The 144,179-nt window shown below is 34.1% G+C and overlaps 13 protein-coding genes and 1 pseudogene across 16 annotated transcripts; 4 read left to right on the top strand and 10 right to left on the bottom strand.

Moving 5' to 3' along the window:
• Window positions 1-780: 780 nt before the first annotated feature.
• LOC144571313 (alpha/beta-Hydrolases superfamily protein) lies at window positions 781-4,516 on the bottom strand. Of its 2 annotated transcripts, none has more exons than XM_078320563.1 (9): window positions 4,364-4,516; window positions 4,036-4,256; window positions 3,605-3,634; window positions 3,388-3,511; window positions 2,764-2,910; window positions 1,967-2,097; window positions 1,479-1,616; window positions 1,235-1,333; window positions 781-1,138 (listed from the first exon to the last, which is right to left on the bottom strand). In XM_078320563.1, exons 1-9 carry the CDS (start codon window positions 4,422-4,424, stop codon window positions 911-913), a joined length of 1,179 nt encoding a protein of 392 aa, XP_078176689.1. In that variant the 5' UTR covers window positions 4,425-4,516; the 3' UTR covers window positions 781-910. The 2 variants fall into 2 exon arrangements, with proteins under 2 accessions (XP_078176689.1, XP_078176690.1); XM_078320564.1 differs by having other exon boundaries at window positions 4,036-4,243; window positions 4,364-4,503.
• A 20,281-nt stretch (window positions 4,517-24,797) lies between these two features.
• On the bottom strand, window positions 24,798-26,137 carry LOC144571421 (uncharacterized; annotated as a pseudogene).
• Window positions 26,138-36,540: 10,403 nt separating this feature from the next.
• Window positions 36,541-38,290, bottom strand: LOC144571420 (uncharacterized). Its single transcript, XM_078320704.1, has 3 exons — window positions 37,712-38,290; window positions 37,237-37,390; window positions 36,541-36,569 (listed from the first exon to the last, which is right to left on the bottom strand). Exons 1-3 carry the CDS (start codon window positions 38,288-38,290, stop codon window positions 36,541-36,543), a joined length of 762 nt encoding a protein of 253 aa, XP_078176830.1.
• A 3,978-nt stretch (window positions 38,291-42,268) lies between these two features.
• LOC144571512 (NAC domain-containing protein 87-like) lies at window positions 42,269-44,509 on the top strand. Its single transcript, XM_078320836.1, has 3 exons — window positions 42,269-42,603; window positions 43,058-43,323; window positions 43,635-44,509. Exons 1-3 carry the CDS (start codon window positions 42,450-42,452, stop codon window positions 44,178-44,180), a joined length of 966 nt encoding a protein of 321 aa, XP_078176962.1. The 5' UTR covers window positions 42,269-42,449; the 3' UTR covers window positions 44,181-44,509.
• Window positions 44,510-46,947: 2,438 nt separating this feature from the next.
• Window positions 46,948-54,097, bottom strand: LOC144571511 (uncharacterized). Its single transcript, XM_078320835.1, has 9 exons — window positions 53,626-54,097; window positions 52,749-52,983; window positions 52,121-52,290; window positions 51,902-52,044; window positions 51,634-51,811; window positions 50,169-50,733; window positions 49,567-49,679; window positions 49,131-49,374; window positions 46,948-47,305 (listed from the first exon to the last, which is right to left on the bottom strand). The coding sequence occupies exons 1-9, from the start codon at window positions 53,814-53,816 to the stop codon at window positions 47,078-47,080; spliced, it is 2,067 nt and encodes a 688-aa protein (XP_078176961.1). The 5' UTR covers window positions 53,817-54,097; the 3' UTR covers window positions 46,948-47,077.
• Window positions 54,098-54,691: 594 nt separating this feature from the next.
• Window positions 54,692-58,410, bottom strand: LOC144571871 (alpha/beta-Hydrolases superfamily protein). 3 transcript variants are annotated; one of them, XM_078321261.1, is made up of 8 exons: window positions 57,954-58,410; window positions 57,543-57,587; window positions 56,872-56,998; window positions 56,724-56,787; window positions 56,130-56,178; window positions 55,874-55,971; window positions 55,274-55,412; window positions 54,692-55,026 (listed from the first exon to the last, which is right to left on the bottom strand). In XM_078321261.1, exons 1-8 carry the CDS (start codon window positions 58,389-58,391, stop codon window positions 54,868-54,870), a joined length of 1,119 nt encoding a protein of 372 aa, XP_078177387.1. In that variant the 5' UTR covers window positions 58,392-58,410; the 3' UTR covers window positions 54,692-54,867. The 3 variants fall into 3 exon arrangements, with proteins under 3 accessions (XP_078177387.1, XP_078177386.1, XP_078177388.1); XM_078321260.1 differs by having other exon boundaries at window positions 56,724-56,793; window positions 57,954-58,403; XM_078321262.1 differs by lacking the exon at window positions 54,692-55,026 and having other exon boundaries at window positions 55,275-55,425; window positions 56,724-56,793; window positions 57,954-58,403.
• A 1,853-nt stretch (window positions 58,411-60,263) lies between these two features.
• On the bottom strand, window positions 60,264-67,958 carry AMSH1 (associated molecule with the SH3 domain of STAM 1). The gene is made up of 14 exons (XM_078320722.1): window positions 67,608-67,958; window positions 66,933-66,997; window positions 66,744-66,819; window positions 66,302-66,490; window positions 65,485-65,552; window positions 65,278-65,383; window positions 64,802-64,851; window positions 63,221-63,548; window positions 63,015-63,104; window positions 62,316-62,378; window positions 62,154-62,228; window positions 61,956-62,018; window positions 61,807-61,859; window positions 60,264-60,686 (listed from the first exon to the last, which is right to left on the bottom strand). Exons 1-14 carry the CDS (start codon window positions 67,704-67,706, stop codon window positions 60,512-60,514), a joined length of 1,500 nt encoding a protein of 499 aa, XP_078176848.1. The 5' UTR covers window positions 67,707-67,958; the 3' UTR covers window positions 60,264-60,511.
• A 2,501-nt stretch (window positions 67,959-70,459) lies between these two features.
• LOC144571888 (uncharacterized) lies at window positions 70,460-71,442 on the top strand. The gene is made up of 3 exons (XM_078321287.1): window positions 70,460-70,918; window positions 71,004-71,067; window positions 71,178-71,442. Exons 1-2 carry the CDS (start codon window positions 70,538-70,540, stop codon window positions 71,064-71,066), a joined length of 444 nt encoding a protein of 147 aa, XP_078177413.1. The 5' UTR covers window positions 70,460-70,537; the 3' UTR covers window position 71,067; window positions 71,178-71,442.
• An 11,138-nt stretch (window positions 71,443-82,580) lies between these two features.
• LOC144571819 (glycosyltransferase BC10-like) lies at window positions 82,581-84,734 on the top strand. The gene is made up of 2 exons (XM_078321198.1): window positions 82,581-83,236; window positions 83,867-84,734. The coding sequence occupies exons 1-2, from the start codon at window positions 82,607-82,609 to the stop codon at window positions 84,506-84,508; spliced, it is 1,272 nt and encodes a 423-aa protein (XP_078177324.1). The 5' UTR covers window positions 82,581-82,606; the 3' UTR covers window positions 84,509-84,734.
• A 375-nt stretch (window positions 84,735-85,109) lies between these two features.
• LOC144571717 (glycosyltransferase BC10-like) lies at window positions 85,110-87,157 on the bottom strand. Its single transcript, XM_078321080.1, has 2 exons — window positions 86,568-87,157; window positions 85,110-85,931 (listed from the first exon to the last, which is right to left on the bottom strand). Exons 1-2 carry the CDS (start codon window positions 87,117-87,119, stop codon window positions 85,293-85,295), a joined length of 1,191 nt encoding a protein of 396 aa, XP_078177206.1. The 5' UTR covers window positions 87,120-87,157; the 3' UTR covers window positions 85,110-85,292.
• Window positions 87,158-96,515: 9,358 nt separating this feature from the next.
• Window positions 96,516-99,086, top strand: LOC144571780 (F-box protein SKIP23-like). The gene is made up of 3 exons (XM_078321157.1): window positions 96,516-97,462; window positions 98,056-98,294; window positions 98,507-99,086. The coding sequence occupies exons 1-3, from the start codon at window positions 96,931-96,933 to the stop codon at window positions 98,858-98,860; spliced, it is 1,125 nt and encodes a 374-aa protein (XP_078177283.1). The 5' UTR covers window positions 96,516-96,930; the 3' UTR covers window positions 98,861-99,086.
• Window positions 99,087-99,922: 836 nt separating this feature from the next.
• LOC144571885 (elongation factor G, mitochondrial-like) lies at window positions 99,923-107,345 on the bottom strand. The gene is made up of 18 exons (XM_078321286.1): window positions 106,827-107,345; window positions 105,860-106,081; window positions 104,816-104,937; window positions 104,460-104,610; window positions 104,261-104,332; window positions 104,067-104,162; window positions 103,896-103,984; window positions 103,697-103,763; window positions 103,499-103,537; window positions 103,180-103,240; window positions 102,976-103,085; window positions 102,796-102,870; window positions 102,637-102,705; window positions 102,181-102,552; window positions 101,850-101,950; window positions 100,856-100,916; window positions 100,506-100,559; window positions 99,923-100,302 (listed from the first exon to the last, which is right to left on the bottom strand). Exons 1-18 carry the CDS (start codon window positions 107,196-107,198, stop codon window positions 100,198-100,200), a joined length of 2,238 nt encoding a protein of 745 aa, XP_078177412.1. The 5' UTR covers window positions 107,199-107,345; the 3' UTR covers window positions 99,923-100,197.
• A 985-nt stretch (window positions 107,346-108,330) lies between these two features.
• LOC144571456 (putative calcium-binding protein CML18) lies at window positions 108,331-109,801 on the bottom strand. The gene is made up of 2 exons (XM_078320741.1): window positions 109,432-109,801; window positions 108,331-108,787 (listed from the first exon to the last, which is right to left on the bottom strand). Exons 1-2 carry the CDS (start codon window positions 109,636-109,638, stop codon window positions 108,476-108,478), a joined length of 519 nt encoding a protein of 172 aa, XP_078176867.1. The 5' UTR covers window positions 109,639-109,801; the 3' UTR covers window positions 108,331-108,475.
• A 10,264-nt stretch (window positions 109,802-120,065) lies between these two features.
• On the bottom strand, window positions 120,066-121,742 carry LOC144571635 (uncharacterized). The gene is made up of 3 exons (XM_078320985.1): window positions 121,501-121,742; window positions 120,961-121,166; window positions 120,066-120,600 (listed from the first exon to the last, which is right to left on the bottom strand). The coding sequence occupies exons 1-3, from the start codon at window positions 121,597-121,599 to the stop codon at window positions 120,276-120,278; spliced, it is 630 nt and encodes a 209-aa protein (XP_078177111.1). The 5' UTR covers window positions 121,600-121,742; the 3' UTR covers window positions 120,066-120,275.
• Between the last annotated feature and the right edge of the window lie 22,437 nt (window positions 121,743-144,179).

Here is a 144,179-nt window from a genome sequence, read left to right as displayed (position 1 = left end):
GTAATTTGAAAAAACGTCATATTTAATTTTTAAATTTTAATAATTTTAATTTGAAAACGATAATTATGTTGTTTAATATATCCTCAGCCGAAGAAGAAAATTAAAAAATAGAGATATAATGGGGGAACAGAAAATAAAGACATATGAACCCTCATGTACTATTTACTGTGATTTGATACTATCAGTCTGTACCACTTAGCATAAATTTTGAAATGGCACCTTCTTCTTTTTCTTGCTTACTTTGTTTGTTATTTTTTCAATTTACAAGAAACACAAGAATTACAAAAATATGCACAACTATTTATAAGGACATCAAAACCTTTATTAAAAATCTAGTGACTTGTTGGATTGGATACCAGAGCAGACAACACAAGACAAAGAACTTGTAGAAAATCTGGTGACCGGTAAAATTCCTATAACCAATTAGATTTTATTGTTTATGAATAGGATTTTACAATAACATAAGAGGGATAAATAGTATACGTGATGCATAATCTATTACTCAAGCTAACTTATTCAATTGGTCATCCTGCAGAAAGTAGCCAGCTTCTTCAAAATTGAAGTCCAAATATGTTTCCAAGTTCAATTTTTATATCAGTTAAACAAGATAAATGCACAAGTAATGTACGAGGAAAACAATTGAAAGAACTGTAATTGGTTCACAGTGGCTGGCTCGTTCTGGTACTGAAGTTGATCAAAATTAAAGCAATAATAGGACAACTATAGTTGTATAAGATTCGGATCTAACGACACTTAGAAACATACCTAATGAAGCAGAAATTGAAACTAAAAAATTTACATTCAATATTGTAAATTTTTACATCTAATCCCAAGGCTCCATCTCGAATACAAATAAAATAATACACTATCACGAAATAAAACAATCTTTCTCCAACCAAATTATAAGAGATTAGGAAGAAGAGTTTCTTTCAGAGTGGCTGTCTAACCAAGATATGATATCATCTAAAGCTTTAAAAATAGCATCATCGGGTTCTCCTTCCAGTAGAGAATGCCATGCATCTTTGTAAAGGCACAACTTCTTGTCAGAACTTTTTGCTTTTTCGTACAAGGCTTTACTGACAGAAGGATCAGTTACTAAATCAGCTTCCCCATGTAGTATTAGTAGTGGTAGAGTGACCTGAAAAAAAAAAAGAGGGTAAAAATGGTAACTCTTTTGGGTATGCTTGACCTGAACCGGTGTATTGGTACAAGCATATTTGCACTACCAATGTACCTCTTCTAGCCGATGATCAATCTCTTGAGTGGTACGCAACAACTGCACTGCTGTGCCAAGCCTTGGCTTATCCATATACGCAATCACGTTGTAACGACACTGCCACTCAGAAGGAAAACAAAAATATATCTGGTTAAATATACTTCCAAAATTCAGTGTTCCACTTATTAAATTATTATTATATATCACCAGGAATAAAATTGTCAATTTGAGTACATTTTAAGCAGTATATATGAAATCAAACCTGATCTCTCTTTTTGGTCTCTTTGAAAGCTAAGTCAGCCAGATCTTTCTGAGGTACCAATTTCTCCCTTGGGAGAAATTTTGCCAACACAATTAGAATTTTTTGGAGTGCCCAAGGTGGGGTCACGTCATCTGCAATCTACTAAATCTCAGAATATTCCATCCATTAACAAAATATTAAACAATAGCATGCAAAATTCAATAAGGTTATTATTATCCGTTTCCCTTATGGAGCTTGGGAGGATGAGGCCAGAAAACCATACAAGTTCCAAGCAAAACCACCTCATGGTTTGGCTAACAAAAGTGGGAACAACTGCAAAATTGATTCCCCCCGCCCCCAAATCTTTTATCTTTTGAAGGTTAAAGAGTCAGAAAAGGTTCCAGCAAAACAAAATTAAGAAAATTCACAAAGATACTAAATTTGGTTCCGATTTGCCCATTTTCTATCCAAGAAAAGAATGGAAACAAAAAGAAAAAAGAAAGTCATACCTTGCACATTGGGGCAACTAAGACTGCACCATCCCACCTACCGGGCTGCTTGAAATGCACTTTCAATGCAACTGCGCCCCCCAATGATTGACCAAACAGAAAACATGGCATGCCTCTGTACCCGGGATTCTCTGCCAGACAAACACATGTACCCATTCAGTCGAGTTTTTCTCATTCTTTTCCAAAAACAAAATAGTTTTATACACATTCTTCTAAAAATGGGAAACATCATTTGCAATCCTCTTCCATTACTAACATAACTTAGAGATAAACACAGAAAAGAAGGGCTGTTGGGGGGACTGCAGAAGCTCATAAAGGATAAACGCTTTATAGAGGTATATTTTTCTTATTTTGCAGGCTATGAACAACAACCTTACTCAGGGTACACATAGAAGTTCATTCATACAACAAATAATTAGGCAACTCATTTTTTGTTATTTCAATTTTTTTCATAATTCTCAAAAACAGTTACAATAGAATTTTTTTACATGCTCCACTAAGACATGGTCACATAAGACACCCTTCTTAATTCTTCAAATTCCCAAGCCATCCCCTTTTAAGCGTCCCACAGCCAATAAGGTATACACAGTGAAGGAAGGGTACTTTGGCCAAAGTACTGAACCAAAAAATTGGAAGGCACAGTACAGAGAATAACCAATAACCATTGTTAGAGAGATAAAAAATTAGGAAAGAGACTTAACTAGGGGATAAATTTCATGCTTTATCAGAACATTTAATAAGGGATGTTTTCTTATTTTCAAGGGATTTCCAAATTTGATCATTATAGAACAACAAACCTCTGATCTTGGAAAAATGTTCTACAACGTCATCTGCCATAGCATCAAAGCTCGGTATATAACCATGAAGCCCCTCTGACAAGCCAAAGCCGGGGTAGTCTAATGCATATACCCCATATCCAGCTGAAGCAATTTTTCTTGCTATCCCTATAGTATAGTTAATTAAAACAAACTATATGAATATGACCACAAAATATTGTAGAGTTACATTTAGATTGGTTTAGTTTCTGGTACAATAAGAACACTCTTGGATATCAGTACCATTTGGTAGTGGATGGTTTTTTATGATTTCTCAGAGAAATTAAATTTTAGACTGGTTCACTTTCTGTGTGGTAAGATGGCACTGCGCTACTGGAAATCTGTTCCATTTGAGCCCTATATGGCAATGGATGGTACCAGCACATACTAGAAACATCTTTTCTTTTCTTTTTTTCTGAACATTCTTTAGCTTTCACTGTATTAAATTTCATTAAATTTTCATGTTTGTTGTTATTTGGGAGATTTTGACTTATAGTTAATTTACCTGAGGGAAAAAAAATATATATGAAGTCCCATAATATATTTGCGGGAAAAGGCATTGTTTGTCCAGTTCATATAAAAGTAACAATTTTGAAAGAAAATCACCTTCAAAGAAAAACGTGCATGTGTCACCATACCCGTGGCAGAAAAAAACCAAGGCCTTTATATTGGATTCTGGCAGCCAACTCTTCGAGAAAATTTCAAGGCCCCTAGAGTTCTTTTCATAAGACTTGAAATTTTTTTTTAAAAAAGTGTCAGTGTAAGGATCAAATAGAGTGTAAGAAATATATATAAAAAATAAATAAATTAAAGAGAGTCACACCTCCTTGGTTTTTATTCCAGTGTATTTTGCCTGGTAAGAGAAATTAATGAAAATTAGTCTCCTAATTTGCAAATAAATATTAAGAAGTTCAATCACAATCAAATTCTTAATTCTGAAACAAGAAATACAGTGCAACAATTTTGGAAACAAACTGAACAATTACAAATATTAATCTAATGATATAATAGTAACTGCAAAAGCAAGATGTCTTTACTGCTTTCAAAACAAACCGGTAATTTTCAAACTAAATTACAGAGATGAAGAGGGTATTCCTGGATTCCAACTTAAACAAACAATGAAGATATCAACCTATTTAATCATCGGTAATTCTACAAGTTGAATCAAACGGAGAGCGTCTTATTCAAAACATCACTTGAATAACGAGGTCTTTTTCGTAAAAAAAAGAAAAAAAGAAAGAAAGAAAAACAGACCTTAAACAAACAATGGTCTATGCCTAGTTGAACATCCTTGAACGCGTCTCTAACGCGGCGCCTCTCCGACACCTGATCGAGATTTGCCTCAGAGACGAGCTTGGCGAGTTTCTCATCCACTAACGCTGGGTCCCACTTGGGTTTCGCCTCACTAGTCATTGGCTGTCTCTTGTCTTTCTTGCGCAACAGCTTCACGATCCCAACGAAGCTAGAAAACGAATCTATAAACAGTCAGAAAATCAGGTTTGGAGGATACGAATTAAAATGGATTAGTCCAGTTGTGAAGAGAGAGAGAGAGAGAGAGAGAGAGAGAGAGAGGAGGCAATACCGCGACGAGAGAGACGAGATGGAAGGAAGTTGTAGAAGAAAGATGCTTTTGACATCACCATTTTATGGAGTTAATTAATAGTTTTATATGGGTTCAATTGAAAAATGAATGGATTGGAATTGACTAACGAATGGTGATGGCGGAGGAACGACGGTATAATGACAGTGTAGAAAGGGAGGTGTGGTGTTATATTGGAGAATCTTATCCTGTTTATTATGAAAAAAAATATTGATTTTTTTTTTTTGTGAAGATAAAAGATTGCCACTCAACTAACAATTAAGTTATTGTCAGAGAGAGATTTTGTCAATTTTGTTTTTGTTTTTTTATTTGATAGCCGCCGCGTTTTCAACCGAAATCTTTTTAAATACCATAATGAAAAAAAAAATACATCCTAAATTAGAATATTTTCACATTTATTCAGTTTGCTATCTATTTATGGGAGTTCTTTTGGGGACCTCTAAGTCAATCTGCAGCCTCCCATAAATAAGCTGCAGATTGACTGTGCGGTCTGAATAAATATAGAAATCCTCAAATCTAAGGTTTTTTTGGATTTTTTTTTTTTTTTTTGTTCTACAAATAAAAATTTCGGTGTTTTCAAGGTTTAATAATATTTTAGAGGAGCACCTTTCTTTATTTTTCTCAATTGATATTTTTAGGAGCATTCTAAATAATAGCGGTAATATAGTGTTTTTTATATTATAAAAATTATGGTATTTATAGCGCAGTGCAATATGAGCATGAGAATGATTTTTTTTAACTGTTAAATTGTGACGCAATAAACGCTATTTAAATTTTTTATTTTTTATAACTATTTTAAATTTGTCAGATTTTTCTTGGTTTGTATGCGGCATGCTAATAATTATCTAAGGTTGCTATGAAAATCGTTTATTTGTCGTTTCATACATAATTCTCTTTTTTCATTTTATGATTCTCATTATCGTATATAATTTATTTTTGAAATATATATGAGAGCGGTTTGTTCTGGATGAATAAAATTAGTATCCATAATAATTTAAAACTGGATCATCTTAAACTGCCCTTCAATAAAATTGTGCCACGTGTTTATTATGTAGGAATGAAGCAAATATATATCTTTTAAACTTTTAATGGTAATAAACGTCAATCATATTTATATGAACTTATTTAAGATATAATGATGGCGTAATACTGGCGGTGAAGTCATGCAATAAAGACTAACTAACGGTTGGAATCAGAATAATAAATTTGTATTATCTCTTGAGAAATGAGAATAAAAGCAGATTTTATTTCCACAAATTAAGTAGCTAGGGTCCAAGAAAACGGTTTAAAAAGTCTGATAATGCGGTTCTCTTACGAAATCTGACCGCTAATTAATTTAGGTTCTGCGGATTTGAAGGACTAATTAGGTAACGTAAGGTACTATTATGAATTAGTATTTTTTACAGTGATAGATGTACATTTTCATAATATAATTTATGAGAAATTATAAGCATAAGAATTTCGTAGTACACTTTACGAGAAATAAAAGAGCAAAGAAAAAGATCATGGGAGAAATTAAGTTCACTCCGAATTTCTTATTCCCAAACCGATGACGTGACAAAAGAAAAGAAATTTCCCAACGGCAGAAAATACTTTTAAAAAAAATCTGAGAAATTGAATATGTCCTATACCGCTATATGGTACATGCCTTGTTGAATACGGTACATATCGGCTAATCAGTTTAAAAAGTATGATCGACTCCGCAGTCCGCACTTGGTTGCACCTCATCCGACAGACAGGTTTAAATTGCACTTCACTTTTCAGTTTTCATTAATGAAAAGGGGGACCAGACCAGATACTTTAATCTACCTTTTCTTTTCCAAAAAACACACAATATAGCACAAACTGGGAAAATATTTTAACAGAGTAATTATGACTTCATGCAGCGCACGAACCATATGCAGTTCTGTTCTGATTCTATAGTCCGTGCGCTGCATGAAGCTAAAATTGCTCTGTTAAAATCTTTACCTGCGCAAAGTTAACAGAAGGTATCCAGATAGATTCCAGAACAATAAAAGCAAATAATTAACGCCACTTGTAAAGACAAGATCACAAGATATCCAGAATAATATATAATCAAAGCAAATAATTAATGCCACTCGTAAAGACAAGATCATCCCCATACAGCAACCACATGATATATAGTATTATAGTATTGTTGTTTAATGAATAGTACTGCATTATAAATTAGGGTTAAATTAATTAAATGAGGTGTATTGTATAGCATTGGGACCCTGTACATATACTTTTCATATAATTGTTAGAGGCATTAAGCTATCGAGTACTTCCGTTGCTAAAATTATAGATAATTTATAAAATGTTTTTTCTTTTAAATACCATCAAACAAAAATATTCCTTTTTTTTTTAATTATTACCAAAATTTCTCGGTGGACCTCAATTTTTTCTCATTTCCTTCCTCTCAACTATTCTCTTCCGGCCGTCCCCTTCTTTACGTTTTCTTCTCCCTCTACTATTAAGTTGTCTATTGTTAAATATTCTTAGACGTTTATTATAAAAGATAAAATACACTTTTTATTAATTGAAAATTAATTTCTTCAAAAATATTAATACATGTAATTTCACTGGAATGCAATACCATTTCTTTGAAAAAGTACACGGCTACATGCACTGAATTGCATGCAAAATAGACATTTTTCGAAAGAGTAGGGTTAAAATGTCCATTTTTTGTGCTCCAACCATGTTTCATCCGATTTTTTTATTTTTATCCAAAATTTAAATTAAATTTTAAAAATTAACCGAACCGGATTTCAAATTTTAAAACTACCCAAACCGCTAAACGGTTAACCGGACCCTAGGTTCGGTTAACGGTTTAGCGGACCAAGGGTTCGGTTAACCGTTTAGTGGACCAAGGGTTCAGTTAACCGTTTAGTGGACCAAGGGTTCGGTTAACGGTTTAGCAGACCAACAGTATGGGTTCGGTTAGCCGTGAAGCGGAAATATTTTAACATCTGCTCTATAAATATCAGTCCGACGGTTTAGCGGACCAAGGGTTCGTTCACGAAACTTAGATTTGAGGAAAGTCAACTCCATGCTTTTTTCATTTCTCTCAGACCCCCGTTTTTTCAAAAGATCACTCTGCTCATGCTCTTTGATTCCTAACAATTCGAAGAGCCTGCCTTTTGCATTCCTCCCGTCTGTAGTCCCCGTCACTGGGACTCCCGTAATGGGCAAACCCCATAAACAGCTGACGTCCTCCAAAGTAACTGTAATTTATCAAATTAAAAAATATAAATTTCTTCATTTGAATTGTCAGTAAATTATCACAAAGAACAGATTTATTTGAAATGGTTTCGAAGTTAATACCTGTCATCTCTCCGAAGGGAAGATGAAAGGTGTGTGTCTCGGGACGCCACCGCTCCACAAGTTCGTGTATCAGCGCCGCATCGATTTTTTTGTGAGGCATGCATGCGATCTGGTATAAACCCAATCGAATCAAGAATGGCGCGTATGCAGCGTGGTACGCAGTCATGCAACGGTAGTGCTTCACGTTTATAACCTCCTTTTTCTACATTACCGAAAATAAAAATTAGAAATTAAAACAAGATGATATTTCTGAACAAGTCAGAAAAAAAGAAATAAGTAATTGCTTACCTCCTCAGAAGCCTGACACACCCTGTAACTGGTATGTGGTATCCACAACAGATCACTAAAAGTATCCCGCGCCATAGGTACTTCATCATTGATTTCGTCTGCCATGCTACAAAATTAATTCAAAGTTAATTCATTATTTTCAAAAAAATTTAACTAATCTAAACCGTTTTGGATGTTTCTAATTATTTCTAAACCAATTTGGATTACCTAAATTTTCTAAACTATTTTACACTATTTTAAAATTTTCTAAATTATTCTAGACCGTTTTTGAACTTTTCTAAATTATTATCGACTATTTTGGAACTTTCTAAATTATTCGGGCACCACTTTAAAATTTTCTAAATTATTATACACTATTTTACAACTTCCTAATTTATTTTTCACCATTTTGGTATTTTACAAATTACTCTAAACTATTTTGGAACTTTTCTAAATTATTCTACACTATTTTGGAAGTTTCTAAATTTTTTTTCACCATTTTGGAATTTTACAAATTACTCTAAACCATTTTGGAAGTTTTCTAAATTATTCTAAACTATTTTGAATTTTCTAAATTATTTTTCACCATTTTGGAATTTTACAAATTACTCTATTTTGGAACTTTCTAATTTATTTTTCACCATTTTGGTATTTTACAAATTACTCTAAACTATTTTGGAACTTTTCTAAATTATTCTACACTATTTTGGAAGTTTCTAAATTATTCGGGCAACACTTTAAAATTTTCTAAATTAATCTACACTATTTTGGAACTTCCTAAATTATTCTACACTATTTTGGAACTTTTCTAAATTATTCTACACTATTTTGCAACTTTCTAAATTATTCAGGCAACTATTTTAATTTTTTCTAAACGGAACTAAACCATTTCATAATAATCAAAACAATATTCCAAATAATATTCCAAACAAATTATAAACAATCTTCAATATTCCAAACAATATTCCAAACAATCTTAAACAATATTTCAAATAATCTTAAACAATATTCCAAATAATTTCAAACAATCTAAACAATATTTCAAATAATTCTAAACAATCTAAACAATCCAAACAATATTCCAAATAATTCTAAACAATCTAAACAATCCAAACAATATTCCATGATTCTAAACAATCTAATCAATATTCTAAACTATTCTAATTAATATCATAAACTATTTTAATATTTTAAAAAAAAAAAACCTGATTAGTCTCTGAAACTTCTTCTCTGCTCTTCTTCCCGCACTGATGCAAATCAGAAATGTTCTTCCCGCACTGATGAAAATGCAACACTCAACACTCAAATTCAAACTTAAATTCAGCAGCTCCACGTGTCGTCACCCTAGCACCCCAGCCTGCATGACCCCCACGTATAAAAAAGAAAAGAAAAAAAAAACGTGGGTTCGGTTAACCAATAACCGGACCGACGATTTACAGCCACGTGTCGACACACCCTACATGACCCCCACCCCCACGCGTCTAATCTAAAAAAAAAAAAAAAGGCTGGGTTCGGTTAACCAATAACCGGACCAGTCTTTCCGGTTGATAGCTAACCGAACCAAGCCAATCCGGTTCACAGTTAACCGAACCCGTCTTCATCTTTCCGCTAAACAGATAACCGGGTTTTTTGTGCTGGTCCGGTTAACCGTTAACCGGAAATTTGGTCCGGTTAACGGTTAACTGGTTTGAGTAGATTTCGAATTTCACAACCAAACCGGTTGATTTTTTAAATTCAATTTAATTTTTGGATAAAAATAAAAAAATCGGTGTTTCATATTTGTATTTCTATTTGCAAGGTACAAATAACTGATCAAAACCGTTCAACATGATATACATGTTAAAATGACCTTGGAGACCAAATTTTATATTTTATGAGAATTTTTTTACTATTTTTTTAAATAGGTACAAAATTACTATTTTTGATGGTCTAGAATCTTTATGATTTTGTACCTATCTAAAAAAAGAATTAAAAAGTTTTCAAAAAAATATAAACTTTGGTCTCCAAACACATTTTAATATGAAGAGCATGTTGAACATTTCATATTGAGTGTTTGTACTTCGAAAATGGAGATAGAATGTGGCGTATGAGCATAGTAACAAGATTTGCAAATAATTCACGAATAATTTGGATTTGAGCTGTTCACAAATCAATCCACGTATTATTTGGTTTCCCGAATTGTATGAACGTGAACTTTTTTTTTTTGCTCTAGTATTCTCAAATTATATCTTAATTATTCCCAAATCACAAAAAATTTATCCCAACAAACCTTTCTCCTAATTTGATAATTATCACTATATATGAGTATGAGTATTGAGTAGGCTAGGAAAACAATGGGACACATTTTATTTCTTGGTGCTGAATATATCCGTGACTTGTCATGTTATTTTTCTTGTACAATTTGTTTTTTTTTTTTTGAAAAGATCGTTATTTGTGTCCAAAATTTTTGTATACAAATTTTCGTATTGAAAAATAAACTTATTTTTAAATGAGGAGGGTTCAAATGCCTCCATCATGCCTCCATCTCTCTCCATTATTTTCAAAGTTCAAACAGTCGATCCGAACCGGTCAATCTAACCTCCATACTAAAATATGTTTGGAGACCAAATTTTATATTTTTAGGAATTTTTTTACTATTTTTTTTAGATAGGTACAAAAATACTGTTTTTAGATGGTTCAGATTTACTGATTTTGTACCTATCTAAAAAAATAGTAAAAAAATTCCTAAAAATATAAAATTTGGTCTCCAAACATATTTTAGTATGGAGGTTAGGTTGAGCGGTTCGGATCGACTGTTTGAACTTTGAAAATGATGAAGAGATATGGAGGCATGATGAAGACACAAAAACACAGAGGCATTTGAACCTTCCTCTTTTTAAATATATATTTTTGTCGGGATAAAAGTCGGAAAAGTAATCTTGAACAAAACATACAGTGCAGAGCACGTGCATAACAAATTCAATAATTCCATGGAATATGTTATAACCCCTAAAATCTTGCCTGTTTACCTGGGCAACTAAAAGAAGTCCTTATCATGAAATTAAGAAGATATTTACCAAGCGCAACAATTTAAGTATATTAATTATATCAAGCACAACAATAAACTCAAGTAGTGAACGAAAAATATGACGTGTAGTGATTAATATGTCGTGAATTGATCACGTGACATCACTGTATACAGTTAAAATTTAATTTTTATGTGATTATACGTAATGTGACTAAAATAGCAAACAACAGTCACATCACATAAATAATTACGTCACGTGTGATAATACCGTAATCATAATAACGTGATCAAATATGTTGTGACTGATTAGATTTAATTATTGTTTTCAAGTTTTAACTTAGTTCAAAAGATAATAACAAAATATACCAAAATATAATAAACTACTACAAAATATATTATAAGTATGCAATATTGTTAAAAAAAAAAGATAGTCATGTAACGTGTTATAGGATATAACGTGACGTGAGGTGACACGACTGAATTAATTTGTGTAACGTAAAGTGATGTGACTAAGATAATAAAAGACAATCATGTTACATGAATGATTACTTCACATAACATACGAATAATCACCTTACAATGAAATGACGTAATGTGACCGATTGATTTTCTTTCTCTAATGCATATGAAACCTAAATATGCGCAGGAATTAACGTGAAGCGTTTACCATTTTGTGTGGAAATTAAGTTGGTTTATGTTTCTGGGTCATATTCAGGACAGTTCATTTCTAGAAGATTGATTGACGAAACGAAACACAATAATATTGTTTGTCTTTTTCTTTCTTTTTCACTTATACCCTTTCAATCACTTCAAATTTGATTTTGACCCAGCTGCTACCCTCTTGTGTTGGGTCTAACGACATGACTTGAGCTTGGTTAATATTACACAATTATGGGCCTTATAAAATGGGCCATAAGCAGAATCATCTCGGTCCATTTTAAATTAATGAGCTCTAAGCTTGAAGCCCAACCAAACAAATAATATCATATCGGATCAGGCCTATAATATCGGATTAATTGTTACAACGCGGATATTGTGCATACATGGTATAAATTATGCTTTACAAATTATACGAATATTTATATAAAATGCAGTGACAGGTCAGCACACAGGAGTGGAGCTAGTATACAATAGGTTGGGCATCTGCCATACTTTAAATAATATCACTATTTGTTCCCTCATTAACTATATATATATACTAGTGACCCGTCCGGTACAACAAATTAACCCGGCCGGACTGTGTGAAAGCAATTCAAGCTGAGGAGGATGATTTGTGAAAGAGCTCGTCCGAGCGGAGACAAGCAAAGCGGAACAAACTGAAATATTTTGTCTACTTTAATTTTCTTATTCAAATTCTGGCTACACCAATATCAGCATAAGTCATGGGAGGAAAAATATATATATATCACAATTGGTACGTAGCATTCTACTGCTTCGGTTTTTGAAGGTTTAATTTATAGTCCACATTTTTCTTACATAGTATTTTGATTTCCAGAAGACTGCGTCCATACGCCGGTTTTTTTCTTACATGGTAAGAAGACTGCGTCCATACGCCGGATATTATTGAATCCCATGAACAAACAACTATATATTTTCATGAAAATAAAAGTGGTTTACGTACATAATTGTATACCTATAATGAAAATAATTAATGTAGATCAATTTAATTATTTTCTGCATATATCTTCAGTCTAAACTCTAAAGTCCTCACCAAAGAACCATAAAGACATGAAGCAGAATGGAAAACTCAAAATGAAAAGAAAGAAATGGTAAGCATCTAGAAGACTAGCTAGAGCGGAATTAATTAAATAGAAGATTACATGGTACTACCAACCTTGTTCATAAAGGCAAAATAAAAAAATAAAAAAAGTCTCTAGAGAACAAAACCGCTGATCTCCATCCACATTATTTAGCTGTAATTAATAAAGTAATTAAGATATATAGTTTGGTAATTAAAAGCCAAAGCATTTGTAGTACGGAAAAAGAGGTATTTTCCAGAAGGATGTCGCTTTCTCCAAAAGATAAATGTTTTTGGTTAGGAACGAATTTGAGGAAAACTAGCTCCATACTTGAACCGTGTGGTTAATCAATGCCCCAAATTTTGGAGAAAAAGGAGGGATATTTAAGTTCATACTAGCCAGCGAGCTTTACTCTAAGAATTAGTAATTAAGAACTATATATATATATATGATACATTCAATAATTATAATTTCTAATGAAGTACCATACAATTGCTTTCTAATTGTTTGGTAAAATTTGTTTATACTAAAATAGTCGTCCTATATATGGCTCATGAAACGTCAGATCTAAATCAGACAAGAGCAGACTTAATTAAGTAAGTAGAATAAATGAAGGTCAATTCTTCCACAATTTTTTATTAAATTTTTGTGTTTACATATGATTTTTATATAATTTAGAGTAAGATATTATAGTATATAAAATTAATTCTCATTTTCTATATAAAAAAATTTATATATGTGATTGATTTTTAATTGCGTTTGATTTCTGTAGTTTGAAAATCTGACTCCGCATCTGAAATTTGATACAAATAAAAGAAAATGATTAAATATGAATATCCCACTTATAATATAGAGAAGGGGGTACCGAATTAATGTTCCATTGTACGTGTGAAATTATTTCTCAAATAATCGATTGTTACTAAATAATTATGAAAAAAAAGAAACAAAATTATAAATTGGAGTTTTTTTTTATGTACCACCCTAATAAATAAGAATTAAATCAATACCACCCGTTAATTCCGAATTCAGATTCCGCCACGTTCGCACACTGGATCTGCGAACGGGTCGCTACCCGTTCGCGCAATGGATATGCGGACTGACCCGTTCCCGATGACCCGTTCCCGACGACCCGTGCGCGTAACAGATCTGCGGATAGACCCGTTCGCATTGTTGATCTGCGCACGTGGCACATTCTCCCTATATGATAGATCAGTTCTGCAGAGCACCCTCATTTTCACCGAAGCTGCTGCATAGGTACGTTTTTTTTCCTTTTCATCCTTTTTTTTTTAAATTTATTTTTTGTAGTTTTTTTAATTTAGTTATTTTTTATTATTAGGTTTATTCAACCAATTATGATTGGAATTGCTTGTTATTTTGATGGTGAAGTATTACAAGGACCAAATGGCGCTTATTATAGCCACCAAGTGCCGAAAATGTTCAATATCCGGCTTGGTTTGGATTTTAGAGGTTTAAATAGGGAAGTGTACCAACAACTCGGTATTAACCACCGTAATTATGAACTGATAATTACCGCAAGAATCAATATTGGCCAAGGCAATCAAACTTGGTTCCAACAGCTACCGGTACAAGACGATAGCAGTTGGGAGTTATATGTCCAAATGACAATGAATATGACTTTCAAGTTCCTGGAGTTATATGTTGTAGCCAACCCCAGACAAAACTCTAGACATAACTCCAGACAGAATACTAGGCAATTGTTGCAGTTGACTCAGGGTTTGGGGCTCGAGCAATCTGTAACGGGTCCTAGCCGGGCCCCATCTGTAGCGGGTCCTAGTCGGGCCCCATGTGTAGTGGGCCCTAGTAGGGTCCAATCTGACAGGGGTCGATCTCAGATTCCATCCTCGTCCTCTAGCCGAGTCCAATCTGAGAGGAAGCGATCTGAAACCCCTGAACGACTTTATTATGCTGACAATACGGACGATGATCATGAAGAAATGGAGGCAGTGACTAATTGGGATGATAATGGGGACGGTGGGGTATCAGATCACAGTGATGAGGATACTGGTATTCCTGTGCTTGGTAGACGGAAGTGGCCTATAGTGGATCGTGGGGAAAGACATCCGTTTGAGCAATTTCATGACACATCAGGGTTTGGAGAGGCCGATAGCTCTTTTTTTGTGACTTGTGAGGTATGTTTGTTAATTTATATTTAATTTTAATTTAATTATTAAAATGTTGTTATTAAATTGATGTTGTTTAATTTTTGTTGTTTCTTTTGTACAATAAAAGGGAGAAAGACATGAATTGTCTGAGGGGATGACATATGACAACAAGGATAAGATGAAAGATACAATTAATCACTGGCACATCAAACAAAATAGGGAGATTAAAAATACACACAGCGATACCACCAGGTTGAGGTACAAGTGTGTTAGCGCCCGGTGTAGGTGGGCGTTGGTTGCGAGGGCTACAGGCTTTGGTAATACTTGGGCCATCACGAAGAATGTGGCTAAGCACACATGTCACGCATCGGCATCCAGGTTAGATCATGCACAGTTGACGTCCGCTATGGTCGCCAACTGTATAAAATTGTCATTGGAAAAAAATGCTGATATTTCTATCCGGGCAGTCGCTGACTTATGCGCTGAAAGGTACGAGGGCATCGTTCCAAAGTACAACAAATTATGGCGTGGTAGAGAGTTAGCAATTGCTCGGGCCTTTGGTAGTTGGGAGGGGTCTTACGGGCTGATTGTCCCTTTGTTGGAGGCAATAAAAAGGTCAAATCCGGGAACCCAATATAAAATTGTTTCAAAGCCAACCACTAAGCCAGGGTATCGTTTTTTCATGAGAGCAGCATGGGCATGGGGACCATGTATTGCCGCAGTCGGTCACCTCAGACCCGTCATCAGTATCGATGCTTGTTTCTTGTCTGGCAGATACAAGGGTAAGCTGTTAATTGTAACCGGATATGATGCAGAGAATCAGTTAATCCCGTTAGCATTTGGACTGGTAGAGAATGAGGATTTTGAGAATTGGGGATGGTTCATGAAGTGGGTGCGGGAGTTTGTAATTGGGCGAAATAGATACATGTGTGTGGTATCTGACCGACACAAGGGCATAAAAAAGGTGTTTATTCAAGATGATTTGGGTTGGTGTGAGGAGAAAGGAGAGTGTGCTCACCGCTACTGCTCTCAACATGTGTTTGAGAATTTTGGAAAGTACACTAAGGATAAGGTAGCTTCCACTTTTTTCAAGGTTATGGTTAAAAAGAAGAAGAGAAGAAGATTGCAAGAAGGACTTGATGCAATCGGGAGGCGAAATCCTGCTTGGTTAGCTTATTTGGATACATGTGGCAAATATAATGAAAATGACGAGGAAGAACTGCCTAAGCCATGGAAGGTGTATCAAGCTATGGATGATGGATCTCGTTGGGAAATAATGACTAGCAACGGTTCCGAATCGCTCAACCATGTCTTCAAAACTTCTCGCAGGTTTGTATTTTGTAATCCTCCTATTTTTTATTATTGTTTTCTTCACTTAGTTGTAATTTTAATTATTGTTTTATTATTTTTTTCTCATAAATTACCAATTGCTGCAATCATTGAGGAGACATTCTACAAGTGTGTCAGCTGGTTTGAGCAAAGAAGTGAGACGGCTGTGCAATTGCAAGCAGCGGGTCAGCTTTTTTCCACTCGCGTGCATAAGAAGTTGGATAAGCACATTGAGAAGACTAAAAAAATGTCAACGCTTACATTCGGCCATAATGAATTTATGGTGACCTCACATGGCGAAAAGATTAATTTTGACATGGAGAATGGCAGATGGGTACACACATCTAGCGACTGCAGGTACAAGGTAATTCTGAAGAACGATCATGAGGTGGAATGTCAGTGCCAGAAGCCTCAGATGGGCGGAATACCATGTGTTCATGTGATGGCGGTATGTCGTTTAAGGTAAAATTATGTTTTATTTAATTTGAATCTTCATATTATGGACGGTACTACTTACTAATGTGTTAACATTATAGGAACTTGAATCCAAATGACTTCGTCAATTATTATTACAACATTCAAACACTCATAGACACATGGAGTGGTGAATTCCATGTGTATGACAATCAATGTGATTGGCCGGTGCACAAAGGAGATCTCTTAGTTCCAGAGCATTGGTTGGTAAAGTTGGGTAGGAGACGACACAACCGGATCCAAATGTGGATGGATGTATTGGAAGGACGACGAAAGGGTCACCGAACCAGTAGAGAAACTCTCGAGAGGAATGTGAGCAGAAGAAGGGATGCGAGAGGAAATACGCAATAGGGTAAGCTGTTAAACATATATATTTTTCCATTGCAGTTTCATCGTTCGAGGGGTGGTGATTTTTATGTTAATTTTTATTGTAGACTTGTGTGTTTTTTTTTTCCGAACCTATGTGTATTTTTATTGTAGTAGAAGTTGTGATTTTAGCAAGGAATTTATATGTTAATTTTTATTGTAGACTTGTGTGTTTTTTTTTATCCGAACCTATGCCGTTTTTTTATTGTAGTAGAAGTTGTGTTTTTTTCTTTATTCGAATTCTAAGAAATATAGTAGCAAGCATAAACCAAATAACAGTCATAATAACATGATAGCTAGATAATATAGTAGCAAGCATAAACCAAACAACAGTCAGAATAACATGATAACTAGATAATAACTAAATAACAGTCCAAACAGTACGATAGCACAAAAAGTTCAAACAGCAATAACAGTCCGAATAACTACTTGGTCGATGGTGTGTACAGGTCTTTCCTGATCTTATGTCTCTTACCGCGCCCCAACTCCTCCGGTACCTCCTCAATCTCCGAACCTAAGAAATCGAAAGCAGGCGTATACTGCCGCGATGGTTGTGGTGGGGTCTCCTCCGGTATATGTCCAAACAAAACCTCCTCAAGTGAGCTAGGAACTAACGGAGGACCGAAAATAGAAGCTACAGCAGTCTCTGCTAAGGATGAAGCTGTCTCTGTCTGGTACACTGCTGCACTGTCCTCTGGTGGTGGATCATCCTGTGTGTGAAACTGAGGATAAGAGTAACCCTGAGTGTATATGGTATCATATGTCGAACCCACGTCAAACTCAAAATACTGCGATGGCTGAGTCGGCTCAAAATCCTGTGATGGCTCGAACCGGGGCTCATCTCCCTGAAAATAGATGGTTAATAAATGAATAATTTGGTTTCTCAATAAGTAGGCTATTAGAAAAATGCACGTACCACTCGATCTCCAAAACTCTGAAATGCTGCCTCAGGCGTCGGTGCAGACAAGATCTCTGAAAGATCCGGCTCTGGTGTGCTCATCTGCTCCGCAGAATCTTCATCATTCATATTTGCCAAATCCTCGTATCTTGGAAGATCTGCTACCCGCAGGATCTTGTCTAGCTGGTCCTTGTACCCCGCGACGACCACCGGAGGTGCAAATATGCACAACATCATCTTCCCCACCTTCTTCCAGCCTCTTGTGATCCCATATCTTGTAGCTTTCAGAACTGCCTTGATGTTCATGAGTACCTGTGAATAAACCATTTCATCAATATTTCAAAAGATGATTACCATACCTGTATTGAAATAATATAGTAGAAAATATAAAAAACTTACAATCTGTGCAGCCGGACCACTGCTAGGGATGAAACCGTACTGGGGGGTAGTCGTGTCGCATGGTACATGAAGCGGCTTCATATTGATCTCTGACATGAGACCGAACATGTACACCGTGAATGCACAATTTTCCTGGTACCACTGTCGATACTGCTGGTCCCACTCCTCGGAAGCATAAATCTGGTACATATCAGGAACCATGTCATCCGGACTCATAGCCTCCAGTCGCTGTACATGCAAGGCGTGCTCCGTCCGCCAATCCTTCTTGACTGTAGTGCATAACGGTTGGTGAAGATCATACCAGTCGTCCTTTGTGATAGGATCCGGGACTGGAAAATACTGGGCCATACCAAACTGTCTCATTACCCGTCCAGGGTAATAATGCTCAACAACCTGGTAGTAGATAAGCGGCACCTGCAAATATTTTATGTGTCTAAGTTTCAATTTTAAACTACAATATGTTTATGAAATGTAAACTAGAAAATAAAAAAAATCTAGTCGCACCTGAGCAAACCAGTATTCTCGCTCGCGACTGCAGATCGAAGGAAGTTTTGTGAGGAAAGAGTAAGGTTCTTCATCTTCTTCATACACTGTGACGCGAAAATCATACGGTCGCCACTCGACATGTAGATCTGGAGTCATCTGCTCGAATTGAGTTCTGAAAAAAAAAAACTCCCGAAGGCTTGCCGTGAGGGGTCGCGACAAAGGTCTTTTTAGCGCAGAATCTCTGAGCAAACGCAGGACAAGTCTCCCCGTCCGGACGACCCCAGTCTGGAGCCCAACCCTCGTCTAGTGGTTGTGGACGACCAAATGGAAATCTCATCCACGACCAATGCTGAAGGAGACCAATCGGTCCGTACAGACCTTGTTTGTCGACCTATTTTTATACAAGTTGCATTTATTTTTAAATTTGATAAGAGAAAATAATTTATTTACAATAAGAAGAGAAAGTAATTTATACCCGGCACGCAATGCATAAGCCTCGGTACAGACATGCCAAGACCGCTGCACCCCAATTCATCTGTGGAGGGTCATCCAAGTCCCTTAGCCACTGCAGCATACAAGCAGGGACGGTGTTCCCAGAGGAATCTGGGAACAACCAGCAAGAGAATAACTCCATTATGTAAGCCCATGTCCACCGATCTATCTTCTCCTCAGGCGCATCTTCTTCCAATTTTCCACTACATATACGAACTAATTTAGTACAGAGTATGAAGCATCACAATCAAATACATACTATTACAAAAAAAATACTTACCTGAATGCCGCCCGTAAAAGAGGGATACTGATGTCATTCTTCGATGCAACCTTCGACCTCTTGAGGGACCTTTCCTTCATCAGGTTGGGTCCCAACAGTTCTTCGACGTCCTTTGTGAAGTCCCCGTACTCCACACCCGTCACAGCTCGTCCAGTAATAGGCAGTCCCCAGAGACAACTGACATCCTGGAGAGACACCGTAATCTCTCCGACAGGCATGTGAAATGTGTGTGTCTCCGGCCGCCACCTCTCGACCAACGCAGATAGAAGAGCGACATCTGCGACAATAGGGGTCAGCTGTGAGACATGCCACAGACCCAAACTCTTCAACACGGGAGCGTATCGGTCGTCGTAGAGGATACTCATCTGATTATTCCGCGTATTCGTCAAGGTATGAGTCTGCATTCAATTTCAAAACAAACAAACATATAACTTACCTATTTTTATCTAAATGAAAATGAAAATTATTTGCATTTCTCAAAAGAAAAACTTACATATGCGTTTTTGATCTTGTGCTCCTCGAATTTATACCAGCAAAGAGAACTGATACTCTCTTCCGTCATATTTGGAAATACGTGACGGGCCAGTGATAAATCTAACTGTAAATCATCTTGCGTCTGATTTTGATTGGTACCGCTGGTTGACGCCATACTAACAACAAATTTAACAATTTTATCAATTTTGACCTCTATTGATAATTTTAAATAGTACAAATCTAACAATAATACAAATATCTATGGTAATTCAATAATATATCACCATTCTTGAATAAATCGGTAAAAAATCTTACAATCTACGCTAATTCAGAAAAAAATAAATTCTGAATTGGTGCATTTATACTCTATTTTGGTCTAAATACAACATTTCTAAATTTGTCGATTTGTAAATTGGTACATTTCTAAATTCTAAATATAATTTCTAAATTCTACATACAATCACAAATCTAAATTGGTTTAAATACACAAATATTTTGGTACCCAACTAAACTACTATTTTAGTGTAATTTACAATATACTACTATTTAATAAAAAATATACACAAATAATAGTATATCGTAAATTACACAAATATTTACAAATAGATCACAATATACTATTTTGATCTAATTAACACAAATATTTACAAAACTACAAAAAAAAATAAACAACTATTTTGGTACCTAATTTACAATATACAATATACAACTATTTTGATCTAATTTACAATAAACTATTTTGGTACCTAATTTTGATCTAATTTACAATATACAACTATTTTTGTACCTAATTTTGATCTAATTTACAATATACAACTATTTTGGTACCTAACAAAAATAAACTACCTAAAACTAGAAAAAAAAATTAATCTAATTTATAATATACAACTATTTTGGTACCTAACTAAAATAAACTATCTAATAAAACTAAACTACTTAATAACTAAATTAAATTAAATTATTTAACAAAATTAAACTAATAAAAAAAAAATTACCTTTTTACTGTGCTGGACGCGGCAGTGCGGAGACAGGGACAGGCGTAAAAACCACTGCGGAGGGGTTTATATCCGGATCCGCCACGTACGCATATCTATAGTGCGAACGGGTCATCGGGAACGGGTCAGGTCGCACACGGGTCCGTCCGCAGATCAGTTACGCGCACGGGTCGTCGGGAACGGGTCAGTCGGGAACGGGTCAGTCAGAACGGATCAGTCGGGAACGGGTCAGTCCGCTTATCCATTACGCGAACGGGTAGCGACCCGTTCGCAGATCTACTGTGCGAACGTGGCGGAATATGAATTCAGAATTAACGGGTGGTATTGATTTAATTCTGATTTATCACGGTGGTACATAAAAAAAGGGAAAATTATGAGAATGCCACTCCAAAACTTGGAAATTGTGAGAATGCCACTCCAAAACCGAAAATTGTAAAAATGCCATTACAAACTTGGTTATTTGTAAAATTGTCATTTGTACTCTATTTCTATACTATTTTGATATACATATTTATGTATTTCCAACTTTACCCTTTATACAACTAAATTATTTTGCCACTGCAGTTCAGAAACGCATCCTCTTCATTTCATCTACGACAGTGCCACTAGAACCCTCTCCCTCGCGTTCGTCTCCACCCCTCTATCTCCCCTCTTCTTCTAATCACCAAATCCCTCTTTCTCTTTGTGAGAAAACCCTCCATCTCTGCCTTTTTTTCTAATCGCCAAACTCCTCTATCTCCGCCTAGATCAACGCTCGGCGATTAGTCTCGCATTGGCCTCACCTCGACCTGTGCCAGTGGTCGTCTCTCCTCCGCCTTGCAAGGAATCAAAAGAGCACCATGTAAGTCTCTCTCTCCCTCTGTATCATAGGTGATTTTGGAAGCACCATTTTAATAGGTTTGCATAATCAGAAATTTTCAAGTGATAATTTTCAGAAATTAAAATTTAAACTACAAGAACTCCAAACAGTTCTTAAAACAAAGTTATTATTGGTACAAAAATACCTCACGAAGTAATAATTCACTGAATTAGAACTAGGTCAATCTGGTCTTACGCATATACTGGAGTAAGTTATCATGACAGGTGGTGGTATTTGGGATTATAACAAAATATACCTCACGAAGTTATAATTTTTTTTTGATGATGCATATACTAGTTTAAACTCCAATTACCACCACCTGTTTTTATGCATATACTGGTTTATGTTCCAATTATCTATATAATTTGTTTTTATGCATACCCTTCCAGTGAATTTTTATTAAATTAAGGGATAAGTTTTAATTTAGCATCTTTTAATTGAAAACCTCACTGTTATCTACTTATTTATATCTTTCACATTGCAAGTGACTTGATAAATCAGCATGCATCGCTCAAATCAGTTCTCCTTAGGAAGATCTACGCAATCGATTTCGTCGACCGCCGCCCAGCCGAGTGACAGTCTGATGACAATCGTGCAATACCCGAATTGCGGGATTGATGTGAAGAGATTTGTGAGCGGTACCACAGCAAATCCACAGAGGGTATTCTACAAATGCGTAAACTACAAAAAGGTACTAAATTTTCTTGATAAGCACTTAAAAAGACCAAAATGTTCTTTAATTACATGGATGGAAAACTCCTGAGGAATGAAATTAATTATGATCATGTCTAAAGAAACATCTCATATGTTACAAAATGTACAGTAGGTAACTGATGGTACCTACCATGCAATTAATACTAGATGCTCAACCAGATTTAAAAAAACAACAATTTGTAATTGAACCTCAACTCTTTATAGCCAATTAAACACAATGCAAACAAAAATAAAGAAAAAAAAAGCACAGAAACACAGAACCTATACTGGCTGATACAAACTGGTCAATAGCAGTATGGTATCGGAACCAGCATCTGAATGGTATATAGCATTATTTCTCTTCTTTTAAGGGTATACCTGTCCATACTCGGTGACTATGTCGTAACCTACGATACCAAGGGCAAGATCACCTAACTCGCTAACTTACTTTCATGAATGAAGCAGGGTTTACAAATTAGATTAATTACCTTGACAAAACTACAAATATGACTTGCAAATATGAGAAATTCTAGTTTAATTTGCAAATATGAAAATTTCTGAGTGTTATTCTTAAATTATTGAGTGCTATTTATTTTGCAGAAGACATTTTCATGCATGTTCTGGATGTGGGAAGAGGACTACGAGGCATATCTTCGTGACATTGGAGTTCTGGGCATGCGAAGTGATTCCGAACATGCCGGAGTTGTCGCTCGATTTGATAATGAGATTAGAAAATTGAAGAAACAAAACTCCCAAATTGTTGCATTAGCGGAGAAGATAATATTCCTTCTTGTTGTAATTGTTGTTCTGATGATTACTATTTTGATTGTAATTATATGCAAGTAGTATAGAAATGTATTTACGAATAGTTAATTAGTGTAGAAATGTATTTTGATGGCAAGAATATGGTATTCTGGTATTATTTAGATCATGTTTAGATCATGTTATGTGATGTTTGTAATCTGAATGTTTATGGTGAAATTTATGGTTTAATGGTGAAATATATGATTTAATGGTCAAATTTATGGTTTAATGGTCAAATTTATAGTTTTCAGTTTTTGCAAATGATGGGCGCATATCAACCAGAGGCAAAACAAGACTTGAAGGCATCTGTTTCGTCAAATGCAATGGCTTTACGTATAACCTGAAAAACTGAATTCTCATAGTCAAATGCAATGACTTTACGTATAACCTGCTCCAATAAAAATCGATCAAAACTGGAAGGCATCTTTTTCTCCCATGGTTATCAAGGACAAAACAACCACCTGAGTCTAACCACTCAGAAAAACAATACATACTACAAAGGATCTATTCAACACCGGTTATATTTGAGGCCAATTTCTACAGTGCCAAACAACAATTGAAGAAAAGAAAAGAAAAAAAATCAATTAAAATGTCGTCTAAGGTTCAGCCTTGAAGCCCCTAAGAGAAAAACTAATATCAAATATGTCAAGAGCAGATACCTGCTTATCAATTAAGAGAATTAACAACATCATCAAATTACCACAACACAATCAGGCACAATCAGGCACATACAATCAGAAGTATGTTAAAAAAGATAAGTAAGGTAGGATAAGCAGAAGCATTTTCCTCTCTAAAGCAAAGCATCAATCTTATGCTAGTTTAGCCACCAGGTTACCAACATACTGGCAGTCAGATCAACAGCCACCAAGTTACCAACACACTGGCAGTCATATCAATTTGATAACTTGTTCAATGAAAATGCAAAACACTAATGAAATAAACCCAGTATTCAATTTGGTAACCTGTTCAGAAGTTTCAAAACTTTTCTGTTTGGTAACCTATTCAATTTGGTAACCAAGTTCCATTTAAATTCTCCAATAACATCAGAATTTTGTATTCAAATATTGAAAAAAAAATTTCTGCAGTTCTACTCATTAAGCCAAGTGCAGGTACAAGTTTGCAAATTTTGGTAAAAACATCCTATCACAAATTTGGTAAAAATTCATATCAGTCCCTGTTCTTTATTTTATTTCAAACTAAGTGTTTTCATGAAATTCAGATCAATCTTAATAGCCAGCAATTCAGATCAGTATCTCTTATTCATTCTTAATAGCCAGAAATTCAGATTAGTCTTAATAGCCAGAAATTCAGATCAGTCTTAATAGCCAGAAATTCAGATCAGCCTTAATAAAGGGAAATTCAGATCAGTACCTGTTAGGCAATGAAGACTACCAGATGAATGCAACGCTAAGCATTGCTTGATCTTCTTTTCCTGCAAACATAAATAGGGAAAAAAAATATTCAGATCAGTACCTGTTAGTTGTACTGTATTATCTCAAGCCAAGTTGTATCATTTACCTCTTATTTGGAGCATCCTGAGGATCCTCAGAAATACCAGCTTTGCATGTCCTTTGCTGATGGCCAAATTGCTTGCATCTCTTACATTTTTGTTTTCTTGTCCTCAACTCCAAACAACCGGGAATCCTCTCCTTTCTAGGCCTACCGGGTGGTCTTTTCATTTGAGGTGGATCCACTTTGAATCCAGGATCAACACTTACCCATTGTGCCTTGTCAGTCATAGGTCTGATCACACCCTCGTATGCAACTCTGAATCTAGCAATTGAGAAATACTCGTGCACATAATCCTCCATACATGCTCCTCTAAGCGTGCAAATGAATGCAATGGTATGCATGCATGGCTTGCCAGTAAGTTGCCACTCTCTACATGTACACTCTCGTCTATCCAATTCCACCGCATGCCTCCATGGCTTGCCTTCAGAGTCCATTCCACTCACCTCCGCGCAGTTATTACCACCTTGACTAATTCTGACCTTCCCTATGTTCCTACTCTTTGCATTCAATTGTTGGATGACATTTGGAAGAATAACACCTTCAAATTTACTCCCTATTGTTCTCCTTTTGTCAAATGTTACCATTATCAATTGCCTAATCTGATCAACGAGATCAACGACATGTAAACCTTTATACCCTTTGATCCAACTATTAAAACTCTCTGATATGTTGTTATTCACATACTCACACTTTGTTAGCTCAGAGAACTTACTCCTACACCAAAGATGCTTGTGATTCTTCCCGAGAAATTCAATAGCTGCTGGTGCTGCTTCATTAATCATACTCAAATGGTATTCGCTCTTCTCTAAGGTGTACGCCTTTGCTGCGGGGCCACATGTGAGTAGCAAAGATATCACCATGGAACTTCTTTTTGAAGTTTGACATCAAATGTCTCATGCATTCCCTATGCTCAGACTCGGGGAATACGCTTGCAATAGCACTTTCAAGTCCCTTTCCTGCATCTGAAGATATTGCCAAACCCGGTGGAGTTCCAATTGCCCTTTTCAGTTGAGCCATGAACCATCCCCAATTTTCGGTTGTTTCCAAGTCAAAAACTCCATATGCAACTGGGTACAACCAATTGTGCCCATCAACACCTGCAGCAGCCGCCAATTGACCCTTATACTTGCCCGTCAAATGAGTTGAATCAACACCCAAATATGGTCTACATCCATGTAGAAACCCATCGATACATGGTTTTAGAGCCACAAATATCTTGCTAAACACCATCTTATTGCCAACCCTTTTGCAATTGGTTCCCAACCAAGCCTTCTCATAAGACACCTTGACATGAAACTCGTCTTCTAACTTATTCTTTGTTGTTCGTACAATAATCTTTTACGTCTATTTGACTAATTTGCAAAAACATACAATTATTGAATTTTACGATTTCTTCTATTTTGAGAATATGTAGGTCCAAGAAGAGTAAGAACTATTGAATAATAAGCTTGGACTGAAGAAATCATGAAGACCCTTATCAAGAATACATATTGTAAAATCAAATGCTTGGTAAAGTATGTGTGAGGTTGATTAAATTGAGAAAAAACGTTATGAACGTTTTTAAAACGTTGGTAACGTTTTATAATAATCAGAAGCTTCAAAAGAATCAAGTTATAACGTTATAACGTTATACAACCGTTGTAACGTTTTACAAACGTTATAACGGTTGATAAACGTTGTAACGTTTAAAAGCTACAGAACAACTGGAGTGCAGCTGTTCAATACAAACAATAAACGTTGTAACGTTTATAAATCGTTATAACGGTTTTGAAACGTTGTAACGGTTATAAAACGTTATGTAACGTTTTTCTAAGCTGTCAGAGAATTAAAACCCTAAATCGTATTTGAATAAAACGTTGTAACGTTTAATAAAACGTTGTAACGTTTAATAAAACGTTGGTAACGTTTTATGTCAAACAGCTCATTTTTGAGCTGCCACTATAAATAGGTGAGTGAGGTTTTCTTCTCACTTACTCTAGCCGACCCTAATTAATTCAAAAGTGATTTTTTGAGAGCTTAGCCTACTCCATTGTTGTGAGAGCTTAAAACTTCAAAATCCCTCAAGCAACCTCAAACCTACTTCACTAATCTTGTTATAGATTAGGTTAGAGTGATCTTTTGAGTGTTTCTCTTGTGTTCCTAGACAATCGAGACCTTGTTCTCATCTCTTTGAGTTGGCCGTTTGACTTCCCGCTTGGTGTGTAAGGGCTCAACGGTTCACAAGTTGTAATCCTTTCGTATTGGGTAATAGGAAGGCGCACCTCACAAGGTTGCGAAGCCCCGGAGACGTAGGCCTTTGTTTTGTCGAACTCCGTTATCACCCCGCGTGTCAAATTTCTCTAAACTCATCTATTTACTTTCAATTGCAATTTAATTTCAGATTTTGAGCAATTAGAGGTGCCTCTAAGTGCAACAAAGTGGTATCAGAGCAAGTTACTCGAATTAAGACACACTTAATTGGAGATTAGATCAACTTGACAAATGACACCTTATAGATCCGTGAAAGAACCCCTAATTTTTGGTACTACTACCAAAAATTTCATGCATTGGAAGAAAACCATGATTAATTACTTGAATATCCTTGAGGTATGGTATGTGGTTGAAAAAGGGTATACACCAACATACTCAAGTGTAGCTACCGATAGTTCAACCGATGCCAAAATTGAGACCGTTGATTCCAAACAAACCAAGAAAGACAATGACCTAGCAACCAATGCCATATTCAATTTGGTTAGTGAATCGGTAGCCTCACTCTTTGGTAGTGCATCAAGTGCGAAAGAAATGTGGGATGCTCTTGTAAACCGGTATGAAGGCAATACCCAAATCAAACGAACCAAAATAACCGGTTTAGAAGCAAAATTTGAAACCTTTAAGGTTGAAGATGGTGAAAGCATTGAGGATATGTATAATAGACTTATGCATATCCAAAATGAGTTTACCGAATTGGGAGAACCACTTTCTAACAATAAACTTGTAGGAAAGCTATTGAGGGTGATGCTCATGAGGGATAAATGGTCCGGGTTGGTGAGTGCTCTAGAGGCAATCCAAGGCACGCACGACACATTCACACCGGATGACCTCTATGCTCATTTTAGGAGTTTTGAAGAAAAACTTCGACAATCCGGTGATTTGAAGCAAAGCTCAAAGTCCAAAACCGTAGCTTTTCCGGCACAAAACCGAAACTTTCCAAGCTCCTCAAACACCCGTCTTTCAAATGATCAATTTATCAACAAAATTGATCATGAAACATCCAAGGATGCCCTTCTCTTATCCAAAATGTTTCAAGGAATGCTTGACTTTGAAAGAAAATACAACAAAGAACGAGAAGAGAAGAACAAAAGGCTAATGTGTTTCGCTTGCCATAGAGAGGGGCATTCCATTCAAACATGCTTCAAGCTATTTCCACAATTGAAGAACACGGATGGGGAAGCACAACAAGATCGAAAACCAAGACAAAAGTATGATGGGTACAAGAAGAAGAAAGCCAAAGCTATGCAAGCTTTGTTCTCGGATAGTGAGACGGAACAATCCGATACGGAATCGGAGAATGAAGAGGAGATCAACCTTGCATTGATGGCAAGTGTAGATGAAGGTCCCTCGAAAATTGACATAGACTCAATTATAGCTAGCAAAAACATCACCGATGAAACAACCATCAACTTTCTCATGGAGCTTGTTAAATCAAGGAATGCCAAGGAGGGAGATGATGGAGTCAACACCTCAACAAACTTCGCTAGTGAGGTACACTCAACACTTAGTCTTGATGGTTATGAGACCGAACTTGAATGTATAAATGAAGGTGGTGAAGAATATAGTGGTGAAATTGATATTGAAAATTGCATAATCACAAATGAGACCAACAATGATTTGTGTACCAATAGATTAGACACCAATGATGCAAGCACTTTCAAAAATGAAATTCTAACGCATGATGATCATGAATCTAGGTTGAAATCACTCCTTGATGAGTCCAATAGAACCTTGGTTGAGAAGGAAGGTATCATTCAAAAATTAATTGCTAAAAATGACATGTTAGAACTTGAAAATAAAAAGGTAAAAGCATCACACTTAGGTGAAATAGGCATTTTAAAAGTTAAAGTTCAAACCTTAGAAACCGAAATTCGGGCATTGAGATCTCCTAGTGAATTATCAAAAGTCACTAGTCTAGATCCCTATTATGTGAGCAAGTTGATACACGATCAATCCTATTATAAAAATGATAGAGTTGGTCTTGGATTTGAGAAGGGTAAATCCTCACTTAAATCTAATCACATGCAAGGCCCTAAAGAAAAAGGGAAACATTCTCAAACTTCAAGTATTCCAAATGCCAAACTAAAGTTTAATTGTGAACAATATTCAACTTATCAATTTTTTACTAAAAAGGGTTTAACTCCTTTGAACAAGGAGTCATCTAAATTGAAGTCTTCTCATGTTTCAAATGCTAAACAAGATCAAAAGTCACCAAATTATGCATTTAGGTATAAGTACAATAAAAGAATATCTAAGAACAAAAATGCTTCTAAAGATAGTGATAGGAACACTCTTAATCCAAAAGGGTCAAACAAAACATATTTTAAAGGACCCGATGGATGGTTTTATGAATTCAAAAATAAAATTGCTTTACAAAACCAAACTCAAAGAAATGGTTTAGCTAGAGATGTTCCCCAACATCACAATAGATTTGATTCTAATAAAACCAAGAGCATTGCATCTAAAGTTGCAAATAGGTCACATGGTAGTCATAAGAGGAGTTTGCATGAAGTGAAGTACCAACCCATTCTCAAACAAGGCTCTACTACTCAAAAGCAATCAACTACAATATGCAACTATTGTTGCAAACTTGGCCACACTTCCTTAGAATGTAGCTTTAGGAATGTAAACAACCAACATAATGTTGTTTGAGTTCCTAAAGTTATACTAGCTTAGGTTCACACTTAATCTCCCCTAAAAAATATTATAATTGCCAAAGATAAAGGGGGAGATTAAAGACAAGGTATATGTTAGTTACTAACTCAATAATAACTAATATATACTTTGTAGGTGTGTTTGATTTCATCTCAAAAGGAAAGTGCTTGGATCATTGATAGTGGATGCTCACACCATATGACCGGTGACAAATCTAATTTTAAATTCTTAGAACCTTATGATGGAGGTACGGTTACATTTGGAAACAATCAAAGAAAGAGCTCTATTATTGGTATAGGCTCAATTGGTAACCAACACTTGACCATATCCAATGTATATCTTGTTGATGGATTAGACTATAACTTACTCAGTGTAAGTAAGTTATGTGATTCGGGATACTATGCCAAATTTGATGCTAATGCTTGTCACATAGTTAAATCTTCTGATGATACTCTAATCTATTCGGGTAAACGAAAGAAAAATGTTTATTACTTGTATTTTACTCATTTTGATTCCGGTGAAACTTGTCTAAGCGCCGTATCTAGTGGATCATGGTTATGGCATCGTAGGTTAGGTCATGTTTCAATTGATACCATTAAGAAATTGGTCAAACTAGACCTTGTGCGTGGGTTACCAACACATAAATTAGAACTTGACGGATTATGTGAGGCATGTGTTCAAGGTAAACAAACCAAAAGTAGCTTTAAATCCAAGGATATGGTTTCAACCGATCAACCTTTGCAATTATTACGTATGGACTTATTTGGACCAATAAGTGTACCAAGTTTAGCAAAGAAGAAATATGCATATGTAATTGTAGATGACTATAGTCGCTTTACTTGGGTTTTGTTCCTACAACACAAGGATGAAGCAATTAGCAACTTCATTGAATTTTGCAAACGTGTTGAAAATGAAAAGGGATCAAAAATCATTAGGATTAGAAGCGACCATGGGGGGGAATTTGAAAATGCAAAATTTGACCAACTATGCTCTAAAAGGGGATATAAACATGAGTATTCGGCTCCTCGCACACCTCAACAAAATGGGGTGGTTGAGAGAAAGAACCGAACCTTAGTTGAGCTTGCCCGAACCATGCTAAATGAATACTCCTTACCCAAACACTTGAGGGCCGAGACGGTAAATACGGCATGCTACGTGGTAAATCGCGTAAGCATAAGGACCATATTGAATAAAACACCATATGAGCTATGGAAAGGGTACAAGCCTAAGATATCTCATTTTAAAGTATTTGGTTCAAAATGCTTTGTTCTTGATGAATCTCCCAAAGTAACCAAATTTGATTCTAAATCAATTGAGGGAATGTTTGTAGGATACTCAAACTCAAGTAAAGCCTATAGAATTTACATTCCATCTCAAAGAATCGTAATTGAATCCGTACATGTTAAATTTGATGAAAATGCTAATCAAAAGATCGAGAAAGGTATTGAAATTGTAGGTGTTGAAGTGCCAATTCTCGATCAAGATGAAGTTGAGATTCTCGATCAAGATGAAGTTGAGACAAGAACCGACATAATTGAGAATCAACCCGAGCAAACTCAACCCGAAATGGATACAACCAAAAATATTGAGACAGATCAACAAATTGAAGATGAAACCAATAAGGAGATGGATCCAATAGTTGAAGGAATGCAAACCGAAGAGATACAACCTACAAGAATTGAGTACCAAATCCCTCAAGACCTAAGGGAAGTACCATCTCATCCTCTTTCTAATGTTATTGGTGATCCTAGGGAAAGAGTTAAAACAAGATCCAAATTAACTCAAATGATAGGTCATTGTGCGTTTGTATCTCATATCGAACCTAAAAATTTCAAAGATGCAAATGTAGATCCTAATTGGATTTGTGCCATGCAAGAAAAACTTGCTCAATTTGAAAGGAACAAAGTTTGGGAACTCGTACCTAAGCCAAATGATAGAACGATTATTGGAACCAAATGGGTCTTTAGAAATAAAAAGGATGAAGATGGAAATGTAATTCGCAACAAAGCTAGGTTGGTAGCTCAAGGGTACAAACAACAAGAAGGTATTGACTTTGAAGAAACCTTTGCACCCGTAGCTCGTCTTGAATCCATTAGAATGCTTTTAGCATATGCCTCAAACAAAAATTTCAAATTATTTCAAATGGATGTTAAAAGTGCATTTTTGAATGGATTCATAGATGAGGAGGTGTATGTCAATCAACCTCAAGGCTTTGTTGATCCAACATTTCCTAATCATGTGTATAGACTCACCAAAGCACTCTATGGACTCAAACAAGCCCCTAGGGCATGGTATGGTAGATTAAGTTCCTTTCTAATTGACAATGAATTCATTAGAGGCAATAATGATACAACTCTTTTCACCAAGAAGAGAGATGGATCACTTTTGGTGGTGCAAATTTATGTAGATGATATAATTTTTGGTTCACCTAATGCGGCACTTGCCGAGGAATTTTCTTCTCTTATGAGTAGTGAATTCGAGATGAGCATGATGGGTGAATTGAATTTCTTCTTGGAACTCCAAATCAAGCAACTCATGGATGGCACCTTCGTTAGTCAAACCAAGTATGCGAAGGAGTTGATCAAGAAATTTGGAATGACCGAAAGCAATACAAGCAAGACACCAATGGCTACGAATGCAAATCTTGACTCGGATCCAAATGGCACATCGGTGGACATCACTCAATACCGAGCTATGATAGGTAGCCTACTCTATTTAACTGCTAGTAGACCCGATACAATGTTTGCGGTATGTCTATGTGCTAGGTATCAAGCAAATCCCAAAGAATTGCACTTGAAAGCCGTTAAAAGAATTCTTAAATATGTTAAGGGTAGTTTAAATTTGGGATTATGGTATGGCAAACAATCGGATTTAGACTTGATAGGATATGCCGATGCCGATTTTGCCGGAGACCGTATGGATAGAAAAAGCACAAGTGGTACATGCCAATTTCTTGGTGGTTCACTTGTATCTTGGTCAAGTCGCAAACAAACCTCGGTTGCCCTTTCCACAACGGAAGCCGAGTATGTAGCGGCCGGTAGTTGTTGCACATAAATTCTTTGGATGATTCAATCCCTAAATGATTATGAAATTCGCTTCCGCAACGTACCAATTATGTGTGACAATACTAGTGCCATTATGATATCCAAAAATCCGGTTCTTCATTCTAGAACCAAGCACATAGAGATAAGGCATCATTTTATTAGGGATCATATAGAAAAAGGTGAAATTGAGCTCATACATATCGATACCAAAGAACAAATTGCCGATATATTCACAAAACCCCTAAATACTCAACAACACAATGAATTGAGATTTAAATTAGGCATGCTTGTACTTAGAGAATAAACATATTCATAACTCATTTCAAAATAAACCCTTGCAATCAAAATAATTCATTCAATGAGTGTTTTACAGAAATAAAACGTTATAACATTTTTGAAAACGTTGGTAACGTTTTAGGAAACTTCAAAAAGTCCGAAAGGTGAAACAAAACGTTGGACAAACGTTATACAAACGTTATAACGTTTGAGAAACGTCACAACGTTTTTACAAACGTTGCAACGCTTGTCTGACAAGGGGCTAACATTGTAAAAGTTCCATTCAAAACGTTGGTAACGTTTGTAAAGCGTTATAACGGTTACCTGACAAGGGACCAAAACTGCAAAAATTACCTGTGAAAACGTTGTAACGTTTTCCAAACGTTGGTAACGCTTTGTGAGATTTCAAAAGTCCGAAAGGAGAATTAAAACGTTGGACAAACGTTACAAAAACGTCATAACGTTTTAAGTAAAAACCATGTATTTTTAACAAACGTTGGTAACGTTTATAAATCGTTGGTAACGGTTTATAGCGAAAAGGTGTTATATTGGCTCTAAACCCGTCCCTTCCTCTTACCTTCTTCATTCTCTCTTCATTTCTTCTCCTTCTTCCTCTATTCCGCCTCTTTCTCTCTCTCTCTCTCTCTCTACCCATTCTAGTCATTTTCTTCACCAAATCAAGAGATTATTCTTGATTTCTCTTCTCCTCTCTTCTCTCTACTCTATTCTCCTCTCCAAATCCCATTTCTCTCTCTCTATCTCTCTCTCTCCAAAACCCTAGCTAAAACCCTAGGCGCAAATCCGGCGATCCAACCGTTGGATTGACGATCCGTCTTCACCACTGCACTTCTACGGTCCTCCTCTTCTCGGTTTAGTGCTTCACTTCTTAATCGGTAAACTTTCTCTCTAAACCTAATCTAATGGCTCCAAAGAAAGATGCCGTGGCTAAGGGTAATAAGAAAAGACGTATGGAATCGGAGACTGGTCAAGGAAGTGGGGGGAATTTGGAACCAAATTGGACCATTCACCGGTCTAATAGATACCTATTCCGGGATATTGTGGCATATGAGAACTACATAGGTTCTTTCATGAATAGGAAGATAACCGAATGCTATCGGTTTGACAAATCTGTAGTTACCTTCTCCCAACCCGAGGATGGCAAGTTAATTGAATATGTGAATCATTGGGGTTGGGAACCAATTGTGACTTGTTTTGAACCCTACACTCAACTTCTTACCCGCACGTTCTATGCAAACATCAAAACTAGTGATGAACCCTTTAAGATCACCTCTTGGGTTGGCGGGAAAGAACTCGTGCTTTCTCTCAACAATGTGGCTCAATGGCTTGAGGTTGAGAATGACGGGGAGGAAACCTACCCCTTGAGGAGTTGGCCTCTTTATGCCGATGGATCCTCAACTGATTACAAGAAATGGTTTGACCAAAACTACATATCCGGGTCTTCAATCTATGTTTCTCACCTTCCATCTCTACATCGGTTGCTCTTTCTCTTTATCAACAACATCCTCATGCCCAAAGCCACAATCAAAACCAATCTTGAATGGGGACCCATGTACTTTCTTCATCACCTCATTCAATTGGATGAAAAAAGGATCAACATACCCTACTTCTTTCTTCATCACATTAATGGTGCATTTTCAACCAACAACCATTCTCTGCCGTATGCCCATCTCATTCATAAAATCATCCGCCTCAACCATATCCGATTACCGGAAGATGCAGAAGTGGCATTCCCGACCAGTTTGGTTGATCACTTGACAAAAATCGGGTGGGTCCATGGTCATTCACCATCCGGTCTGAGGCGTTATGAACCCGATGCAAGAGCCATCAATCAATGGATAAACCATCCGGAAGCCTTACCCAATCAATATTGGGATCCGGAAGAAGTAGTGGCCCCGGCTCAACCTCAACCTCAACAACCACAATACATGCCACAAGCGGGTGATTTTGTTCCTCCACAGGGCCAAGAAGCACAACTGTTGTGGTTGTGCCAACAAATGAATGCTCAACGCCTTGAGATTCAACAAAATCATCAAGCAATGCTAAAGAGGTTCGATAACCTGGACAAGGGATAGTTGAAGATAAGGAGACAACTGAGAGCACATGCTCGAGCTCTCAACACGCTTGATGAAGCACAATCCAGTCTCTCGAATCGCTTTATCAGGCAATATGGTCCCTCGGGAAGCCCGGCACGAGCACGTGAGAATCTAGTTGAGGAAGAGGACCTAGATGATTTGGAGGAGGAGCTTGGAGGTGATGGAGAAGAAGAAGCGCCCGATGCACCAAATGACCCCATGAACGACGAGTAGACCGCAAATTTCAAAATAAAAACTTGATAGATTAATTGTGTGTTTGATTACATGAATTGTTTGTTTTGATTGCATGAATTGTTGTTGTTTGCATGCTTAATATGGATTGCATGAATTGTGTGTTGACTGCATGGTTAATTTGAATTGTTGAATTGATGAAATGTTGGTTTAAATTTGGTTAATTTAGTTGAATTACTTGAATGGTGTTATTTGGAATTTGGTGTGGATATGTATGAGATGTACGTGTTTTGTTGTGATGTATGAATTGATAACTTGTTAGGGACTATATTGCAAAATTGCAAAATTGTTTGAATATGTCCAATTGGATATATTGGAGCCTTGACAAATCTTACTAAATTACTTGGAAGGCATGAATTGAAATGGTTTATATGCATGGTTTATGCATATTGATATATATAAGTTGATATGGTGAATTGAAATTGAATTATCCTGCATGTTAAAGTTATGCCCTCAATTTTATTCTTGGTTGTAAATTATTATTGCTATATTACTAAATTGAGGGGGAGTGCATAATTTGAGGGGGAGCACTTTAAATTAGTGCTAATTTTTCACCCTTTCGTCGATTTCCAAAAGGGGGAGAAATTGGTACAAATGGATTGAATGCAAAATCAAAATTGGATAAACTAATTTCTGAAAATTTTCGATTTATGCACTTACTCACATTGTATGTTTTTGCAAATCGCCAAAAGGGGGAGATTGTTGTTCGTACAATAATCTTTTACGTCTATTTGACTAATTTGCAAAAACATACAATTATTGAATTTTACGATTTCTTCTATTTTGAGAATATGTAGGTCCAAGAAGAGTAAGAACTGTTGAATAATAAGCTTGGACTGAAGAAATCATGAAGACCCTTATCAAGAATACATATTGTAAAATCAAATGCTTGGTAAAGTATGTGTGAGGTTGATTAAATTGAGATAAAACGTTATGAACGTTTTTAAAATGTTGGTAACGTTTTATAATAATCAGAAGCTTCAAAAGAATCAAGTTATAACGTTATAACGTTATACAACCGTTGTAACGTTTTACAAACGTTATAACGGTTGATAAACGTTGTAACGTTTAAAAGCTACAGAACAACTGGAGTGCAGCTGTTCAATACAAACAATAAACGTTGTAACGTTAATAAATCGTTATAACGGTTTTGAAACGTTGTAACGGTTATAAAACGTTATGTAACGTTTTTCTAAGCTGTCAGAGAATTAAAACCCTAAATCGTATTTGAATAAAACGTTGTAACGTTTAATAAAACGTTGGTAACGTTTTATGTCAAACAGCTCATTTTTGAGCTGCCACTATAAATAGGTGAGTGAGGTTTTCTTCTCACTTACTCTAGCCGACCCTAATTAATTCAAAAGTGATTTTCTGAGAGCTTAGCCTACTCCATTGTTGTGAGAGCTTAAAACTTCAAAATCCCTCAAGCAACCTCAAACCTACTTCACTAATCTTGTTATAGATTAGGTTAGAGTGATCTTTTGAGTGTTTCTCTTGTGTTCCTAGACAATCGAGACCTTGTTCTCATCTCTTTAAGTTGGCCGTTTGACTTCCCGCTTGGTGTGTAAGGGCTCAACGGTTCACAAGTTGTAATCCTTTCGTATTGGGTAATAGAAAGGCGCACCTCACAAGGTTGCGAAGCCCCGGAGACGTAGGCCTTTGTTTTGCCGAACTCCGTTATCACCCCGCGTGTCAAATTTCTCTAAACTCTTCTATTTACTTTCAATTGCAATTTAATTTCAGATTTTGAGCAATTAGAGGTGCCTCTAAGTGCAACATTCTTTACTTCATTGGCTCCAACCGATGGATTCTTTCTTAACCAATCTCCTACTTTATCTGATACCCAAGAACTAGAAGCCATTTTGCCGTCAACCATGGTAGTGGCTGGGCAAGAATGATCATGTGGTAATACCTTCACCTGTAATTACAAACTTCAAACTTGTCAGCGAATAGGAGATGTATAAATTGCAAATGAGTCTTATAGCAAAAATAATATGCTAAATGACCTGCTGCACATGACAAACACAAAGAAGAGAAACAATTTAAAAAAAAAAAGTTTGCATGAATCAAATTGGTACCTAACTATTAGTATACGCTAGTTCCAACATGAGAGTTACCTTAGCATAAATTGGTACTGAACTGCTAATTATCAGTACTGTAATTTATCAATAATAGTTTGCATAAATTCTTATTCACCAAACTAGATTGCAAGTAATACAGTACTGTAATTGTTGCATACCTTGAAGGTTTTGTTATCTTGGAGTCTAGAAGCATGAATTCTCCAAGGATAACTAGGATCTTTGCATTTTCCTATGAACCTAGTCTTGTCCGACTTCACCGTAAAAACTTCAAACTCATTTTTAATTGCAAAATGCCTCAACGACTTCTTAAATGCATCTACATTGGGGAATAATTCACCAACCGCTATTTTAGGGTTTTCAGGGTCAAATGCAAAGACCCGTTCACTGTCAACGTCATCATCTATAGTTGCCTCCTCATCCTCCAAAATAGAATCTGGACCAATGTGCTCCTCATGTACAGCCTGAACACCGTCGCAATAATTATCTTCATCATTAACACCCACATATTCATCAGGATCAGGATCGTCGAATTGATCAGGTTGCCCTGCAATCTGACTGGTGTGAGATGCCCCTACCTGACTACTAAGTGTAACAGATGGTGCTGGTTGGGATGAAGTGTTACACCCCTGAGAGCTCTCCACTTGGCTCTGATGAACAGGTGCAACAGGTGGTGTCGGCTGGCATGGAGTGCATGGAAAAGTGGGATTTTTCGTATCACAAGCATCAGTACAGTCCATGTTGCAGTCCATTAAAAGACCTGATGACGAACATTTCAAAAAGAAACACTTACTTAGAGTTATCCAGTATATATATATATGCACATAAATTTCAGAAGTATGTAAACCCCACATGCTACTTAAAATCTCCATATTCATAAGAGAAATGCGTAATTGAACCATATTGAACAGAACTTTAATGCCCCAAAATACATCCAGTAAGTTAGCACCAGTATGCCTTGAACAGAACCAATCGGCACAAATCAACAAGGAAATGGCACAGCCATACTCAACAGGGAAAGGCAAGCACAGTCAAACCTCAAAATGGCAACAATTGTAACGATTGATCAAGTCTATTCGGGAAAATCAACAACTCGCAATGGAATAAAATTCACTCAAAATTAAGTATTGGAAGGAGTATCCTTTTATTTTAGCATAACTAATTAGGCTCAGAATTATAAGAAAGTTTACTAACCTAACCTCAGATCTCTGTAGAAGGTTGCACTGATCTCGTACAGTATGGTTCGTGCCTTCAGAGAGAGAAGAACGGAGCATGTATGGAGGCGAAGAAGCACGGTTGAAACTTATATTGAGTGAGGCGGAAGTGGTTCCTGTTGAAACTTATGAGTGAGGCGGAGAAGCACGGTTGAGGCAGAAGTGGGCTAGGGCTCAGAGAGAAGAACGGAGCAAATTTTACCACTACACCTCAGAGAGAACAACGGAGCCATTTTTCCTGTTGAGAAGAACGAAGATGTATGGAGGCAGAAGTGGGCTCAGAGAGAAGCTAGGGCAAGGTTTCGTCCCCTTCAGAGAGAACGATTCATAAGGTTGTATGACAGGGGTATTTTAGTCCGAAATTATCATTATTATTTTTTTAACAAAATTAATACGGTATAAATGGCAATTTTACAAATAATCAAGTTTGTAATGGCATTTTTACAATTTTCGATTTTGGAGTGGCATTCTCACAATTTCCAAATTTTGGAGTGGCATTTTCATAATTTTTCCTAAAAAAAAAAGGGTCAACATGGGGCATAAATATAAATATAAATATAAATATAAATATAATACGTATACGTCGTTGTGCACGTGCAGTGTGCAGTGTGCAGAATGTGCAGAATGTGCAGATAGCAAAAGGCGCGAAATGGAAGGTACTGTGATGGCAGAATTTCAAACCCACGAATGAGAAATGAGGAATCCAACCAAACTTTTGGGTCTTTTTGTTTGGTAGGATATTATTACTACAATCTACAATAGACAGTACAGCTTTATTAATTTTTGTTTTTATTTGGGTTACCCAACTACCTTTTTTTAAGTACCATAATACCATTTGCAATTTTGCATTCATTCATGATGGCACTCTGATTTGGGTTTTACTATATTATAATGGCCTGCTGTGGTGTTGTGTGGACGTGTGGTGTTACCGACAAGACAAGACGCTCTAGGCATCTAGCTATAGCCTATATTCTATTTCTAGTCATCCATTGTCCGATGCTAATTTGGATCTGTTAAATTTTATTACAAGGCTAGCTGCACTTACAAAAGCTTGTGATTTCTTCGAATCAATTCATTACATTAGAATTAATTTATACATCTCGCTGCCATCTTGTACAGCAATCGATGACATTATATACATAGGGACAAACTAAAACATTGAAAAAGCATTAATAATTTATATAAGAAATGAAATAATTCAGTTATTCAAGTACGTTTGATAGAGATAATATCGAATTAATTACAATCCATGCATATATATATATATATATATCACTGTCAAATGAGTTGCTTCATTGTTAAGATTTACAGTACATGCGTTAATTAATTAATGCATATGTGAAGTTGTAGCATGTTTTTTTTATTGTACACAACAAGACAAAACCAGAAATCCATATGATAAGCTAATATAAAGTGAGAAACAGTGATGTGGGGGGGTATGGAATTACCTCACAAAATTAAATTAAATTAAATGATAAAATTAAGCTCATCAAAGTTTTGGTAAGTTTAACTCTAAAACTCATCAAATCGATTTCAAATGACAAATCCAAACCGTTGAAACCCGCCTACCTTACGTGTGATGCATCTACATGTAAATTTTTAAATATTCGAATTAATTTAGTATAAAGTCAAGCAGTCAAAATTAGAAGGTTAATAAATTAATTTTAGTGCATTCATTTTTTGAACGTTTTTTGACCGTTTGACTTTATACTAAATTAATTCGAATGTTTATAAATTTCACATGTAGATGCATCACACGTAAGGTAGGCGGGTTTCAACGGTTCAAATTCGTCATTTGAAATCGATTTGATGAGTTTTAGAGTTAAGCTCACCAAAACTTTGGTGAGCTTAAGAGCACCCTAGTTTTACTCATATAGAGGAGTTATATATATATATATATAGAGTTAGGCTGGGGTGCTATGGATAGCATAGTGGCCTCTATGCTATGGCTCAATATTCGAGTTTTCAAAATCCAAACGGTCGATCCGAACCGTTCATCTTATTCTTCATATTAATATCTGCTTGGAGACCAAATTTTATAATTTTCTGAATTTTTTTACTATTTATTAAGCCACTTTGAAAATCGCTAATCCAACGGTTTTACTGTTTTGTGCAGCCACCGTTGGATCAACAATTTTGTAAAATACTTAATAAATAGTAAAAAAATTCAGAAAAATGTAAAATTTGGTCTCCAAGCAGATATTAATATGGAGAATAAGATGAACGGTTCGGATCGACCGTTTGGATTTTGAAAACTCGAATATTGAGCCGTAGCATAGAGGCCACTATGCTATCCATAGCACCCCAGCCTAACTCTATATATATATATATATATATATATATATAGTGATATCTTACATATATGGAGGGCTTGGTGGCCTCTCGTCTCCCTCAATAGGCACTATATATGTACAAACGGATAATACCAAGTTACCAATCTTGAATAATAAACAATTACTGTTATAAAAAAAATCAGCATACACATATGTAAGCATGCAGAGGAACTTCTTGGAAATTAAGGAGTGCGAAAGTATGGCTAACAGAAAGCGATATATAGATTCTAATTTTAGAAAGGTAAACAAAGCAAGCCAGTGTACATAAATAAACTACAATGACGACGCAGGTATATATAATATATATATAATTACTGAATTATAATTATTTGCCCATATAATTCCTTCGCTGTAGCTAAAATTGATTATGCACACGTGCAAGGACACGTGTGGGAACTTTGATTGGTCAGTTTTTGTGGGAGAATACGCACAGTTTTTTGGGGTTTGTCTTGGTGGTTTAGAACGGTTGGAGTTGGTAAGAATGTGCGTAGTGAGATATGATCGATCTGATCTGATTGCCGTCTGTAGATTCTGTACAAATATCTCCAATATAATCTAGATATTAACAAGTTTGCCACTCAAATAAGACAAGACTTTACTGCTGCATTAAATTAAATTAAATTAAATTAAATTATATAAAAAAAGTGATCTGCTAATCATGACTTATATTTAATTAATCACGTGTGAATCATATCATATATAATTTTAAATTTTAAAGAAATTAAGAAGTTATCATGATTCAATGGGATAAATATTAATGGAGATAAGATATATTGACATATTTTCGCTCAAGTTTCCAGGCATAAATCAAGTTTAAAATGATATATATGTTTTAATTATGTGTTATACTAGCTTGATAGTATAATAATTAGGCTCAAGTTTTATACTTTCTTTTTTTATTGATGAGAAAAATGTGAAGTAAGTCTTATAGATACTTAATTATACAAAACACTAAATATCTTTGAACAACTAGACACCAAATAAATATATAAAACACTAAATATCATTGAACAACTAGACACCAAATAAATATGACAGAATTTGAGTGGCATTGATGAAATAATTAGGGTGAAGCATGCCTTTTCTCAACCAAAATATACAAACCCCCCTGACCTTTTCTAGACGTACACAGTGTTAGATTTTAAAAGAAGCTCTGGAGATGCACTATTCCCTACCAACACTACCACTCCTAAAGTTCATTTGCTCATATATACCAATATATATCCTTCCTTTTCTATCCCTTCTTCTTTCACCAAGTGCCAACAAGTAGCGTTGCTTAATTTCATGGACACACTTAATTAGACTCTATTGTGCCTATGCTTGGTTGAAGTTAATTAATCTTGCTTAATTTCATGGACGAGAGCCTCCCACCCGGCTTTCGGTTCCACCCGACCGACGAGGAGCTAATCACATACTACCTTACACGCAAAGTTTCGGAGTTTGGATTTGTATCACGTGCCATCACTGATGTGGATCTCAATAAGTGTGAGCCATGGGACCTTCCCGGTAAGCCATGCATATGGGATCTCAATATATTTCCGTATTCTGATTTGTGTTTTCATTCAGTTCAGGAATCAAATCATTAATATATATGTGCATAATGTGTTTTAGGATTTAGGGATATATTAGGTTACTTTAGGATTATTATTTTGTTTAGTGTCATCCGACAGTTTGCTAATCATTAAATGGCGCTCATCGATATCTAAGGTGCTTGTCCCTACTGGTATAAAAGGTCGACAGACATACTAGAATAAATTTGGAGCAATGGCATTATGTTGGTAATAGCGATATCCTCGATCGGGAATGATAATTTTTGTCGGCTTACTCTTGACAATATAATAGTTTTTTTTTTTAATCCACAGATTCTTGTAATCATGTAGCTCCTCTAATGCTCTTCAAATGTTACTCTTTACACCCAAGTAATTAGCTCTTTTCTATAACTAGAATTTAAATGTTACAGCGAAAGCAAGTATGGGGGAGAAAGAATGGTACTTCTTCAGCATGAAGGATCGTAAATACCCAACCGGGTTGAGGACAAATCGGGCAACTGATGCCGGTTATTGGAAAACAACGGGCAAGGACAAGGAGATATTCCATTGTGGAATGCTAGTTGGCATGAAGAAAACCCTAGTTTTTTACAAGGGGAGGGCTCCAAAAGGCGAAAAGACCAATTGGGTCATGCATGAGTATAGGCACCAAACCAAGTTCCCCTACAAGCCCAACAAAGTATGTTAATTTGTATATATTGTCAAAGCAAGTTTGTATATAATTAATATTCTTTGCTTAAATAATTAAGTCATTCAATTTAATTATATTTATTGACCTTTATTTGTATATAAAAGGCACTCTCTCAGAGGTAAGTGATGAATATTATATATGTGCATGCAAAGGCCAAAGGACCAAAAAAGTACTAAATAAAATGACCTCGATCTAACTTTTTCCTTTTCATTTTTTTCTTTATATGATATATAGTTCAAGTGTGACTAATTATATGGATCGATTATTGATTAAAATTTATTTGTTTACATGTTTCGAAGGATGAATGGGTGGTATGCAGGGTCTTCAAAAAGAGCTCAAATTGCAAGAGGCCACAACCAGACTCGCCGCTCGACTCACAATGCAACGCAACATCACTTAGTGAGCTTGGAGAGATCGATGTTTCGATCCTAAACAACCTCGTCAACCCCTCAAGCTCCACTAATGGGCTACAAAATGGCGAGCACTTCAACCTGGCTAAGATAGACATGGCCACATATATGAATTGGATGTTAGCAAGAGAGGCTACAAGCCAGCCTTCTATCCCCTGGCCCGCAGCAACTGCCGGCCTTCTCAGTCCGGCTGCTTTTTCAGCTAATTCTGCAATCCTAAAAGCATTGCATGTGCCGTTTAATGGCTACCCACAAAGCAATGGAGCTAATGTCACAAATTTGGGGTCGTTTGTCGGTCAAGGAGACGGTATGACGAGCTTTGCTAGCTCCTCCTCTAGGGGAATTGAGAGCAGCGAACAACAACAGCAGCAACAGCAACAGCCACCGCAGCAACAAGCACAGCTTGATCAGGAAGGAATGTGGAGAGGCTATTAGTTAAAGGGGTATTCATATATACCAAGAATTAAGTCTAGTATATACTCAAAGTGTTTTAGGCTAATTTTTCATTTCATATGTACAATTTATTTAGATACAATATTTACACATGCATACACATATATAGGTGGAACGGGAAAATCCCATTGGACCACGTACGGTTATGACGATGTTGGATAATTGTTGTGACTATTTATTATGGTTGTAACTTGTTGTTTAGATATATATAGGATATTTGGTCTTTAATTTGGTGCCAGTTGTCAGGTCTTGTCATCTCATTCGTTTATGGCAAGTGTATACTAGTTAAGACATATATAAAATATGTTCAAGTTGTGTGTTAAAAATGCGTTCATGGTCACATGCATGTTCTTCGTTAACCAAAGAACAGATATTGTTTTGTATGTCTGCGGAAACAAATTCTTGACACCAAAGGACCAACACTTGGATACATGCAAGCATTCTCTAAGAACTTTCGAAAACTATACACAAACTAAATTTGTCTAATTGTTATTTTTACCAAAATTATTAGGTTAGAGTATCAGACCCATGACATACATTTAGGGGTGAAAACGGAGCGGATAATGCTGATACTAAATTTGTATCCGTCTTTCAATTAGCGGATATGAATACAGTTACAGATAGTATACGGATGTCAAAATTCAAAACCAAATCCGCCTTAAACGGATTCAGATACAGAGTAGATAATCTATGAATACAGATGTGAAACGAATAATTAATTGTCGGATAATTGAATTATTTAAATTATAAAATACAATACTAATTAAGAAAATTCAAATATAAAAATTAATGAATAATTTAAGTTAGTTTATAATTTAAATCTATGAAAAAATCAAATTAAATAAAAAAACATACGAACTGGATTTTGAAATGGAGAGAATTAGTAAGGGTGCCTTTTATAATACTATACATGGCAGCCAAGGTTCTAAATAGCGTTTATCGTGTCATAGCGAGAAGCCTACAAAAAAAGCTATAGCGAATAACGTCGTTATAGCGAAAGCTATGTCACATAGCATTTTTTTTATTTTTATAAAAATTATATCATATATTTTTACTAAATATCAACATTATCTAAGTCTCATAGAACAAATATCAAATTGATTAAAAAATTATAATATTCATATTGAACTAATACAAAGTCCAAATTGCGACTCAAAATATCCATAGTAATACTAATATCATAAACTATTGATCTTTTTCTATTCAAAATATATTCAGCATCATGACATAATCTATCTTTTTTCTTTTTAAATTTTAAAATAACCTAGACATCATGACATAATTAACTATCTTAATCTATTTAAAATATTCAAACAACTATATAGTAAGTATCATTTTGTTACTTCAAGAAATATCTTAATATATTCAATCTAAGTTTTTATTTAAAGCCCATATAAATTGAAAAGAAAAAAAAACTCATGTTGCATAGCTCGTTGTAGCTTTCTTATTTTGATTTTGTTTGATGGATCTCTCATTAAATATTTAATAGTTTAATATAAAGCTTAGTACGTCAATTGCAAAAAAAAAATCATGGTTAAAATTCAATATGAATCTTTATTTAAAGCCCATATAAATTGAAAAAAAAAAAAAAAAGTTCATGTTGTATAGCAGGCATTATTTGCACTACACGCTATGCGCTATAGCGGACTGCTATTACTGCTATAGCATCCGTAGCTCAAATAACGTGTTATTATGCCATAACTTAGCGTTTAGAGTCTAAAAACGTTATAGCGCCGCTAGTGCGCTATTTAGAACACTGGTAGCAGCAAATGACTTTTCGTTTTTAAAATTTAAAAAAAAAAAAAAAAAAGTCTGACTATCAAACAAAAGAAAGAATCTCATAAAGCATAGCATCTTTTTTGAATTTGGGTTGCGCAAAGGGCCTCGTAGTATGAGCCTCATAAAGCAGAGAAAAAGAGCCACATAAGTCATAAAGCTAGGTCTGTCCGGATAGTTCGGAAACAATGTTAGTCTCACGTAGATGCTTAATATGATAGTATAAAAAGTTTCCGACTGTCAAATACTTCACAGTTCAATAGCGGAGATTACATTCGTGACCCGGATACATTCGGATATCTGATCCGTTTTATCATCTCAATCCGAATTCACTCCTATCTAAATATTATCCGGATCCAAATACGGATACTATTAATCCTATCTAAATATTATCTGAATCCGGTTAATATTCGAATTCAGATTAAACCCGGATATGGATTGGATTCGGAGTGAATTATTCGAATCCGTTTTCACTCCTACATACATTGATATAGAGTTGTTCCTAAGTTCACCAAGTCTCTTTGTGAAACGATGAATCCAAACCGTTGAAATCCTTTTACCTTACAAATGATGTGTCTACATGCAAAAAACTTATAAATTAATTTTAATGCATTCATTTTTTGGACGCCTTTTGACCACTTGGCTCCATACAAAATTAATTCAACACAGTTTTCAAACATGCACACATTAATCCTGGTTTGCTAAATCAAAGCAGACACCGATATATGGACTAAATCTGAACCATAAATTTAGCTTCAAGGCTCCAGATTTACAAACAGGCAGACTAACGAACGGCCAGGTAGCTTTGAGATTGTTGTCAGATACTGAAGCCACCTAAACTGTGATCCAACAGTAATTTGCATCATTGGGTTCCTGAACAACAGTACGTAGTGTACGATCTAATACTTCATTTTTATTCTAAGCAGGAAGGAAGAAAAGAAAATAATTCCATCAGGCGAGATAAAAGCTGCCCTTTGTTTTTTTTTTACTGAACTTTGTACATCAAACAGCTGTGATTCTCCCCTTATTTGCAGTACAGTTCACTTGAACAAAGTTACCCAAAATACAAAAAGTGGAAACCTATTGTACATATTTACGCCTTATCATCGTTTCTTCTTATCATCTTTCTCTCTTTCTACTACAACGGGAGCCGCTGGAATACTAAACCACAACTCTCTGAGCCTCCGGGTCCACCTCTCAGTGCTTGCTCTCCTTAGTGGAGAGTATCGGGTAAATATTTCCAAAAATGCCATTAATACTATGAGCCGAGTAGGCACCAAAGCCAAGCATATTGCCATTCCAACCAATGCTAGTATAGCCTTGTCTGTCGCCTATATATATGAATAAAAATACTTGAGATCAGCATTGTTAAGTATGGTAATTTACAAGTGGAAGAGATGCATTGGCAACCATTTCTACCTGATGACTGCAACAATTAAATATTGAGTTGGGCTACGGTGCTTCGTGAAGTAAAGCGAGTGTTTTACTTCACACTCATATTTTGTGATTTTAAAGTTCAAAACGTCGATTCAAACCATTCAAGTTGATCTCCATATTAAATTGTGCTTGGAGACCAAATTTTACATTTTTTGGAAATTTTTTACTATTTCTTTATAATTTTTTAAAATTGCTGTTTTTGATGGTCCAGAATTTTCTGAAAAACAGCAATTTTTAAAAATTCTAAATAAATAGTAAAAAATCTCCAAAAAATGTAAAATTTGGTCTCCAAGCACAATTTGATATGGAGATCAACTTGAACGGTTCGGATCGACGTTTTGAATTTTGAAATTGAAGATATAAACGTGAAGTAAAACACTCTCTTTACTTCGCGAAGTACCATTACCATAGCCCAACTCTTTTGTTAAAATTCAAAAGGTACAATTGTAGAATATTCTCTATAATTTGAGTAGAAGTAGGGTGCTCTTCTTACCATGTCTTTTGGTGAGCTTTACTTCAAAACCTATCGGAATGGTTTCAAACGACTAATCCAAATCGTTGAAGCCAATCTACTTCACGAGTGATGCGTTTACATGACAAATTTATAAATTTTCAAATTAATTTAATTTAAAACATAAACTGGTAAAAAAATGATAAAAATAGAACGTATTAAAATTAACTCATAAAACCTTCTTTTCTTCCTAGGAGGAAAGGTCCTAAGACTGTGGTTACCCAAAGGTCGAGAGTTCGAGCCCCTCTCACAACTTTCCAGCTTCTGTGAAGCTTTTAAAAAAAAATTTTATTGACCACTTGACTTTATACTAGATTAATCCGAAAATCCACAAATTTGACATGTAAATGCATCACGTGAAATAGATCGGTTTTAACGGTTTAGATTTGTCGTTTGACATCATTTCAATAGAATTTGTAGTTGAGCTCACCAATAAAGAATTGGTGAGCTTAAGAACATCCTAGTTCTACTCCTATAATTTAGATATGTCACCTATCAAATTTGATGCAATTTGGATGACAACACTTGGTCACTGATCACGTGTTGACAAAATTGAGCTCTTAATTATTCAAACTGTTCGATTGATGATCAATCAATTTTACAATTGCAACAAACTTGATACACAACCTATCTAATTCATATACAACATATTTGTAAGTTTACTTTGCTGACTGTTTGGTTGGTTACAATTGTTAAATAAGTTTGTTGTCAGTATACCCTATCTTTTTAGAAAGCACACCATATGCTTTAGGATAAAAGACCCAACATTCCAACAAAAACTTGCAACTAACAGGCACCACTTTTGGATAAATTGAAGATGCGAACTGCCATTGCGCTATATGGAATAATTAATAAAAATAACTTAATAACTGGTTCTATGCAAACTTGAGACATAGCAGTTCAAATCACTTGATTTAATCCAATTTTTTGCTAGGGAATGGATAAGGATCATTAGTAGGGCAAAACAAGCCATCAGCCAAGCTTGGCTTGGCTCTATCCAAATTAGACATTGACTTGGCCAAGTTTCCAAATATTGGGGCAATATTGGCAATTTTACAGGATTTAATATTCCATTGAATTACCATACAGGTTATCAGCGAACTAACCAAAAACATTTTGGGTATTTTTCTGGATACTATTAGGGAATGGGATTTCCTTGAAAAAAACAATTAATCAGAATCACTATACCAGCTAGTTCCACTACATACCTGAGAAGGCACAGCCATAAGCAATGCGCGAAGTTTTAGAAGGACGATATTGCCATCCTGGACAAACTCTTCAATCTGAGAGATGGCATTTTGGACAGCCAGGAGCTGCTCCACAGTGTTCATGGAAGGTGGGGCCACCACTTTCAGCTCATCTATGGACCTCCCCCGGTTACTAAGCTTGGTCAAAAGTATGAATAGGGCCATGAATAGAAGGATTCCTACAGTTGCATATGCTATCCATCCCCTGATAAAGATTAAATTATGGTTGTCGGAACATACCAGAATGACCTCATGACATTTTTCTCGTTTTAGTTCTTTTTATATGCATTAAAAGAAAAAAAAAAAATAGTGCACCTATGAATAGTCTCCTGAAATTTCATAATAGAAGGGAAAAAAAGTGTGCAGTAGCTTCAAGAGATGAGTGCAAAAGCTGAACCTCATAATAATGAAAGTAGAAAAGCAACAGAACAGAAGTGACTTCATTGGATCTTCCCAGAATGCCAAGGATAGAAGCATCTGCCCTATTTTAATAACGGGATCCAACAACTCCTGTAACATAAAATAAAATAGCAATGAAATAAGACATGCAACTTAAATATAGTAGGCTTCTCACCTACCATTTTTCCTTTATTATAATAAGAATATGACTTTTACATGGAATTTGGGAAGTAATCTGCCAATATACATACGCTCTACAAGGTCCATAAGATTTCAGGGGCTGGAATCTTTTTCTTTCCAGATCAATAAGAATTAATTGTAAGCAATACGTTTGCGCTTAATTTGCTTCTGGTAAACAAACTTATATTTTTTTTCTTCCTATCTTGTGTTCCTTTTTTTTTGGAGGGACACGGGTATATCAAATTTGAATAGCATACTAAAATATATAATTGGGTAAAGAGTAGGGTAAATTAGGATATTTTACTTTCATGTAAAGGTAATTGAAATAAAATAAAATAAAAAACTCAATCAAAAGTCAAAACACAGAATCATGTCAAACTATAGCAATAAGGACAAATCTGTGCCTTAAATTTAGCATACCTTCATAAGGGCCAAATTTGTATCGAGACCATCAACCTTAACCCCATCAACAGATGCCTTAGCTATCTCCACTTTCTTGTAATTATCCCTTGCGAGATTCACAGCCTTTTCCAAGGAACTCATCTCCCCTACCAAAATGTCTCCTACTAACAATCTATCGGCACTGCTCTCGCCACTTCCTGACACAACACCCAAGTTTGACAACACGGCACGTGCTGACATGGAATAGAAGTGGCTCCCGCTCTTGACCTTCCCCCTAGAGGTGATGCTATTAGCTAGAGTTTCTAGAATGAAGTCACCACCTGGAAGCTTGTCGCATAGGCTAAACATAAGTAGGGTTTCAAATTGAAGATTAGGGTTAGGGCTTTGGGGAATGTCTTGGAGGGCTTGAAGGCGCAAAACTCCTAGTGAGGCTTTTAAAAGGGTTTCTTCTCTCTCAACCCCAGTTATGTTGTGTTTCTCAATAAATCGGTGGGCATAGAAAATCTCCAACATTATAGCCAGCCAGTAGTCTCTGCGCGAGTGGCCTGTTAGTTCAGGGAATTCCATGAACACTGGCTCTGACCTATATAGGAAATTTTAAGTAAAATAGTAGTCATGATATGGTACAAAAATTATGCTCCAGTATCAACTTGAAATTTACAAAACTTATTAATCATTGTGTAATATAGGGATCACAAGAGCCTCTTTCCTTCATTTCGGGGCATCTCACTAATTTGCTTGGATTTTGCAAATTCTTAATATGTAATTAAATATATATATATATATATATATATATATATATATATATATATATATATATATGAGATGGACTTGGGTGAGACGTGGAGCACCACGCGTTTGTACTTCACGCCATATTTTTATTTTGAAAGTCCAAACAACCGATCCGAACCGTTAGATGTGATCTCCATATTGAAATGTGCTTGGAGACCAAATTTTACATTTTTTGGAATTTTTTACTATTTATTAAGCCACTTTGAAAATCTGAAAATCCGGGTAAACAGTAAAAACAGTAAAAATTTCTGGACCATCGGATCAGCGATTTTCAAAGTGGCTTAATAAATAGTAAAAAATTCCAAAAAATGTAAAATTTGGTCTCCAAGCACATTTCAATATGGAGATCATGTTGAGCAATTCGGATCGGTTGTTTGGATTTTCAAAATGGCTAAAATGTACCATGGAGCACCAAACGCGTATACTCCGCGTCTCACCCAAGTCCATCTCTATATATATATATATATATCTATGTACAGTTGTACACTGCCTCTAATCTAATTTGTGCGAAAGAGGAGCACTGAAAATTTCGTCATGTTGTTTGTTTAACAGAAGGGAGATGAAGTGATTAGATTGAGGCAAAATAAAAGTTTAGTGACTTGAGGGGACACACATCTAAGTTAATGACGAATCCATGAAAATTGTCAAATATATGTATTGGAACAATAACTATTTCAATATATGGACTTACAATTTGATGGATTTGTACATGACAGCTTTGTCAAAGAGGCGAGACCCCCATGGACCAGTCAATTCAGGCCTTATTACCTGCTTTAAATCCCCAGCTAGCTCATAAACTTTTGGCTTGTCATAAGCAACAACTTTAAGGGCTTCAAAGTAAAGTGTATGGTCTGTCAATGTCAACCTCCCTGTAATAAAATAGCATGTCAATGGTCAGAGAAAACAAAAATGGAACAGGTAGTCCTGTATGAAAACTTAAAAAAAAAAATAGAACAAACCAGGCCAAGCAGAAGTGCCGACATGCTCAAGTATAGGCTGTGTAGTCAAAGTGCCATCTACTTCAAGTATCTTTTCAGCTCTCTCTGCACGCAAGCCAGCTAAAAATGATGACTCTGATTGCGACTTCATTTTCTTTATCGCTCTGCGAAAAATAAATTCCTACATCAAATATTATGCATGAGGTGCATGAAAAAAAAACTAATAAAGGAAACACTAACCTGTCTATACCGGCAAGATATTTGTCATAAACAGCAAATGAAAGACGACCCCCAGTAGAAGAGGAAAGCAGGTCAAAAAGATTTGAGCAAGTAATCACTTCTGCAATGGTAGGAATAGCAGGAGCTATTCTGCAAAATGCCTCTAGACAAACAGTACTATCTGCATCGACCTGTTACACATACAATTTGCAAGGACTTACTAAAAGACCAAAGTTTGTAAGCATTGGTACCATCAAGGCTCTTAAATGCCAAAACATCAAGTTTGAGCTGGAAAAAAACAGGATTTTTGGTGAAAAAACACCAGTGGTTCAACTTATTTTTAGCTTATGTTTGGAAACAAACATGGAGTAGTGTCGAGCCAGTAAAGTAAAAGTATGGTATATTCAATCTGGTAAAAACAGTTTTATTGTTACATATAATGACCCTTTTTTTTTCTAAATTCCAAAATTAACTTAATTATAAATTCAAAATGATTCAGGGTCTTAATTACAAGAACATGATTTTTTTTTGTTTCATTTGCAAATAAGGTGAAACCATGGTTGTAATTTACCGAAAAATAAAAAGAACATAACATGCCTTGCAGTATTGTTCAAACACTGTACCAGCAAGAATTGTAATTAGCATGTACCTTGGCTACAGATTGGGTAGAGGAAGAGGGGATTTCCCAAGCAAGCATCATGTCAAAAGTCAGGCGGCGAAAGGATTTATCAGCCAGGTGCCCTGTTATGTGTGTGGCCAGACCCAATGCTCTTAGACAACTGTACTCTAGAAAATTTCTTGCATAGTTGGCAGGACTCTTAATTGTCTCTGATGCTTCCATTTCAAAGTTGCTCTGGAGCTCATCCATTGACACATCTAGCATTCTGCATAATATACAAATTACAATAATTGCAGTTTTCCCAATTCTATTTGTTGCAAGTGGTTTACCCAAAAATGTCAGCATGATAACAGGATTTTTGTACCATTAATGTTTGCTCTAACAAGAACATATGGTTCTACATTGGTAGTTTAACTGGCTCATAAAGTACCAGTCATGATTAATGCTAGTTGTGTACCAAAAATGCCCATCAACCAGAGCACACACCACGTTGTCCCAATGCCCACAAGTGTGTCTCCAGCACACAAATTCAAATTCATGCTAGGTTCACACTTAACACAAATTTGTACATGATTAACGCTCAAGAATGTTCATGGGAGAAATAGGGTTTATTATGTGCACACTCCGAGCGGTCGGCAACTCGGGGGAGAAAATGCCTCGGGCATCAAAATCATTTCTCTTTTGGTGATTCCCAGGTGACAGAAAGCCATAAAAATGCTGGCACACATAGCAGCACAGGACCGAACCAATTTGGAATTGAATAGACCATGTTACTTTTGGTTTGAAGACATTTGTCTCTGTTATTATTAATTGGGTTTTCATATGATGATCAGTAGATACAGATATGAAATCCACCAGATATGATTTTTGTTTTTTCCAATGAAGAGGAAAGCAATAAGAAAATTACCTTGAGCAACGGCCCACTATGACATTAGCCGTGGGGGATAATTCAGGGATCCATTTCCTTTTGCCAGATGGTGACTTCCCCATGTCTTCAAATTCTTCATCAAAAGAAGTTTTTCTACTGAGAACCCACTTGAAAGATCCCTCTTTTACAAACCCTTCTATCAAATCCATTGTCTTACTCATCATTGCCATCTCTATTCCACTTCAATTCCTTAGTTTCCAGCACCAATTATCCCAAGCGAGAGATAGATGCGATGAATCCACGGTGGCAAGCAGATTTTGATACAAGATTCACAGAAATCTTAAAAAAGGCAAGTATCAGTCACTGAGGTTATGAAAGAGAATGGATACGGGTAGGTGAGATTGGGGCAAAGCGGTGAAAAGTGAAGCCATTTAATGCGAAAGAAAGAAAGCAAGAAAGCAAGAAAGGCAGGAGGCAAAATTAACGACAGTTGAAGAGGTTTCCGGGTTTTGGTATCGAGAATCCAATCGAACCCTTTTTATCGTTTCTTTTTCTTTCGTTTCTTTTACTGATCTACACTTGCGTTGCGGCTATTTTTTTTTCTATGGCATGGATGGAACATTGGAAATATCAGATATGAAATATGCCAATGTTGGGCCCGGCCCGGTAACTCAAACGGTTCAATTCCGGCCCAATTGGCGTGTATGCAACTTCCAACCCGTTGTATCCTTTTCCTTAGCAAGTTTGGATAGAATGATAGATACTTTCTAACTTATTTCACGTCCATTTCACAGATTATGATATATCTTACTTCTTTGTGAACAAGTATGAACTTATATGTTCAATAAAAATTAAAAAAATAATACTAAAGTTCACAAAGTCATTATTAGATGGTTGGACAAAACTCACATCTCGTGTCATGGAAAATATTATTATTTTTTTGGTTGAAAAAAATGATATTTTTCACTTTCCAATAATGTGTTGTTAGGTCAGCGCCTCAGCGGGTGCCAGGTGGTTAGTTTACATAATTTATATATATATATATTCATACTTAAAATTATTCATGGGCAAAATTCTTGTTTATGTGTGTATGTAAATGAATCAATAATGAGTATAAGCTTCTCCATTTGGAAAGTCATAACCAATGAATTCTTTTACAAAATATATGGAAGGGAAAGAAAGAAAGGTAAACTAGACAATAGCAAAATAAAAATAAAAATATAACATAATACATCAAAATATTTTTCTAGTTTTTACCATGCACTTTCTCAAAGAATAAAATCAGCAATTTTCATTTCCACTCAAATTTCTTATCCATGACAATACAATTTGAGCACCTTTTTCCCATCCACAATCTAGCATCATATCATGTGCTACTCCTTTCACACATACTGACTCAACATCATAAAATTTCGCCGTCTCATGTAGCCCCTCCATGTCCTAATATTGTTACATTAGAATGCATTATATATAGTAACAAAATGAGGAAATCAACAATTCAACAAATCATTTCCCTCTAGAATATTGAAAATTCAAGAAAAATACCCCAACTTACAATGCTGATTTCTCTACTGTACTGTTAATTCAAGTGCCAGTACTGATACCGCAATTGGTCATATGCTGTAAAGGTATAACCCATTCAGCAGCTATATTTTGTTTAGTAAAAAAAGTGTAGAAAAACACTTACAACAATGAAGTCATTACTTGCACCCAGTACAAGAATCTCTATTGAACCCTTTGGTATTGAAGGCACTGGCAATGATGCATTTAGTCTCCTTAGGTCAAATAGAGGTGTCTTGGAACTTGCCTTCATTAGTTCTTGATACCTAAACAGTGTACCTTCTTACATTACTTCAAAAGTTAAAATCACTTCCTTTCGCAGTCAACAGCTGCTGACAGTACAGTGAAATAAAATGAACATATCTGTGTGCTCACATTCAAATTAAGTAATTATAATTCCATTTGTACCCTTAAAAAATATCTAGAAAAATCAGAAATATCATATGTGACCAACTCTAGAACACGGTTAAGGTCCCATTGTTTGCGGAAAAAAATAGAAGAAAAAGAGCGAGACCAACCACGCTTTCAACCTATCTATAAAGAAAAAGAGTTAAGCCATAAAAAGAATAAGTTTGGGTACCCTTTGAGGCAAATTAAGAGGATGTGCTACTGAGTATACTTTACTGTTTTCGAGGGGTCAACATGATATCCCTCATTTTAATATGAGATGCTGATATTTTGAATATGTGTAGAGTTAAAAAAGAAGCAACCCATAGATCAATTGTACCTTAGTACGAGGTGATCTTCCATTTCTGAAGAGAAAAATGTTTCCCTACAAAGAGATAAAGAATTTGCGAAAGCTTTTGCCGCCAAGCTGAGTGTCACCTAAATATAAAAAAGTAAAAATTTATATTTATCAATCAATTATTGCTGTGCTTCTGAAGTAAAATCATACTGAATGATGACAAGTCCTGACAGGTTGCACATGGAAGTTAAGGACCAGAAGAAAAGAATTAATTGGAGATTTATTATTTAATACTGACCTTGATAGCAGCTATTGGTTTTGTTAGAAGGTACCGCCAGACGAGACCACTGGAAAAGAAAAATTCAACGAAGTCAGTATTAACTTCTTAACCAAGCCACCATATAATAGAGATTACTCGGCAAAATGAACAGAAGACACCAAATTATGTGTGGTAATTGCAAAAGTATCCCACAAAAGTCAAAGCTAAGTCCATTCTAACTAGTTGTCAGAAAAGATAAAAAAAAATTACCATATTTCCCATAATTCAGTAATGACCGATAAAATTTACTCAATGATGTGATAGAATAACAGTAATGACCAATAAACTTTACTTACTGACCAAGAAGCAATATTGATGTGATAGAATAACAGAGTTGGAAAGCCAAGTAAAGGGATGGGTACTCATAATGTTGATTAGTTTATAAGGGGTATTTGTAATATTTTGATAACCATATAGCAATATCCATCATATCTCACATTTCGTAGGGGTATCCAAGATATTTTGAGCATTTCCAAAGAGTACAATTCCACCCAGAGATAAATAGCGAGTGTTTCTTTGCAAAAGGACACAAAAAACCTCTACTTTAATTTATCAAATTAAGAGGTAGTTTACCTATTACCAGAAGGTGGAACAGAACATAAAAAGATAGCACCAGCAGGCTTGGGGTATATAGTACCTGTTTCTAGAACAAAAATATTATTTTAGACAAATCTGAAAATAATTGTTTTGTATATGCACTGAAAATAAGTTATTTACTAACTGAAAGATGAATTTGTCGTGGTAGAGAGGTATGACTGGATGATTAATCCACCAAAAGAATGCCCAATCAAAACTGGTGGCGCACTTATCTCTTGTCTGATAAAATCAGCTATGTCATTTGTATGTGTCTACTGCAAGCCATATGAAATAAATTAAATTTATTTACATCATATATAATTATGGAATTAAGTTTCCTGTTACTGCAATTTAGGTAAATTAAGCCCAGTTCAGCTTCTTGCGCAATTTAGCCCCTCTAGAATTCAATGCTATATGATTTGCCCTATCCTGTGTATATACCTCAACAAAATGTAATTTAGCCACAAATTACTCCCAGGTACACAATTAAACACAAACATGTCAATAAATAACCCAAAAAAAAGGAACAAAATTAGTTCATGCCAACAGAGATTCTGGCTCTATCAGACCTGCCAAAATAGTGGTGCCAGGAACGTGTTATGTGTTCATCTATGCACATTTTAACCAAACCCAAAAATCTCATTGAGTATTTGCAGTCAACTTACCCAAAATTTCCTCATGGATGCAATATGCCTCTTAAGTTTCAATCCAACTATTCTAGACTGAGCATTACCCAACAGAAATTAATTTTCATTTTGTTTGGTTTTTCAGTTTTATAGACAATGCAGCACTGGTAGAGATGTTGTACTAGAATACCTCAAGTGTACCAGCTGCTGCCCCTTGTGGCACATCGCTTTCTCCCTGAAAAGTAAAAGGATACATACTGAAAAAATCTCAAATCAATAACCCTAGATGGATTACATGCTTACAAGCATGTTGTCTGTATTTTGCCATGATGTAACTGAAATGACAACGCTAGTATTTGCCCTTAAGTATCATCCTTTCCTCATTTTGGCCTTTGGAGTTTGGACCATGAATTCATCGTCCTAAGGTTAAAATATGTTAATAAAATAAATAGGCGATGGGGCTATGACAATGTCAATGTCCATATCACCAATACCTGATGGCAATGAAGCCATTAAATATCCATGATGAAGAAATGTTACATGTTCATCTATGATCTATGCACATGTTAACCAAACCCAATGCCAATGGAGGGGAACCCACCTGACCGAGAAGGCTTATGGCGTAGCAATGGAGGCCAGAACTGGAGAAGAAAGGCATCCAGTGTTCGGCCCAGCACCAGGCCGCGTGAAAGCTACCATGCACAAGCACCACTGGGGGTAGGGGTAGGGGTGGGGGTGCGGGTGCCCCCTTCCACGTGCCTGCCACGTGCGCAGAAGGCTTCTGTTCAATGACCTCCATTTTCAATCCCGAGGGGAGCTGGTGGAAATGTCGCTTCTGCCCTTCTCTAAGCTGGTATGAAGTCGCTCGGGTAAGGGGCTTTCTGGTCATTTTTACTGATAAGCGAAAATTGGGGTAGAAGCCATTGGCGCGACTTAGTTGACCTCGTATTGGCTGCGAAAGAGTGGAGAGTAAGGGCATTTTCGTAATCTGTGAGGAAACGGAGACGGAGAGGAGAGCTGGTCTGGCCTGACTAGCCATGGAGATGGAGTGATCAGAAAGGAAACAACCGAAAGGGATATGTCTCACGTGAGTTTCACGTGTCATTCGTAATGGTAAAATTTCAAATACACCCCTGAGAAATCAGTAAATGGTTGAATTCTCTCTAAGAAAGAATCGGAAAATGGGATTGAAATGGAGATAGCTGGAGCCGAAATTTTTATTAATAGGAAATATATTAATTAAATATCGAGATTAGAGAACGCTTTTGCGTTTTATAGAGAAATAAGGAAAACGTTCTTCTAGCCGTTATGGTTTATTACTGCCAGAATTAGCGATACTAATCACCACACTTACTAATTAACTAAAAAAAAAAAAATCCTAGCCGTTATAAGCTTTCACGGTCAGGATTTTTTTTTTTTTTTAGTTAATTGATAAGTGTAAATGTGGAGATTTACGCTAATTCTAGCTGTGATAGTCTATAACGGCTAGAGGACGTGATTAACTATCACGTTTTCCCTATTTCTCGATAAAACGCAAAAGCGTTCTCTAATCTCAATATTTAATTAATATATTTTCTATTAATAAAAATTTCGGTAGCTGGAGGAGTACTGTCACTTTTTTTTTTTTTACAAAACAAAAAATAATGAGATAAAAAGAGTGCCGAAGAATTTGAAAATAAACAAATTTATTATTACTCGAATTCTAGTTGTATCTCTGAAAACTTCTAAGATATTAATGAAGATTTTTTTTAATTTAAATTTCCTTCGCTCACAAGTGAAATGCATTTAGGCTTTTTGTTCATTACTATGTCGGCTAAAGTAAAGTAGTTAAAGAAAATTTTTGTTACGTTAAAATTAGAAAAAGAACATAAACCCTCCTTAAATGGAAAGTTTTTACAAATGGAAAGATCGACAGTAGTTGTCGTCGTCATTGTGATGATGATAAAGGTGGGGGTGATTATTATTATCATTGAATCGAATCAGTTCATAATTTTTTTTTTAAATGATTGAATAATAAAATTATTAAAACTGAAAGCAAAATAAATATTATTTAATTGAATTATAAATATGTTTGAATGCTTTGTGAATTGTGACATTGCATGAGTGACTTAAACCTAAAGCTCGTAACTAATAGTCATGCATTTTATCAGGAGCATGGTTCAAATGTCTTGTATTTTTCATACTTTAATCATGCTTTACATCTTTATAAACAGTTGATCCAAATCGAACCGCTCTAATTTTCATATTAAAATGTGCTTGGAGATCAAATTCTATATTTTGATTGAAACCTTTTTACTATTTTTTAAATAAGTATAAAATCATTGTTTTTGAATGGTTCAAAATTTTCTGAAATATTGTAATTCTGTATTGGAAATCCTTATTTTAGCACACACGAAAAGGATATTGACGGCTTGATATCCACAAGAGAGAAAACCATGACAATGGATAAAAATTGAAAGAACAGAACATTGGGATATGATGAGAAATTATAATATTAATACCTTCAAATTAGTTAGATGGGAAAATAAGAAAATATATGTAAGAGTTGACAGATAAGATAAATCAAATTTTGTAGGTAGACATTTTTTTATAAGAATTGAGAAGGGCGTGTAAGAAATTAACCCTATAAGAAAACATAACTCCGTACTAAACCCATTTTCTGTATCTTTTATCCAATATTAAACCACAAATTAACATGAAATAACAATTCAATACTAACATTGCTGATACTTTTGAGTTAGCCCACTTTCGAACTCTGTAGAGGCTATTTAACAACTGAACGGCCGATAAATTTGACAATTTTATGCTCACGCTAGTTATTGAACTCTCTATTTTTTTTTAATACACACTGGGTTTTATTGCGACAACAATCGCTGCCCAGAGAAGAGAAAAGGAAAGGTTCAACCGACATTCCGACCTACTAACAAAATAGGTCAGCACGTCCTTTTGGCACTCTTTGCACATACAGAGACGTTTTCCATCCAACAACCAAGTCTATATGTATATACAAGCAAAAAATAGCTAATTATTATATCACTGGAATGCAAGAATAAACCTTAAATATACAATTAATTGAACACATGACAATACGCATGCTATAATCCTGAGGGCTCACTCAATACAATTCCAAAATGAATGTAGGTCATGCAATATTTAGTATCATCGGAGATCAGCCACATCAAACTTGAGACCAGGGTCCATGCAGACATCTGTGCTGCTCGTGTAGATGGGCCCACCATCAGGAGGTGACTGGTGTGGGTGGAACCCGCCATGAGGGCAGTTCTTTATCACTGACATGCCACCAGGCACAGTCAGCCGGAAAATCCCATGATTTCTGCATGTATTGTATTTTCAAGGGTTAGTCGGCTCTGTGACTAGGGGTGTTCATTGGGTCCGGTTTATTCGGTTTTGAACCGAACTGAGTTAGTTCGGATCAAACGGTTCGGTTTTTTCGGTTTAATGGTTTGGTTCGGTTTTCTTTTTAAAACCGAATTATAACTTCGGTTCGGTTTGGAAAATTTCAAAACCGAAATAACCGAACTTTTATATATTATGAATTTGATCCGGACTGCCTCGATTTATTTCTTAATCAATTGCTTTAAATACTTCGGTTTATTTCTTAATATCTTAATTTATTTCTTAATACCCGGTTTATTTCTTAATATACTTCGGTTTATTATAAATCAATTGTTTTCAATAAACAAATCAATATATTTCGGTTTGAACCGAACAAACCGAGATAAAACTTTGGTTCGGTTCGGTTCGGTTCAGTTCGGTTGCAATGCTAATTCGGTTCGGTTCTATTTTTAAAACCGAATTATAACTTTGGTTTGCCTAGTTCGGTTCGGTTTCAACCGAACCGGACCGATGAACACCCCTATCTGTGACCTTGATTAGGAATTGAAAACCTTGTGAACTGCTCAAATCCAGTGCGGTCTGATTAATTTATTTGAACAACATACAAGAATTTTGTCTTTTTGAAGTATATAATAAGAGGAGAGTTCCAATACCTCATGTTTTTCATACCTCATCATACTTCATATTTTATATCTTCATTTCCAAAGTCTAAACTATCGATCTGAACCACTCATATGATATCCGTATTAAAATATGCTTGGAGACCAAATTTTATAATTTTTGAAATTTTTTTACTATTTTTTCAGATAGATACAAAATAACTGTTTTGAACAGTCCAGAAACAGTAGTTTTGTACCTATCTTAAAAAATAGTAAAAAAATTCCAAAAATCATAAATTTCATCCTAGACATATTTTAGTATGGATATCATGTTGAGTGGTTCGGATTGATGATTTGGACTTTGAAAACGAATATATTAAATATGAGGCATGAAAGGCATGAGGTATTGGAAACCTCCTCATATAATAATTAATGGAGAAAAGGAGGAAGAAAAAAGTAATACACAGTGAACTGGTATAGGTATATAATTTCTCTTACCGAGAACTATCCCTAGGCGCCATGACAATTGCAATTGCTTCAGGAAGCATAACCTAAATATAGGTTTTCAAAAACAAGGTTATTTAGAAAATGAGTCCAAGAAATAAATGTCAATTACATAAATGCCACTGGGTTAAAAAAATTCACACCTGGTAAGAATACTGAGTATGGATGTCAATCGACGACATAAAACATGACTGTGTTGGATGTGTCTGAATAATTATAAAATATGTTAGTTCAATAACATGTTATAAAGCATTCACAACATTTTATTGGAGCTTCAATTCAAGAAAATAGTTGCCCATAAGAAATATTACTTTTTTCCAATTCTGAGATGATAAACTTACATGGATCCATCCAAGAGTAAAAAGGGAATTCTTATCTTGATACTCAAAAACCTCTTCTTCATTTGTTGTATTACACTAGAAATAACAGAAATAAAATATCATTGACTACATTATTAGATCATAATCAGATCAATGAACAAGAATCTATAATTTTAAAAATACCGAGTCAGATGTGGCCTCTTGCTTGGGAATAATAAGTGCCGTCACAAAGAACTTTCTGTTTTTCTGGGGAACCAAAAAAGGGGAAAAATAAACGGCATAACTTGTTTTGCTTACTAAAAGCAGCCAGAGATGAGTATATAAATGCAGAAGGAAACTACAAAAAGGAGTAATTTTTTTAAAACACTAAAGAATGAAGCTTTTAGAATCCAATCCAGAACATAGAACCAATAGCCATCATTTTATTATCAAATAATTAATTAAAATTAATAAAGCTTGAAAAAAAGAGGGTTCTCATGCATTATATTTTGTGTCCAAACAGAAAATTAGAAATTAAAACAAACAATTTTAATAGATGATCGTGATCTTCATAATACATGTGAGGCATCCACATACAAAATATAGTTCTCGTAGTCCGTTTCACACAAGATCAAGAAGCAGCAAAATAAGTGCACTAAAATTTATTTATTATAATCGACTCGATCCTATCATTTTATTGGCTCTGAACTTGTGCAAAATAAGCTCAAAAATTTTAGTAACATTTAGGTGGACACCTCACTTGTTAAAAACAAGATCAATGGTTCAAATTCGTCCTTTGGATTTTGAATTTTAAAATACTAGTATAAAGGAGAGGTTGTAGCAACTTGGACAGACAATAGTTGTGACACAAGAATCCATCTCAAAGAGAATAGGCAATCTTACAAGTGATCCAGCAAGCACACCACAAGTCTCCAGACTTCTATTGGTGTTTGACTTCGCAACTCTCAAAAAACTATCCATCAATGCTGTTGACTAGTATACAAACATAGGAAACAAAAAGAAAACACACAAGTGGCATGAATAAAACTAATTTTTAATGCTTTTTATTTGTATAAACAATCTAAATTGAAGTTCACAAAGATTCTTACAATGACAAGTTGAAGGGGTGCTTGAGCCTTGACCAGCCGTTCCTGTAAATCAGCTGGTGTCTCTTGTGAGATAGAGACCGGATTATCCAATGATGTGGGACCCGGCAAGTCAAGCACCTCTGCTAGAACTGGCGGAGGCATAGGATCTTTACTAGGATCTTTACTAATTTCCAATTTAACAAGGGTTTCTAAAGTTGTATCCACTTGCGAAGGTTTAATATCTTCCTGCAAGGAAAGAACCTCCTCAAGTGGGGTTTTATGATGGTTGGGGGTAGCTTCATCTTTTTTAGTTTCAGTTGGTTTTTCTTCTTCAATGGGATTTAAGAAACTGAACAAAGGAAGAAAAGGGGAAAACAAAAACTTATAAGATGTTTTTAGTTTGCAAGACAAGAATATAAGAAAAGTAGAACAACCATTCTATCATGGTATGTACAAAAATATATATATATATGAGGAGGGATCCGATTACACCATTTTTTTGGTGACACCGGTTACACTCGCCATTTTCAAAGCTTTCAAAGTCCAAAAAATCGATACAAACCGTTCAACTTGTTGGATATGTTAAAATGTGCTTGCAGATCAAATTTTACATCTTTTGGAATTTTTTTACTATTTATTAAGTATTTAACAAAATCGCTATATTCAGACCGTTGAATTTTTGTACCCATCTTAATAAATAGTAAAAAAATTCAGAAAAATGTAAAATTTGATCTGCAAGCACATTTTAACATATCCAACAAGTTAAACGGTTTGGATCGACTGTTTGGACTTTGTAAATATAGGGTGTAACCGGTGTCACCAAAAAAAATGGTGTAATCCGATCCCTCTATATATATATATATATATATATATAGAGAGAGATGGGCTATGGTGCATTGCAATGCATGAACCCTTTTATGCATTGCACTCTAAATCATGGATTTAAAGTCCAAACGATCAATCCGAACCGTTCATCTTGTTCTTCATATTAATATGTGCTTGGGGACAAAATTTTACATTTTTTGGAATTTTTTTACTATTTATTAAGCAATTTTGAAAGTCGCTGATCTGATGGTCCAGAAAATTTTACTGTTTTTTACTGTTCACAGCAAAACAGCAATTTTCAAAAATGCTTAATAAATAGTAAAAAAATTCCAAAAAATGTAAAATTTGGTCTCCAAGCACATTTCTATATGGATTAAACATTTAACGGTTCGGATCGGTCGTTTGGACTTTAAATCCGTGATTATAGTGCAATGCATAAGGGGGTTCATGCATTGCAATGCACCATAGCCCATCTCTATATATTCCTAAAAATTGATAAATCTGAGAATGCGATATCGAAACTATAGAAGGATTAAGAATATGATGTTGCTTCTAAAAAAACCTAATAAACCACAGGAACTACATATATGAGAGCCTAGAAGAAAAAATCTTCACTAAACAAACGCAACAAACACAAAACACAAAGGAAGTCATTAAACCGCATGAACTGCATATATAACTACCTACAAGATTAAATATTTACAAAAAATATGCACAAAAACAGAGCATAAATGTCACCAAACAGAAAGCTGAAAAACAATTGAAAAAGAACTTGACCTTGTGAGATCAATCGGACTGAGATCTAAATTGCTTGTTGGATATTGTATCTGGAGAAAAGAAAACGAAAGAAATTAGTCCAATTCCAATACTAAATGAGTAGAGCTAGGGAGGGCTTAAGCTCACTAAGGAGGTCGTGGGCTTAATCTCATCCAAATCATACCTAGTTTCCTCATGATCAAGAGATTGAAGGCTATGAAGGTTTGAGGTGTTTTGGTGCCTTCATTTTTCAACACTTTTTGACTTATTGAATTATACAAGATCAAAGCATTACAAATTTGAAAACATAAAATGCATGATTGGTAAAGTAGATTAGAATCAAAGTTAAAATTCATCATTTAAAGCCAATCCAACGGTTTTTAAGATTAAGCTAATAAACCCCCTTGGTGTGCTTAAGCTCACCTTAGCTTTACTCAAACTAAATATAGAAGTTAAAGAAGGATAAAAAAGGTAAATATTTAGAAACAGACAATTACCGGTTGGTGGACAACAGGAGGTTGCCACTGCCCATTAAGACCATTAGGTCCCAGAATTGAGTGCCTCATGAGCGTCTCGTCCCTTGCAGGAGGAATGTTGAAAGACCTACATGCCCCCACAAAATGCAAAAAGTTTGTTTTACATATTCAAGAACTGTTCCAAAGAAATATATTTTACACAAGTAACAGAAATAAGGCAAGTCTTACGATCTACGAACAAGAGGCCGCTGGTCAGTTCTCTGTGCATAACCGTTTGCTCCGGCAATTCTATTCCCCTACAGTTTCCATCCGCAAATAATAACAAACTATACACGAGATAGTAAGAGTGCAAATTTATACAGAGATTGTTGAATGAGTGCAATTCCTTTAATCAGCATCTTTAAATGGTTCAATGAACGATAAAACAAGTATGAAATCTCACTTTTGCAACTACATGCACGTTATTTGTACCAAATAGTTTGTACCTAAACTGTTGGATTTCAAAGTTTAATCTATTTACAACAGTTGTCAATGGATGGCAACCCAAATAAACAATCCTTCTCACCCATACTAAAAGATAGAATTCATTTGAGATAGTACTCTGTAATTCCATATTTCCTTGGATTGGCCAAAGACACAATTCGTTTTCTCATTTTATAACCAAAACACAGAATTTGCAAGATAATTGTAACTACAGCTAATGGCCGCTGAGTATAATTGTATAGGCAAATCCAGTTTCAATATTAACAATGCTGCCCCTAATTATACAAAGCTTCTGAACCTAGATTAAAAACTAGCAAAATCAAATTAAATGTTGGGCTCTAAATATGCACACACATATTATTGCCACATTTACTTGAGTAAACATCAAAATTTAGTGGTTGTTTTGTCAATGTTTCTTGACTTCAACTGGGTTGGTGGTTCAGCATCGTTCTTTAATCCAAAAGATGAAGGTGCTAAATGCAATTAGCAGGTATGACAATATGGGTGTTATTAGTGGTAACTGCAAAAATGCCCTTGGAGCATGTGGTAAGAAAAAGAGTACCTGAACATGCTGTTGAAGTAATGGTGCCGGTTTGTTAACTGGTGGCCACACATACGGATCACTAAAGCCATTCTGATGGGGCTGGGCCCAGCTGTCAGCAAGTTTTGCAGGCTTTCTATTTATTTCAGCTAGCCGCCTTTGCACATCTGGCTTCAAGGTCTCTAGCTCGGCTAAAGCACTCAGCAATTTCTGTCAAATCCAATTGAGAATGTTATAGTGAAGGGGCAATCTTTCCATCCCCCCCCCCCCCCACACACACACACACACCCACAATGAATTTCAACATATCTAACCATCTCCTACCAAACTATATATATGTGCATATATATTTGTTATTATAATTAATGTATCATTGAACCCGAGGTTGCCTACACATGGATAATGAGGTAACTTGAGCATAAAGAGAAATCATGAAACAGAATGAAAAACATTTAAAGTTTACCAATTTAAAATGATTCCTTTCACTTTGCGGATATAGAAGATAGTCCCTATGGCACGGTATTGTCTCTGTTATTAGACTACAAGAGAAAACAAAACCATCAAGCAACCATCAAACTGAACTAAAAATAAACAAATTGTCATGACAATAGCAATAAAAAAAAAAATTAAATATCAGAGCAATTGCACTCACCTCGAAAAGCGTAGAAGCATGACATACAAGTCAATTATGTTTCTCTCATTGCGGTAAATGTTAGCCTGAAACAATAACAAATACACATTAAAATTTTCTTGTGGCTCATTCACTTTGGAGTTGGATTGAAAATTATAATAATTTTGTGTTTGATTGTTTAGGTGTGGTTAATCTGTGGGAAGTTGATTACTGTATTCCATGGGGGCTACTCAGGTTACAACCCTAATGAATGGAGGAGGGACAGCTTTGGATGGAAATAGGCGGCAACCTCTCTCTCTCTCTCTCTAATAAATATAGTCACATTAAGTCTTAACTTGAATTAACTAAGCTGATACCAATGCGACTTATAACAGGCTAACAGCTACAACTAGCACTATTCACTTCAAAGGAGCTGACAAAATTCATACTGTTTACTGGAAAACTCTAACAAATAAACATGAGAAGCTGAAACAGTATGTAATTTCAGATATTAAACTTCATCTGATACTTCACCTGATATGCGCAGATCGTCCCAAAGTTTACTAAAATTACATTAAACTCCTTTGAAAATGGCCTTATTTTCAGCACGAACAACAAAAACCTTTCCGGAAATTAGGAACTCGGAATTTAAGACTGAAACCACTTATCCCCATGTACTCAGCTAAAAATGAAACACAAACGAGCATGAGATATCACCTGTCTTATCAAAGCATCTGCGATTCTGTAGTAGTAGCGGAGAGAGATCCTGTTGTCAACACCCACCCTCTTTGCGCTGTTCTCTATATTGATCGACATTTTAGGTTTCAGAATCGACCTTCCTTACAGATTTTTTCAAGCAGTCACTAAATCTCTGACTCTTTGTAGCTATCTCGACATCAATTCGTCTATTGGATTTTGGTCGCGATCGCGGCGGTCGGAGATGGTAATAAATAAACAGGGACGAAGAAAGGGGGGGCGAAACGGAGGCAATGCGCACGCCACCGAAAAGGGTAAGTTAGGAAATATCTATTTTTAATTTTTTTTATGCAGCAAGAGGTCGTCGAATGTAAATAATGTGACGGATATATCCCACCAAATTAGTTGAAAACTTGAAAATGACAGAAATTACTAAAATGACCCTGGTGGAAAGTTTTACTTCTTTCAAAAAAAGAACTTGCAAAGGTTCTACTGGCAGGTGTGAAATTGGTGAATTAAAATAACCTAAGGTAACATAATATTTCTGTTTAGATCCGGAACGTTCAATCTTAATCGGCACCAATATTAATGAGATCTCCTGCATTTTTAAATAAGGCAGGAATGATCCAGATTCTGATCAACGGTCTCAATCTAAACAGAAATATTCTGTTACCTCGGATCGGAATGTGGCAAGGCAAGACTGACTACGGTCTACGGTCTACGGATTTATGGGCCGCATTTTTAGGGCTCTAAGAATTTAAAATTGTTGGACTTATTTTAAGGCTTCATTCATTAATTGCGTTACAAAGTGTTATAATAAGGGTCCAATCTCCAATGTAAGTTGGTTCAAGCTCGTAATTCTATCACTTATCACAAATATGATTTCAAATTTATTTGTTGCTTATGGGCCGCATTATTAGTTAGAATATGTTTTGCTGTTTTTCGGCTATCATCTACCACTTATCACAAATATGATTTCAAATTTATAAGTAACCAATCAATTTGTCATCGCTTGAAAACATTTTATATTAGCCAATAATTAATTAACTAATCATTTATTCAACTTTGTTCACCCTTTTCACTCGAATGTACGCATCTAACTAACGGGATTGTGATGGTATGTCATCATATAATCGGATGCATCATCTGACATACATGAATGGATTTTCATGTGGATATATAATATATTGTAAAAATGGTTTTTGAGATCTTGAAAAAAATTCCCGAAATAATATAAATGTAACATACTAAATCTAATATAGTATAATATATTTTTCAACAGTTTTTGAAGCTTATATGACTATTGTAGACTAAATTTTGTCTTTTATCAAGAATTGATTTGTTCATTTGCAATCATTGGACCTTTTATTTGTTCCATTCAAATCACTACATTTATTTTTCCGATCAAAATACTAACAAATTATATATATTCTTCTCTATATCATTTTATATTTTGTTATTTATTTTAGACAGAAAAATATAACGAGCAACTTAATTAGAATAAATAAAAAATTCAATAGCTACGTAGAAACAAATTAAACTTAAGTGGTCAATTAGTTACTAGGAACAAAATTCGGTGAAATCCGGCAAAATTATCCAACTAAAACATCTAGAAATATGATCCAAATTCAATTTATAATCTATTAAGATAAATTGATATAAATTTACATTTGAATCTTTAAATTCTTATTTAATAAGAATCGCCATCCGTATTTGAATCAAAGTTGAAATCAAGTCCATCAATAGCCGCACATTTAATGTTGTATTATCCCAAATTTCATTTATCTTATCAAAAACTTTAATATCACGTATTTTCTCCTAAAAATTTATTATATTATATTTTTCACCTTTAAATCTGTAAAAACTCATGTATTTACTCATTATTAATTTTACAATATATTAAATATTTTTCAAAGTAATTAAATATAATATTCGAGACTTCAAAGTTCAATATGCAAGTGAAAGAGGAACCGCCTGACTGACCCTTTAACCTAACCATTCATTATTTAGGAAAAAATTTCAGTGTTTCCATATAAACTTATAAGATAGTCGATATCCACAAAAAATACTACAATATCCCATATTTCCATAAATTTTAAAAATAAGTTTCCTATGCAATCTCCTACAAAATACAAATAAAGGAGAAGGAGATAAAGCATAGGAAATACAAAAAATGACTACAAGTAAGAAACACCTTCATTTCTTTTCAGGATCATTCAAATTTCTTATAGTTCTGAAAAAAATGAACCATCATGAATCCTATCAGTCTGAATATTTTTAAAAATAAAAAGACAGTGGACATTTTTAAAAAAAATTATTTAATTGAGAATATTAATAAAAAATTCAGCCTTCACTTAAAATAAAAGAATATATTTACTTAATATACGGATGAAACTACTACTAGTTACTAAATTTTTCCTAATCTTCTAGAATTGCATTTTTCTTTCCGACTTCATCTAAGTATTTCTTTTCGAAAATAAATCTGCTGTTATTCCTTTGGGATAACAAGATCCATATATGATAAAATGTATGATAAAGTATTTTATTAAGATTCATGTATGATAAAGTATTTTTTGTTGAAATCCGCACATAAAAAAAATTTAAACATATGAATGAAGAATAACAAGGTCATGTTATCTCAAAGAAATAACAGCACATTTATTTCCTTCCTTAGTTTTGGGTGTCCAGTAATATGGATGAAAGAAAAAGGGTTAATTTAATTTTTAAAATAATTAAATTAAAGGTTAAATAAATAAAAGATGATAAAAATATGAATGTTAAACTTTTATGAAAATATTAAATATTATGATATTTCACCATTTCAGAAATTTATACGGACACAATGGAAAATATGCAAGCTTGTGTAAGAGGGTCAACGGGTTGACCGACAAGACCCCCAGAAGTTGCGAGAAAATCGAACACCTAAACTACTTCCCATCTCCTCGCTCGCTATGATCCCAGCGGTGCATCGCTTCTCTGCTGGAGGCAAAGAAGATTCACCGGCGGAGCACCCGACTCTACCTTCCCGTCTCCACAACTTCAATTTCAAAAGCTGGGGCACCCAGCGCCACCTCCGCACGCGCAAACCTACCACCAATACCGAGCCCACCTCTATGTCCCCTTGGAATCTACGCGCTAAAAGAGCAGAACAAGGGGAGGAAAAGACCGGCGAGGTGGTGACCAGCCCGATCGAGGAGAAATTTGTTGAGAGGAGAGTGTTCTGTGTGACCCTCCTGAGAGAGGAGATAGAAGAGGATGTTTATGCTCTGAAGGGGACGAGACCCACTAGACGTCCCCGCAAGCGTCCCCGGGGGGTTCAGCATCAGATAGATGTAAGTAATTTTACATTCAAATGTTGCTGTATCTATATCTTTACTTGTGATTTATCCTACTTTGTAAATGCTGGTTATTCATCAGATGCTCTTTCCTGGATGCTTTTTAACCGAGATAACCTTGGATACATACAAAGTAGTGGAGTAAGGTATAAAATACATCCATCTATTAGAAATTTGATTATAATTTCTGTTCAAGTATGTGAACTTTAATTATCTCCTCATTTCTCATTGTTGTGGTTGTTACTTATTACTGCAGAAAGTACTGATCCCATGTGAATAGGCAGATAGGCAGGCTTGTTGTGAGCTAATTTGTGTGTTGTACAGTATGTATTGTTAACTCAGAAGCAGAAAAAAGTTTGTTTGGTAGTGTAAACATGCGTTGGTGTTAAGTACCAGTGTATAAAGTGTAGCATACAGATTCTCGGTTGAAACTTGATATGTATTTGATTTTAATGTTGGTTTCTTCAAGGGACTTCTCCGTTTGTTCTATACTTGTAAGTTCTTTCTGGTACTCTATTAAAGAAGGTTGATGCTTCTTTAGTCCTAAATTAAGCTTCATCAAAGCTACGGGCATTTTAACAATGGCATAGCATTGACTGACAAGTTCAAGTACTTGTTTTGAGTTTTGACATTTGCTCAAGTTCTAGTAGAATTTGAGAATATGTCATACTGGTATTACCAGGAGAAGCATTAGTTCAGTACGACTTAAATTTTTTTTTTTTGAAAAATAGTGGTATTTTACCACCGATTTCATTGAAATCAAGAACCATAGCATATTTGACCTAGTACCTAAAATTGGTACCAAATCAAATACGACTTAAATTTAGGTTGGATATTTTGCAAAATGAACCTGGTGTATTCCTCTGTGAAAGGATATATTGGGAACCATGAAAACTGACATCTAAATTGAAAAATGGAATTGTAGACGTGTTATTTATTGTCGTGTATTAAATGTGGTGCAATTCGGAAATAGATTGCACACCTGTCAAATGCTGATAGAAGCCGAAGTGTTAATTTTCTAATAGCATGTTCGATGATCAATAGATCTTGAAATTACTAGAAATTTGATACACAGCCTATTGAGATCATAGAGATTTTAGTTCTTAATTTAGACGAGTGTTGAATCACTTGTAATTGTTGTCATCAAGTTGAATCACTTGTAGGCTAAAGTTGGCTACTGGTCACAATATCTCTAAAAAATCCTATTGGCTGGTTCAATATTTCTTTGACAATTGACAATTAATTCGGGTAAATTTTAGAGAAATGACTTCAAAGTAAGAAGGGAAGAAAGAATGTTGGATGAAGTGTTTTATGTAGATTTAGATAGATTGTCATACTGATCTGTACAATTGTAGTGTCCAAAATTCAATATATGTTCACAGCCTGCTGAGTTTTAACTGAATTAAAGGAAAAATTGTCATTTTCTTTAAAAAATTCTAGAACACCGTTACATTATTTATGAATTCAGTTAAAATATCAAAATTGAGGTGCAGCAAATACAGAGAACCAGGGGTTTATTTTAAAAAATATTACTGTTACCCGAAGTATTGTATTATAGGGTTCAATTAAAACAGCTGTTTTAATGGAGGTTTTTACATAACTGACCAAATAAACAAGGTTTCCATAGGTGAAGAGTTTTCTATTATGTGAGGTATCTTCACATGCACAGTCTGAGACCCAGTTCTCAAACATTCATTCTGAGCTGGCAATAACACCGTATTTGGTTACTGGTAATGGAGGAATGGAAGGGGAAAAGAAAAATTGACCCTTTCTCCTTTAGTGTACTTCCATGTTTGATGATAAGGTTAGTAGAGGAAAAGTATCAATTCTGGTTGCTCCAAAACTCTGAATTCACGACCTCCCAAGTAGTATCATTTTGGTTTACCTACATATTTATTCCCAGTTGATGAGAAGGTTAGGGACGGGCGTACCAAAACACCTCCCCAGTTGGGTGATAGCCAAACTAGCTAGGAGTAGTTCCCTAAAATTCTATTGGAAGGATTTATTTAAGACAGACCTATCTGTAGTAGCAAAGTACAACTGTGTACAAGTACCAAGTGCAGCTATTGGTATGAAACCGGCACTGATTGGCCTATCTTATTAGCATCAGTACTGAATCCATCTATTGGTGTGAACAGATTGATTGCCACTCGATTCCAAGGTAACATTCACATGAAAAGCTGAAATCGGTGATATCTCTAATATTGGTTCAACTCTGTACTTAACTCTATGCACCTGTTAATAAGATTTTATCTTTTTCATAGTAAGCTGTTACTTATTGTATATCTTGACACTCGCTGGTACCTTATGGGTGCTGCAATTTAGGATGTTGTGCTTGCTTAATGGCTTAAATTGAAGATTTTTCAATCAAAAAAAAAAAAAAAAGTTGAAGACCTAACCTATGATGAAGGTAATTTGTGATTTAGTTAATAGAAACCTAGGTAAATCAGAACAAGCTGATGGCATCAATGACTATTGAGTAGGGCATTTGTACACGAGTCATTGGCTTGGAGTTCCAGGTTAGTTGACATATTCATGTTTGTTTTAAAAAGAACATATTCGTACTGTTCGATATGCTTTTTACATTTTGGACTTGGGTTATTTTTGTACTGCAGTATGTAGAAGATGAACCGTGTTATGTAATTGTTATCTTTTTTGACATATTGAGAAGATTATTGTAGGGCCCTACATTTGTACAGATGAGTATGATAAGTGATCAATCTTATGCAAGTACTTCAGTAATTGATTTTTAATTTTTGAAGTAATAATACTTGAGTCTTTAATATTAATTACTGTTCTCATTTGGTCCTTCTTGTAGTTTCACAAGGGGCGAGTTTCTCATGCTGAACGAGTGCCTATTGCACGACTTCACTGAACCAAATAGTATGTTGTGATGCTCTGTGTGTAGCATCACAAAACTATCTGAGAATCCAAAATCACTTTACAAGTACTCATGTGTCCCCTTTGTCTACTACTAATTTGACAAACGATTATTAAAATTTAGATGCCTGAATTTTACAAATGGTCATTTAAATATAATATTAAGATGCTAGCATAGATGTTCCAAATATGGTGTCTAAGCCCTCATTAATAGACCAAGCATAGCTAAAACAGATAGATAGCTAAAAAAAAAATTGCAAGTTGCTAAACTTGGTGACTTAGTGCCATCTCATGCAGATCAAACCCAGTATTAAACACATGGATAAATCTGTATCAAATTTGTATAAGACTATAAGAGTTGTTTAAATTGCCTGATATTCTGTATCTATATTACTTGTTTAAATGAAGGCTCCATGTGCAATTCAATTTGACCAGACCCGGAGTCAAGATTCTTGACAAAACAGTTGTACACATGGAAAATATGCATCTGTATTAGACTCCGCGTGGTCTAAGTCTTAGCTACTCCTTTTATACCGCGTCGACCTTCAAACTGGGATGTATTTAATCTGTGAACACGTGCTGTATCAGATGGTGATTTATTTCCATCTAGAATTGGTGAACATTCATTTTACCGACTTAATAGACCGTGCTGAAGAACTGCGTGTGATCAAAAAAAGACTTCTACTAGTCAGGCTAAGAAATTTAATCTCCTTGAAGTCGTTCATGCCATTTTCTAATTCCCAACATGTCACGACACCGATTTTACCATCAATTGCGCGGCTAGAACAGCACACCTTAAAAAAACATTGTCATGTTGATTTTTTTTTTAAATTATTTCTCTCGTTAATTTACATGTACTTTTGCAAACATTGTTTTGGTTTTGATAATGGAAGCACTACTACGACAAATACGTTTTAATCATCAGAATACTACTAGATGCAACACTCAACATCACAATAAGTTGGAGTGAATTCTCTATAATATAATTTTTAGATATTTTTATGATATCAGTAGAAAATTCTAAAGAATATCTGGATATTTTGAATCTTTTGTGTATATATAGAAAATATTTGAATTTATACAAAATTAATACCTAAGAATTTAAAATTTTCGGACTTTCTGGACGCATGAGATAGTAATACGAATTTTCAACTTGTACGTGTATCAAAATCGTTGGTGACAAATCTCAATATATTGTTTGTACTACACCTTAACAAGTCAATGAATTAAAATTAAAATGTGTGGTGTGAAAATTAGAGCTTTACTATTCAGGCTAAGAAGTAAGAACTTTACAAACATTTTAAGCCATTCGGCCCATTTTCAGATTCCCATACCGTCGCGACACTCCAATTAAATACCTTTTTTTTCTTCTTCTAGAAAATAAATAAGTTAAATGTCTTTTTGGGGTGACTAATTATTGGTTGACCATCAGATGTTGAGATGAATTTTTTTTTTTTTTTCAAATGAGTGACTTTTAAATATCTACGACCAGATTAACTCACCGCTGTGCTCCGAGTTTCGACAATACCACGCTCTCAATTTCAATCGGCTTCGCTCCCAATGGTGGAGATGTTTTGCATGGAGGAAGTTAGCTTATTTCGTAGAAAAATATTATAAGGCTTCTTTTTTACCAATTTGATAGGAAAGCCAGTCAAATTGTTATTTGTATAAATGAACTGAAAATGTGGTGCCCAATGTATATATAATAATGTAGTTATTCTTGGGGGCAATATGTAATTTTTTTAAAGGAACATATTTAGTTTTGGTAGGAAATATATATATATATATATATATATTTAAATTCCATGGGTGTAGCATCAACTATCAAATAGACTTAATTTGTCAAGTCCTCGCAAAGAAAAAGAGATGATATTATTGTCTACAAGTAATATATTACATATAAATATAAATTTTCTAAAATGTAATAAAGTTGAGTTCTGGTGCTTGTGAAAAACCACTGGTACTTTCTAGAAGTCTTAATTTTGTAATTATTAACGCTGAGCAATTCTATTAAAAAAGAATATATCATATAGAAAGTAATTTAAAAATACACACGAACATGTTTTGAACCTCCGTATGATATAATAGTGCTACATAACAATTTGATAGATCTTTGTGAAAAACATTATTACATTATGTATCAATTTCTTTTGGTGATAAGGTGTTTCTCGAAATGTATATTTTTTTTTTATATTTATATCTTTCTTCCTCAAAACAAATAACATTTGTTGTCTTTAGAATTGTAGGAATTTCATGATATATATTCCTCGACAACTTCGAAATTACGTATTTCCTTCTCTAAAATTTATAATATCATATTTATTATTCTAAAATTTTAAAACTTGCAAACTAATTCAATTATTTTTATATTAATACTCAATTAAAATTTAATAAGCATCCATTTTACGTTTTATTAAAAAAATAAAATACGTAGTCTATGTAAGAAAAATATTTTGTCTTCTAACTGACCGGTTTTCAAGAACAATTGATTAATTTCTCTACTTGTGAAGCATAAACAGTGACATTTAGGTATATGCTTGTGTGCACGCATAAACAGTGACATTTATGTATATGCTTGTGTGTACGTTACAAGTTAGAGAATGAATCAGTTGCTCTCAAAACCAACAAATTAGAAGATTAAATATTTCTACTAAAACAAGTTAAATATTTTTTTTATAAAGGGTAAAATGGATACTTTATAAATTTAAATATTTTTTTATCATTAATGAAGTAGATTAAATTTGAATAGTTTGAATTATCGTTTGAAGTATATTAATTCAATAAGTTTGAAAAGTTTCCAGTAAGATTCAATAAGTTAACATTAGTGAGACTCTTAATAAATATGGTGATAGATTAAGACATTAATCAGACCAAATATGAATATATATTATTATTATTTGAACTGAAACAGTTAATGCAATAAGCGACTAGGTGAAGCCCCTGCAACACGTCCTATATATATTTCAAAGGAAATTTGATGACGACACGGGGTCATGATATTCTTCTTGCGTGTTTAAGTCTTCTCTTCAAAAGGAAAAATATTAATATGTGGTAGCCAGTAACAATTTCTGCATCAGATAGTTTGATTTAAGAATTTTTCTTCAGATCAGTAGTACCTGATTGAAAGAGACGTCGCAATAATATAGAATATAGTTTTAGATTTCTTACCGGTGACTACGCAATGCGAAAATATATAGATTCTAAAAAAACAAAACTGTTGTCTGATGACAATGACCCGCGCGCGCGCGCGCGCACACACACACACATATAGAATATAGTTTTTGCAACTAAAGATTCTTCAAAAAAAATATTAAATGTAAGTCTTTTATAAAGTCATCTTTGGAAAACAAAAACAAAAAAATACATGTAACGACAAAAAGCAATTTATAAATGTATTCGTATTTCGTAGACAAGTTAGATGTTTCTTCTTTGATGAAGGTGTCGCTCAATTTTTTTTTTTTTTTTTTTTTAAGGAATTACGCTACCAACCAACAATTTCATTAAAAAAAAAAAATTTCTTACCGGTGACTACGCAATGCGAAAATAGATTCTAAAAACAACAACAACTGTTGTCTGATGACCATGACCCGCATATTGTTTTCACATCCGCATGGCTTTAAAATACTAGTAATGTACATAACCCCTGTAAAATTTGTGATTTGAAATCTGCTGCAATCTCTGACTCGTGAACAGTATTTCTAAAATCTCTTAAATTCTGAATCAAGCCGTTCAATTTTTCCTCTGCACACATCTCAAAACAGTTAGATTTTCTGTGCACGCATCTCGAAACAGTCTAACAGCTGGATTAGAAAAAACAGGAATTTCAGGAACACTGTTTACCGGCGAGAATTTCAGCAAATCCCAGTTCAAAATTTGTACTAGTATGCAACATATAGGGCTGTCAAAAAAGCTCGCGGCTCGCCTCTAGCTCGCTCGCTAACAGCTCGCTTGGTAGTGGACCGAGCTGTTAACGAGCCAGCTCGGTCCAGGCTCGGGCCAAAATAAACGAGCTGAGCCAGGGGTCAGCTCGGCTTGTTAAGCTACAGTGGATTTAGGATTTAGTCCCGTATAATTTTAAGTCCAGTCTCATTTTCAAAGGCGCAATTATGCAAAATTGATGTATTTTCGGTTTGAGAATAAATGATATGGACTTTAGTTGCTTGAAGATGTGTCTACTGGACGATTTCTTAAATTTTTTGAATGGGTTTTCTTATTTTTTTAATTTTTTAATTTGTATAATAGCAGTCCAATAAAACCCAGCGAGCCAGCTCGTCGGCTCGCGAGCTAGTTCGGACTGGCTTGTCACAAGCTGACCCAGAGGTTTTGGCTCGGATGACCTAGGTCCAGCTCGCTCGGTCCAGGCTCGGGCCAAAATAAACGAGCCGAGCTAAGGCCCAGCTCGTTTACAGCCCTAGCCAACATATACATTTACTTGTTGAATAAAACAGTCAAGACGGAAATAGAAGAGGCAGCTGGCCAGCTGCATATATAATAGAATAGAATAGACACACAAGTTCAAGTTGTATGTTTAAATTCTAGTTGGAAGGTTTTCAATTTTACTGGTAATACTAATGTAATGGACAACTTGCATGTTTCAATTTTACGGGCTTATTCACAAAACAAAACAAAACTAGAATAGAAATAGAAATAGAAGTACCGTTGATTTTCTTCATTAAGATTCGAGCATTGAAAACTTTGTACGGTTGAGATCGGAATAACTGCTTACTGTTGTTCAACATGGCATGGCTTCCACACTTCTTTTATATTGTAACAACTTTTTGTCGTTTTCTGTATCCCAAAACCCAATAAAGAAATAATTTTCGTGGCAATAAAGCGTTGATTGCGCATAAAAGGTTGGGAAGGTTTGACCGGTAATCATATATCGGCCGTGCACCATGCCACCAGCCACCAGCCACCAGCCACCATCTATGAATTAATTGTAATTGAATGTTCCCTTATTTATTTATGTATTATTATAAATTATATTACATAATCCCGATTCCCGGGCGGTATGAATGCTATTATGTTCCCTTATTATGTGCAAGTTATGCATGCATCGCACTCATATTGCATTAATTTTTATATTTTATTTTATCAAAAATGTTTTCCGCTACACTGAAACAAACCTTTACAAGTGTATCATTTGACTCAATACTAATTCTCTTTTTTACAATATAATAAATCTTACTTTTTATATATATGTATATGTATAAGAATCTATTTGATAAGGTGTATTCGTTTTTTTCTGACCAAATATCTTCATGGGGCGCATTATTGTTTGGAATGTCTTTGGTATAATTTGAATTCCCTGTTTCTTTTAAAGCATTTTCTTGGAAGCAATCTTTTAAAATTTTATCGACTTGCATGGAAATATAATTCTTTTAATAACGAAACATAGGACAAATACACACACGCGCGTCTAGAAAAATGAATATCAACATTCAAACCCCAATATATCCTATATTATTTTGTGTCATTTTTCTAAGTAAGAAAATGGAGTCAATTGACTCAATTATTAATATTCACGAGAGATTTTTCAGTCAGGTTTTGAATCTATAATTCTCCACAAGAACAATATATATTGTCTTTAATCACTAGATTAATGACTGGTTTTCATTTTGTGCCATTTTCCTGTACTGTAGAATACAAAAAGAAAAAAAGAGGCAAATGATCTCATCTTTCTCAAACTACAAATAATTAGTAACGCACATGTATGTGTAATTTTTATTCATAACACATTTTTTCTTTACTAGGATCATTTGATTTAGCCTTGTAAAAAATATCAAGTTCCATATATGTCTTCTTGCAAAACAGGATTTCATACATGCCCAAATACGGAATGAAAATACAAAAAAATTATAAATTAAATCTAATGCACATAAGAATTAATATATTCACTAATAATTAGTATAAATTAATTATCTCCATGTCTATTTTTTTTATTATATTGAAAAATGCAATTGAAGTAGCCTCAAATATTTACACACACCACATGATATATCTCTTTCCTTTGGTTGTATATGACACTTGAGATTTTTAATTGCAGGCATCTAAAGGAAATTTTATTTTACTTGATGAAACTAGTCTTACTTCATTACTTAATTAACTATATTCAAATACATATTTGATGAATAGAAAGAATAGGTTTAACTGAAACAGTAGTCATAAGCGATGACAAAATTCTTTCACAAATGTTCTTAGAAAAATACGCATGCAATTACACCATTTTATAGTGGTACATGTTAACATCATATGTTTATAAGTCTATTTTTGTGATTTTAATATTGAAATAGTCGATTCGAACCATTCAATATGGTTTCCGTAATAAATGGTGCCTGGAGACCAAATTTTACATTTTTTGGAAATTGTTTACTATTTATTTAGAATTTTTGAAAATCGTTATTTTTCAATGATTCAGAATTGTCTGAAAACAACAATTTGGTACACATCTTAATAAATACTAGAAATTTTCAAATAAATGTAAAATTTGATCTCCAAGTACATTTTAATATGGAGATCATTTTAAACGGTTCAGATTAACTATTTAAATAAATACGAGCATTGGAATCATATGCGGCGCGACCAATGCATACTTAAGTGTTGAAGCTCATAATTTGAAAAATTCATCTATGTGGGATCTGGAAATTCAACGGTTGAGCATCATTCCGAAAAAAAAAAACAATAAATCAGAACCCTTGCAGGATCTAGACATTAAGCTCCTTAATAAGGAGGAGAGATAATATTTTTGACATGGGGCATTTTTCTTACCGTTGGATTTCCTTAAAAAGAATTGCAGGGGACAATTGCTTAATTAAATGGCACTTTATAAAGCTCATGTACGTACTGCTTATTAATTAAATGGTCGCTCTTTAATAGAGCTGTAATGCAACGCAAAATATATATATCCTTATTTAATTCTTTATTAACTGAAGATATAATTAATGGGAAACGTTAATTAACCTAGTGACACACACACACATATATATATAGCCCATAAAATATATATGTCACTCATAACCGGCCGGCTATATATATTGTAGATCATCCTTTCTTTTTATTTTCCCCCAATTAGCACAAAAGAAAGAAAATGTACAAATTAATATATCCCCCCTCTCCATATATATATATATATATATATATATTACAAAATCTTGTGATATATAATTGAACTATTTGGTGCATGCCTGACTCAACTTCGGTGAACTTCAAATTAAGAATTCAGGTTTATCTCAAACTTGTTTATTTTGTTTACTTTATTTGAATTTAGAATCATAATTTACAACATTTCATTTTGATTTGTAAGTCCTCGTTAAAACAAATTATGAGAAAAATATATATTCCAACAACCAGTAAATTTAAATTTCTCTTACAGATATAAATTAAAATTCAATCATCCTTCCTTTTATTTTTTTTGTTGACATGCATGATATATATCAACGTCCCGTCCGGGAACATGATGGCCAGCTATGTGAAATTATATTTGACATAGACAAATTAATAAGATAAGATAAGATAACACCATCGATCTGTTACACCAACAAGTATGGAATTATTCCAACGGAACTGCTGACGCAACATTTTCATTAGCACCTCTCCTTTCCTTACATACAATGGACAAAACTTGTATCCACAATTAATTAATGGACTTACCTTATAATTATATAGTACTGCTAATTAATTTAATGCGAAGGTTGGAACTTGAGTGAGAAATGGAGAGGATGTAGGTAGGTAACAAATACTTGGGTGCAGGCCCAAGGAAACATCTGAAATCCAAAAGAACCTTTCAATATCATTAATTTAAGAGAGGGTTCAAATGCCTCAATTTTTTTGTGCCTCTACTATGCTTTCATTTTTTAAAACTTTAATAATTCAAAATTTAAAACTTAAAAATCAAAATAAAACCGTTGGATATGATCTATATCATTTTATCTATGCACATGTAAAAAATTATGACATTTCAATTTTATTTTGATTGTCATCAAGAGCTTGTAAAAAATGCACTAATTTGGATGATTTCTAGACGTTGATTTTTGAACTTATTGATTCACATAAAAACAAAATTGAAATGTGATAATTTTTTATGAGCACATAGAGAAAATAACATAGATCACATTTAACGGTTTTATTTTGACTTTTAAGTTTTAAATCTTGAGTTATTAAAGTTTTAAAAAATGGAGGCATGATGGAGGCACAAAAAATAGAGGCATTTGAACCCTCCTCTTAATTTAATTTTCTGCGGGTATACAAACAAACAAGTGGCCTTTCTTTCTTGAACCTTGATGCACTCAGCACTCAGCACTTTCCTTCCTTTTCCCTTTCTGTTTACCGACATTCCAAGGCACTTCATTCAATTCCTATAAAAATTAAAAAGCAAACCAGGGGAGGGGTCCAGGGCAGTTTTGTAATTCTATATATAATGCATTAATTATATAATGGTAATGGTAATGGTAATGGTAATATACAATTAATGCATGAACCTAGCTACCGACGTCATAGTTAATTAATTAGTCCCCTTATTTTTAAAATTAATCAACTTATTGTTTGTTTGTTTGTTTGTTTTTTTGAATAAATAAAATTGGCTTATTGGTCTCATATTGTGGTCGATCGTTTGCAGGCAGGCTCTTTTGACTTGAAATTTAGACCCATTTGCATTTCCCTAAATGATACCCTCCCCAGTTGATGAGGTCACTTGTAATTTATAAATTATGAACCCCTTCTTCTCTTCATATCCCTAGAAAGCGATTGAAAACCACATGCTATCACTTGGGTCTTGGGTCTTGGGTCCCTTTACATAATAATATTACAATGAAGAACTACAAACTCGATCAACCTCAAAACAATAATACATTTGCAACAACTCCCATGCAAAGCCCTTCTAGGCCTCTCAATCTCATCTCTGTTCTCTTCCTCCTCAGCCTAGGTTTTGTTCTGGGCATCCTCACAAGCTTTTATGTCGACTCCAATCCCCTCCCTCTTCGATCCACCCGTAATTTTATCGATGTTCTTTCGCCTTCAGTACTTCCACCACCATCATCGCCTCCACCTCCCCCTCCCCTGTCACAGCCGGAGCCAAAGTCGGCAAAATTCGCCACACCAACAACAATTTCATCGGATAACAAGACTAGAACCGTTGAAAATGAGCCGGTAGGATTTCAAGGTTACGTGGAGCCTAGGAAGGCCATGCACAACATGACAGAGGAGGAATTGTTTTGGTGGGCATCAATGGTGCCGCAGGTTGCGAAGCGTCCGTCAAAACATGTGCCGAAAGTCGCATTTTTGTTCCTCACAAGGGGAGAGTTACCCTTTGCAGAGTTCTGGGATTTGTTCTTCAAGGGGCATAAGGGTCTTTACTCAATATATTGGCATGCTGATCCTTCCTTCAACGGGTCCATGCCGAAGCATTCAGCCTTTCATGGAAGAAGAATTCCAAGCAAGGTAATGATCTTTATTTGAATTTTTTTTTTTTTTTTTTTTTTTGTGGCATTGACTGATCCTCAATCCTGATAGTCTCCTTAATTTTGAATGTTTCTGGATTAGTGTTACGGTTACCCGTTGTTTGAATTCAAATTTGGTCATTAGTACGAGGTACACCGTTCTCCGAGAATATCATAATTTATTACACTGTTCTTCATGACAATGGGCTTCGGTTATCCCGTAATTAATTACTACTTGAGATAAACGAATAATCATAAAATAATAATGAAAAACATGATCCGAGAAATTAATATCCATTGGTCAGAGACGTCTTCGTTCTACTTACTTGGAGCTAAATACAAATTACAAAATACTATGAACCAAGGTGTCAATTATATACACAGGATGGATGCTGACATGATCACAAGTTGTATAGGAGCAATCAATAATTAGCAACATGTGATGTGATATTTCTTAGCGCGCGGTTCATTTAATTTAAGCCAAGTGTAGAAACTAGAATCTATGCATAGATAGCAGAAGTAGATTCATAAATGACTACCATTCAATTAATTTTGCTTCCATCTATTGAAAATAATTAGGAAAATTAATATTGATAAAATTTTGACACTGTCAAATTAATTAAATTAACAGGAAGTGCTATGGGGCCATATAAGCATGATGGAGGCAGAGCGGCGGCTTCTTGCGAACGCACTCCTCGACTTATCAAACGAGCGCTTCATCCTCCTCTCAGAAACGCACGTACCGCTCTTCAACTTCTCCACCGTCTACTCTTATGTCATCAACTCCACCCAGGTCTACCTCGAATCATTCGACGAACAAAGCCCTACCGGCAGAGGCAGATATCAGAGACTCATGCATCCACAGATAAAACTTAATCAGTGGCGAAAGGGGTCACAGTGGTTTGAAATCGACCGTAAGATCGCGGTAGATGTGATATCCGACCAGACCTATTTTCCTCTATTCCAGAAGCATTGCAAGTATAATTGTTACACTGATGAGCACTATTTGCCAACATTTTTGCACATTAAGTATTGGTGGGCCCTAGCAAATAGGTCACTGACTTGGGTTGACTGGTCGAGGGGCGGGCCCCACCCGGCTAGGTATTCGAGGACGGAGGTAACCGTTGAGTTCTTGAATTGGTTGAGAGATGGGCACACATGCACATACAATGGCAACCAGACTAGGGTTTGCTTCCTCTTTGCTAGGAAGTTCTTGCCTAATGCCCTCACAAGGTTCTTGAGATTTGCTCCTCAAGTCATGAGATTTGGTTGAGCCAATGAGAATTAGCCACGTCAAAGTCCGTATAACATTAGTTATTCCTTCATTTTTTTCTTTTTATAAATTAATTAATATGTTGCACTTGCACATGATAAACTGTGTGTACAGTATTGATTCCATTTTTTCTATGTATTTTTTGTAAAAATATAAGAGGAGATGACTTGACATTGTAGAGATATTTGAGTAAATTAATTAAGGTATCTATATACAAAAATAAAAACAGTTAATTATTTTCCTTTTTATTTTACTTCTGAACAATTCATATTGTTTAAATTATCACTTTTTGTTTTAATTAATATCTGATAGGATACCCTATTTATCTTACATTCAGCTCCATGAAAATGTCAAATTTCAAAGAAAGCTTCAAGATATATATATATATAAAAAAAAGAGGAAAATAAAAATTGACGGTACCTTATCCGTCCGACGACCACATATCGTTATTTACAACACTGGTCTCAACTAGTGATAAATTGTATTCATGTGAATGAATGCCAAATCGGTCCAATATATCTCTGTTCGAAACCATGCAATTCGTTGCATGATTCATCCATACCGCTTCAACATTTGTGCATATCTAAGTGCTCACGAATCATGAATGATTTTTATATAAATCATCTCTACTTAATACTTATTAAGAAATAGTATACCAACTCAAAAGCAAAACATCTAATTCCATATGTAAAGAAGGCCCAAATGAAAATGATTTGCAATAAAAAAAAAAAAAATCTACCTAATCCTAAAAGGGCCCCCAAAGAATCCCAACAGAGTACAGAACCTACCCAAAGCCCAAAATTATTGGAGAAAGTTCCAACAACCTTCCCAAACAATTTGGCAAAAATTTCCTAGCAAACAAAAAGCAAACCCTAGTTTCCATACCGTTGTAATTACAAGATCTCCCATGCCTCAACTTCTTCAAAAATTCAATCGTCACATCATCTCCTGAAAATTTAGCTGGCTGGTACTCATTTTTAGACCAACTCATCCATGTCAAGCTCCTGTTTTCTACATTTCGCCACTTGTTTATATTAAGCATTGTTGGCAAGTAGTGCTCATGTGCCACACACAATTTACAATGTTTTCTAAATTCTGGATAATATTTTTCATCTGATATCACTTCAAGTGCCAGTTTACGATCCATGTCGAACCACTGAGAACCTTTGTGCCAGTGCTCAGGCCTGATGACTGGGCCCATCTTCTTACTGTATCGAGTTCGGCCTGTTGGTCCGGGCATATTATTGTAGGATTCAATGTAGATTGTGGGGCCCATGAGGTAGGAGTATACTGTGGAGAAGTTGAAGAGAGGGATGTGTGACTCCGAGAGGAGAATGAAGCGCTCGTTTGTAAAATCGAGAAGTGCGTTTGCGAGGAGACGGCGCTCTGCGTCCATCATGTTCACATGGCCCCATCTGGTTTTCTGCATTTTAATCATCAAACTATACATTGATAGATATTGAAGCATCCAGATCATTGTATGGTGATTCTACTTCACTGACACATGTAGTGAAGATGAGAGGGGTACATAATTTATGAAACTTATTTTTCTTGGAAATAAATGATACATGATCCAATTATGTCCTATCAAAATATAAAGATATGGTTATGACTTATGGAGCCAATGCAAACCAAATCAAAATACAGCACAGCATAACTTGCACAACACAAAAATAGAACAATATAAAGATATGGTTATGACTTATGAGTGGTAAAAGAGGCTTTTCCACTGGGCCTTGGCCCACAAGGAAACAGTAGGCCCAGTTAAAGAACCTCTTTTGCTATCAGCGGTCATGTATTTAACATTTTAATATGTTCCTCAGCTGCTTGGTTGTTTCCTAATCATGAAGGCACATATTTGTCAACTCCATAAATTTTCAGACCTAACAGCTAATTATCTTACTTAGTACAGTATCAATAAGGGGGGGATTAAGAATGGATTAAGGCATATGTATCTCTTAAGATAATTAGCTGAACCGCATAACCATAGTAAAAGTGAAAGGAAAACAAAAACTTCTTTAATTAAGCACATATAGCATTAGTGAAGGAACATATGTACCTTGCTTCGGATTCTTCTTCCATAGAAAACAGACTCGACAGGCACAGATCCATTAAACAGAGGATCAGAATGCACATAAATGGAATATAGACCTCCATGTCCCTTGAAAAACTTATCCCACAATGGTGAAAGGGGGATCTCTCCCTTTGTGAGGAACAAAAATGCAATTTTTGGAAACCAATGGTATGGAAGCTTCTTAATGCGCGGCACCATTGATGCCTTCCAAAATAACTCTCCATCACTGATGTCATGCATAATGTCAGTTGGTTTCATGTATCTTTTAAATCCTGCCCGTGCTTCTATCATCGGTTTGGCTTTCTTAACCGGCAGTACAGCTGGCAGATTCAAAGAAGAAGAAGAAGAAGAAGAAGAAGAGCGTGAGATAGTACTTGATTTGATGTGGTGCCCTTTTATAATGCCAAGGCCGAAACCGATTGCTAAAAAGAAGAAAGCGAAGAGAAGTTTGATGGTTAAAGATGAACTGGATGGTGGTGGTGACCATAGAGGTGATAATGTTTTTTGTCTGTAGGAAGAAGATCTTAAGCTCTTCATTGTTGATTTTCAATTTCTTCAAGAGTTGGATCAGATTAAGATTAAGAGCGAGTACATGCAGGAGCCAGCTAGCTCTTAAAGACTTTGACTAATTGGTGACTAGGGATATCTTAATATATATTTCATATGGCCTCCGCCTGATCAGATCATCATCGATCGTTTTATTTTACTGGCAAATTTAATTAAGATCTATGCTCTTGGTTTCAGTACTGAACAAGATTCTTTATGTTTCCTGTTGACTTAATATCTCCTCCCTTTCTCTTTATGTGTGATTTTCTGAAATTTTGAACCATCCAAAAACATACATTTATTTTATACATATCAAAAAATATATAAAAATAAAAAAAATCTGGTCTCCATGCACATTGTAATATGTAGATTATATTGAGTGATTTGAATCAACTATTTGAACTTTGAAAATAAAAATAAAGTTACAATCGATATATGATCGGCATGCAAAAATAATGGGACGTTTTAATCCTATTCTATATATGAGGATTAATTGTGGTCAAACCTTTTCATTTATAGAAATTCATTACAAATAAATAGATAAATGGATGAATTTCTTAAAAATGATTCAGTTTCTTTTAAATTTTAATAAAATAGAGATAAAAAGGATATTTTTTTTGGCAAAACATGTGAGGGTTTGAGGCCATATACCAAATGAATCGAATCATAATTGGATTCCTTTTATGACATGTAAATATTACCGCCATCTATCTATTTACCTAAATCATAAATAAAATATTCTGAATTGCGGTTGGGATCTGCGAAATAAAAGTTGAATTCAAAATATTGAAGAGTACCTTTGAAATTGGCAATCAAATAGTTAAGAATATATGCAATTGTAATTAAAGAATTTAAAGTCCAACACGGACCGCTACCTTTTGTGAATATTGAATTGACTTTATCTTGAATCAAGTCGACCGCTTTAGCGGCACGGTAGGGATCAATTTCAACATTAATTAATAACATCGCCAAAATTCAATAACTAACTATTTAACAATTAAATGAAGGAGAAGAGTACTTAAAATCTGAGCATCCAAAAAGAAAATAAAGAATAAAAGGTTAGTGCGCCTTGCCTTTACAATGGGATACAAATTTGTTAATTCATAAGTTCACATGATATATTTTCCGATTATTTTATTTATATTCAAAAAATAAATAAAATTTAAAAAAATATCCAAAGCCCGACAGTATTTTCAAAACTACCCAAACTAATTTTATTTATATTCGATGTCACCAAAAAAGGGTGTCATCCGATCCCCCCTCATATATATATATATATATATATATATATAGAGTACGGCTAACGCGCTTCCTCTAGCATATGGGCCGAAATGCTTCCGGTGGAAATTTGAAATTTCAAAATCCAAAAAGTCGATCTGAACCGTTCATCTTCTTCTCCATATTAATATCTGCTTGGAGACCAAATTTTACATTTTTCTGAATTTTTTTACTATTTATTAAGCCACTTTGAAAATCGCTGATCCAATGGTTTTACTGTTTTGTTAAGCCACCGTTGGATCAGCGATTTTCAATGTGGCTTAATAAATAGTAAAAAATTTCAGAAAAATGTAAAATTTGGTCTCCAAGCAGATATTAATATGGAGAAGGAGATGAACGGTTCAGATCGACTTTTTGAATTTTGAAATTTCAAATTTCCACCGGAAGCATTTCGGCCCATATGCTAGAGGAAGCGCGTTAGCCATACTCTATATATATATATATATATATATAGAGGTAGGCTAATATACAATCGATTGTTCCTGAGGTCCCGTACAACCAAGTCATTTTCCGATTTTTAAAGTTCAAATCATCGATCCAAACCGTTCATCTTGTTCTCCATATTAATATGTGCTTGGAGACCAAATTTTACATTTTTTTGAATTTTTTTACTATTTATTAAGTCACTTTGAAAATCGCTGATCCAACGGTAGCTTCTGGTTTTACTGTTTTGTTAAGCCACCGTTGGATCAGCGGTTTTCAAAGTGGCTTAATAAATAGTAAAAAAATTCAGAAAAATGTAAAATTTGGTCTCCAAACACATATTAATATGGAGAACAAGATGAACGGTTTGGATCGATCATTTGGACTTTAAAAATCAGAAAATGACTTGGTTGTACAAGACCTCAGGAACAATCGATTGTATATTAGCCTACCTCTATATATATATATATATATATATATAGATAGGCTAATAAACAATTGATTGTTCCTGGGCCTTGGAGCAATCAAGTTTTAAACCGTCCGATCTGATTTTAGATCCGTGCTTGATCTGATCAGAGTTGTCGCTGGTTTCAATAGAACGGAACGGAAAAAATTGAAACTTCGCTCCGTTAGCTGATTTGGTTTTCCTCCGCCCGCCTCTCTCTCTCTCTCGTTCTCTTCTTCTCCATTAGATCGCTCGATCCTAAATTGCTAAATTCTTCTCCTTCTAAATCGTACCATATTACAGTAATGCGATTTTCTCACGACAATAGCCTCCAACCTCTCCACCACGGTGTCTCCTCCTTCGCGCCTCATCTCTTTACAGCGCCGCTTGCTTCGCTCTCCTCCTCCGATTCCCAAGCTACTGTGCTCTCTAGCGCCTCCTCCGGTATGCTCCTTATCTCTCTCTCGTAGGTCAGCTTGTGGCCTTCTCTTCGTGGCCAATTTGCATTTTTCTGGTTTAGCTCATGATTGTTGTTAACCATCAAATTAGGATCTTGGTTGGGTACAAATTGGTACAAATTTCGAACAAACTAATTGGGGATGCAATTTCAAACACATGCAAGCTAATTTCGTTTAAATATGCTCCCGTCCAAGCTAAGTTCGATTTTCTTTGATTTGAATCTGTATTTTGAAACTTGTAAATATCAAATTGGTCTTCTCAAATCAGAGCATCAAATTCAATGCAAATAAGACAAACAAAATTAAAATAACTTGAGTGTTAATTTCTGGTCATGAAAAAAATGAACTAATAAGTAATTCATTCTAACAAATTAGACCAATTTATGTTCATTCCTGGCATGAGCTATCTGGAATGCCACAAGTACCAGTTTGCTGCTTATTGGGCCAATTTATGTTCACAATGCAGATTGAAGCATTCTCATTGGAAAAAACGTTGTCAGAAGAAATCAGAGGCAACTAAAATTTGCAGTGGGGAAGGGCCTAGGAGATTGGAAGCAAAATAGAATTACTGTGGATGCAAGGGCTTAGGAAATTATGTTTCTTGTTAATTGAATTATAGGGGTATACTGGTATAGGTGTCTTTGTTGGAGCTTTTATTTTGTGGAGGGTTGTGTTTTATGGAATTGTATCTCTTTCGTTTTAAAATTAATACAAACAATGTACTGGTAAAATAATGCAATACTATTGTTGTGTAACACTATATCCCTTTTTATTGTTATTGTTATGTTCAATTCAGCTGTTCAAATTTCAGTTATTCGTTTCTGGATCAAATAATTGAAACTTTTTGTTGCACATTTGAACTGGTATAAATAATGCATGGGTGTGTTATTAATTTCTAGTACAATATTTAACATCTGTGGAAATTCAAGATTGGTCCAAAAATCATTCATTTATATAACGGTAACAAATCTAATTTTGTCAAGCAACATCAACTAACAATAATAGTTATCTTATAAACAACAACAAACCTCACACTAATCTATATCCCCTAATGAAACCAACATAAAACAAAAATATATGGCCTAAGACTAGCCCTGGCCGCACACAGCAAAACTGTACCAGTCTATGATACACAGACCTGGACCATATATCAACATTAAAAAAAAAAAGCATCCTTTGAAATCTTGCTCAATTTAAACTTCTAGATTTGAATCATGCATCTAGTTTATCTGCGCAAAAATACCAAGAGATGAAATTAGAACATACAAAAAGACTTAAAAGAAATAACAAGAAAATAAATAAGGCTTAAGGTTTCCATGAAAAGGTCAAAACTGAAATATTTCATAATAAGCCACATGCATATTAAGGTACAAAACTATATAACTGCACTGCCTTAGAAAGACAAGAAATCGCCTTTAAAGGCAAAAACCAAAACGTTGAAACAAATTAACAAACCTGTAATAATCTTGAGAGTGAAATAAATGTCTGCCTCCTTACTACTTCACATGGATCACATAATGACTATGCTATTCTTGGGATATAGCGGCAAAGTTTGCAAATAATATTGAAGTTTTATCAGCTGGAATAAATGTGAAAGAGCATTAAGAACTCAGATAGCAACAACTTATAGTAGGTGCAGTGTGGAACAGTACAGGCTGGTACAGGAAGTAACAATTGATTTGAGAACTAAGCAACATATAAGCAGCATGTAATGGAATCAGTGTGGGTTACCAGTAGTTAAAAAAAAAAAATCATTAGTCGTTTATATCAATTCATTACAAATAGGCATGTACCTTATAGGAACCAAAATAGATAGGAAAAAAAAAAACTTTAGTATATAAATAAAGCCACGTTTAATCTTCAATTTAAATAAATCAATGAATATTTTATACTTTTGAATCTGATTTTTATATAAAACTTACATGCCTACTACAGTACTGAACCAATGAAGACTAAGCGAATTTGATAGGTGCGATAGTGTCAGAGAGGTGCTTACCTGCTTAAGAGAGGAGAGAGGTGCGATAGTGTCATAAATAGCAGAACCTTGGCTGTGGCGCGATAGAGAGGAGAGGAGGGGTTCTTCGATTTAGGGTCGAGCGATCTAACGGAGGAGAAGAGAACGAGAGAGAGGGGCGGGCGGAGGGGGAAAACCAAATCAGCTAACGGAGAGAAGTTTCAATTTTTTTCCGTTCCGTTCTATTGAAACCAGCGACAACTCTGATCAGATCAAGCACAAATCTAAAATCAGATCGGACGGTTTAAAACTTGATTGCTCCAAGGCCCAGGAACAATCGATTGTTTATTAGCCTATCTCTATATATATATATATATATATATATATATATATATATATATATATATATATATATATATATATATAGAGTACGGCTAACGCGCTTCCTCTAGCATATGGGCCGAAATGCTTCTGGTGGAAATTTGAAATTTCAAAATTCAAAAAGTCGATCTGAACCGTTCATCTCCTTCTCCATATTAATATCTGCTTGGAGACCAAATTTTACATTTTTCTGAAATTTTTTACTATTTATTAAGCCACTTTGAAAATCGCTGATCCAATGGTTTTACTGTTTTGTTAAGCCACCGTTGGATCAGCGATTTTCAAAGTGGCTTAATAAATAGTAAAAAATTTCAGAAAAATGTAAAATTTGGTCTCCAAGCAGATGTTAATATGGAGAAGGAGATGAACGGTTCAGATCGACTTTTTGGATTTTGAAATTTCAAATTTTCACCAGAAGCATTTCGGCCCATATGCTAAAGTAAGCGCGTTAGCCATACTATATATATATATATATATATAGAGGTGGGCTACGGTGAGTTGCGAAGTAAAACGCGTTTCTACTTCACGCTGTATTTTCATTTTGAAAGTCCAAACGACCGATCCGAACCGTTAGATGTTTAATCCATATTGAAATGTGCTTGGAGACCAAATTTTACATTTTTTGGAATTTTTTTACTATTTATTAAGCATTTTTGAAAATTGATGTTTTGCTATGAACAGTAAAATTTTCTGGACCATCAGATCAGCGACTTTCAAAATTGCTTAATAAATAGTAAAAAAATTCAAAAAAATGTAAAATTTGGTCTCCAAGCACATGTCAATATGGAGAATAAGATGAACGGTTCGGATCGACGTTTTGAACTTTAAAATCGTAAAATATGAGCGTGAAGTAAAATAGTCGCTTTACTTCGCAACTCACCGTAGCCCATCTCTCTCTCTCTCTATATATATATAGAGGTTGACTAAGATCAAAGTGGTAGTTTCTAAGCTTTGGTGCTACCAATTCGTTTTTCAATTTTCAAAGTTCAAAACGTCGATCCGAACCATTCAAGTTGTTCTCCATATTAAATTGTGCTTGGAGACCAAATTTTATATTTTTCTGAATTTTTTTACTATTTATTAAGCCACTTTGAAAATTGTTAATCCAACGGTGGCTTAACAAAACAGTAAAATCAGAAGCCACCGTTAGATCAGCTGTTAAAATCATATGTTAGGCTGGGGTGCTATGGATAGCATAGTGGCCTCTATGCTACGGCTCAATATTTGAGTTTTCAAAATCCAAACGGTCGATCCGAACCGTTCATCTTATTCTCCATATTAATATCTGCTTGGAGACCAAATTTTACATTTTTCTGAATTTTTTTACTATTTATTAAGTATTTTACAAAATTATTGATCCAACGGTGGCTGCACAAAACAGTAAAACCGTTGGATTAGCGATTTTCAAAGTGGCTTAATAAATAGTAAAAAAATTCAGAAAATTATAAAATTTGGTCTCCAAGCAGATATTAATATGGAGAATAAGATGAACGGTTCGGATCGACCGTTTGGATTTTGAAAACTCGAATATTGAGCCGTAGCATAGAGGCCACTATGCTATCCATAGCACCCCAGCCTAACTCTATATATATATATATATAGAGGTTGGCTAAGATCAAAGTGGTAGTTCCTGAGCTTCGGTGCTACCAATTCGTTTTTTAATTTTTAAAGTTCAAAACGTCGATCCGAACCGTTCAAGTTGTTCTCCATATTAAATTGTGCCTGGAGACCAAATTTTACATTTTTCTGAATTTTTTTACTATTTATTAAGCCACTTTGAAAACAGTTGATCCAACGATGGCTTCTGATTTTACTGTTTTGTTAAGCCACCGTTGGATCAGCTGTTTTCAAAGTGGCTTAATAAATAGTAAAAGAATTCAGAAAAATGTAAAATTTGGTCTCCAAGCACAATTTAATATGGAGAACAACTTGAATGGTTCAGATCGACGTTTTGAACTTTGAAAATTGAAAAACGAATTAGTAGCACCAAAGCTCAGGAACTACCACTTTGATCTTAGTCAACCTCTATATATATATGGAATATGCTAGCATGCTATGCATAGCATAGAATCCCTCCATGCAACGGCTCGGATTTCGAGTTTTCAAAATCCTAACGGTCGATCCGAACTGTTCATTTTTGGAAATTAAAAAAATTAAAAAAATCCCATTTCCGAAATTTTTTTTTCAGTTTTGGAATCAAAAACTGGAATTTTTTTTTTTCAGAATTGGAAACTGGAATTTTTTTTTCCAGTTTTGGGATTGAGTTTTCGAAAAAAAAAATTTCCGGTTATTGATGTTGAAATCGGAAATTTTTTTTCCGGTTTGGATAGTTTTGGAAATACTGTCGGGGTTTGGATATCTTTTTAAATTTTATTTATTTTTTGGATATAAAGAAAAAAATCGGATATATTTTTCTATAGGAAATAGAGTCTCTTCCACGGCACCGTTGTTTGAATTTTTTATAAACCATAATTAAAAAAAAAAGATTTTTATGAAAACTAACATGATTATTTTTTTTTTTATAAAAATCATAAGAACTAAAATACTATTTTGATCCGATTTTTTTTTCTTTCCGGAACTGAAATAACAATTCGGTTCCAAAAAAAAAATGGGGGGGGTTTCAAAATGACATCTCGGTTCTTATAGTTTTTATAAAAAATAAAGCAATCAAGTTGATTTGGTAGAATCTATTTTTTTATTTTTGGTTTCTAAAAAAAATTCTCGTTGTTTGTGCATAGTATTACGTAATGGTGCATCACTTATTTTAACTTTATATGAGGATATTATATTTCTTTTTTATTTAGATAATCCTCATAGAGGATGGTTCAAATGTCTTCATTTTTTGTGACTCCGCTATGTTTTTATTTTTAAAAACTTTAATAACTCAAAATTTAAAACTTAAAAGTCAAAATAAAACTGTCAGATGTGATCTATATTATTTTCTCTATGTGCTCATAAAAAAATATCATATTTCAATTTTGTTTTTATGTGAATTATTAAGTTGAAAAATCAACGTCTAGAAATTATCCACATTAGTACGTTTTTTACAAGTTCTTGATGACAACCAAAACAAAATTGAAATGCCATAATTTTTTACATGTGCATAGCTAAAATGATGTTGATCATATCCAACGGTTTTATTTTAACTTCTAAGTTTAAATTTTGAGTTATTAAAGTTTTTAAAAATAGAGGCATGGGGAGGGGGCGGAGGGGGGGGGGGGGGGGGGGGTAATAAAAAAATGAAGGCATTTGAACACTCCTCATCCTCATATACGACAAAAATTAAAGATAATTTATACTTCAAGGTGGCTTATTTGAGAATAATTCATAAGACTGTGCTTCACAAATTAGGAGTAAAACTCCATTAAAGGGAAGGGAAGGGAGGAGACAGAGTGGAAGCTCTCTTTCAAATAGTAATTTGTACACTCTGATTTGGAAGGTAACGATTTCATCAAAATTGAACACGAAGCTCACCTCCGAACAGTGTTTTCTCCCCTCCGCTCCCTCTCTGATTCTCTCTTTCTGGAGCAAGTAAACTCGCTCGGTCAAATCTGATTTAGTGTGCGAATAGTGATTTCACCCTTCCCCTCCCTTCGCATACCCCCGTCTGGAGCACGCTCTAAAGGACAAATTTCTATAAGTTTGGACTTTGGAGGTGCAACAAACAGTTTCTTATTCAAATAATGGCGCTTTTCGCAAATGATTTCGTCGGAGAGCATTTCCATTACAGAAACTTATTACAAATTAAAAACAGTAGGAACTAGGAAGAGAAAAAAAAAATAGAATAAATTTAATAGGAAACGAGATTAATTCTTTTATTCAATGTAACTTAAGAAAATTTCAGAATAATTACTAAATAAATAATTAGATCACATTCTTGAAATTGAATTAAATATTATCTCGTCAGATTAAAAACTGAGATAATTTTTGAGATTGAGACTCTCATTAAATAACAAATAATATTTTTTATGATATAAAGGAAATAGAAAGAATCTAAGACATGACTAATCAATACAACTTTTTTTTAAATGACATTTAAAAAATAGAAACAAATTAGAACAAAAAATAGACTAAATAAATTTGTGATGAGTATGTATTTAAAATTCTATTTTTTAATCACAGTAATTGAGAGATGAAGATATATAATTGCTTAATATAAGAATAGAGATTGAGATATCTGAATTATGAATATTTAGTTTCATAAATCCATCTTCCATGACCCGGAATCCGGATTTACATGGGTTCTTCCGATCATGAACAAGAATCCGCATCACCCCAGCTACATGAGGTGCAAACTGAAAATGAGAGCCGTTCTTTTAGCTTGGCACAAATCTTAAAGCAGCCCCTACAGTCATAGCAACTATTAAATTGACTTTGATCTGAATAGAATTAATCTAGACCGTTCATTATTTAAAATTGCACCTCAGGTACCTGGGCGGATACGGACTCCATGAAGAACGGAAGAAGATGACTACAATGTTAATTGTCAGGATATAAAAATCCTCTGTTGCAGATGCCTTATGGCAGTTCCTGTAACAACAAATTAGTGAGTAGTGATCCCTCGAATAAGACTATTAGACTTCCTGTCAGTGACTCATTAGAAACTGTACTCTGGATTATGAACCAGAAACCTCTGGGATCGTCACTAAGCTTGACCCAGCGTAGATAATCAGATAATTAACCCCTCTCTCTCTCTTCAATTCTTCATCCTCGCACCTCGCACGATCCTCCCTAACCCAAATCTTCTCTCGGAAGAAAAGAGCATGAGAGACAAAGAAAGCCAATCTTAGTATAAATTCCGCTCAATTCCCATCTCAGTTCTCAAACTTCCTCTCTCACTCGTACAATTCAATTGCTAAAATAATGGGAAATTGGGAATACCTTCCGACGGATCTGATAATCTCCATCTCGACATGCATAGCCCGTAACGCCGACTACATCCGATTCCGCGCCACCTGCTCCTCCTGGCGCTCCGCCACTGACAACCGTCCCCACCACCTTCCACGTCAGATCCCCTTCCTTCTCCTCCCTGGCGAGACCTTCACCTTCTACTCCCCCTCGGAGAACCGATCGTACCTCATCCCCTTTCCCAATGGGACCCAGTACCACTTCCTGGGCTCGTCCCATGGATGGCTCTTCCTGATGGGTCCCACTACCAGCTTGTTCTTACTGAACCCGTTTGCCCGTTCCATGATTGCCTTGCCTCCGGTTGTTGAGATCCCTAATCTGTTTGATCAGGTCACGCCTACTGACGTGGAGAGATATCGAGGTTTCATGGACCGTGGGGACCGCTTATCGACCATCGGGTTTTGGAAATACCTGTTGCACAAGGGGAAGCTGTGCTTGGATCGCGGGTCTACAGGTTTCTGGATTGCTGTGGCCTTCCTCAAATCAGGTCAGAGAATCAATTCTACGTTAGCTAAGAAACTCTGAAATGCTTAGAAACTAGTTCTTTCTTATGTGGTTTCAATCAAATTGAATATTTAGCAGTAAAGGTACATGTGAAAAGTTTATTCATCTTGATTATTAATTAAAAAAGAATAAATCTTGAATCACGCATGATGGAAATACTTATGGATATGAAGGAGTAGCTTCTGTGGTGCTGTACCATATTTAAAGCAACTTTTGAGTGCCAATGCTGACCCAGAAAGGGTTAGTCCTGTTGTCATACCAGTGAGGCTGTTATTGCTCAGGCCAATACAAGTAGAGACTGGTACTACACATTGCATTACAATTCTGGTTTTCTATTCAGGTGAATGAGTTGGGTCGTCTATACAAGCAGTTAATTACTGATGCAGTACCACTAAGTCCTATAAACTTGTGTATTTGTTGATAATAGATTAATACCAGCCATGTTGTCTGGTTTCACCGTATCAGTCTGGTTACATAGGATGCAGTCTAGTGTCAGATGCTGAGCTATGTCTATTTTGTTTACTAACAACTTGATTTGTTCTTTTTTTTTTTTTTTTTTTTTCTTTTGGGAGACAGGTTTAGCCTTCTACAGGCCTGGGGATAAATCGTGGGCCCATGCAGGCCGGTACTGGCAGTTTGCGGATGCTGAACTCTACAATGGCCAACTCTACACAATTACACGTGGTGGCATCTTAAGCACCATTGATTTAGCAGGTTCTTTTAAAGAAGCTGTTGTGGTATCATCGTCTCCATTCTTGTTTGGCCAGGACGTCTCCATTTATCTCGTGGGATCAGCTCAAGATCTACTGCTAGTGGTATTATAACTCATTATCATATTGTAACTTGTTAGTTCATAAACCTTAATTTTCTTGATATATTTATAGTTAGTTCAAAAACCTGACAATTTTGTTAAATATATTTATAGTCAGTTAAGCCTCAGCAATAGAATAAGATAAGCTGCAGTATTCCATTTTTAGTGAACCTAAATTAGGAGTTTAGGACTAAGCCAGGGATTTACTTGTTATAGGTAAGGAAGTACAGTTACAACTCAACTGGTTGCCGCAAAACAATTGGATTTGAGGTGTACAAGCTGGAGACTGAGGAGCCAGGTTGGACACGTGTCAACAAGCTTGGGGACCAAGTTATCTTCCTAGAGAGAGGCACCTCTGTCTCTCTGCCGGCTTCAAAATTGGATGGGTTTGAAGGGAATTGCATTCATTTCACTGAGGCTTATGATCCGTGTGAAGAGGACAAGTATAAGGGTATGGATATTGGTTGTTATGAATTAGAGGGAGGTAATATTCGGCAGCTTCTTTGTTGCAGTCCTTATTCCGAATCAGCTTGGCCTGGGCCCACATGGGTTACTCCCTGCCTTTGGTAATATATATATATATAGTATTTTGTGGATGTGTAGGTTGGTTATACTGGCAAGTGGCAATCAGACTTGTTTGTGACTGTGACAACCGACAATTGCCTTATCCATATGAGAAACTTAAAAACCGCTTATATGTTCTCTATGATTTAGATGAAATGCTAACTATTCAGTTGTATCCGCATTTTATCACGGACCAAGTTTTTTTTTTTTTAAATTACACCAAATTTGATGAGCTGTCTGTCTAAATTATAAATAATACATTTACTTGTATTTGTTGATTAATGATAATCACCATCATATTTCAAACCAAAACACAGATAGAATCGGAAATATATATCCTATTTGGGTGGGTAAACTTGATCAATATTGGGACCAGGTGTTTTGATAAGTTTTTGTTGGTTGTCACGGTTTCAAATAAATTTTGTTGTCGCTATATCGATACCCTTCTTTACATGGTTAGGAAAATAATTAAGTTTTTTTTTTTTTTTTTTTTTTTCTGGGGGGGGTGCATTTGTAGATAGAAATACGAAGCAAGTCTGAGGCGAATTAGTTTAATGTAACCGATACTTTCTTTTTTCTTGGTGTGATTGCATATTTGCCACTTGTACAATATAATTAACCCTATATTTCTGTGGTGAATTAGTCTAATACAATTATCATATATGACATTTATTATTTAAAATTTAGAAAGCTCGCTAAGCAAGTATACCGTGATGTTTAATTTAATTCTCTCTTTTGCTAAATTAAGACCTCAGAGTGAAATTGTAAAAGCGGGTGAGAATCCAAAGACGTTCTTCTAATTAAAGAAAAAAAAATGTCAACATATCTATCTGATTGAATTCCTCAGCGTTCTTTCCCTCGAGAGTTATTCTTTATTGTTGGATTTTGACAAGTGAGAAAGATCTCCAGATTCCTTCAGAAACGTGATCAGACAATCAACAAGCTTCCAAACAAACTAATCTTTCCATTGATAATTTTACTTTTCTAATAGAAAAGACTACTGTCCCAAATATCAGTTTAAGCTAATATATAACAATTACGTAAAACAATTTATGGGGCCATAAAACCTGATCAGGTAAACACTGACTTGATAAATTAAACAAATATTTAGCTTTATTTTCTTTCTTTTTCTAGTTTAAGAACGTTACAATTGAAGGTATATGACATGTATAATACTAAGGGGTCCTGACTCAGCTCCCACAAAAATTTGACCATTTCACACAAACTTCTCGCGTTGATTTGTCCCTTTGGAACACAAAAAATAGAGCAAACCCAATGGAAATGGATTTTCCTCAATCTAATCTGATATAAACATTTTTGTTGTTTATAAAATAAATGTGTGCCTACTCAGTTTCCTTGGTAGCCTTGTAGGCATTGATGAGTTGCATTTGTTCATCTTGTGGTACAGGCGTGTGTTCTGAGTATTCCATTGTGAATTCACCTTTACCCTGTATAAAGTTAAACAAACAAAAATACATCAAATGACAATTAAGGTAACAACATACACCTTTGGCGACCACACCTAAATCTTTTCACTAAGAACCAAACAAGAAATGAATATTTGGTCTGTATGGGTTTGGACACGACTCAGTACCAGTCTAGGCAGTACTTTACTAAAAATTGAAAAATAATTGGATAAACTAAAGTATACCTGTGTCATGGATCGAAGGGAAGTTGAGTAACCAAACATCTTGTTCAATGGTACCTGAAATAATTTAAATTGTTGCCAAAATTCAGCAATTTCAACCGATTAACTTCCTAGCCAGATTTGTTGCTACATTTATTTTAATCTAATTAAAGAAAAACAAATTCCTCCTAAGAATGAGATTCAGTTATGCTACACTGAGCATAGGTACAGTATATACAGTAACAGTTGCAAATATGCATAACAATAAACAACTAGCAGCAAAATAGAACTTGCAAAAATTCAAACTCCCAGGTTGATATCCAATAAGAAAAATCACAACCAGGAAAGTAAAATAAAATTGGTGAATTTCATACATTTGCAACGATAACAGTATCTTCACCATCCTGATCGTTACCAATGATGATGCCTTTTCTCCTGTATTGAAAAAAATAATAGAATAAAAATACTACTTGTTAAGGTAATGTCCAAAATCTATCAAGGAAGTGACCATTACATGTTTCGTTAACTGTGTTTGAAAAGTTGACTTGCAAATTTGCAAAGCAAGAAATAATTAAAAAAAGGTTGACCTCCAACCTCAACCCAGCAAGGACCTGGCTACTTCCAAAAATAACAAGTGTTATTTAAAAATATATTCAACACAATCTCCATATTAATATGTGCTTGGAGACCAAATTTTACATTTTTTGGAATTTTTTTACTATTTATTAAGCCACTTTGAAAATCGTTGATCCAATGGCAACAGTAAAATCAAAAGGCACCGTTGGATCAGCGATTTTCAAAGTGGCTTAATAAATAGTAAAAAAATTCCAAAAATTGTAAAATTTGGTCTCCAAGTACATATTAATATGGAGAACAAGATGAATGGTTCGGATCGGTTATTCGGACTTTGAAATCTCAAAAATTGACTTGTTATAACTTAGGCTGAAATTATAACGTTATGACATTAGCCAGACTCTATATATATATATATTGATTAAAAATACTGTCAACTCCATGCTGCAGCGTAGTGGCTATGTATTAAGATTAAAACTTCTACAAATAAAGTACTAAATGGAAAGCACATCCCATTTTTCCAATTTTGTTGTTTTATACAAATATATTAAGATTGCATATGAAAAAGAAGATAAATATTCAAAATATATTATGTAGCAGGCAGAAATGCTTATTTTAGTCATTCCAAGAAATGTTTTGAAGTGCTACCAACATATATCTTGTCTTATCTTTTGTTCTTTCCTTCTTTTTACTTTTGTTGGAAAAGGGAGGGATGGTTCTCAAAGCAAAAATGTCTACGGTACATGGCAGTATTTCTGGAAAAAAGGTTACGAAAAATAAAGATAAGAAACTGACTTGTTAATATCACCAGTAACAGTGCCTTGGAACTCAGAAGGAACTTTAACTTCTACCTTCATCACAGGTTCCAGTATTACTGGCTTAGCTGCTGAGTAACACTACAATCACACAAACAAAATGAAAAAGATAAAAGTGCCGTTCTGCTTTTATTTTTCTTGCAAACCTAGAAGTCCCATAAATATAACAAAATATAAGCGGATAAACCTACCTATGTACCTAACATCATTTTTTCTAAAAATATTTACCATTTTTTTTCACATTAAATTAAATATAAACTACCAGTACGTAATTCAATAGAGTTTCAAATAAATTGGGACCAAGAAAAGACCTGTCTAAAAGCATAAATAGAGGCCAGCTTGAAAGCAAGCTCACTCGAATCAACAGTGTGGGAGGCCCCATCTGTCAGAACCACCCGCAAATTCTCTACAGGGTGGCCAATAAGCGACCCCGAGTTTGCTGCCTCCTTGAACCCCTTCTCAATTGCTGGAATAAAGTTCGACGGGATTGCCTGCCCGATAATCAAATTTTCAAACTCAAACTTGGACGAAGTCGAACCTTCTGGAAGTGGCTCAATGTAACCAGCGACTCTACCGAATTGACCTTGACCACCACTTTGCTTCTTATGTATATAGTCGAAGTTGGCACGCTGAGTCACAGTTTCTCTAAAGTTCACCTGTGGTTTACCGGTCTTGGCATCAACCTGGTCACATTACAAGAAAAGATTATTACGCTTTGCTTGGTGTGTAAACCCTTGTGACATTATCTCGTCATAGCAATTCCATACCTTGTACTCCCTTCTGATACGCTCTACGTACACTTCCAAATGCAGCTCCCCCATACCAGATATAATTGTCTAAAACAATAAACAACATAGGTAACTTAGTGTCATGTGAATAAAATAAAACTGAAATAAGAAAAAAAAAAAACATAAAAAACATATTACTTGACCGCTCTCTACATCCAATCCAACCCGAAAAGTAGGATCCTCTCTCTGGAAACGGTTCAAAGCTTTTGAAAACTGCACAAATAAAAATATGTGGCTTAGTGTCAATACAATTAGTGCAAGAGAAGTAAGCAAAAACTAGAAGTGAATAAATTGATTACATATTTACGAAGTAATTACCTGGCCACCTGAATCTTTAGATACAGGTGTCACAGCAAGTGACATCACTGGTTCAGGAACATTCATGGAGGTCATGGTGTATTTGACAGAGCCGTCAGTGAAAGTATCCCCTATTCCAGTATGAAAGGAAAAGGAAAAGGAATTCAACAAGAGACATTTGAGTGCCAAAAGAGAAAAAACAACAACAGAGAGACAGAAAATGACCTGAAGCACAATCTATACCGAATACAGCAACAATTTGACCAGCATGAGCTTCTTGAATATCCTGTTAAGTTCTGGATTAATTTTTGAATTGACGACCAGAAAAGTATTTTGCATGTAATGCTTGAAAATTTCAGCAATCATCCATTTTATACCAGTACTAATCATAGCAAGCACAGTACAAGAGCTGCTACAGTGTACAATGTTTCAGCCATAATTTTCTTGGACAACAAACCAACACAGACAATCTGTCTTCTAAGGGCACAATTTATACCTATTAGAGAAAACTCTACATGCCTACTAAACTCGATATGTTACTGACCTCCATCTCATCAGAATGCATCCGGACCAAGCGTGGAACCTAACATTTACAATACAAGAATAACATAAGTGATCGGTCAAGCACTCTGGAAATCTAAGTATGAAAATGGGCAAGAAGTTCAAAATAAACAAAAGGCATTAGGTTTTAGAAGAGATAACATTTGTTCGTTTAATTAAACAACAAAGGATGGTCTCTTACTTTAAGTTTCTTCCCAGTGTTCACATTTATGATGAAGTTTCCCTTGCGTATCACACCATTATAGATCCTATAACCATGATTAGTAAAAACCAATAAAAAGGATAACTAAGGTACCTAAAAATAAATACCTGAACTCCAATGTTGTGCATAGAAATTGAATAAATCAGAAAGAAAAAAAAAATAGCCAGTCCTAGAATACCTAAGGTATGTCAGCTGACCAAAACGCCCTTCTTCCAGCTTGAAGGCCAGTGCAACTAATGGCCCGACTGGGGTCCCACCTAGCAGAACCTATAAGAAGATATTATGTTAGAGAGTGGGGGAGAGTGAGGAGATAGAGAGAGAGAGGGAAATGAATTAAAAAAAGATCTACCTTCTCCTCAGATTTACTTTGATCAAGGGCATGATTTTCGACTTCAGTTGGGCAAGGGAGATAATCAAGCACTCCATCAAGCATTGGTTGAACACCCTAGATCATCACATAATTGATCAGATATTAGCATGTTACTCCTCAAATAAACAACAATCTGATTTCATTTGTATCAATACTATTAGTAAAATAGAAACCTTATTTTTGAATGCACTGCCCATAAAAACTGGTACAAACTTTCTGGCAACTGTAGCCCTACGAATTGCTGCCTGAACAAAAGAACATATTTGTTACGAGCATGTCAATTGTAAAAAGAAATAATATTGGTTCTTGGGTTTTAGGCCTATTCCAAACTAATACCAGTTGAAAATGGAACTAACACTTGTACAAAATTACCTTCAGTTCGGAGGCAGATATAGGCTCATCACTGAGAAAAGCCTCAGCCAGTATATCATCCACCTCTGAGACAACCTCAATTAGTTCTCGTCTTTTTTCAGAGACCAGTTCCTGCAACTTCGGTGGCACCTCAGCTGAGACAATCTTTTCACTACACAGTAGAACCATAAATGACCAATTTTGTCAAGTAACTTTTCACATCTCCTTGTAGGCAACAAAACAAAAATTAATATAAAAAAGAAACAACAAAATTACTAAAAGTTGCACTTGTCAGTAGCTATTATGGGGGTGAATAATTTATTCTGCCATTTGACTAAGGTTGATCCATACAAACTTGCATAGGATATCTGACTAACCCGTTGGAGCCTTGGAAGTAAATGGCCTTCTGCTCTACGAGGTCAACAAGACCTTGAAATTCCTCTTCTAATCCAATTGGCACTTGCACAGCAGCACTATGGTGACGAAGCTTCGACCTTGCCTTTAAAAGAAAATATATGAAGAGAAAAAGTCAATGTTACAAAAAGTGGATTTAGTAGCCAACGGAATTATGGCAGAAATTAGCCATGGATTTCACAAATTCATGGGAGGGAATTAACAAGAGCTGGGCCTCCAACATTGGAATTAACTACTACTTGGTTCCTGCAACTGGGTCCTACTTGAAACAAAAATAGCCCTCTTCATTCTTCTCTCTCTGGTTCTCTATATCAATCTTAACTCCATATATTATAGTTAAGAATTGAAAATGTCAAATATTTAACATAGTTTAAGCCTAATTCCTAATTTCATAATTATTACCTCAACTGATAGCCATACACTACTACATGCTACATACAATCAGTTAAGGGTTCCGTGAAACAGAAATGATATAGAGCAATAATGCTATCATCATATCAAGTCCATATTTCATTGAACAGATACAAGGATAGGGATGTTCAACAAATATCAAACTTTAAAATCATACCCACACTAATAAGGATACGAATCGGATACTTGATGAACACAAATTCCAATTATTTACAGATATTGTACTACTAAGTACTAACAAATGTGCAAACACTTTGAATATAGAATAGATAACAAACTTTCATCTACTATTCAGTTTTCAAAATTGATAATAAGTATACATAATATGGGACTCTTTTAACAAAATCATGACAAAAAAAGAAAGCAAAATTAAACATAGGCTGATAGAGATTTAGTTATCCATATTCATAAAGTACTACAAACCATCCATATTTGTACCTTCTTTATCATATCTACTAATTATCATAATACCATCTAATAATTAGCCATGCAGATAATTTACATCGGATAATTATGTGGATGCAGACAATTCTGTTTTCAGCCCTACAACCAGTAGGGTTCTAATACAATACAAAAAAATAGTACGTACTATTTACCTGGTTTAGAACCTTCCAAGGATCAGCCCCCATGCGGTCACACTTGTTAATAAATGCTAATCTTGGTACCTCGTACCTTCTCATCTGACGGTCAACAGTTATAGACTGGCTCTGCACTCCTCCTACACTACACAAAACAAGTACGGCACCATCTAATACACGCAAGGCTCTCTCCACTTCAATTGTGAAGTCAACATGTCCAGGTGTATCTATTATATTTATCTGCATTTAAAATAGAGAGAAGAGAATGGCACTCAAAAAATTTGAGCCAAAAGGACTAAATATACAGATGGATCCAAGCTATAGCCAAGCAAGGGAATATGTGTTTGGTTCTTACTGGTGGAAAGCTATTTGATTGGAGAGATGGAAAGGTCAGGGTAATTAATTCAGAAGTATCAGAAGATGGATGCATGACTTTACCTTACTTTTGTTTAGTTACATTAACCTATGTAGTCTTTTGTTTAGTTACTTGCATATCAGCACGAAGATCATTCTTTTGATTAATGTCTAGATTAGTGCAGCCGGGTCATTTGCAGTACTGGTGGAGCTTTGGATGACTGTAGCTCTGAACATTTTACTGTGTTTTGTAACTGAACTCTGTTTCTTAATGAAACTAGGCCTCAGCCTTTTTTACCAAAAAAAAAAAAAATCTCCTAATTGAATTCTACTTCAATAACCCAAAAATATGTTAGGCGAGGATGAGAACAAGTATGAGAAAAGTCAGGTCTCTTTTGCAAATACAACAAAACTGTTGGGTCTCATATGCAAAAAGATAAAACCGTATGCACAGCTGAATAACAAAAAGATTTGGCAATTTTGCTTTATTATTCAATCATACATAAATTATCAAACACACGTTAATTGGAGTTGAATGAGAGTGAATGACTCATTTACTGACTAGTGATATGTTTTCTCCGCTCTGCAATGACCAGAGCTCAAAGTCAATTCAAATTTCGTTCAGACAAACCTGATAGTCCTTCCATGTACAGTAGGTGGCAGCTGATTGGATCGTAATTCCTTTCTCCCTCTCCAAATCCATGGAATCCATCTTCGCCCCGACTCCATCCCTCCCTCTGACTTCGTGAATCTCATGGATCCGACCCGTGTAGAACAGAACCCGCTCCGTCAAGGTTGTCTTCCCGGAGTCTATATGCGCAGATATCCCTATATTACGCATCCGATCCATAGCCTCTCTCCACCAGAGATCCTTTTCCTCTTTCATTCGTGCGGCACTCCCAGCCGAATAGAAACGGTAAGGCGCCACTGTAGAGGCGGCGGAGGTGCGAAAATCGCCGCGTAGAAGCGCGGAGAGGCGGCGAGAGATGGACGACCTGGCCATGGCGGGAGAAGAGAGCGGATCACAGTAATGTTTAGTCGGAGGTACTGAGTCTGAGACAGACACTTAAACCCTAGTGGAACACTAAGTGGTGGTATCAGTTGATTTATCAAGCTTGGGTCAAATGTTCCATTAGCATGGAATACAACTGATGGGCTTTTGGGCTTATACTTCTTTCTACCAAAAATGCATGACAATTGACAGCTTGATTTTCCTTTTTCCTTGTTTTTAATTTCCCCTTTAATTTAGGTTAATTGCAGATTATTGTTTGTAAATCGTAATGCATAGTTTGAAGCTCAATTTCACCCTAAGTCCATGAACCTTATAGCTCGCTATAAGTTAGGGGCGGATTTACGTATATGCCAGCGGGTGCTAAGTCACTCTATGATTTTAAAATTCTTAATTATGTATATTAAAATTTAATTGAACTTTTATATAGTCTAGTCCTCATAATATTACAAATGTGTGTTGGTAATCTAGTGATTACTAATGACACGTAAAGACTAAAATCACTCGAAAACGAAGCAAGATAAATTGGTACAGAAACAATATTAAGAGATACAGAATTGCAGATTCAAATCATAAACAAATAGATGAACAATAAACAATTACTGGATTAAACTTATATTACATATAAATCAACAATGTTGCCCATACATTTCCTAAAATTAAGATGTGATGTTACCTGATTAATCAGTCATCATAGATTGATTATCTTAGGAAGAGAATGGTAGAAATACATATTACAAATTAAAGCCTAATTAACTAATTGAAAGCGCTACTATTTGATGTTACTACTACCAAACATACAATACAACCCAATCAAATTATGTTGGTGTATACCACTAGTGAGTCTGGCTAGCATAACATTAGTATCATTTTAATCTATATAACACCAACTCCAAAACTTATCGAATCAACTTCAAACGATGAATCCAAATCGATCTACTTCATTAGTTATGCGTTTACATGTAAAATTTATAAATTTTTGAATTTATTTGGTATCGAGTCAAGCGGTCAAATGTGGGAGTTTTTAAGTTAATTTTAATACATTCATTTTTTAACACTTTTACCGCTTGATTTGATACTAAAATAACTCGAAAATATAAAAAATTACAAGTAAACGCATCACTCATAAAGTAAATTAGTTTGAACACTTTGAATTAGTCGTTTAAAGTCTATTCAATCAATTTTGAAACTAGTGTTATGTGACACCGATGTCATACTAGCCGGACTCACCACTAGTACTAGTATGCTATTAGTCAATCTCAATCAAGCCTTCACTTATCAGCAACACCCATCATCTTCTTGAACTCCTCAAAACTAACACAGCCATCACCATCAACATCCACCGACCTAATCATTTTTGCACAGTCACCGATTGAGCACCTTTCGCCAAGTTTGCGTAGCACTTGGTGAAGCTCTTTAGCGGAGATGACCCCGTTTTTGTCAAGGTCGTACATAGCAAAGGCCTCTCTTAGCTCCGCCTCGGCAGATGCTTGGCCATGGTCATTGAAGTGGAAAGCCACAAACTCGTCAAAGTCGACAAAGCCATCTTGGTCAATGTCCATCTCGTTCATCATATTTTGTACCTGTAATGATCATGTCAGTTTATATGACAATAAGTATAAGTTCCTTTGTTGTATAATTTTTTTTTTTTTTTTTTTTTTTGTAAGGGATGAAGATTTTCGAACCGACCTCGGACACATACATAGAGCATTACCTTTAACTACTAGACTAAAGACTGATTTCTTTTGTTGTATTATCTCTTGAACAAATATATCACTTTTGGTCTTTGGGGGCATATGATTGCAATCACCAAATATAAATTTGAAAGGCAGAAAAGTAACGCTTCCACTGGAGACTTGTAGTCAATTTTCTATAATAGTTCATCATTTGCTGGTTTTATATTTTGTTCACATATAGCAAAGAATAACCTCTTTGAGTATAAAATAAAAATGAATATTCCGCTTTCAGTAAATTAGTTCACCTTTTTATTGAGACCACACGATCGCACAAACAGTTTGTGTGGCTAAACCTATTCTGATTCGCATAGGTATTACTGATATGAACAACATACAAGCCTAAAACCAATTTATATCGACCGATTAATTTGGGAAGGTAACATATACACACACTAAAGTCTAAAAGACTCAAATCAGGGCAACATAAACAAAATTTGAAGTTAAACATAGAAAATTACAAGAACAGTAGGCTGCTCAGGTTATTAGCGTACCTCATCAGGATGTGCGTCTGATCCAAGGGCTCGCAATATCTCAGTTAACTCTGTGGTTGAGATCTTGCCATCTCCATTGGCGTCGAAGCGTGAAAAGACCTTTCTGACCTCGCTTTGATCCATAGATTCTAGACCACAGGAAGAAAAAGAGGAGGATCTGGAGTTTCTACTATGAGATTTGGAGGCACCTCCATTTTGCTTCGACATTGCTCCAAGACTCCCAGCACAATTGTAGAGAGTTTAGTCTCATTTATGGAAGGAAGAAGATATGAAAAGAGTGTCATCCCATTTATGGAAGGGCGGAAAAGAATTCTTTGCTTGGAAAATTGGGTTACACAGTAATCGTCTCCGTTCACATAAAAATGGACATATCCATTTCTGCAAAGCTCTATAGCCATTTTATTTACCCATGAAACTGCATGTTCAAATTTAGTAGGACGTAATATTTAAATTTAATTTCAGAAACATTAAGTCAACTTTCGTTTGAACTATGAGCTTAGTGCAGTAGCATGAAAGTCTATCTTCATAGAGATACAAATTCAATACTCGAAAATAATATCTAAAAGATGTTGGATGTACCGGGACCATTTAATAAAAAGAACTGTTAAGTGCAGATAGTTTTTAGTTATATTGTAATAATCAAACTTTTTTACAATATTACCTTTATTATTGCTTCTTTTATAGTTTTTTTTCATTCATCTATTAATTAGTAGGTAAATATTTTTGTAAAAGAAAAATTGTAATTATTTCTCTAAAATCATTTTTAGAAGAATAAAAACTAATATATTTATATGGTTAAAAATATTTTAATTTTGTAAGTCCAAATGAAAAATAATAAAGACTTCCACATATGTTTGAAATATTAACTACATAAATGGACGGGTCCAGTGTCATGGTAATGGAGAAAGACGCAGTTGATTAATAGCCAAAAGATATAAATCTAATTTACGCGCTTTGAAGACGCGTCAGATCTCCTGTGCCCCCGAACAAAAGGAATCCGTATCCTCCTAGGTACCTGACCAAAATCCGGTGCCAATTTAAATAGAGATTTATAGTGGTTCGTTTCGATATTCGTACCAAGTGAAAACTAACGATTCAGATGTAATTGGACTCTGTCAGGTATTGCACTGATCAGTATTAGAACAAAAGCGAGTGGTTTTATCCACAAAAGAACTGACAAGTGTCAGTTACAGAATGCTACCCTTTATTTCTTTCTTTTTTTTTTTTTTTTTTTTGATGAGAAACCCGTGGGCCTAATGGTAGCCTAGTGTTTGGTAAATGCCCCCGGGAACTCAATCTGGACCGGTCTGTCCATGTCCGTGTCCGGACCAGACCATGCCCGTGTCACGGGTATGAACGGGTACACGGGCACGGGTATTAAATGAGCCGGATTCGGTTTTTTTAAAAAAACCTGTGCATACCCGGACCCCCATACTCGTTAACCCGTACCCGTGATGCCCGTGCCAGTGAACCCGTGCGCTTGTGCCCGTGACCGTGTACCCGTACCCGTTTTTTTCAAATTTCCTCCAAACCAATTCATTTTCACATAAAAAATAATATTTTAAACTAATTATATTAGACATGCATAAATTTATTTTATATAAAGTGACTAAAATATATAATTTAAATGATAATTTCATTTGCAATTTAATAGATATATGATAATTTCATATATTTTAATGAAATTACTTTCAAAACGTCATATTGACAAGAATATTAATTTTTATTTGATCCATCTCATAAATTAATTTGATATATATATATTTTTTTATTTTTAAACACTAAAAGCAATAAAAAAAATTAATTGCATGAGTACATTGCTTTGTTTTTATTTATTTATAATTTACATATGTTTCAATGAAATTGGATTTATAATTTATTTATATTTCAATAAAAAAAAGAAATTTTTTATTTATATTTGATTATAACAAAAATTATTGAGTTCAAATATACAACCATGTCAAATGAATTTTAATTGGTATAAATTTGGATTTACAATTTATTGGTTTTCAAAGAAAACAAAAACAAAAAACAAAAAAAGAAAAAAATAAAAAATAAAAACCGGATCCAGACCAGGACCGGACCGCCCGGCCCCCCATACCCGGACCGTCCTGCCCCCGAACCCATGACATGCACGGGTATTAAACGGGCAGGGCAGGATTTTTGAAAAAAAATCCATGATGCCCGGCCCGTTGTACCTGTGTGCCCGTGACGCCCGTGCCCGTGGCCGGATTTTGCCCGGACCGCCCGGCCCGGCCCGTTTACCAAACACTATGGTAGCCTTTCATGAAGCTTTAAGAAGGAAGGCATGTGCGAAGCACGTGATTAACGATACTTTTGTCTTTTTTTTTTCTTTTGGTGTGTTGTCCGGCTGTGATTAGGATTCTTTCTCGCGGCGGCACGGTACTACTAAGGTCCTTGGGATGGGAGGGTCGCAAGCGTCCAAATACCGCCACATAAAGTGATACGGTAGGTCGACTTTGGAAGGGAATAATGAAGAAAAAAAGAAAAAGGCTGGAATATTTCATTCTCAATTCCTGAGGTAATGCCACGAATCAGACTTTCGCATTATTTTAAATAACGCGCTAGAGCAACGCAATAGTGACGCTATAGTATTTTTGGATCTTAAATACTGTAATATAAGATAAAAGTTTATTATTTCAATTATGAACGCTATCTGCGCTACGCGCTATAGCACACGTTATGCTACATATAATTTTATATAATAAAGACTCAAACTGAAAATTAAGTTTAAAGATCAATCTTTTTTAAAATTCATATTGATTTTGTTTTTAAATATAAAAAGATAGATAGTTCATTCAATGATGCCTATGTTTTTTTAATAAAAAAATATATAATTTATGCCATAATACTTAGTTTATTTTGAAGGAAAACAGATAGATAGTTTATGATGTTATTAGGAATATATATATTTTTTGAAAGTTAGTGGTTTTTATATCAACAATTTCATTGATAAAAAAACGTATTTACAATGGATCAAATGATTGTAATTTCTAAATTTACTTCTTTATTCTCATAAAATATAATTTATTATTATAATCCTCATCTCGCTTCACGATCGGATCCGCTTCTTCGACTGCCGCCGCACTCCGACGACAACCGGATCTACTTACCGTCACGCTCCAATCGAGATGTTAATCACCCTAATGCTATCTCGCTCTACAACCGAATCCGCTTCTTCGACCACCGCCGCGCTCCGACGACAATCGAATCTACTCACCGCCGCATTCTTATGAATATATGAACTCTACGCTCCGAGCTCCAACGATACTGCACTCCCGGCTCCAATCGGCTCCGCTTGACTTCGGTTCTTCCCCTCTCTCATTCTCCTCTCCATTCGAGAAGGTAGAACCGAGAGGGGGAGAGATTTGTGGCAAGAATGAAGACTACAAGAAGTGATGAAATTGAATGGAAAGATGAAGAGATGAGAGTTGGGGTGTGGCGGCTGTGTGAAACTTTATTATTATAAATATTTTGAATAGCAATTATTGACTTTGTATTGGTTTGATATAAATATTATAATTTCTTAATCGATTTTGTGTTATTTATTGTTCTCGGAGACTTTAGATAATGTTGATAATTTATAGAAATATAAAATATATTTTTTAAAACAAAAAAGTTATATATGATAGCTTTCTTTATAGCTATGTTATTCGTAATAGTTTTATTTTTATTTTTATTTTTATAGTCTTTCTTCTATAACGCGATAATCGCTATTTAAAACGTTGGTCTTTAGTGTAATTATATTTTTCTTCTCTATAAAAGTTTTTTTTGTGCTGTAATTGTATATTTCTATGAAAATACGGTAATTCTAAAATCAGTCTTTGATATAGGATGAGAAAAAACAATTTGGAAGATAGAAATCTCCATATTTTTTTTTAGTGCCGCCATTTTTTCTCCTCCCGAACTTTCAAGTTGTACTTCTAATTTGACAATTATCTTTTCAAAATTTTAGTTTATATCGATTAGCATGCAACTGTTAAAATTTAGTTAACACTGTTAGCTTTTGATTGATAAGTGACGATATTGCATTATTCATTGAAATTGTTTATTACTTTTGAAATTGAATATGTTTTTTAATTACAAAAAAATATTCATTTAAAGTTTTATTTAGGTTTACAATAAAATATAATAAATTTAAACAAAATTTTATTGATTCTCAAAATAATATTTCATGAATGAATAAAATATTGTATAAAGGTTACATAAAGATGTTAAACGGTGTTAAGTCAGTAAATAGGATGAATTGTTACATATTAAACTTTTTGAAATAATTGTCAAAATTAAAAGTTCAAGAAACTAATTCTCATACATTAAAAGTTTGAGAGACCGGTTGTCATATAATATTTCTCTAGCATAGTTTTTTTTATGCCAGAATTTAGGAATTACATTTAAATCTACCGTCAAAATTTGTTCAGGGATAAGAGCAGCTAAAGCTTGTATTACTGTAATATCCTCATAATTTTATTTAGGATTGGACGTATTAGGCAAAAAAAAAAAAAAAAATTCCGCTAAAACTTTCTTCGTATGCTTTCTCCTGTAAATATTTCACTTTTAGAATTATTTGACTAACTTTGCTCAAGGAAAAATATTTTTTTTTTCTAAATAGCAATTTTTTGTTGAAGGATATAATCATATAATTATAAAAGAAGAGGAGAGTTGAAATGCCGCATAGCCTCCGTGCTCCATTCATGTCCCTACATTTTTATTTTCATTTTGAAAGTACAAATGACGATCTGAACTACTCAAGATCTCGATATTAAAATGTACTTGAGACCAAATTTTATATATATTTCCTATTTTCTAAGTTAGATACAAAACCATTATTTTTGGATGGTTCAAATTCTTCTGAAAAACATTGATTTTTTACTTATAAAGATAGTAAGTTTTTTTCTCAAAATAACAATTTAATGTCCAAGAATATTTTAATATAAAAATTATGTTGAACAGTTTAATTTGTTTATTTGAGCACAAAAACTATGAGACATTTGAGCCCTTGTCGTAAAATAAATCTTATATATTAAACAATTTTAAACAAATAAATTTATTATCCAAAATATTAAAGACATATATGGTTGGTAAACAATACGAATATGTCCACGATTACGAACACAAACACAAAAAAATTGTTCTTTAAAACTTACAAGGTACCTTAAATATATTAAAAAAAAAGTTAGTTGACTTTGCTTGTTCCTAAGCTATTATATATATATATATATATATGACCGGACTTCGCCGACTTTGTTAATATAATATGCCGTGCCAACACTGAAACTTACCATTTACTATTTGTTAAATTCAGTTTGTTTTTTAATGGCCCTTTTCATTTTCCATTTATTTTAGTTTTGGTTCTCTTGGGGATTTTCTTTTCAAAAAATGCATTCATTTCCACATTTAGATTTATCCTTCTTATACATAAATGCTTAAATATAGAATTTACTCTCCAAATATCTGTACATTCAATTTTGTCCTGCTTTTAAAATTTCAGTTCAATGGAGTAAATTCTCATTCATCAGATTCAGATTATTGTATGTAATGTGTAGAATAATTTATTGTAGTGTAATCTTATTTAATAAGGGAGGCTGAAAAGCATTGATGCATGCAAAAGATTAATTGTAGTTAAGGGTGTTAATGGGTATGGTAAGTTAGAAAGGGTCGGGTGGAAGCATTTTTATATCCGTACCTGCTACAAATTATTTTTACCTGCATCATATCTTTATCTACTACTAATTAGCTTATCTGTATTTTACCCTTATCCGTTATTGTTGTCGGATAACGAAACAGTAGCGGTAATAACGCATAATGCTATGATAATAAGAAAAACATTATTTACTAAATAATACATTAAAACACATAAATTTCACAAATATATGTATGTGTTTTAAAGTTCTAAACTTTATTAGAATTTGCTAAAATTTATTTACATGTTTTAATAGTTAATTAAGCGTAACACAACTATAAAATAGTTGGAGAGTTAATATTCATTGCTCATTAATATATATAATATATATAATTTTTTTATAATTATCCGATCGGATAACATGCACAAAACATACTTTATCTGTAACCTTATCCGTTTAGATAACGAAATAAAATATTTGAGAAAAGGTTTTTGTCAACAGCCTTCTGTCCACCATTTGTCCACAGCGCTATCCATCCCGTGTTTAACTAATTTTAACGGACACCGGTCCCCACTTCTAACCACTTACTCCGCCTATTTAACCTTTCTTCCATGCCTCTATTCCCATTTGTGAATCTCATTTTCAAAATATTTCTTCTCCGATCAACTTGTTTTCTTTCTCTTTCCGATATTACTTTTTTGCTTTACGGAGATAAAAATTTCTGAATCTAAAAATCGATCGATATCTGAAAAGAATTTCTTCTCCGATATCTTAAATTTCTGAGGCGATTTCTTCTCCGTAAAGCGGCTAAAAATTTCTAAGGCGATTTCTTCTCCGATATCTTAAATTTCGATTTTTCAATTTGTCGCTTTCTTCAATCGGTAACTTTTTTCTCTGATCTCTTATTCTTTACTCAAAAAAGGATTGGACCGATTGATGTTGTGCAATCTTTCTGAAAGTCAGTAAGATATCGGAAGTTGTTTCTGAAATCTCTTATTCTTATTCTTCCGATATCTTAAATCGATCGATATCTTAAATCTTTCTGAAAGTCAGTAAGATATCGGAAGTTGTTTCTCCGATCTCTTATTCTTATTCTTCCGATATCTTAAATCGATCGATATCTTAAATCTTTCTGAAAGTCAGTAAGTTATATCTGAAAAAGGATTGGACTGATTGATCATGGAGCGCGATCGAATAGAAGTTGTTTTTGTTGAAGAGCAGGGCAAAATTCAAATCTAGTAAGTTATTTCTGTTGAATTTGTTGTTTTCGTTGTATGCAGTAACAGATCTAGCATTTCAAATGAAATATGGAGGAAAGAGATGACAGAGATGAGATATGGAGTATTGATTTGTTAATTTTACTGTATTGCCCCGTTAATTTTACAGTATTCATCTTGTGGAAATCTGGAGGAAATAGATGATAGAGATGTGATATGGAGTATTAATCTGTTAATTTTACAGTATTGCCTTGTTAAATTTACAGTATTCATCTTGTCATTTTACAATATTCATCTTGTAGAAATCTGGAAGAAAGAGATGATAGAGAGGCGATATGGAGTATTGATCTGTTAATTTTATAGTATTGCCTCGTTAATTTTACATTATTCATCTTGTCATTTTACAGTATTCATCTTGTGAAAATCTGGAGAAAAAAGATGATAGAAAGGCGATATGGAGTATTGATTTGTTAATTTTACAGTATTTATCTTGTAATTTTACAGTATTCATCTTGTGAAAATATGAAGGAAAGAGATGATAAAGAGGCTTCTTACTCATCCGAACAATGAACACAAGAGGTTTTTAATGTAAAAGTTATTTGTCTATAATTTTTTTGTTGCTATTATGCTATTCTGAATGTTGCGGTGAATATTTTTATCTTGTGTTGAACAAATGTTGTTTGTGGTGAAGATATGTTGTTTTGTGGTGAACATATTTTTTTGTGTGACGATGGATGTATGTATAGATTTAGCCATTTTAGAGTATACATGGTATTATTTTATGATTTATATTTTGCAATTTTACAGTATACATGATTCTTTGTAGGTTGTAGTTTAAACTGAAATGTAGCATTTGTTACATTTTATCTTACAGTATAGATGATATTATTTTATGGTTTAGTTTTAGAAATTTTACAGTATACAAGATTCAATTGAAAATTTACAGTATTATGTGAAACTTTTACAGTATACAAGATTCAATTGAAAATTTACAGTATTATTTGAAAATTTTACAGTATACAAGATTCAATTTTACAGTATGCAAGATTCAATTGAAAATTCTACTGTATACAAGATTTTAATTTTACAGTTCTGCTGATTCAATTTTACAGTATACAAGATTCAATTGTAAATTTTACTGTGTAGAAGATCCAATTTTACAGTATACAAGATTCAATTGGAAATTTTACTGTATACAAGATTCAATTATAACCGCTAATAACTAACTCTAACTGCCAATAACTTCCTATAACTGTAATTTCTAAAAGTACAGTTTGAAAGTACATTTATTTTGTGATGTTGTGCAAGTTGCAATCTTTTTCTAACTATCATGGGACCACTTCAAATAGTTGTTGGATGTTTTGTGATTAACTGATATATTTTATGTGATATATTGTATAATTATACAGCATGTAGAAGTAATTTTACAGTATTCGCGCAAGTCAAAGCTGTGGACAAATGGTGGACAAAAGGCTGTGGACAATTAGACGCTTCCAAAATATTTACCTGTACTTGTAATCAATAAATTTATGAAAAACAAAATCTTATTCGTATCCGTTTTATCGAATACGATACAGGTAAATGGATAAAAGGGTGCCATCGACACCTCTAATTGTAGTAACTAGTAAGTGAAAATTAATTTCCGTAATTTATCAAACGTCATAACGATGTAACTCGCACATTTAAGGCAAAACTTTTTGTATATTTATCAAGTTGGTCCCTCAATTTAGTTTTTATTCCTCTATCACCACTTATCTCTATTTAAACCTCCTAATTAACGATCTGTTAACAAATAATAATTCTGAAGATAGAATATGGACCAACTTATTATATTTTGGTCCTATATTCCAATATGGACCTCCTTTTAAAGCCTTCCCACCGGATTCCACATGTAAATAATTTGATTGAGTCTATGGTACTATGCATATCACGGGTTGTTACCGTGTTACAGCTCTATATTCGAGTTTTCAAATCCTAACGGTCGATCTGAACCGTTCATCTTGTTCTCCATATTAATATGTGTTTGGAGACCAAATTACTCAAAAGTATTTATTCATTGGATCTTATTTGAAAAATAAAATCGAATAGAAAACATTCGTATTTTTAGATTCGTAAAATTTATCACGAATCATCAGGAAAATGGATTAGAATGATCAGAGAAAAAAAAAAGAGTGGATGAAAATAATCTTTCATTTTTTGGCTTGAAGACAAAAGTAGTTGAAAGTTAAAACTATCTAGAAGTGCTTTCAGATAGAGGTTTAAATGCTTGTGAGTAACATATTAAAATGTTATAAACGTAGCTTTAAATGTTTGAATATTAATGTTGAAAATGGAAGTTAGACAACATTGAAAGATTTTTTCTATTAAACTACTTGGGAGACACGCTCGGATATGATGGCTCGGGGACCAGAATATTTCTCAATTAAATAAGAGTAGATATTTATTGACCACAAAATAACTTGACAATCTCGAGTGCGGTAAAATATTTTGCAATTTAGAAATCCAACAAATAATGCAGTATACACTTTATGAAGATCATATTCATAAAAAATTGATGAAATTTACAATAGTTGATATTTAACTGTTTTTGTCTTTTTGATAAACTATCAAATGACATTTAAATTTGTCTTTTTGATGAACTATCAAATGGCATTTAAATTGCTTAAAACTTGATATTTGGATTAATTTAGATTGGGCAGATAATTGGATAATATATGATTTTTTTTGTTTAAATCCTTTAATTTAAAATTATGTTAAACTTGATATTTAATATAATTATTGGAGCAAAGCTAGGGTGTGATGTGCTCACCAAGAGGATTTGGTGAGCACAACTCCAAAAGTATATCGGATCGACTTCAAACGCCGAATCCAAACCGTTGAAATTCTTGTACTTCATGAGTGATGCATGTACATGAATTTTTTTGAAAGTTTTGAGTTTATTTTTACAAGGTCAAGCGGTCAAATAAATGAACTTTTTATAACTTAATTTATAAGTTGTTTTATATATTCAATTTTTATCATTTCTTTGACCGCTTGACTGTGTAGCAAATAAACTCGAAACTTTCAAAATTTTATATGTACATACATTACTCATGAAGTACATGGATTTCAACGGTTTGGATTTGGAGTTTAAAGTCGATCCAATATACTTTTGGAGTTGTGCTCACCAAACTCTCTTGATGAGCACATCACACCCTAGTTTTACTCTAATTATTGATACCGAGCAATATGATTAGTTTGGATGTGGTGTCCACTGTGTAGATTTTAACAAAAAAAAAATATAAAAAATTAATTGATACTAGAGGTTGAAAAATAGGCTAGAAAATGTTGAAAATTTCTCTAAAAGAGGCCTTAAGGAATCCTGTATCTTAAGGGGAAGGGGAGGGGTCGATTGGACAGGTACCTGACTCAACAAAATTGAAACAGACGGCCTAGATTTAATATCAGCCGGTGGTTGTTCGGGATGACAGAGGGGATAGTATTATTTGTACTTTGAGATTCGTGCCAAGTTAAAAATTCCAATATTCTTGGACCATCCAATTTAATTGTATTCAGTCAGGTAACCTGCGGGGATGTGAATTCGGGTCGATTAAGAATCAAAACTAAGGAGGTATCTAAATTCGGGTCGATTAAGAATCAAAACCTAGTTACCTAGGAGATAATTGCAATAAAAACACCCGCACAGCGTTTCATATTATATTTTCTTTTGAAAGGTTAAACCCCAAAACAGAAACAGGACAATTACCTGTGAGAGTCTGTGACCGACTTCAGTCTATACCATGAAAATAGCATGAGCTTGAAACTTGTCATTGTCATCTAACAACAAACCTAACATATATTATAAACTCAGTACAACACTGCTGTCACTCCTTAACGGCCAACCCTTTCCTATACCTTTTAAACACCTAAGCAATTTAACATGACACAACAACAACACAATCCATAATGATAAACAAATACTATTAACTTGCAAATGTACCAAAGATCAAATGCGGCCTCCACCAACCTGACCCTTGTTATCATTATATTCCCGACCCCTAACGTCAGGCCCATAATCAGTCATCCCGACCCCCATTTCGTTCTGATGCTTGACCCATCCGCCAGTATTAGCCCGGGTGTAGGTCCAGTAGTATGACAAATCGAACACCAGGGAGAGAAATGTCATGGCTGCAGCGGCAGCAAAGACACCCTTTCGAAGCGATGCACAAGATACCAGATCATGCTTTTGGTAGTCCCCGAGGTATTTTGTATGGTATGCATTTCTAACTGAACCCGCGATGAGACAGGCCTCAGCTATCAGAAAGGTAATCCTGAAAAAACAGAAAAAGAAATGGTGCATGAATTTCTGATGCACAATTGTTACTCAGTAGCAGAAGTAACAGGACATGTACTACTGTTTTAATTATATTTCTTTCAATTAATTTTATTATTACTTTTTGTGTGTGTGTAATGGATGGTCTTGGCTCCCAGCATGGTACATGTCAGAGATGCTCAATCATGGATATCTGACTAATCTATGTTTTGTAACCTAACCAACTTCTCATTGAGAAAAAATTCTGGTTTTCTTATATTTAATGGTACCGTTATCAGAATGTATGGAAACTGATACTGGTACATATGGATTGACACCAGTACAGATTAGCTTTGTAAGTTTGTTCATTCGACTTTACCAAGAGAGAGCGAAGGAGGTAATAGCACAAGTGCGGGCCCCACCAGCAGACAAAACACGACCACAACATAGGCATCGAGTGACCCCACTAATCAACGCCTGACTGACAAGAAGAGTGAAGAAGGCCGACACTCCATATGTGGTTGATGCATCAGAGTCGTAGACACAGTAGGACCGGTCGTCATACTCATCAGGCACTACTTTCCCCTTTAACAAAAAAGATTGTAGGGGCAATTTAGTGCAAGGTTAGAGATGTTACAATTAAACCCTATCTGGTATTGTATTTGAGGATTTCTTGTGATAGCTCCTTAATTTGTAGGTACTAATTGAAGGGAAAACATTTTGGTACTCCTGGAACAGACACATACATGATAGTGATACAACACAACAGATTATACAGATGATATTCAAAAGAAAAAAGAAAATTGCAAATTTGTTTCCTAGAGCTTCATATTAGGACAGTCAGATCCAAAGTTTTGTTCATCTAACACAAAAAAATATTAAGAAATTAAAGATAGGAAAAAAAGAAAAGTAGGTTTACTGTGCTTCTGCGGCTCTCAGCGCCAATAGCGAGCAAGAAAGCAAAGACATGGAGAAAGGTAACCGCCGCCACAACAGCCATGGATTTGGCAATCCCCATCCCTATTTCTCTCTCTCCTTCTCCTCCTTCCTTCCCAGCTGAACTGAAATTAGAAATGCTTCTGGATCTATCGTGCGGGTATTTAGTGCCCGCCAATTATAGTCGCTACTCGCTAAGCTTGTTTGTACTTTGTACTATCTTCACTTCTTCAGTGGGGTTTTTCGTTTTTTACTATCTTCCGTGCCCTTTACTTTAGGTAGCTTCGAGCCTTCGACCAGCAGCGGCGGAGCCCAGCCCAGTGGCGTGGGAGTGTCTCTGTGACTCAATTGTCTTTTTCTTCGCTTCTTTTTTGTGCTTGCTTTCCTTTTCTTGTTTATTTGTTTATTTGTTTATTTGTCGAGAGTTGGATTGGACTTGGGCCTCAACTGGTCCGACCTGGGTCAATTCCTCTTTGAAACACTTCAACTCCTCCCACTACCTCTGAAAATTCAATTCTGATGTTGATGTTCCTTTTTAAGCTAGCTAAGCAAAACTGAATAAATATTAGGCACTAAGCTCAACTTTTTGTCAAGTTTTATATCAACAATAATTAAATTGCTAATGGTAGACAGAGGGACATGTTATTTATTTATATAATATATATTGTCACCAAATAATTCAAACTAGCTATTTATTTTGTGAAGTAAATTTTAAAAATGAAGAGATGGTGTAACTACGCAATCAAAGGAGAAGAAGCGATAACAGGAAGGTGTTTTGAGGGTGCAGATTTTAACAGCTGAGTTTTGACTCAAGCAGCGTTGAGGTGAGATACTTTTTTTTATTTAGACCATATTATCCTTGTTTTAAAAAGGAAACTAATAAAGAGATATTTGTTAATCTTTTCAATTAAAAAAATATACACAATGATATCACCGAACATTAATTATCTAGTTAATTACCTGGTTCATGTAAATTTGAAACCAAAAATCCAAATCCAATTTTTATGAACTTGCGTATTTTTTTTGTATCATAATAAAAGTAAAAAATAAAGAGAAAACCATACAACTAAAAAGAGAAGCTATTATTCCCAACAATTTTATATAACAACAAAAATTGAAATAGCTTCGTAACGACTACTTTATTATAATGCTAACAATATAACTAGATATTTTAAAAATTATAAATTTTATTCAAATTAAGCATCGTAGTAACTTCATTTTTAAAGAGTATATTGAGGCCTTCATTTGCATTTGCTACTTCAATGACTTGAGTAGCTCGTTTGTTAGCCTGTTGTTTGTATCTCTGGTTTCAATTTTTTTTTTGGTTTTCGAAGCTTGCACTTGTTGTGTATAACTTTTGGTTTATGTATCATCTTGAAATCAGAGATAAATTTGAAATTTAGTTCTTTAGCAGCTTCCATTTTATGAAGAGCCAATTGCTGATATTTTTTTATTAAAATTTATTAAGTAAACTCATCATTTTATCATCATCGTCATTAGTCGAGTTGGTGGAACATACAGAAGTATTCTATCAATTCTCTCTACCATGGATGAATCAAATTCATATTGTTCATGTCATACTTTATTTTTATTATCAAATAGCTAATTTTTTTTAAAATTATGTAAAAAATTAGGTAACAGTGAAAATATGGAAGTAAAAGGTCACAAATAATTTTATTGTTGAAAGAAACTAATATTGTAGAAAATTAACTTCATTTAGTCTTGTTAATATAATTAAGAAAGATAATTAAAATCATTAATTTGGAAAAAAATTATTGTCGAAAATACTAATATTGTAATTTTTTAGTCTTGCAAAGTACAGTTTTGTCAATGTAATTATGTATCTTATTATATGAAGGTATAGTTAAATAAATTTTTTTTGATCGGATTGTACTATATCGCTAGATTGTCAAGCAAAAAAAATATTCCTACGGTATGATCAAGAGATGAAAAGTCATGTATAGAGAAATTTTGTAAATAGACGTTTGACCGACCGTCTCCTCCTCATTTCAACAGAGAAAGCAAAATCCCAAATCCCTGACAAGTTCCTGCCTCTCTTAAAAATTTGCCCTTCCATTCTAAGGCAAGCATCAGGTCTAATATTGTTTCAATTAACTCTGTAAATTAAATTATATTTTGCATATCCACATTTATCAAACGAGGTTGATGTGCAATATAATTACCAATCAATCTGTTAACGAGCTGAAATGGATTATTGATTATGGCTTGATTTTAATTTGAAGCGTTGATATGTTAAGGTAAAAAATTATCCGCTAAGGTACAACATATATGATATTTGGTGCTGTAAAATTTGTAAATATTGAGCTATTAAAGAACCATCAACTTGGAGAACTACAAGCCGCTCACATTCTCGGTATTAAAAAAAAATACAAATTGAATTAATACAAAAGATTATTATTATTATTAAGTATTTTATCTTATGGAATTTAAATTTAACTTATGTTACCCGATACGCCAGATTAATACAAATTGAATTAATACAAGAGATAAGATTATTATTAAGCCTAATACACCAGATTACTACAAATTGAATTAATAGAGATAAAATTAGAATTTGGCTAGTATAACATCAGTTTTATTTCAGCCTATATAACGCTAATTTTAAAACCTATCAAATCGATTTCGAACGACTAATCCAAACCGTTCAAACCGTTTTACATTATGAGTGATGCGTTTACATACAATTTTTTTTTATATTTTCGAGTTATTTTAGTATCAAATCAAGTGGTAAAAATATTGAAAAATTAATGTATTAAAATTAACTTAAAAACTCACACATTTGACCGTTTGACTTAATACTAAATAAATTCAAAATGTTATACATTTTGCATGTAAACGCACAACTAATGAAGTAGATCGGTTTGAACGGTTTGGATTCACCGTTTGAAGTCAATTTGATAGGTTTTAGAGTTGGTGTTATATATATAGGTTGAAATAGCCAAACTCATAAAATTATTATTACGTATCTTGTCTTATGGAATTTAAATTTAAATTAATGCTACCTGATATAGGTTGAAATAGCCAAACTCATAAAATTATTATTACGTATCTTGTCTTATGGAATTTAAATTTAAATTAATGCTACCTGATATAGGTTGAAATAGCCAAACTCATAAAATTATTATTACGTATCTTGTCTTATGGAATTTAAATTTAAATTAATGCTACCTGATATAAGTTGAAATAGCCAAACTCATAAAATTATTATTACGTATCTTGTCTTATGGAATTTAAATTTCACTTAATGTTACCTGATATGCCAGATTAAAATTTTCAATATTTTTGGCTCCTCGTGTGAATTGAACACATGTTTTATTGGTCGAGATCCAAAACTCTTAACTACTAATACTAGACTACCTAATTTTATATATACTTATACTGAGTAGAACTAGGGTGTTCTTAAGCTCACCAAAGTATTTGGTGAGCTTGACTCCAAAACCCATCAAATCGGTTTCAAATGACAAATCCGAACCGTTAGAACCCGCCTATTTTACATGTGATGCGTCTACATGTGAAATTTTTAAACTTTCGAATTAGTTTAGTATAAAGTCAAGGGGTCAAAACATGTTCAAAAAATGAATGCACTAAAATTAATTTATTAACCTTCTAATTTTGACCAATTGACTTTATACTAAACTAATTCGAAAGTTTAAAAATTTCACATGTAGATGCATCACACGTAAAATAGGCGGGTTCCAACGGTTTGAATTCGTCATTTGAAACCGATTTGATGGATTTTGGAGTCAAGCTCACCAAAGTGGTGAGCTTAAGAACACCCTAGTTCTACTCATATATACTAGTACCTATGGTATTTAATACTTAAATTATTCAAGTCTTCTGTTTTTTTTTGTGCAAGTACGGTTCCAAATTATGATTATGAATTTATGAAGAATATAATTAAATACCACAATTAAAATAATAAAATATAAAATATTTTAGATTTTTAAAAATGGCCGTATCGTATTTGATATGATGTCCGTATTCATACTCATACCTATATATATACATACAATATATATTTAACAGTTAGAAGTTGACAAATTAATGTATAAAAATAAATAAATTTAAGATTATATCTTATTAAGTTTTATATACATGCAATATATATTTAACAGTTAGAAGTTGACAAATGTATAAAAATAAATAAATTTAAGATTATATCTTATTAAGTTTTATCCTAGTAAAAGTATATACAGCTGTGTGTACGATTGGTTTTTATAATTTGGTGTATATATGTTTATTCAACATTGTAAATAACGGTTTACGGTCATCAGACAGACAGGGTACCGCCAAGCGATTAATCGGTTATAATAGAAAATAATCCGTATTTTCACCGATTAATCGGCTTAAACGGACGTTTTTTACAACACTTTATTTTTTATAATTCGGTTTGAATTTGTATAAAATAATAATTATTCATACTTTATTTATTGAGATACCAAAATATTTTTATTTTATATATAGCCATAACAAAAAAGAATTTTATTAATATATATTTTATAGATCATGTGTAAATGAATAAAAATAAATGTCATCCATGAAACCACAATGATGGACACCCAAAATCGTTTTCTAGGTAAGCTATTTTTTGAAATAAGTCCCTCGCTCACTGTTATTGGTTATGAAACTTACAATACCACGGTATTACCACTTATGTTATTACATATGCTGTAAAGTTTAATTAAGTCTGGTTGGGATATTGTCTCACTTGTAATTTTTTTTTAACCTTTTTTAGGCATAAGTTATGTGCCGTGCATACACCACCAGAGGGAGGAAAGCTGACATATAAATTGTCTCTGTCCAATTATTGATTTTAGTGATATTTATCTTTCTTACTATTTTGATGATTTCTTTTCGATTCATATTTTTATGATTTTAATGTGTCGAAATGTTGATTTTTATTTATGTTTATGTTGGAACAATTTTTACAAATTGATCTTTCCAATTCATATTTTACGAATTTTTTATTTTTTATTTTTATTAACAGTCGACGTACACATGCATTTTCTTAAATAGTGCAAATTGGTGGCTGTGATTTACCAACAATTTTTGGACGTGATATTTATTCGTATCATTATTTTATAAGTACGTACGTTTTCATATTTATATTGTGCCACTTCCAATCATAATATTAAGATAATAATAGCTGGATAATGTCGATAATAAATCGTGCAAATAAAATTGGGAAGCACTTTTTAGTCTCTTCAACTCAACCTGATTTTTCCAACACCTAGTACTAAATGCATATATTCTAATTATATTTGTTTGTCTAAATGTTAAGTTAGAATTGTTCAATCAGTGTTAATTAAGTTTCACACGTTAATTTATATACACACCACAAATTTAAATATAAACTACCCATATACATTTTAATGAAGATCGATCGAACGGTTCTAAATCAAACTTTGAACCTCGGTTCCTAAAACTATAATACAAGTTCAAGGCTCCCGTAGGCTCCTATATATTAATCATGATAAGCTCACACAATCACACAATAACAATTATCCTCATGCATATAACAAAAAAAAAAAAGTTACTGGTGCGATATAAACATACCTGAAGCTGCAATTGAAGGGTCTTAATGTGAGACATTACGTTGTCTAGCAGAGACGCTTTGTCCAACTACAATCAAAGATAAGTATTAGCTCAACTGAAACATTTGCATATATAAGACAATCTGCAAATTATCAATAAGTATCGAGCTAGGTTATATATACACCTTCTGAGAATTTGGAATGAGCTCTTGCAAAACCTTCAATTTAGCTTTGATTTTTTCTCGGCGCCTCTACAATTAAAATAATAAAATAAGCTTCTAGTTTTGAGAAATTTATCATGTATTCAAATGTTCTCAACTACTGCACCTATTGTATAGATTTCTAATTTGTCATCTTATCGCGTTGAATTGTTGGGTATTTTTGTTGACATCTATTGGTCTCTAATGAAATAACAATATATAGCTATATATTCGTCAAAAGAAAAAAAGAAAAAGAAAATAAATAGCAATAGCTACAAGAATTCTATGTCTATTCTTTACTACATTCCTTGCACCAGCAGTATTCAATCTGCATATCTTACAAGAATTGTGAAATTAATTTCATAAAGTGTTTTTATTTTGTTTCTCATAAAAAAAACAATATTCCTATGGTAGAGTTACCAAAAAAATAAAAACAAACTACAATAAACAATTTTTAGGTTCTTACGGAAAAGGTGCGTCCGATGTCTTCGCAACCATACATGAAATTGGCTTTATTCCTACCTTTTCAGTCAAACTGTGTGATTGGAGCGTCCGATTTCTTCGCTTCCTCGGACGCTCAGTAACCTAAATGCATGCATTCACAAAAATTTATAAGATTATTTTATGAATAATAATGAACTTCTCAACAGAAGAAAATATTTGTAAACACAATTACGTACATATCGACTTCACGGATATGGATTATCCGATGCATTTGACCCGTATCACTTTTTTAAATATACAGTGTAATAATACAGAAAAAAAAAAAATTCAAATCATAAACTTCTATTAGGTCTCTACAGATCTGCTAATAGAAGTACAATTGCGTTATCTTAATTAACTATTAACTATAATTCAGCATACACAAAATCATGACAAAAAAACTACTATAATATATACTAAGAGAAGTCAATTTTGACTTCTGTTAAAAGATCTGATGTAAGTCTTTTTAGAACCTTTTCGATTAGAACAAAAAAACTTACAGACCTCACACAATTACACAGAAAGAACCCCTTGAAAATATATAATTATCAACAAGCAAAAAAATAAGTGAAAGAAATTATTTATGAAAGAAAGCTTGCTTCAGTAAGAGGGTCATCTTGTACTAGAATGCAATTATCGGCTCTGCGAAATCCCTGCCACTCCAAGCTACCTGACTTTTCCTTCCTACGTTCCCGACATAGAGTCGGCATAGCCGGATCCAAAGCTTGATCTGTTAGAAAAAAAGCTGGATCCAGAAACCCTGATAAGCTACCATCACTAAATCCAAGCGTCATCAGATTGTCCAGATGAGAGAAGCTGTGCCTATCCTGTTGTTCTTCTCCTGCACCCAACTGCGTTTGTTGTGCACCATTACCAAAGCTGTCCATGATCTGTGTGTATTAATTAATTTGTTGCGATGGTTAAATGAGCGGTAACTTAATAATGGAGGGGTCGGCACTCGGCAGTAGAAAGGTGACGGTTTTGATAGGGTTTGTGATCAAAAGAAAATAATAAAAAAAAGCTATATATGCAAACGTAAAATAGATATGATATTGTTGCCTAGTTTTCATACGTGTCCACATAGGAATCCCAGAACCCATTTAGAAAGAGAGATGTATTTTGCTTTTTTGCAGAATTTATAAGGTAAATAAATGAAAAGCACAATATTATATACTTTTATCTAAAGTAATTTTACGGTAATTATAAAATATGTTCCTAAGCTTTGCTAGTTAATTATATGAAGAGGAGGGATCGGATGACATCCTTTTTTGGTGACATCGGATAACATCGTGCATTTTCAAAGTTTTTAAAGTCCATGTGCTTGCAGATCAAATTTTACATTTTTTAGAATTTTTTATTATTTATTAAGTATTTAACAAAATCGCTATATTCAGACCGTTGAATTTTTGTACCCATCTTAATAAATAGTTAAAAAATTCAGAAAAATGTAAAATTTGATCTGCAAGCACATTTTAATATATCCATCAAATTGAACGGTTTAGATCGACCATTTAGACTTTGAAAATGCACAGTGTTATCCGATGTCACCAAAAAAGGGTGTCATCCGATCCCTCCTCTTATATGAAATAACTATCTATCAGTAATACATAGTATATTGTTAATAGGGTTACCAAAAAATTGTATTAAAAAAATCTTCAATTGGAATGATAAACTTTAATTAAATTAATAAGTTCCACTTCTCGTCCTAAGTACCTCCCTACATAATCAAACATGTATTATTATTTTTTATATATAAATAGTGGATGTATTCGACCGATTTTTATTGAAATCATAGAACTATATATGGACACCTAAATGGTACCTAAACATAGCACAGTACCAGTACATCTTACATTGAAAACTAAATCCATTAAAGTTTGAAATCCAATCCTAGATTAGTTTCACATAAGAACAATTGACAAATAAGTGATATGAGGAAAAATTAGGAGTTCGAGAAACAAATAAGGTATTAATTAATTAGACTAAATTTAATTAAGAAATGCTAGATTTAGTCTAATTGATACCTTATTCCTAACCAACCAAAGGAAAAAATTTCACCTTAAGAGAAAATCAAACATGTATCAATTAATAATCAATTTAATTATCTTCTAACAAAAATGGGTGTTATTAAAAACTTCTTTTTCAAAGTCCTCACATGTACATTAACTAAGCAGAGAATTATTTAATTAAATATATCAAAAGAATTTGATAAGTTATTTGATACATTCAAATATAGTGCTTCATGTTTCAGAAAGGACCAATTTCACATTTGTATATATAAAAAAAATACCCCATATGTCAGGCATTTTTCAATACAAATTTTATTGAGTAGAAAATAAGATAGCGAAAATCCAACCGTTGAAATTACTCAATTATATCCTCTCATATATATCAACATGGCAAGAGCAATTAGCATATTCGAAAAAATAAAATGTTTTTTTTAAAACAAAGGCCAACATATTTTAAATCCATCTTTTTGGTATCAGATCGACTACATGCTCTTAAAACATCACCATCAAATATACTGCAAATATCATAACAGAGTAATAACCAAAACATGATTTCACTCCAATGCCTTCTTCACATTAAAAAATATATATAGTTATAACCAAATACAAGTTTATATAATATTACGGCTGTAATTCGCATAATAAAAATGCAATAATAAATTTACTCAACGATTGTAGTCTTTATAATATATATGTCCCAAAATTAAATTATGTACATGTTTTAATATCCGCATGCAAGTAAACTAGAAAGTTATTTCTTCTTCTTCTATTTTTTGTTGCTTAGATGTCTCTCATGCAGTTGTGTCATATTTCTTTTTCTTGCAAGCAATGGAGAGTACTAGCTAGCTAGTACGAGTAGTGTGCTACTGTGTTGTAAGGTAGTTATAATATATTGATAAGCTCATATATATGTACAGTCCGATAAATTGTAGAGGACATATATTGCAACCTATGTATTAATGGCAGCTGTCGATCATAGGAGCCAGTGCAAAATTTGCTGTATATATATATATATAATCTTTGAAAGCACAGGCGGAGGCAGTTTGTGTATGTCTTATTTACTTTTCTATATAATTTAGTGTTAAAATACTATATAGTGTAAAATTAATTAATCCTAACATGAAAATTTTATATACTCGACTTTCATTTATATTTCTCTTGAAAATCTGGCTCAAGCTCTATTTAGAAAGTGTGGATTTCCGTACATGTTAGCATATATATGAACTCTCTGCATTTTTTTTATTATATGTGATTTTGTATAGATTTTAATTTTTTGTCAGGTTGAGACTTACATTTTAAAATTTGAATAAATTGATTCATAATTTGTATATACATGGGCGGATTCAGAATTTATGTTAGAGTAAGACACTAATCGGGTTCAAACTCATTAACTTATCAGATACACAACTGAAATTCAATCCCTATAACTATGTTTATTAAAAATATGCTATAATTATAAAATCGATTGACACCATATTGAAATATTTTTTTTATGCTAATTAAAAATTCGTTTGGCACAATTTAAAGTGGAACTATTCTTAGCAAATTAGCAAATTGAAGTTAAAACTTAGATAAAAATTTAACCGAAATATATGTATTGAATAATAAAACGTTCAAAAAGTTATATCAACCTATTTCCTTGATAGTTTTCACCGTCAGACATTTCTTGTTATCTTCTTTTCCCTCATTTTATTTACAAAATAGAGCATCACAATCATAAAAAAAATATATGCAAAATCGAGCAAAGCACGGAAGGAATTGGTTCAAGAATCAGAGTAGCTCAGGCCAGGGGTAGGCACCACTTGTCGAGTTCGTGTCCCCCTAGGTACCTGAGGTACAATTTTATAAAATGGACGGTCCATATTAACTCAACTGGGCCAAACTCAATTCGGAGCCGGTTGAGACTTTAGGGGTCTACTTTGAGATTCGTGCCACATAAAAAGAATAGTCCAGATTTATGGCTTGCACCTCACTTACCTGGGGTGATACGGATTCAGTACTTGCCTACCCCAATTTCTTCTTGAATCCGCCCATGTGTATATATATATATATATATATATATATATATATATATATATAGAGTAAGGCTTGGTGCTATGGATAGCATAGAGGGCTACGGTGCTACGGCTCAATATTTGAGTTTTCAAAATTCTAACGGTCGATCCGAACCGTTCATCTTGTTCTCCATATTAATATATGTTTGGAGATCAAATTTTATATTTTTTGAAAAATTTTTACTATTTTTTTAGATAGGTAGAAAATCAAATATCTGAATGGTGCAGAATTTTTTAGATCAAGTGATTTTCTACCTAGCTAAAAAAATAGTACAAATTTTTCAAAAAATGTAAAATTTGGTCTCCAAACACATATTAATATGGAGAACAAGATGAACGGTTCGGATCGACCATTAGAATTTTGAAAACTCGAATATTGAGCCGTAGCACCGTAGCCCTCTATGCTATCCATAGCACCCAAGCCTTACTCTCTCTCTCTCTCTCTCTCTCTCTCTCTCTCTCTCTATATATATATATATATATATATATATATATATATGAGTAAGGCTTGGGTGCTATGGATAGCATAGAGGGCTATGGTGCTACGGCTCAATATTCGAGTTTTCAAAATCCTAACGGTCGATCCGAACCGTTCATCTTGTTCTCCATATTAATATGTGTTTGGAGACCAAATTTTACATTTTTTGGAAATTTTTTACTATTTCTTTAGCTAGTTAGAAAATCAAATATCTAAATGGTGCAGAATTTTTTAGATCAAGTGATTTTCTACCTAGCTAAAAAAATAGTAAAAAATTTTCAAAAAATGTAAAATTTGGTCTCCAAACACATATTAATATGGAGAACAAGATGAACGGTTTGAATCGACCGTTAGGATTTTGAAAACTCGAATATTGAGCCGTAGCACCGTAGTCCTCTATGCTATCCATAGCACCCAAGCCTTACTCTATATGAGTAAGGCTTGGATGCTATGGATATATATATATATATATATATATATATATATATATATATATATATATATATATATATATATATATATATATATATAGATAGATAGGCTAATATCAAAACGTTTGCACCAACCCCTCCCGTGCAACCAAGTCATTTTCCGATTTGAAAAGTCCAAACAACCGATCCGAACCGTTAGATGTTTAATCCATATTGAAATGTGCTTGGAGACCAAATTTTACATTTTTTGGAATTTTTTTGCTATTTATTAAGATGGTTTGAAATCGTTGTTTTCCAGTGGTGCAGAATTTTAATAAAAAACAACGATTTTCAAACCATCTTAATAAATAGCAAAAAAATTCCAAAAAATGTACAATTTGGTCTCCAAGCACATTTCAATATGGATTAAACATCTAACGGTTCGGATCGGTCGTTTGGACTTCGCAAATCGGAAAATGACTTGGTTGCACGGGAGGGGTTGGTGCAAACGTTTTGATATTAGCCTATCTCTCTCTCTATATATATATATATATATATGAGTACGGCTAACGCGCTTCCTCTAGCATATGGGCCGAAATGCTTCCGGTGGAAATTTGAAATTTAAAAATCCAAAAAGTCGATCTGAACCGTTCATCTCCTTCTCCATATTAATATCTGCTTGGAGACCAAATTTTACATTTTTCTGAATTTTTTTACTATTTATTAAGCCACTTTGAAAATCGCTGATCCAATGATTTTACTGTTTTGTTAAGCCACCGTTGGATCAGCGATTTTCAAAGTGGCTTAATAAATAGTAAAAATTTTTAGAAAAATGTAAAATTTGGTCTCCAAGCAGATATTAATATGGAGAAGGAGATGAACGGTTCAGATCGACTTTTTAGATTTTGAAATTTCAAATTTCCACCGGAAGCATTTCGGCCCATATGCTAGAGGAAGCGCGTTAGCCGTACTCTATATATCTATTTATATCCATGTATATACATATATGTTTACATATATTTTGAAGTCCATACGATTTTACATATATGTATTTATGTACACATATGTATGTACATAAATACATATGTTTACATATATTTTGAACTCCATAGGATTTTTTCTTCAAAAGTCTTTAAAAATTAGACGGCATTATCGCAGTTGTTTTCATCATTAAGAGCCACAATTTTTATTATATAAAACACTAGAATACTATTGACAAAATTAAGTATAGTCAATGTATAGCACATGAAGATTAAAAATAGAAAATTACAACTTCCACAAATCTATTTGTTTTTTTTGTTTTTTGAGATGCAGTAGTTTATTTTTTTCTTTCTAGTGAGTAATTTTATCATACATTTAATATGTATGATATATTTATTTGATTTTTTAGAAAAATATAGTGCATATATAATTAAAAACATAAAATTGTAAAGTGCTCTCATTTATTTGGACAATTAAGTATATCGAATTTAAATCAATTAAAATTTAATTGGTTATTCGTTATAAATTCATTATAATTTTACAGTAAACAATTTACAATTATTTAATATTACAGTGAATTATTCGAAATTTATCCAATTTATACACGTACTACTAAAAAATTAATAAGTATTCTACAATTTTAATTTCTAGCTTAATATTATATTTTAAAATATCAAATAAATATACAAAAACACACACTATCATTATATTTTATATTTATTGAAATAAAAGTTGGACTTCAAACTATTCAACTATTCAACTATTTAATATCCACAAAAGATTTTTCATATGAGTTTCGAACATGCAATCTCTTACTTGAAATATATTGTCTTTGTTATAAAACCAAAACCTAATTTTCATTTTTTATATTTATTAAAAGAATACATGTATCCTTTGTTAATTTATATAAATTTGTGGAGAGGAGGGAAAGGAAACAAAAAGGACAGCGATCGCAATGTGGCAAAACTTGGCAAGTTGCGATCGCCCCTCGTAGAGATGATATTTATTGCAGCAAATATACTGAGAAAGCGCAGCAAGTCACTGATGACTCGGTGCCATGCATGGATTCTCTATGTTAGAAACAGTAGCGTTTGCTTTAAAAGAATTACATTTTACAAATATTATATTATATATACATATACATATATTATATTATATTACATATACATATGTATATGTATTGTAACTCGATCCCTCCTCTCTCTCTCTCTCTCTATATATATATATATATATATATATATATATTTCATTGACCTAACATGAAGTCTAACAAATTAATTAACTACAACAAAGTAGACACTTTTTGCGAGAGAAAAAACGCATTTACGACAGCCGTCCGTCGCAAAAAGTACCGTCGTAAAAAGAAAAAGCTGAATAATGAGAGTAGTCCATCGCAAAAAATCATTTTTTTATCCTCGCGAAAAGTGTCTCATTCTTGTTAAAGAAGATAAATGTCGACATTTAAGTTAACATATCCTGTAAGTTTGTCCGACGGTGGTTCGAGCATATCCTGGGTATATATATTTTTAATTTGAATCAGATTCTCTGAGGAGTGCAAAGGAAGATATATATCTAGCTAGAGTCACTAACAAGAAACCATACTATATATGACTTGTCAAATATGTTTGGATGGTTCATAATAGCACTACGTACTTTTGATCAGTTAGCACTGATTCCAATTCTCTATTTGATGTTTAAACACGTTTTCTAATTAATGCAATCTCTTTCTTTTATTTTTCTCATTTTGTTAAGAACTAAAGTTGTAGTTAATGCAGTTCTAGGTTTTTATTTATTGAAACTTGATTATAGAGTGAATTGTAAAACTTTATAATATCAAATAAAAAATGCAATACGAAATTATATATAAATAATACATAACAGAAAATCAAGGTCTAAAATATCAAAATATTACTATATATTATTGTATGGTATTGCATGTCAGGGTTGTTGATTAGAACACAATAGGTTTAAATTTATGTGAATATTGCTATTACTATTATTGGCAAGTCAAACGTTTAATTATATATACTTGTTACAGAAAATCAAAAGTTGCATATATATGAGGGTGCGAGGAGAGAGAAACTCGGTGGCGTGCGGTGCGGGGAGAAGTGTCTCCACCCAAATGCGACACATTTATAGGATAATAGAACAGCCAATGAAGCGGAGACCAGTAGGTTTCATGTGCATGGGGGCGATAAAGGAGTTGGACACTGCAATTTTTCTCCGAGCTGATCGACACTCAGCACCTTCTTGTCTCCGCAAGTTTTCACTACACACATTAATTTGTAACACGTGTCAATACCATGAACGTTCATCTTCCAAGAGTTTTTTTTTATTTTTTTTTATAAATATGTAGGTAATTGCATTGATTCAACTATTTACAAGATAGCTATTATATATATATTTTTTAAATAAAAAGTATAAAAATTTATACATTAAATTATTTATAAAATTATATAATTTGTTATATTAAATAATAACAAATACGTAAAATTAATCAGAAAATACGAATTAGTCTATTCGCATCCGATTAGCATGCAAGTAGGTGGGCTTACCGGTTTTCTTCTTTGAAAATATAGACAACAATAATTTTTTGAGTTGCATGGCTGGCGGAATATGCCGTATCGAGCCCTTTTTTGAAGATGAAACGTTTTTTTTTTGCAAAAATCAACGGCCGCCCAAAGGAATGCGCAGCCGAAAAGACACTGAATCAAACCAGATCAGAACAGTCACCACTCAGAGAGGAGGAAAAAGAGGGCAGTGAATCAAAACGGACCGGGACAATCACCGTACAATCGAGAAGACACTGAATCAATCTAGACCGGGAACTAAATCAACCGGCCCAGGACTGCCACCACTCAGAGAGGTGGAATAAGAAGAAGGAAAAAAAGACGAAGAAGAAAGAGAGAAGGAAGGAGGCAACTCTTTACAATATTGTCATCAGTAATAAAAACGCATACCTTATTCACATATGTAGTTATAATAGATACTACAGAGATGGAAACAAATACACAACACCCTCAGTCGAACCCGAAAATAGAAACGGATGAACGAGATGACGAGCGATAGAACCCTTGAACAGAGTCATCTGCTCAAATGAAGCGAACGAAGTTAACAGAGCAGACAAGAAGGGATGGAGACGAAGTAGAGTGGTGCAGCCGGACTAGTGTTACGACTCTCAAAACGGCAAATTTTGAATCGCCTTCAGTATTGCCTGGGTGATATTACCGAAGAGAGCTTGCGGAGTTTACGAAGAAATTGTTTGGACGGCCTATATCTGTTGATGCCTGAATCTGATCATCTTCTGAGAGTTTATTGTACGTATATAGATAGAGATTTTATGTAATTTGAAGTTTTTCAAAGATATAGAAGATTTTATTTTTATTTTTATAATAGAATTATACATTTAATCAATCTAAAATCTTACTAACATGCATAATATTGTATTTATGGACTAACTTTTTATGAAAAAAATATTTACTTGTTAAGTATTGATTTTTTTTAAAATACAGAGATCTGTGTTCCTTTCCGCATATTTCATTACATATGCGTTAATTTGCATACCGCTTATATGCTATGTAGTAGCTAATCATATTCATATTTAAAACTGCACTTGAAAACATTTTTCCTTTGATATACACATTACTAAAGCGGAAAATTATACAGTCCCCTTAATTACTTTTTCAAAAATCTTAACACGTTATAAAGTGATGGTACATATTATATATTTTTTGGACGTTGATAACTTTTTTCGTACCCCTATTCCAGCACTGACTCCGTACATAACTTGTATATTTCACCATTTTTTATTTCTTTCCGTAAGAAATAATTTGATTTGTTATTCTGTTGATTTAGTTTTTGTTTCTACACTAATATTGTTTTTTTATTATTAAGTACACATAAATTAACAAATCAATTTTAGACCGCAAATAAAATTCAAATAACTAATATAATATACTTAATGAAGAGTATTATACTACATTCATAATCCCTAAAAATAATGTCATAGCCTTCCATAAAACGAACACAAAATATAAATCATATTTCTCAATTTAAACATACAATAAAAGAACAACAAAAACACAAAGAATTCTTCTTAAATTTTCCATTTTAATTTTTTGTAGTTCTTAAGCAAATTTAATGTGTTATCTTCTTCTTTGTTTATTTTTTGTTCCAAGAAGTTGAAGCGCTCAAGTTTCACAACGCATCATTTTTCATGTGAAAGATTGTGATTTCAAAATCTGAATGAAAAAATATTGAAATTTGAAAGATTAGACATATCTTTCTTTGAAATTAACTGTGATTTAACTAGAGTGGCGTGGCTCGGATAGGGGAAGGCATCTCCTCTGCATAAACTCAAAAGGAAATTTTTTGATTTAATGAATCACAATCGTCTGATTTTAAACAGAGCTAATCCGGCACCTGCTTATAACATAGAGGGCTTTTCAATATTAGTGTAGATCTAGTTTGCACAAATCTTAAAATAGATCGGAGGTTGAAATTCATTAACTCAAAAGATTCTCTTTTGAGTTAATGTAGAGGATATGAATTCCGAATAGGAGTTGCTGTTATACGAAGATATATATATAAGAGGCAGCGGCTCTTGTTTGGGACAGAAAATGGACAGAATGCCCTGTGCTGAACACGTATCCTCTGCATTAACTCAAAAGGGAATATTTTGAGTTAATATATTTCGACCGTTTGATTTTAAGCAGAATCAATTTAGCCATTTGATTTTAACACAAAGCTCTTTAATATTGGTGCGGATCTAATCCGCACGAATTTTAAAAAGAATCGGATGGTCCAGATGCATTAACTCAAAATTAGATTCCCTTTTTGAGTTAATGCAGAGGATACAAATTGATCCTGTGCCCTTGCGTGTATGGACAATGAAGCATTCCCACGGCGGTCAGAGGGAGAGAGGAATCAATTAATTCAGAGATTGAGTCCCCTGTACAATGTACAATGTAATGCCCTGTATGCATGCATGGCTGTATGGAAATAAGTGAGATACCAAATATGGAAGTTACTGTAATGCCAAAATGAAGAAGGGGTTCTTTGTCCAGGGCAGCGAATCCATCCGAGAGGTGTATGTGTCGTGTCACTTGTGCTATATCGCAAATTAATACATGATCCCTGCCCAATTCAGGGAATGCGATAAATGAATCCCTACTGTAATTAGGTGTGGATCCAGGATTTTTATCGGGGGAGCAAAAATTAGATTCAAATAACTTATCGGGTTCAAACCGTAAACCTTAAATCCGGATTTTTTTGCTTGAAGCTTATTTTGTTATAAAAAAAATGAAAAAATAATAAAAATTAATTAAAAAAATTAAATTAAAACAATGTTACACTCAAATAATATAGTAATATAATACACATTAAAACATGTATACACATTTTTAATGCTAGATATTATGTTGAAATTGTTGGATTATCTCGTCCTCGTCCAAAAAGAAAAAAAAAGAGATTGTAGAGCCAAACCAAAAGATTATTAACATTTTCAAATAGTATACTTCTTTTGCTAGCAAAATTAGTTATTAATTTTTTAAATTTCAAAATATCTTTCTGAAAAATAATTAAATGCAAATATATATGTCCTAAGCGAAATAAAAAATGACTTCACACGAATAGGTAAAAATTGAAGACATCCATTTTATTAATAACAAGATCTTAACATAAACAGAGCCACAGAGGACTATAATGTTGATCTCTAAAAATATATTATATATAGAAGAAATATAAAGAAAAAAAAAAGAAACAAAAAAGAAGTAGAAAATATGGAAAAACAATTCAAAAGAAAATACAAAAATGCAAAAAATTGTGAAAATGGATAGTTCCATTAGCACTGAAATTGAGAGAGAAGAAACAATTAGAGCCTCAGCTCTTCAATATAATTTTAACTGAAGCTGACCCACAAAAGCCTCTTTATATCTTTCTTTAATAATATGTACACCAAGTCTATCTAGGCAAATGAAGCTTTGTTCCCCAACACAACTCAATCAAAAAACTAAAACAGAAACAGAAATGGCAGATCTCCCAAACACAACTCAACAAAAAAAATCAAATATAAATGGCTGAGACAGAAGAGAGTCACAAAATTGGTTTATTAGTTCCAGAGAGGAGCAATCTAATTTTCAAGCGGGGGGGGTGGAGAAAACCAAAATCAACCCGTTTTTTCCACTATTTTTGAAAATCCCGGGAGGGGGGGGGGGGGGGGGGGGGGGGGGGGGGGGGGTGGGTGGGGCAGCTGCCCCTAGTAGAAAATATCGAAATAACAAGTTCCTGTTATTTCTAAAGAATAACAACGGATTTATTTCTGTTAGTCAATGTTTTTGAAAATCACTGCTATCTTAAAAAAGAAAAAGAAAATAGGAAGAGTGAGGCTATGGTACTATACATAACACGGATTGGTCCGTACTATGAATCAATATCTCTACTGTTACAGTTTAATCAGTCAATTTGAATCATTTATCATAAATTTTATTTGTAACTAAATTTTAAATTATTTTAAAATTTTTCTTTTTATATTTTTAGATACGTAGAAAATCAGTTAATCTATACATTCTAGACTATTAAAAAATAGTGTGATTTTCTATACATCTAAAAAGATAGTAAACCAGCATATTTCGAAAAATATATAATTTAATATGAAAATACATTTTATATCTTCATATAAAATTTCATGCATGAATTCAAAAAAAAAAAGTTTTTTGTACTCGTATTTTGACAAAAATCAATGACTGAAATTGAAATAACAGGGTCCTATTATCCCTTTGGAATAACAGCAGATTTATTTCCTAGTACGGTAGTACCATAGCCTCAAATAATAATCCATCCAAATGAATCAGACAGCTTAGATCGATGGGTGCTGTGCAATCGAGAACGCAATCCAGATACGCAAATGATGGCCCAGCGAGAAAGAATTAATGTTGTAGTTTGGCATGTAATTCCGTGCTCTAAATTATATAACAAATATATCGTAAAATATTTCTTCTTAGCTAAAATTAATGAAAAATTAGAAATAAAAATACTGGAAGTCTGCAACATATAAAAATTGAAATTGACTTAAACCTTCCTATGTATCAAATAATAAATACAATTATCATCACCTTTTTCTTAAATATTGATCAGATATCCATTTTTGATGTTGGTCTTGACAAAAAAAAAAAGTATATATAAAGAATTTCAATTAGAGGGAAATCTGCTATAAGAACAAATAAAAGTTCTTGAGCGTTCAATATTAATTGTAGATTAAGCTCTAAAAATAGCCAACTTTTAAGCTGATAAATTTTCTAGACTTGATACATAATTTATATAAGAAAAATATGCACTTCATATCAATGATTTTGATGTGCGCACACATAACAAATGCATTAAAAGAAAATATAAAGTATGAATCATGGACTAATTGAAATGCTTATATATTTCATATTTAAAAGAAATGCATTTGCACTAAACAAATTCCAAAAAAATAATTTTTAATTTATATCAATTATGAACAGAGAAATCAAAATCAATACAAAATACAATCTTATAAAAAATTACTTCCAATCACTTTACAAACATATACAGCTTGATTTGGCAATTTTTTTTGTACAGAATCCATACTTCCAATCACTCCACACATTTTTAGTTGGTGTATTAAAAATTTATGCAGACAGACCTAAGATAAAATTACTTTCTAACTGGTAAAATATGTACGTAGGGCCTAGCACGAGAATTTCTAGTTGATCAACACAGCTGGTATTTTTTTTTTGATAAGAGAGGCCGAAGTCCTTTTCATTCAAGAAAAAGTTAATTTACAGCATCATGTGTTCATTACTTAATACCCGTAACAAAAGAGAGCCCAATAACAACGATAAACGCAATCCACAAGATAAACTGCATATAAACCAGCAATATAAAAGCTAACTTTATAACTCTAAGCCACAAGAAGGGCCTGACAACTCACCATTTATGTTTATACATGATTGAGAGCTAAATAGCCATCAACACAACTGGTATACCTCATACACATAAGTTGTTGTACTATATATTAGCTTAGCAACGATTCTCTCAAAGTAACTTTTCCAATTAGTAGGTCCAGGACATGAATGATTAACAGAAAATATATTAGTTTCTTTTTTTCTGAAAACTTGGTAGTCGATTAAATTGATAAAGGTGATTACAACAACTAGTAGTACTACATTATTATTACAACAATTGATTGGTCTCTCTAATTAGTTGTTCCCTTCTACCCACTAGGAGGTTCTTAAACTCACTAAATTTATTAGTGAGCTTATTTTAAATTCTACCGGATTTATTTTAAACAACAAATTCGAATGGTTGAAAGTTGAAACTAATGTGTTTTACAAGTGATGACCGATACGTTTACATGTCAAATTTATAATTTTTCAAATTAATTTAGTATAAAATCAAGTGATAAAAAATAATAAAAACTGAAAGTATTAAACTATAAACTCATTTTTTTACGGTTTAGCTTTCTGTTAAATTAAGTCGAAAATTTATAAATTTGACATCTAAACATATCACGAGGCAAATTAGTTTCAACTATTTACATTCATAAATTTGCTATTTAAAATGATTCCTATAGATTTCGAAGTTAGCTTGAAAAGACTTAAGAACACTCTATAGTTCCACCCTAATTTCAATATTATGTAGCATTATTGGGGGCATTACTATCAATCAAACTGTACATGCAGTACAATATATATGATAGATACAAGCACCTGACAATCTGACATTGTGATTCTCTAAATTTTTTGATTATATTAATTAACCATGACTACGCGGAGTCCCCCCGCTTTAACTCGCATAAAGGAAAGAGCTAGAGAGTGAGAGCGAATATATCCACAGATAGCCAAGAAATATATATACTTTGTTCCTTCTATTCTCAAATATATACCTGTACGAATACAGAGGGAGAGAGAGGAGGGTATAGTTGAACCATGTGTCTGGAGTTTCTCTGCAGCTGGTGCCACAAAGAAGAAGATGGGCCCGAGCACCATGGTCAAAGTCATCGTACCAGTAATGGTACCAATACTTGGAATAGCGACACATACCCGGGAAGGAATGATCCTCCTTCAAAGCCTCGTTCAGAGATGCCCAGTAATGGTGACACATACTCGGCAAGGCACGATCCTCCTTCAAAGCCTCATTCAGAGCCATACAGCGGAAATAATGGGGATACAAAGCGTAAAGATGAGAATCCAAAGACTAGTTCTATGGTTTTTAATGGAGACAAGGACTTGAAAGCAGTTCATCCAAGGCCTAGTGCTTTGGCGCAGCCTCAGGTCACAAACAACACTGTGTTGGCTGCTCCAGTGCAGCAGCCAAATCTCAGGAGAGGTGCTGACTCCAATTTGATGCATACTAACAATCATTACCCCACTGCGGGTGATGGTGCCCGGAGAAACGGCCATATGCGAAAAGATGAAGAAGAAGATGACGACGACGAAGAAGAAGAAGAAGTGTCAAAGGCAGCTCAGACAAAAAATCGACGGTATTAGTGACCAGGCAAGCTTTATAGTTTCTAGACAAAAAATCTTGTGATCATTTATGTCTTTCTCTAAATAAATAAAGAAGGATATTTATTTTCTTGCGTGGAGATTTCAGTACTATTTTCAGTGTGTATGCTATATCTATACATATGTAGGTGTAAAGTTATTATGTAACATGTCATGAGTTTGCTTATTGAATTTGCATTATAACCTAGCTGCATGGTAAGTGGATGATCTCCATGTTTTTCTTTTATGGAAGTATTTTTTTTTTTTTTAAATGTTGGCTGACTTTATAACAATTATAATTGTTATTAAGCGCATATTTGTTGTTAATTTGTGTGAATCAAAATAAATGATGATGGCCTACATTATTCGTTCTTGTTGTATATAAATATGTAGAGGTACTATTCAGCACTCTGCTTAAGTCTAATATTGTTAAATTAAGAAGATAAAGCGGTTTTAGATAACGAATTATTAAAGCATAACAACTTTAAGCAAAGAATAATCCGATTGCTTAAGTGATTTACCCTGTGCGCCAAGCTGAAGACTCGATGCTCAAGACCTGGTCACAAGTCATGCATGGCCAGTTGGCCTATTGCATCTGATTCCACAATGATTGGAATGTTTAAAAGCATGTTTGGTTCCCCTAAGTGTCCCACTTAGTTATATTCTCGGTTGCTTCAAATTGAAGTACCATAAGTAATTATGCAAATCCTCTGTGCAAAGAATTAGCTAGATTGACCGTGGAGACATTATGAATATGTCAATATAACATCAAGATTATTATAAGTCAGTGATGTGCATATTGATTCTGCGAATTTCAATTATTGCGAGGAACAGTTATATGCATGAAATATTTATACGCTGGGGATTATAACAAGGGTTGATTTTTTTTGCCAGGATGCTTTGCGTTCCTGCCTAAAATTGCAAAAAAGTTGATAAAATTTTATCACGGAACAGAGATTCTCTGCTTCTAAATCTTGAGGCCT

The sequence above is a fragment of the Carex rostrata genome, chromosome 19 (assembly GCF_964058835.1).
Source record: "Carex rostrata chromosome 19, lpCarRost1.2, whole genome shotgun sequence".
Classification (NCBI taxonomy): domain Eukaryota; kingdom Viridiplantae; phylum Streptophyta; class Magnoliopsida; order Poales; family Cyperaceae; genus Carex; species Carex rostrata.
This window is presented reverse-complemented; position numbering and strand designations above follow the sequence as displayed.

What these genes read in the sequence shown, in the direction of transcription:
- LOC144571420 (XM_078320704.1), bottom strand. Translation starts at nt 38,290, where the DNA reads ATGGACTGTACTGATGCTTGTGATACGAAAAATCCCACTTTTCCATGC. An exon ending in AAGATAACAAAACCTTCAAG is followed by an intron (nt 37,391 to 37,711) that starts GTATGCAACAAT and finishes TTGTAATTACAG; the next exon opens with GTGAAGGTATTACCACATGA. An exon ending in AAAGAATGTTGCACTTAGAG is followed by an intron (nt 36,570 to 37,236) that starts GCACCTCTAATT and finishes TGTATTGAACAG; the next exon opens with CTGCACTCCAGTTGTTCTGT.
- LOC144571780 (XM_078321157.1), top strand. Translation starts at nt 96,931, where the DNA reads ATGGGAAATTGGGAATACCTTCCGACGGATCTGATAATCTCCATCTCG. An exon ending in TGTGGCCTTCCTCAAATCAG is followed by an intron (nt 97,463 to 98,055) that starts GTCAGAGAATCA and finishes TTTGGGAGACAG; the next exon opens with GTTTAGCCTTCTACAGGCCT. An exon ending in CTCAAGATCTACTGCTAGTG is followed by an intron (nt 98,295 to 98,506) that starts GTATTATAACTC and finishes TACTTGTTATAG; the next exon opens with GTAAGGAAGTACAGTTACAA.
- LOC144571888 (XM_078321287.1), top strand. Translation starts at nt 70,538, where the DNA reads ATGATCCCAGCGGTGCATCGCTTCTCTGCTGGAGGCAAAGAAGATTCA. An exon ending in GGGTTCAGCATCAGATAGAT is followed by an intron (nt 70,919 to 71,003) that starts GTAAGTAATTTT and finishes GTTATTCATCAG; the next exon opens with ATGCTCTTTCCTGGATGCTT.
- LOC144571819 (XM_078321198.1), top strand. Translation starts at nt 82,607, where the DNA reads ATGAAGAACTACAAACTCGATCAACCTCAAAACAATAATACATTTGCA. An exon ending in GAAGAAGAATTCCAAGCAAG is followed by an intron (nt 83,237 to 83,866) that starts GTAATGATCTTT and finishes TTAAATTAACAG; the next exon opens with GAAGTGCTATGGGGCCATAT.
- LOC144571871 (XM_078321260.1), bottom strand. Translation starts at nt 58,391, where the DNA reads ATGGCTAGTCAGGCCAGACCAGCTCTCCTCTCCGTCTCCGTTTCCTCA. An exon ending in CCATAAGCCTTCTCGGTCAG is followed by an intron (nt 57,588 to 57,953) that starts GTGGGTTCCCCT and finishes TTTACTTTTCAG; the next exon opens with GGAGAAAGCGATGTGCCACA. An exon ending in GTTCCACCTTCTGGTAATAG is followed by an intron (nt 56,179 to 56,723) that starts GTAAACTACCTC and finishes TTTCTTTTCCAG; the next exon opens with TGGTCTCGTCTGGCGGTACC.
- LOC144571635 (XM_078320985.1), bottom strand. Translation starts at nt 121,599, where the DNA reads ATGGGGATTGCCAAATCCATGGCTGTTGTGGCGGCGGTTACCTTTCTC. An exon ending in CTGAGAGCCGCAGAAGCACA is followed by an intron (nt 121,167 to 121,500) that starts GTAAACCTACTT and finishes TTTTTGTTAAAG; the next exon opens with GGGAAAGTAGTGCCTGATGA. An exon ending in ACCTCCTTCGCTCTCTCTTG is followed by an intron (nt 120,601 to 120,960) that starts GTAAAGTCGAAT and finishes CTGTTTTTTCAG; the next exon opens with GATTACCTTTCTGATAGCTG.
- AMSH1 (XM_078320722.1), bottom strand. Translation starts at nt 67,706, where the DNA reads ATGTCGATCAATATAGAGAACAGCGCAAAGAGGGTGGGTGTTGACAAC. An exon ending in AAGAGGCCACATCTGACTCG is followed by an intron (nt 62,229 to 62,315) that starts GTATTTTTAAAA and finishes TGTTATTTCTAG; the next exon opens with TGTAATACAACAAATGAAGA. An exon ending in ATACTCAGTATTCTTACCAG is followed by an intron (nt 61,860 to 61,955) that starts GTGTGAATTTTT and finishes ACCTATATTTAG; the next exon opens with GTTATGCTTCCTGAAGCAAT.
- LOC144571511 (XM_078320835.1), bottom strand. Translation starts at nt 53,816, where the DNA reads ATGGCAATGATGAGTAAGACAATGGATTTGATAGAAGGGTTTGTAAAA. An exon ending in ATGTACAAATCCATCAAATT is followed by an intron (nt 50,734 to 51,633) that starts GTAAGTCCATAT and finishes TTTCCTATATAG; the next exon opens with GTCAGAGCCAGTGTTCATGG. An exon ending in TTATGGCTGTGCCTTCTCAG is followed by an intron (nt 47,306 to 49,130) that starts GTATGTAGTGGA and finishes TCATATATATAG; the next exon opens with GCGACAGACAAGGCTATACT.
- LOC144571512 (XM_078320836.1), top strand. Translation starts at nt 42,450, where the DNA reads ATGGACGAGAGCCTCCCACCCGGCTTTCGGTTCCACCCGACCGACGAG. An exon ending in TGAGCCATGGGACCTTCCCG is followed by an intron (nt 42,604 to 43,057) that starts GTAAGCCATGCA and finishes TAAATGTTACAG; the next exon opens with CGAAAGCAAGTATGGGGGAG. An exon ending in TCCCCTACAAGCCCAACAAA is followed by an intron (nt 43,324 to 43,634) that starts GTATGTTAATTT and finishes CATGTTTCGAAG; the next exon opens with GATGAATGGGTGGTATGCAG.
- LOC144571885 (XM_078321286.1), bottom strand. Translation starts at nt 107,198, where the DNA reads ATGGCCAGGTCGTCCATCTCTCGCCGCCTCTCCGCGCTTCTACGCGGC. An exon ending in CGGTATAGATTGTGCTTCAG is followed by an intron (nt 103,086 to 103,179) that starts GTCATTTTCTGT and finishes ATACTGGAATAG; the next exon opens with GGGATACTTTCACTGACGGC. An exon ending in GTATCAGAAGGGAGTACAAG is followed by an intron (nt 102,553 to 102,636) that starts GTATGGAATTGC and finishes TAATGTGACCAG; the next exon opens with GTTGATGCCAAGACCGGTAA.
- LOC144571313 (XM_078320563.1), bottom strand. Translation starts at nt 4,424, where the DNA reads ATGGTGATGTCAAAAGCATCTTTCTTCTACAACTTCCTTCCATCTCGT. An exon ending in AGACCAAAAAGAGAGATCAG is followed by an intron (nt 1,334 to 1,478) that starts GTTTGATTTCAT and finishes TCTGAGTGGCAG; the next exon opens with TGTCGTTACAACGTGATTGC. An exon ending in TTGATCATCGGCTAGAAGAG is followed by an intron (nt 1,139 to 1,234) that starts GTACATTGGTAG and finishes TTTTTTTTTCAG; the next exon opens with GTCACTCTACCACTACTAAT.
- LOC144571456 (XM_078320741.1), bottom strand. Translation starts at nt 109,638, where the DNA reads ATGTCGAAGCAAAATGGAGGTGCCTCCAAATCTCATAGTAGAAACTCC. An exon ending in CAGACGCACATCCTGATGAG is followed by an intron (nt 108,788 to 109,431) that starts GTACGCTAATAA and finishes TGATCATTACAG; the next exon opens with GTACAAAATATGATGAACGA.
- LOC144571717 (XM_078321080.1), bottom strand. Translation starts at nt 87,119, where the DNA reads ATGAAGAGCTTAAGATCTTCTTCCTACAGACAAAAAACATTATCACCT. An exon ending in GAAGAAGAATCCGAAGCAAG is followed by an intron (nt 85,932 to 86,567) that starts GTACATATGTTC and finishes ATTAAAATGCAG; the next exon opens with AAAACCAGATGGGGCCATGT.